This window comes from Phocoena sinus, chromosome 4 (assembly GCF_008692025.1).
Source record: "Phocoena sinus isolate mPhoSin1 chromosome 4, mPhoSin1.pri, whole genome shotgun sequence".
In the NCBI taxonomy this organism is placed as follows: Eukaryota; Metazoa; Chordata; class Mammalia; order Artiodactyla; family Phocoenidae; genus Phocoena; species Phocoena sinus.
In genome coordinates this window covers 56,647,276-56,791,454 of record NC_045766.1, presented here as the reverse complement: position 1 = coordinate 56,791,454, position 144,179 = coordinate 56,647,276, and the positions used below count along the sequence as shown (strand labels likewise).

The following is a 144,179-nucleotide window of genomic DNA, read 5'->3' as shown; positions in this document are numbered from 1 at the left end:
AACCCTAATAACAACCCCATGGAGTTTGTAACTATTCCCATTCTACAGGTGAGGAAACTAAGGTACAGAGAAGTTAACTAACCCCACACTACACAACTAGCAACCAGAGGAGCCAGTGCTCAAACCCAGGCTGACCCTACAGCCCTTGCATTTTCCACCCTGTCCTGTGAGAGAGAAAGACGGCTCATAGAAAGCCGTTCCAGTGTGAATAGGAGCAGGGCACAGATTCAACAGACAGTTCAGAGGAGCTGTTAGCAGTAGACTCTGGTGACTCACTGATGGTAGGTGGAGGCGGAGGTGTAGGTGAAGGAGAGGAGGTGACTCAGCCTTCAGCTTGGGTGACGGCTGGGGTGATGCTGCTGCCATTAATTTAGATAGAGCTCACAGGCTGAGATGATTCCCAGCTTCTGAGGTACATCCCCCCTCCCCACTTCAGTTCTGGAGCCATTCCTGATGACACCCAAGAGATGACCACCTCCCTTTTCCCTGTGCCCTCCCCTATCTTGTGGGGCTCCTTCTTCTAGGCCTGGGATCCAGTGGTCTGGCTAGATTTGGCTTTTACGGTGGTCTAGTGGTCTGGCCCGTATGTCTTCTCTCAGAGTTCTCCAGGACTCAGGCTCCTTTGCTGCCAAAGGGACCCTGAGAGTGAATCCTGGTGATTGGGTGGCCTGAGTTTCAGCACACAATACGCTACCTCAGTTTCCCCTCCTTAGTCTTAGCACTCCAGCGCTGCTTGAGGACCTGTCCAGTGGCTGAGCCTTGGTGTCCTACTCAACTCTTGCAATCCCCTTCTGTCTGATTTTCTGGCATGTTGGTTATGGCCATACCTCACATGGACAAACATCCCTCAGGAATGATCTATCATCCTGACTCCTGAATATTGGCCACAGTCTGGATGTCCCAGAGCATTGCTCTGCTGGACTGTCTACCTGGCCGGGGGCCACTGGGCTTACCTCTTCCAAGAGTCTTAGATGCTGCTTCCCCATGTTGGTGTCCTTGCCAGAGGTTATTAGTCTATTCCTGTTCCCTTTGCTGATCAGACTCTTCCCACCTTGGAGCTTTTGCCCTGGCTGCCCCACTGTCGGCAGTGCTCTGCTCCCTAGCCTGGTTGGCTTTTCCTTGCCATTCAGATTGAGCTTAAACGTCATGTTCCTATTCAATGTTGCCTGTCCTCTTCCCATCTCTTTCTAGATCCTCACCCCATTTCTTGTTCCTCATCACACTATATATTTGGAATTCTTTTATTTGAGTCTTTGCTTCTTATCTGTTTCCTCATTAGAATCAAAGCTCCTGGAAGGCAGGAATCTCCCCTCTTATGCTCACTGTTATATTGGAAGACCTGGAACGGGCCCTGTGATACAGGAGGTGCTCAAGGAACTACTTACGGAATGTTACTGAATGATTCTTGATTGCTGAGCTCATATCATGTCTATACCAGTGGGAGAAGATGTGATGGATTTTGTGTAGGCCAAATTGGAGGACTGTCCACTTGGAGCTGTCTAACGCTCTCTGCCGAGAACTGTCCACCTGGTCTATCAGGCAGACTCCTAGATTCAGCTTGGAATTGCCCTCTCAGAAACCTTCCCTTGCCCGGACTCCCAAAGCAGTACTAAGGCACCTCTTCTTCCTTGCTCTGGAGCACCTCTTTCCAACCTTTAATTATCCACCTGTCGCACAGCATTGTATACTTGTTTGCTTACCTGTATTCCTCCCCAGTTAGACTGTGACCTTTTTGCCAGCAGGAATTCTGTGGGGTTTGTCTTTGGACCTGGTGTCTCATATAGAGTTACAATTCAATTCCACAGTTATTTGTGTGGGAATATATAAGTTGGTGAGTGTGTTAATAAACTGGATGTATGAATCTGATATTCAAGAGATAAGTCAGGGTTAGTGATGCAATAATAAAATCAAGTAATTAACAGCCATTTATCCAAAAACAATGTCACTGAAAAACCTTTGAAACTTTGGCCAGTCGTGTGCAGAAGAGCTCAAGTCATCATTATTGTGTCAAATCAAGTCCATCTGAGCCATTCTCCAATCATATGCTCCTATTCATAAGCCTAGAATAGAAATTCAGAATTGTGTCCTGACCCACTGGAGGTAACTCCAGAGCCATGGTTGTGACATTCTCAGCTCTTGAACAACTCTATTTTCATCTGCCCTGAGTTATAGTCACTAGCTCTTGAGAGTCTCAGCCTCATTAATCATAAAAGCGTCTGTGCAGGGGAGGCACCTACCTCATCCTGCCCACGTGTAGATTAATGACGCAGAACATGAGGGTTAGCTCAGGCTCGTTCTTTTCACTTTTGATTCATTGATGGGCGTATTCTGTACTTGGCTCACTGTGTTATCACAGATTTAAGACCTAAAGACATAATTCATTTGGTAATTTTATATAATGTCACCCCTGAGATGAAATTTTCGTTGTGAAAGAAAATTCGTTGTTTATTCACCAACCATTTTTAAGCTGTGTATTGTATCGCAGGCATTGTGCTAGGGTTTGCGGACAAGGATGAGTATGATGCGTCCTTGTCTTTGAGCAGCAGATATTCTGAAGGGCGATGCAAGACAAGAGGGCAGATGCTTTCGGTCTCATTTGGTGAGGGCCACGGTAGGGTAAAGTCTTGGGGGATGAATACAAGCAGGTCAGATAAAGGATAGATGCAGGGAGGGAATAGGAAGAACAAAAAACAGAAAAGCATGGACTGGGAGTGGCATGAGACCAAACCAGAGCCGTCTGGACCCCGTAAGTCACTTGAATTTTAACCTGTAGACCAGTGTTTTTCAAAACATATTTGAAGGAATACTTGTTCTGTGTGATGATAGTTGCTCTTGCATGGTAAAAGGGTTTCCTGGTTAACCAAGTTTGGGGAACACTGATTTAAAGGACAGTATTAATACTGTTCAGTTGGTTCCTGTTTTTCTCGAGTGCTGTGCACCATCCTGTGACAGGCGAGGGGGACAGAGGGAAACAATACATACGGTCCCCTGCTCGTGGGGCTTGTAGGCCAACGAGGAAGACAGGAATTAAGCAAATGGCTACAAATGATTTCTTAAGTCTATACAAGTAGGAACATCCCAGAAGGGAGTTTGTGTTATAGGATATAAGCTAAGAGGTTAATAAGAACAAGAATTAACATTCTTTTAGCCCATGCTATCAGCCAGACATTGGGCTTTTTTAAAAAATTAATTTATTTATATTTCGGCTGCATTGGGTCTTAGTTGCTGTGCACAGGCTTTCTCCAGTTGCATCGAGCGGGGGCTACTCTTTGTTGCGGTGTGCAGACTTCTCCTCGCGGTGGCTTTTCTTGTTGCAGAGCACGGGCTCTAGGTGCGTGGGCTCAGTAGTTGTGGATCGTGGGCTCTAGAGTGCAGGCCTAGTAGTTGTGGCGCACAGGCTTAGTTGCTCCATGGCATCTGGGATCTTCCCGGACCAGAGCTTGAACCCGTGTCCCCTGCATTGGCAGGCGGATTCTTAACCACTGCACCACCAGAGAAGTCCCTCTGCTTTCTTAACAAGGAGGACAGTAGTGTTTAATCCTTTCAGACCCAATGTCCCCTTCATAGCAAATATCAATACTTTACTATTCTGAAATGAGATCTATAGATGATATAACCTACCTACATATGTTTAAAAAATATAATGCCCGAACTGTATTATATAGAAGAAATTAAAGTTGAGTAAATTCCCATTAAGTATGTAATTCTCCATGCGAATTCTTAGGCATGGCCACATCAGTGGTACAGTGAAGTACACATGCTGACATTTATATGGATAGTCACATTGGATGTGACAGCTGAAAACATAGGCTGATTTGGGTTTTATTATATTGGTAACTCAGATACCACGTGCAGCTTTGCTGATGGTGATATACGTTTCCAAAATGGTGAAGAACTTTTGATAAAGTTCTGAACAAAGCAAATACACATTTCTCTCAATTTTCACAGTAGGTGTATTTTGGAAAATTCAACAAATATTGAAAAATGCAAAAGCCAGTCAAACACAAGATATTTTGTGTTCATATGTAAAACAGTGTTTGATTTTAGCTCAGATCATTATTAACAGACTTTTCATCTACATGAATGTCCAGCGGGAACATGGAAAGTTCCATGGCACTCAGGGCAGTTGTTTGTTGTGTAGGACTTGCCTGCAAACTACAGGACATCTGCCATATCTGGCTGTCCACTCCAGTCATGGTGACAGCCAAGGAACACCCGACAGGTTTCCAAAATGTCCACCACGGGGTGGCTCCGTCCCCTTTGAGAATCACTGCTGTTTAATATGTGACTATAATTGAACTCTACACTAAGAGAAGCTCACTAAATGCTTGTTGGATAGAATGACTAAGAATCTTGCAGATCCTCACAACCATCATTTTGAACTTTAAGTCACACCGTGGAGAGGCTGTAGATATAAATGGAAGATGTAGACAGGAATAGCCAAATGCTTCAATCTTGCAAGCCTATCCCAACTGGTTGGAAGTGGTTGCCTTTAACGCCATCCACAGAATAATTTCTGAGGTAGTGTCCAGCTTGTTCAGTCATTCAGGAACTATTTCTTGGGCATCTGTGCTAGGCACTGTCCTAGGAGCTGGTGGTACAGTAATGAATAAAACAGACAGACTCAGACCCTCATGGAGCTAAATTTTTCAGCTCACAGGGAATGGACATTAAAGGTATCTGCAGTGGGATCAGAAGTCCACTAGCCAAAAATTACCTGAACAAGGAGAGTGATCTGTATCTCTACAAACCTAGGAACTCTCCTGGAATTTTAAAAAATTAAGTGTCTCATATAAGTTCATTTTCATATACTTCGTTGTCTTCTCCTCGGAAAGAGAAAAAGGAAACAAAACAAAACAAACAACTTTTAGTTAATTGAGAATTCTGATTGAGTTTTTGTTAACAGAGTTATTCTATCATTTTACAGGATGCATTAGAATTAATGACCACATATCACTTGACAAGAAATGAGGGCTTGGTCAAATCAGAAACAAGAATTTATCTAAAAGTAACTAAGACACGCGGACCTATCAAAACTTACGAACATCCTGTCTCTATGAAGACCTGGTCACCAACATTCCTGGGCAAACCTTGAGAATAAGGCACATGTCCCAAGCCACTGAGTGAGAAGGCAGACTGTTAGTAAAAGCTGGGCTTTGAATCTGATCTCTTCTGGAGTCCTGGACCTGCCCCTTCTTGCTGTGGCTTTGTGATTTGGGTCTCTGTGTCCTCATCTGCAAAATGAGTGAATACTTACCTCCTTGGGTTATGTGACTAAGGGAAATAACGTTCCCAAGGCACTGAGCACGACACCCGGCGCAGCGTTGCTCAGGGTGCCTAAATTGTTATTACTTTTCTAGGAGAAGTAGGTTGAGGGCGGTTGGTTGGGTTCCTTCTTTTCTAGGTGAGCACTGTCACTCAGCAGCTGAGGTGGCCTGTTCTTGCATTATTGTCACTCCAGGAGAGAACTTTTCCTTGCAAACTAACTTATGGTTTCATATACTTTATTGGATCTTAAAGATGGAAAGTACATTAAACATCTGTTCCAATCCCCTCATTGCATAGAGGAATAAGCTGAGTTCCAGAGAGGTCTAGTGATCTGGGACTAGAAACAGTGTTTAGGATCCCAAGGACCAGGCCTCCAAGACCTATTAAACCCATAATATGACCCAGCGTTTTCCAATGTATGAATGTAGGACCACCTGTATTAGGATCACATGAGGAGCTTTTCAAAATGCATGTTCCTGCATGCTACACCCCAACTATTTGATCAGAATCTCTAAAGATGGGGCCTGGGAATCTGTATTGAATAGGTCACACTTGGAATCAAGTACCATTCAAGCAGTGATCAGTTACCTTGACTTACATTATTATAAAATATGTCTGTGCCCTGTGCCACCTGGTGAAGACTTGGTCACAGTGGATTTCAAACGGGACCATAAATCAAGGGCTCTTGAACTATCTAACAATTTCAGCTATTGTTTCTATTAGTTTCTGCTTCAATTATCCAATGAGCTTTTTCTATGCCAGGTTGGACCAGTTCCGTGGCTCTTGTGAGGTTTTGTAACTCAGTGTAGCTCTCTGCTCTTAAAAATGCCCAAGAAGTGAATTAATGCATGTAAAGCCTTAGAACCATGCCTGGCTCATAGTAAGTACTCAGTAAACGTTAGTCATTAGTATCATCACTCATCAGAGCAGGGAGACCATCTGCAGAGAGGTGACACTGGTTTCTCTGACATGAGCCTAGGTCATATGGGGTCAGTGGCCATTGGATTAGCACAGATGTCTGGAGTTAGTCATTATGATAAAGGAAAAGGAAGATACCATCTAAGACTCTGTAAATGTGTAGCACAAATCATACTTCCTTATTGTTTGTTTTTCCTGCAAAGAGAATGTAAGATCACATATTATTCTACTTTTGACAGTTTAAATTGCTGCTTGCACCAGCAAAAACTATTCATACCAGGATGATTGTTCAGTTAGAGGTTTATTTATTCTCCTACAAATAACAGAGACAGACAAAGAACATAAGCTGTTGTATACTTTTTAGGTTGTTGTATATGATTTGTACATCTCCATATTTGAAGAGAGATACAGTTCTCATGAACATGGAGAATTTCAGCTACCAAAGAATTCGTAGAATTCATATTACTAAAGAATAAGTAGTATGTAATTGAGAGAATATGAAAATGAGTGAGGAAGTGGTTTCTCTAGCCTGGTGAAAGGGAGATGGTTCTTTTTTCCCTTGAGTAAAACACCTGTTCAGTGCAAAAGAAAATGTGGAGCCAAGAATCCATGACGCCAGCATTTGGCAGTAACATCCCCTTTCATCTTCAGATCTCACAGCAGTTTATGGGCACTAATTAAGTTACATCACACTCACACAACTCACACTGAATTTTTATTTACTTTCTTTTTACTAAGGAAAACCAGGGCAGAGAATGTATAATGTGTTACCTGAAGTTACAAAACTGGGATTTGAATGCAGTACCCAAATCCTCTGGCCCAGAGAGGGAGGGGGCCCAAATGGTGGGCTTGATGGTTGACTCATGGCTTTTATGGAGTAGGAAGTGATCTCCAGCAACTCTGAGAGGAAAGAGTAAGCTGGGGACTCAGGGATGGTCTGAGGGACCAAGGGTGGGGATCAGAGATCCTGATGTACAGTGAAGGTCCGTGCACCTGGCGTCTCTTACCACCACACTCCTTCTGGCTTAGCCTGTGTGTTCCTGAATGGATGCATTGGGATTGCAATTCATAGCAATCACTCTAGGTTCTTCTTGAGAGGTAGGCTGTGAGCCTTGAGTGGAGTGTGTGTGTGTCGGGCACTTGTCGTAAGGGTGAGAAGGGAGTGTGGCCTGCTATTGGTGGACAGAGAGGCCAGTCAGTTACCAAGTGAAGGGGCACCGGGAAGAAAATCAAAGGGTAACAGGTTAAGTTACTCCCTCCCATTTACCATCATGACCCTATGTAAAAAGGAAGAAAAAACCAAGCATAGGCTGGGTCTGAGATCAATCTCAGATGGCCAACTATGCCAGCTACTTCTAAGACATACCAGACCCAGACTTGTCCAGGACCCAAAATAAATCTGTCTGGATCTATCAGAACTTTTGAATTGGGACTAAAGGTAATTTAAAATAATGTTCACACCCTCTTAAAATGAATTTTTAAAGATTCTGCATGTGTATTTTCACTTAGGTGGAACTAGAACTATAAAATGGGAAGTCCCAGTAAAGGCAAGTGCAAATTCAAGTAGGGGGTCTTAGGGGCTCAGAAAGTACCCTATTTCTGAGGTTGAATCAAATACATAAAAATAACAGAAAACCAATAATTTCTTCAAAGAGAGTTACATACCAAATTGCAGGGGAATTTATTAGCACGTCTAAATCTGAAAAAGAAGATTTATTATATATTTAAAGGCTGTTTCAAGTAGGAAGCAGAAGGAAAAAATTCTAGTTGGTATCAGTTTTTATTCCAAATTGCATCAGTTCATTAAAAACAAATAATTTACAAAGGAACTAGTCTATAACTCTAATAGAAAATTAATACAAATCATAAGTATATAAATATGTTTTTTTCATTAAGTGATATTAATACAGCTGCAAGTAACAGTTAATAAATATGGCTCTCTATATATGATGTTTATAGATGAGATTATGCTTACCTTCTTGCTAACACCAATGTTTTGGAAAATGTTAAGATAATACTACCTTTACTAAAAAACATGCAGCAAAAGTAGTCTACCTAACATTCTATCATCATTTCGGTAAGCTACAGTATAATAGTAATTTATGTTCATGATTTCGTGGTATCGAAAGATCCCCCAAATGTCTTTTAGTTATCAAAGAAAGATAAAATATCATTTGATACAGTTTTTTTAAACTTTGTTATAGTTTTAATGGTGAGTTATTTTATGACCCTTTGAGTCTTGAAAATTTGGGAAATCACATATGGTATAGAAATGAATTCTCTTAATCAGAACATACAATTAACCAGAAAAAATCCATCCTCTGAGCTTGCACTCTAACAGAAAACTTATGAAAAAGGAAACGTGGCCAAGGCAAAACATTTCCTCTTTTTATAAACCTTAAACTGCGTATGTCCTTCGCAAATTATACAGGGTCCCTTGGGCCTCAGAACTTTCCACAAGCGTTTAGGTCTCTATGGCGATGCACCGGCTGCTGAAGCAGAACCCAGGTGATAAGGCAGCGGCAGGCATCGGGCGACCACGGGGAGAAGGTCTGGCTGCAGAAAACGACTTGAGCCTTTTGGACGGACCGCCCTGCCTTGCCGGGAATCTGCGGAACCCCCAGACAGGCCAGCCCTAACCCACCACCTCCCCAGGAGAGCGGGCACCGCACACCACCACCTGGCAGCTCTGGAGGCGCAGGTGCTTCCGATGGCTGCCTGCGCCGGGGACTGGTGGCTCCCTGGGACCCCACTTCTGTTGATGTTTAAACTTTACCCTTCTGGTGCCCTCAAAGGCTATGGCTCAGGTGGAAGGAGTCCATTTTGCCCAGCCCCCTGGTCTCATGCAGCTGTTCAGCATCCCCATGCAAATTAAACTCCAGGGCGGCTGGAGAAGCCAGGGGAGGTAAGTCACCACCACAATCTCTCAGCTTTCATGGGCATCTCGCTGAACAAGTGGCTAGAAGAAGAGCGGCCATAAGGAGTTTGGAGGTTGAGTTTGTTCTTCATCCTCTGAGGGTGTCCACTTGTCATGCCTCCCAGGGGACCTTGGAGGCTTCCCCAGCAGCACTGCTATCCAGGGGTTGCATCCTTTCTTGTTGGCTTCCTCATCTAGGATGCAAGTTTTTGGAGGCTAGGGATCTTTTTAAACTCCTCTCTGGCTCCCCAGCAGTAGAACATGGCCCAGCACATAGTTGGTGCTCAACAAATGTCTGTTGGTTAAATGAAATTACTGCCAGCATTTGTCGCATTGGTGAAATCTGCTTGGGTCTTGGAGTCACAGCCTAGGTTCAAATCCAGCTCCATCACTTAAATAGCTGTATGACTGTGGGCAAGTCACTTAGCCTCTCTCTGCCCCATCCTCTTGTCTGCTGTTGGAGATATTAATGGTCTCTGCATGCCTTAGCATACTCTCTATGTACTACTTTCTATACTATTCCATTTCACATTTTAGCTGTGGTTATTAACCACCAGGCTCTACTATTTAAGGGGGAACTGAGACAGGTTATCTTGAGGAGCAGGGGAATGCAAAGCAGAGGGGCTGTACTTCTGCCTGCCCCCAGGCGTGGGGCAGTGGGGCATTGAGAAGTGGGCACCAACATGGAGAGAAGAGCAATGCCTGAGGGTGTTTGAGGAATGAGATATTAAAACTTGCCAGCTTACTCCTGGGAGGGTACATTTCACTGCTAAGTTCACTCTATCTGGAAACCTGGATGGTTTGTTAGTGGCTCAAGTGGAGCTGGGAGCTGAGAAAGTGGAAACAATAAAGATCATAATGGTCATCACAGTGCCCACTCCCATTGTTCTTTAACTACACTCATGAGTCTTTATGTACTGGGGAGAAAGAATGCAGGAGAGTGAGAGGTAGGGGTTTGGACGGAGGTTGGGGCTGGAGGAGGAAGGAACAAACCGCAGAAAGAGATAGAGGCAAAAACATTTCTCTCCTACAAGTGAACCAATGCTTTTGTGAGAAGACAATCAAAGTGAGTCATTGTATGGCAGAAGATGAAATGACAGACATGCAAGGGAACAATTTTTAATGCCCCATTCATAACATAATTAACTAGCTAGCAGAGCAGTTGTGTTCTCCCCAAAGCAATACAGCATCCCATTTTCACTTCTGGAATGCACAGTTGGATCACCCATCTTGCCTCTTGCTGAACTACATGAACCATGTTGACTTTTCTCAACCTCCTTTGCTGTTTCAAAAGAATTTGTTAAATAATTTTGTAATTAAAAAACAGAAGGGTAAAAATAATTACCCAAATCTCTGCAACACAAACAAATTACAGGGAAATATTTATTTAACATACCCGGCGCTTAGAAATTACATACACATGTGAAATGAATGTCAGCTGAATTATCAAGCTTTCATCAACCGCATCATCCTTCTAAGGAACACTCTGCCCAAGTTACAGTGTTGGAGGAAGAGGCTGCGGGCTTCCACAGGGATCACAGATGAACATGTTCAAGCTCTTTGAAATTGAGTTTGCCTCACGCTAAGCCAGAAGGCACCTGTAGCAACTGCGGTAGTCAGGGCTGGTGGGAAAGTCAGTTCTGTCTGCAGGGGAGCAACGGGAAGGGGTGGGTAATGCCTTGACTATAATAAAATGCCTCCAGGTAACACATTGGTTAGAAGTGAAGATTATTGCTGGCAAAGAGGAATGAAAATGCTATTCACTCATCTCACTGGCTGGAGAATAAAATTAGATCACTCTTAAGCACTTTCAGGTCCTTTGATGAAAGGTGCTTGTAAATACCACAAACTTAATTACAGGACTGTTTATGAACTCAGAAAACTGGAAACAACCTAATATTCAACTGTAAGGAAATGGTTAAGGAAATTATGGTATATCCAATTCATAGAATATTATGTAGCCAACAGAAGGGTTACAAAGAATTGCTACCAACATGGGAAAGTGGTTATTATGTTAACTGAAAAATACAAGCTTAAAAAGAAATATATATATATATATATCCAGTGTGATCTCATTCTATTTAAAACAATATAGACGAGGGGAATAACCCAGTGAGTGAATAATAATTCTCTCTGAGAGGTAGAACTGTAGGTGATTTTTATTCCCTTCTCTAGACTTACCCATATTTTCAAAGTTTCATAAAATGAGCATACAAAATAAGTTCATTACTGTTACAAATCCTTTGACATTTATTGATGCTTTCTTTATGGCTTAGTTTGTGGTTGGGTCTCAAATATTTCATGTATGTTTGAGAAGAATATATATTCTATAGGGGACAATATTCTACCTTTATCATTTAGAAAAACCTTGTTAATTGCTTTGCTCAATTCTATTTCCTTACTGATTTGTCTGGTTGAGCTATCAGTTACTGGGGGAGTATGTAAAAATATGTCAGTCTGATAGTGGATTTTGTCTATTTCTTCCTATCGTTCTGTCAGTGAGGCAATGCTATCAGGTACATATAAATTAGTATCATTATATCTTCCAGGTGAATTGAACCTTAAATCAATGTCATTACCTTCTTTACTTCTAATAATGCTTTCTAACCTTAACGTTCATATCACCTTTTCATAGACTTTGCCTAACAAATTTCAACCTTTCTGTATATCTGTGTGTTTTATTTATTTTTTTAACATCTTTATTGGAGTATAATTGCTTTACATTGTTGTGTTGTTGCTGTATAACAAACGGAATCAGCTATACATATACATATATCCCCATATCTCCTCCCTCTTGAATCTCCCTCTCACCCTCCCTATCCCACACCTCTAGGTGGTCACAAAGCACTGAGCTGATCTCCCTGTGCTATGCGGCTGCTTCCCACTGGCTATCTATTTTACATTTGGTAGTGTATATATGTCAGTGCTACTCTCTCACTTCATCTCAGCTTACCCTTCCCCCTCCCCGTGTCATCAAGTCCATTCTCTATGTCTGCGTCTTTATTCCTGTCCTGCCCTTAGGTTCTTCAGAACCATTTTTTTTTCCAGATTCCATATATATATATGTTAGCATATGGTATTTGTTTTTCTCTTTCTGACTTCACTCTGTATGACAAATTCTAGGTCCATCCACCTCACTATAACTCAGTTTCGCTTCTTTTTATGGCTGAGTAATATTCCACTGTATATATGTGCCACATCTTCTTTATCCATTCATCTGTTGATGGACACTTAGGTTGCTTCCATGTCCTGGCTATTGGAAATAGTGCTGCAATGAACATTGTGGTACATGACTCTTTTTGAATTATGGTTTTCTCAGGGTATATGCCCAGTAGTGGGATTGCTGGGTCATATGGTAGTTCTATTCTTAGTTTTTTAAGGAACCTCCATACTGTTCTCCATAGTGGCTGCACCAATTCACATTCCCACCAACAGTGTAGGAGGCTTCCCTTTTCTCCACACCCTCTCCAGCATTTATTTTTTGTAGACTTTTTGATGATGGCCATTCTGACCAGTGTGAGGTGATACCTCACTGTAGTTTTGATCTGCATTTCTCTAATAATTAGTGATGTTGAGCATCCTTTCATGTGTTTGTTGGCAATCTGTATATATTCTTTGGAGAAATGTCTGTTTAGGTATTCTGCCCATTTTTGGATTGGGTTGTTGTTTTTTTTTTGATATTGAGCTGCATGAGCTGCTTGTATATTTTGGAGATCAATCCTTTGTCAGTTGCTTCATTTGCAGATATTTTCTCCCATTCTGAGGGTTGTTTCTTCGTCTTGTGTATGATTTCCTTAGCTGTGCAAAAGCTTTTAAGTTTCACTAGGTCCCATTTGTTTATTTTTGTTTTTATTTCCCTTTCTCTAGGAGGTGGGTCAAAAAGGATCTTGTTGTGATTTATGTCATAGAGTGTTCTGCCTGTTTTCTGCTAAGAGTTTGATGGTGTCTGGCCTTACATTTAGGTCTTTAATCCATTTTGAGTTTAGTTTTATGTATGGTGTTAAGGAGTTTTCTGATTTCATTCTTTACATGTAGCTGTCCAGTTTTCCCAGTACCACTTATTGAAGAGGCTGTCTTTTCTCCATTGTATATTTTTGCCTCCTTTATCAAAGATGAGGTGACCATATGTGCGTGGGTTTATCTCTGAGATTTCTATCCTGTTCCATTGATCTATATTTCTGTTTTTATGCCAGTACCATACTGTCTTGATTACTGTAGCTTTGTATTATAGTCTGAAGTCCAGGAGTCTGATTCTTCCAGCTCCGTTTCTCTTTCTCATCCTTGGCTATTTGGGGGTCTTTTGTGTTTCACATACAAATTGTGAAATTTTCTGTTCTAGTTCTCTGAAAAATGCCATTGGTAGTTGATAGGGGTTGTATTGAATCTGTAGATTGCTTTGGGTAGTATAGTCATTATCACAAAGTTGATTCTTCCAATCCAAGAGTATGGTATATCTCTTCATCTGTATGTGTCATCTTTCATTTCTTTCAACAGTGTCTTACAATTTTCTGCATATAGATCTTTTGTCTCCTTAAGTAGGTTTATTCCTAGGTATTTTATTCTTTTTGTTGCAGTGGTAAGTGAGAGTGTTTCCTTAATTTCTCTTTCAGATTTTTCATCATTAGTGTATAGGAATGCAAGAGATTTCTGTGCATTAATTTTGTATCCTGCTACTTTACTAAATTCATTGATTAGTCCTAGTAGTTTTCTGGTGGCATCTTTAGGATTCTCTATGTATAGTATCATGTCATCTGCAAACAGTGACAGTTTTACTTCTTCTTTTCCAATTTGGATTCCTTTTATTTCTTTTTCTTCTCTGATTGCTGTGGCTAGAACTTCCAAAACTGTGTTGAATAAGAGTGGTGAGAGTGAGCAACCTTGTCTTGTTCCTGATCTTAGTAGAAATGGTTTCAGTTTTTCACCATTGAGAACGATGTCGGCTGTGGGTTTGTCATATATGGCCTTTATTATGTTGAGGTAAGTTCCCTCTATGCCTACTTTCTGGAGGGTTTTTATCACAAATGGTTGTTAAATTTTATTGGAAGCTTTTTCTGCATCTATTGAGATGATCATATGGCTTTTCTCCTTCAGATTGTTAATATGGTTTATCACATTAATTGATTTGCATATATTGAAGAATCCTTGCATTCCTGGGATAAACCCACTTGATCATGGTGTATGATCCTTTTAATGTGTTGTTGGATTCTGTTTGCTAGTGATTTGTTGAGGATTTTTGCATCTGTGTTCATCAGTGATAAGGGCCTGTAGTTTTCTTTCTTTGTGACATCTTTGTCTGGTTTTGGTATCAGGGTGTTGGTGGCCTCGTAGAATGAGTTTGGGAGTGTTCCTCCCTCTGCTATATTTTGGAAGAGTTTGAGAAGGATAGGTGTTAGCTCTTCTCTAAATGATTGATAGTATTCGCCTGTGAAGCCATCTGGTCCTGGGCTTTTGTTTGTTGGAAGATTATTAATCACAGTTTCAATTTCAGTGCTTGTGATTGGTCTGTTTTTATTTTCTATTTCTTCCTGGTTCAGTCTCAGAAGATTGTGCTTTTCTAAGAATTTGTCCATTTCTTCCAAGTTGTCCGTTTTATTATTATATAATTGCTTGTAGTAATCTCATGATTCTTTGTATTTCTGCAGTGTCAGTTGTTACTTCTCCTTTTTCATTTCTAATTCTGTTGATTTGATTCTTCCCCCCTTTTTTCTTAATGAGTCTGGCTAATGGTTTATCAATTTTGTTTATCTTCTCAAAGACCCAGCTTTTAGTTTTATTGATCTTTGCTATTGTTTCCTTTATTTCTTTTTCATTTATTTCTGACCTGATCTTTACGATTTCTTTCCTTCTGCTAACTTTGGGGTTTTTTTTTTGTTCTTCTGCAGTAGTTATTTCCACTATTTTATTCTCCAGGTCACTTCTCCATTCTTCTGAGTCAGTTATTCTGCTATTGATTCCTTCTAGAGAATTTTTAATGTCATTTATTGTGTTGTTCATCATTGTTTGTTTGCTCTTTAGTTCTTCTAGGCCCTTGTTAAACATTTCTTGTATTTTCTCCATTGTATTTCCAAGTTTTTGGATCATCTTTACTATCATTACTCTGAATTCTTCTGCCTATTTCCTCTTCATTTGTTTGGTCTGGTGGGTTTTTACCTTGCTCCTTCATCTGCTATATTTTTCTGTCTTCTCATTTTTTTAAACTTACTGTGTTTGGGGTCTCCTTTTCACAGGCTGCAGGTTAGTAGTTCCCTTTGTTTTTGGTGTCTGCCTGCAGTGGCTACGGTTGGTTTAGTGGGTTGTGTAGGCTTTCTGGTGGAGGGGACTGGTGCATGTGTTCTGGTGGATAAGGCTGGATATTGTCTTTCTGGTGGGCAGGACCGTGTCTGGTGGTGTGTTTATTATGATTTTAGGCAGGCTCTCTGCTAATGGGTGGAGTTGTGTTCCTATCTTGCTAGTTGTTTGGCATGGGGTGTCCAGCACTGGAGCTTGCTGGTCATTGAGTGGAGCTGGGTCTTAGCATTGAGACAGAGATCTCTGGGAGAGCTGTCACTGTTTGATATTACGTGGGGCCAGGAGGTCTCTGGTGGTCCAGTGTCCTGAACTCGGCTCTCGCACCTCAGGGGCTCAGGCCTGACACCTGGCAAGAGCACCAAAACCCTGTCAGCCACACGTCCAGGTACGTGGGGAGTTTCTTGCCTTTTGGGAAGTCTGAAGTCTTCTGCCAGCATTCAGTAGGTGTTCTGTAGGCGTTGTTCCACATGTAGATGTATTTTTGATGTATTTATGGAGAGGAAGGTGATCTCCATGTCTTACTCCTCCACCATCTTGAAGATCCTCCCCATCTGTGTGTTTTAGATGTAAAACATATATTTAAATACAGTCGGACAGTCTTTATCTTTTAACTGGATCATTTGATCCATTTAGATTTATTGTAATTACAGGTGTACTTAGATTTATTTTGTCATGTTTCTGTGCTTTCTGTCTGTCCTGTCTTTTCCATGAGTTTTTCTTTTTCCCCTTTTCCCTTGCTTTCTTTTGGATTGATTTTTTCCCCCTTTCATTCTTTCTCTCTCTACTGGTTTGGAAGTTGTATCACCTATTTGTACTCTTTTAGTGGATACTCCAACAATTTTAGCATGCAGACTTGAACTTATCAAAGTGAAATCAATATCTTTATCATCTCCTCAAAAAATATTAGTAATTTAGAACACAGTAACACTGTCACCTCCTATAAGGTATGTGCTCTTATAATGTATTTGTCTTTTCTTTTAACCCCACAAGATGACATCATCACCATCACCATTTTAATTAAAAAATTTAAATATTTAACTATTGAAGTTTTATTACTATTTTTATTTTGTAAGGTTTGTATCTTTACTTACCTATTTACTCCTGTAATTGCTCCTCATTTTTGACTAAATCTCAGCTCTTCTACCTGGATTGCTCTCCCTCTGCCTGCAGTAAATAATTGACCTTTTTCTTTAGTGAAGGTCTGTTGATGGCAAACTCAGCTTTGTGTGTGTCTGAAATGCCTTTATTTCATACTTATTCTTGAGAGACTTTTGCTGAGTATAGAGTTCTGTTTTCTCTCAGCATATTGACAATATTCCTGTCTTCTGGCTTCTTTTCTTGTTACAGAGAAGTAAGGTTTCAGCCTAATTGTCATTCCTTTGAAGTTAATCTGTCTTTTTCTCTGGCTACTTTTAAGAATTTCTCTTGTCTTGGTGTCTCTGCAATATCTCTGTGATGTATATAGGTGTGGGTTTCATTTTATTTTATCCCACTTGGCTTCTGGAATCTGTGGACTGGGTCTTCAGCAATTCTGTAATTTTATTGTTTTTTAAAAAATATTGCTTGGCTTTCTTCTCTTCTTTTTCTGGAATTCTGAACAGACTTTATGTTAGAACCTTTCTATCTATCTTCCACGCTTCTTAACCTTTCTTCAATATTTTCCATTAAAGAAATCTCTATATTATACTTTAGATAAAGTATATTTAGCAATATATTTTATTTATTTTGCAGGTCCATCTATTTACTAATTATCTTTTCAGATTCTAATCCAACTGTTAAATCCATCCATTGATTTTTTTATTGAGGTATAATTGATTTACAATGTTTTAGGTGTACAGCAAAGTGATTCACATATATATATAATATATATTATATGTATATATTCTTTTTCAAATTCTTTTCCATTATAAGTTATTACAAGATATTGAATATAGTTCCCTGGGCTCTACAGTAGGTCCTTGTCATCCATTGAGCTTTTTATGTCAATTATTTCATTTTTCATATCTAGAAATTCTATTTGGTTCTTTTTAATATTGGCTTGGTCATGTTTTAGAGTCTTTTGCTCGTTCTGATATCCAATCCCTCCTTTATTTCTTCAAGCATATTGTAGATATATTTTTATATGTTGTCCAATATCTGAAGTATTTTTTTGGATCTGATTCTGTTGCTTTTTCTCACTCCAAGGTCCTTATTGTGTGCTTTATGACTTTAGAATGAGAGTACATACTCCTTGAAACTTTATAGGATTCCTTCGAGACCTAGGCTGAAGGTGATCTCCTCCAGAGAATTTATATCTTTGCTTCTGCCAGCTGCCAGAAGGCACTAACTACTTGAGATAAGATTAAGTGAAATTCTTAGCTTGAGGGTTTTAGATTTCCCAGGTAGTGTGAATTCTGGCTATAAACTCTCATAAGTATCACCTTAAGGTTATGAAATCTCAGGGGAGATTATAGTTTTCCTCCTGTACTCAGTGTCAGGTTAGAGTAAGGTATTTTCCTTGCAGTCTCCTAGGGAGTTGTGTGTGGGAGGTGGCTACTTCCATTTCAGCCTTACACTGAGTACAAGGTCTTATGGGTCCCAGCTCTCGTGGAGAGCATTACCTCCCACACCTTGGATAGGCCGTGGGCATTGTCTCCTGTCCCTATGTCTCTCCCCACCCCCAAACTGTGAGACTGAAGCTCAAGGTCACCAAGTTCTGCAAATGTCCTCAAGGTTAAAATTTACTCCAGTCTACTTTCCCTTCTGGGTTCCTACTTTCACATAGTTTTTGTCCTTTGAGTATTTCAAACTCTTTTTTTAAGTTTCGACCAGAATTTTTATGTTTACAGTTAAAGTGGGTATCTAGTCCATTTTGCTGGAGAAATAGAAGACTATTATTATTACAATAATAAAAACATAGCTGTGTGGGCTTCCCTGGTGGTGCAGTGGTTAAGAATCCGCCTGCCAATACAGGGGACATGCGTTCGATCCCTGGTCTGGGAAGATCCCACATGCTGCGGAGCAGCTAAGCCCGTGCGCCACAACTACTGAGCCTGCGCTCTAGAGCCCGCCAGCCACAACTACTGAGCCTGCGCACTACAACTACTGAAGTCTGTGTGCCTAGAGCCTGTGCTCTGCAGCAATGAGAAGCCTGCACACCGCAACGAAGAGTAGCCCCCCCGCCCCCACAATTAGAGAAAGCCCACACGCAGCAACGAAGACCCAACACAGCCAAAAATAAAATAAAAATAAATTTTAAAACTATATAGCTGTGTATTCATTTTTAGCAATTATTTTGTATTATCTTTCCCTCCAAACATGAAATAACTTCTTCACAAGAGGTCTCTGAGGTTGTCAACTCTTCATGAAGCCTTGAAACAAAGTGGACAGAAATATTAGAAAGATAAAACATAGTCTATTATACTACCAGGTCTGTCTTATTCCTAAATGAGATCAGAATTAAGTTATGTCAGTTATAACTGGGTATGTTAAATCATACAGTTATAACTGGGTATGTTAAATCAATATGTCAGAAATGGCAAAGAGGCCTCATAATAACCCTCTTTGTGCATGGATTTGATGGATATCTGATGATAAACCTCCGGATACTTTACAGTGCAAAGCAACTAAAAGCCCAGTTTCAGAACATGAGGGAAATGCTGGGTGTTGGGTATTGGGAACCTACAAAATATCCAAACCTTCCTTTAGGGCTAAAACTCTTAATCAAGCTATCATATTTGTTGAGAAACTATAAAATATACTGGCTTAACTTTCGTTACATTTTTTTTTTTTTGCCTTCCCATTCTCTGAGGGTGGGATGATAGAAGGTAAAATATCAAAGGAAACTAAAAATCCCCAAACCAGGTCCTTGATTCCCAGAGTAGTATAACGACACTGTTACCATCTCCTGAGAGCAGTGCTTCCCAGACCAGGCTCCTGGAATACCCTGGATCGCCCGACATTCCCTTCGGTCTCTTTGGACTCGAAGATACTGCTAGGGAGAAAGGGAATTAGGGAGAGAAAGGGGGAAGGATGGAAGATAAACTATAAAATATGCTTTTGGAGGAAAACGATTCCCTTGACAGGGTTTTTGCTCACCTTCAGAATTTGGTAAGCTTTTTACACAGCTTGATGGACGCTGAATTTTTACCCTGCATTTGTTTGGCTTAAGATTTCGTTAAGCTTCTTAAAATAGAAGTACCTCCAGGACATAAATGCCTGCTGAACAGGGAATAGCAAATCAGTGACAGTGACCACAGGAAGTTGTGGGACTGTTGCAGATTGGAGAAGACACCCCTGTCCACAGGGGCAGCCTCTACTCGACTTGGCCAGCTGTTCATAGGCAGGAATGTGAACCTTGTGATGTTTGTTCAAAAGTAGAAATCAGGGCTTCCCTGGTGGCGCAGTGGTTAAGAATCCTCCTGCCAATGCAGGGGACACGGGTTCAAGCCCTGGTCCGGGAAGATCCCACATGCTGCAGAGCAACTAAGCCCGTGCGCCACAACTACGGAGCCTGCGCTCTAGAGCCCGTGAGCCACAACTACTGAGCCCGCGCGCTTAGAGCCTGTGCTCTGCATCAAGAGAAGCCACCGCAATGAGAAGCCCGCTCACTGCAACGAACAGTAGCCCCCGCTCGCCGCATCTAGACTGCGTGCAGCAATGAAGACCAAATGCAGCCAAAAATAAATAAATAAATTTATTTTAAAAAAAGTAGAAATCAGCATCTTTGTGAGAAATTTCATGATTTTTAAAGTGTTAGCAACGAGTCCCACATTAAAATAAAACCCAAAACACACACACACAGAAAAGGCCAAACAGAACACATCTGTGGGCTGGATACTGTCCATGGGTCACCAGTTGGCAACCTTTGTTTTGGACTTTGATCCCTGGATGCCCCCTTGTGAAAGAATTTATCACCTCCTTTCCTAGATCAGAACAGAGAGAGGGAGAGAAGAGGCGTAGGGCCACTTGTGTGGAGCTGTATGAGGACAGAGGAGAGGTGGGCGAGGGAGACGCCTGCAGCGAGGCCCTCACTGTTCTGAACGGACTGGGCCCTGGGCCAGAAAGCCATGTGGTGGATGTGCTGCCTTCTCAACAGCTGGATATGAAAGAACAAGTCAGATCCTACTTCAGGATGCTATTAATTCCAAATGTGAGCTTGCGGAGTCATTCTTTCCATATGGAATTCATAAAAGAATGTAAAAAACATTTTCAGGGGAAATATGCAATTTCCCTGGAAGATAAGTAAGTTTATAACACTATTTACATAAAATGAATGAAAGCTACTTATAGGTAATTCTTTCCTAGTCATTGATTAAACAGATCTCTAAAGACTTAACACAGGCAACATTCCTTAGTTTTGTTACATGAAAAAAAATTTTCTAACACATCATTTTAGCTTGTTTAGATGGACTTTTAACCACGCTCTGAATATAAGATCCCATTGTGTTGCATCAAGCCTGCTTACAACCCTCAGGTGGGCGGCAAATGGTATAATCCCTCCATCCCCCATGGGTTGGTAAATGTTCCCACTTTTTTTTTTAACATTTGTCAAAAAACACTTTATGACTGAAATATGACAAATGGCACATATTTAAAGTGTGCCATTTGGTAAGTTTTGACATGTGTATACCAGTGAAACCATCACACAATCAAGATAAAAAACATATCCATCACCTACTACCATGAAAGTTTCCTTGTGTCCTTTTGCATCTTCCTCCAACCCCCAGGTAACCGCTAATCTGCTTTCTGTCACTAAAGATAAGTTTGCAGTTTCTAGAATTTTGTAGGAATGGAATAATACAGCATGGCCTCTTTTGTTTGGCTTTTTTCACTCAGCATAATTATTTTGAGGTCCATCATGAGTACTGTGTTTATCAGTTCTCTTGCTGAGTATTATTCCATTGTGTGAATGTAAGAGTTTATACTTGTTGATAAAAATTTGGGTTGTTTTCAGTTTTGGGCTCCTTACAAATGGGGTGCCATGAACGTCGGTGTACAAGTCTTTGTATGATCATATGCTTTCATTTTGCTTGGTAAATAAATATGTAGGAATGGAACACCTGGGTCATATGGTCCCATATATGTTTAACTTTTTTAGGAAATACCAACTGTTTTCCAAGGTGGTTATACTGTTTTATATGCCTATCAGTAGTGTAGGAGAGTTCCAGTTCCTTCACATCATCTCTAACACTTGGTATTGTCTGTCTTTTTGGTTAAACCCATTCTAGTGGGGGTGAGGTGGTATCTCTGTGTGGTTTTAATGTACAAGTTACTAATGAGCATCTTTTTATGTGCTCATTTGCTCTTTATATAACTTCTTTGAAGTGGCTGTTGAAATCGTTAACTGGATTGTGTGGCATTACTGAGTTTGAGAGTTTTTTATGTGTTCTGGATTCAAGTCCTTTATCAGATAAATGATTTCCCAGTATTTTCTTCCAGTCTGGGCTTGATTTTCATTCTTTTAACAGTGTCTTTTGAAGAGCAGAAATTTAAAATTTTGATGAAGTCCAATTTACCAGTTTGTTTTCTTTCAGATTGTGCTTGTGTGTTGTATCTAAGAAATATTTGCCTACACCAAGATCATAAAGGATTTGGTTTATGTTTTCTTCTAGAAATGTTAGAATTTAAACTTAGGCTTTTAAAAACAAATAGTTTATTTGTTTAATTTTTAAAATTGAAGTATAATTGACCTACAACACTATGCTAGTTCCAGGTGTACAACATAGTGATTCAATATTTCTATATTCCACAGAATAATCACCACTGTTCCCAGTTCTTTATGAGCTTACTGAAATATCTCCTTCCCTCTTCCCACAAAGGACAGCCTTTTCTACCTTGGGGAGGAAGAGAAACATAGACTACAATGACAGAGAACCGCCAGATGTGCACAGGAAGCTGCCATCCAGTGCTGCAGAGGACTGAGCCATGCTGCTAGGGTTTGCAATGATAGGCTTCTCTGTCCTAATGTTCTTCTTGCTTGGAATAACCATCCTAAAGCCCTTCATGCTCAGGTAAGAAACAGAGAGAGGAGACCTAGAATTTCCAGTTCAAATCAGGTGCAAGCACAGTGGTAGAGGAGGGGAGGGGAGGCTGGCTTTGGTTTCTCCAGAATCCCTGTTCCTCTCTCAGTGCTGGGAGGCAACTGGGTGTGGAGGAAGAGGTAGTAAGAAAGTGGAAGATACTTCTTTGCCACTCCCCTCCTCCAATCTCAAAATTCTTTCAACAATGGTCCACATATTAGATATTTCTGTAGGTAGTAAAGTCTTTCTTTAACATGTAGATCCCAGGGAAGGGGATGAGCATGAGCTTTTGCATGAGCATAACAAAAGTTTTTTGAGTCTGAGTTTTTTGAGTTTGCTAATAGCTACCTGGCACATAGTAGTTGCTCAATAAATATTAGTTTTCTTCCTTTTAAGTAGTTTCCTTAGTAAATACATGTAATAAGTTACCATTTATTAAATATATATGTCAAATATATATTATATTTTATCCTATTTAAACCTATAGCAAGTCCATGATGGAAGTATTATTTTGTTACTTAACTTTCATTTTATGAATGAGAAAGCTGAGGCTCAGAAAGGCCAAGTAGAATACCCAAGGTCATATAGCCAGTAAAGAATCTGCCTATTCATTCTGATATAAGACTCTTTGCCTCCTGATACTTAACTGAAGTTTGCTGCAGTGAGGAGGATGGGAGTGTTGATTAGGGTTGTAGAGGAGCTGTTTCATTTTGGAGACAGGATCACATAACATGGGGTACTTTGGAGGAGGGTGGCACTGGGTAAGGGGTAAGCAAGGTATACCTCCCCTTTGGCTAGCCGAAGAGCAACAGAAGGCCCAGGGGGTAGGGGAAGAGGGAGGCCTAGGAGTTCAGTGAAGAAAAAGGTCATAGGAAAGGAACTGTATGGCCTGCTTTTGTTATTCTGATATCAGATTCATCTCCCACCATTCCTGAGTTACCATTGTTAGGGCAATAATATGGAGGTTATCCTCCACTATTGCACACAGTGCCACCATTGGAAGGATTCCAGGGGAATTGTCTCTCTGATATTAGCAGCAGGAGAATCTGTTCTGCTCCTGATCAACCAGTTTGCTTTTATTCAGTGGACACCAGGAATCTTTTATCTGGTTGTGTTTCCTTCATTACTTTGGCTGCTAGGAAGCTCAGAGCCAAATTTGTGGCCCAGCTTTTATAACTATAGGGGATCTTATGGTCTGGAGGCTACATGTTTGTACCTTACTCTTGCCTTCATTCTAGCTTTCTACCTTCCTTTTCCTGTTACTCCATTTTCCATCTATGTATCTGTATCTGCATTACATACATCTACATAAGTTCAATAAATGTGTGTGTGCATGTGTGTGCAGGTCAGATTATTTTTTTTAAATGTGATATATTTGGGAGATGGTTTGAAGTTACCTTCTGTAAGCTAGTACCAAACTGTTACTCATATTTAAAACTTACTTTTCTAAGCATTTCTGGAAATAGTTTGCTGGAAGTAATTAAGGAAATGTTTAAGAGTGGTGAGTTCTCATCTCTCTTGCCTTGTGATCTTGTGCCACCAGAGAATAGTTTTGCTTCATAAAAGATGAAGGTTTTGCTTCGTAACAGTTGAGAGGCTTGGGTAGCTCATACCTATCCCCACTCCCTTATGCCCTCATTTCTCAATCAAACGATGGAACTTGTCTATTTGTAGACAAATAGACACACAATACTATTGAAAGAACATGCTGAATGTTTCAGCCTTGAATACATTCCTGGTTCTACCTGAAAGCCTCTGGTCTGGCCCTTGTACATAGGAAAGAATATCCCACTTTCTATATTGGAGCTTCCTGAAATCTTCAAGGAAGGTTCAAATCAAACTCTGTTTGGTACTTGGTTAGGATTTAGAGAGTTTTAACTTCTAACACAGAAAGGCAGACAACTCTAAATACTTTAAGATGCCTGGTCTAAATAAGTAGAGAAATTAATTTTGTGAAAATCAGGCCAGTGCTAAACCTGTGAAGGAACCTTATTTTCCATTTTTGCATTTTCACTTGCCCAGTATTTTATTCCTCTAAGGCCATATCTAGTGATTTTTTTTTTATGCCCTGGGCCTTAGATCATATTAAAATGCAGTGTGTCTCAGTTTGTTATGTTAATAAAGAAAAATGATTACATACAGTCCAAGATCTTAATGAGAGTGCAGTCTGAACCTAGCTAAACAATGCTTTTCAAACATTCTGGCTTTAGAATTTGCTAATCTAACTTCTTGTGTTTAAGGCACAGGGAAATAAACACAAAGACTCACCTAGATGTGAGTGTGAGGATACATGAGGAGGTGGACCTGTGCATTCAATCGGAGCCTTTCCTCTCTCGTTTACTTTATCTTGGACCTGTTCTTTAATTATTTTATACACAAGTGTCCTTTCTCTTCAACACCACCGCAAAGTCTTCATGGGCAGGAATTTTGTCTGCCCCGTCTCATTGCACCTGTGACATTCTGTATATGCAGTGCATGTGTAAATTCTCAAGGAATGTTTTCCAAGTAAAATTCAATTCAGTACAACACGTATTGAGCTTCTACTGTGTGAGAGGCATTGTGCTTTATGCTTTGAGGAACACAAAGACGAATAGGATATAGTTCTTGACCTTAAGGAAATTACTAATAGTAAAAACATGGCAAGTTTTCTAATGAGAGATTCCTCATATGATTTGCATTTGCCTCTTTGGAAGTAGAGTGGAATTGTACCTTGTTACCACAACTTTCGGAGGCTATGTTGTCTAAGAGCCCTGTGGTTGGACTTCTTCCAAAGGCACGTTTTCACCAGGACAAGCCAGTGGGTGCATCTTGAGATGATGAGGCAGGAGAGATAAGATTTCTGAGTGTGAATCCTTGTGGTTACGGTATTTAGGATAATATTGCACAAAGTGTGGTTCTCCAAATACCTGCAACTTAAATACTATTAAATATACAGATGCATGGGCCTCAACTTGGATCAACTGAACCCGAATCCTGGGAGTGAAGTCATAGAACCCACGTTTTAACAAATTCTTCATTCTAAGAAACCCACTCAGGTGATTCTGAAGTTTGAAAACCATTGATCTATAGTGAGAAATACACAAGGAGGGTCATAATTGAGATGGAACTTGGCACTTTGCTGCTGTTTGTCCCATTGCAAGCTTCTCCATGCTCCCAAATCATTAGATGCCTTCTGTAATCATCCTACATTGCTTTGAAATAGATGCCTTGGGTTACCACATTAGAAATATAGGACTAAATTTTCTAGGGGTGAAAATCATTTATTTTTTTCCAAATTGAAGCACTCAAGAGAGAAGAATCTAACTGCACTATCATCCACACGCACATCTTGGATGACTGGATGGACTGTCTTTCACCTGTGGTGTGGACTGCCGATGTCAGGGCAAGTACCCGTGTCTGCAGGTGTTTGTGAAGCTCACCCATTCAGGTCAGAAAGTGCTCCTACATTATAATGAAGAGGCTGTCCAGATAAATTCCAAGGTAGTGTAAAGTTCATGTAATGAAACAGTTCTAATTACAGCAACTTTTCCATGGCAGACTGTCCCTAGCAAGGTGCAATAGCCAACTCTAGATAAATCTGTTTTCTTCCAGTGAACATTGGGACAATGACCCAATAAGGATAAATGAAGCTAAAAGCATTCTTGGAGGAAAAATGGGGTATATAGAAAAGAGAGGTCATATTGGTGTCTAGAATTTAAAGACTGGGCCAATGAACAGAATTATTCATCATTCTTATTTTTGGCAGTCTTATTTTTAGAGGTCCCATTTCCCATCATATCGAAAACATTAAAATGTACTTACAGTCCACCTTAAATCAAACAAGTAATTTTTCTTATCAAAGAAATTTAAAGATTATCCTTTAAAGGATACTGAACAGGTTCATATGATTTAAAGGGAACATTTTCACATAACTATAAAAGTTGAGCTGTATTAGATTAGTTGACATTTTACACTTTGTTGTGTTTACTTAAGCACTAATTTCAATCTGATGAGTTTGGTTTTGTATTTTGGATGCAGTAATCTTTAAGGTCTGAAACAGTTTTGTGGGCCCTTGGCACAGTGTCGTGAGTGCTTGGTGGATATGATGATAAACCTCAATGTCTTTATTCCCACATCCTGTTTAGCGCTCAGAAATGGCCATTTCAATATTTGCCCTCCTGGCAACCCTTCCCCATGAGCTATGTAATAGGTTTCATCACCTTCTGAGATTAAAACTCCTCATAGCTTCAGTCTGAAGCGATTTCAGAATTAAAGCTTTTGTTTAAGTGCTTGTTTTCAGAGACAGTGCCCTCACCTTTCTTCCTCCTCCATATTCCTAGTGCTTCTATACACCTAAGTGCTACTGGGATAGAAATGATTTGCTCTACAGTGCTCTGAACATAAAGGAATTCTTTGATCACAAAATGGGACCCCCTTTTCATGCTTCCGCACTCCAGACAGCCGATCCGAAGACGTCATTCTCATAAAAAATATGACCAAATGGTTATCTTACACCGTTTATTTTGGCCTTCATGACTGATAGATGGCGCCCTGATAGTTGGCATGGTGAGATTAACACAATACCTGTCCCTCTTATGTGAAAAATATAGCACTGCACTCCGAGACGAGGTAAGTACAAAGTTCCTTACATGGCACAGCATCAGTTCAAACTGTGGAGTGTTGGGAGGAGCAAAGGAAGGAGCAGAGAAATCTTAAGATGGTGGCCAAAGTCCGGGCCTTCAGATACCTGCAATTTCTGCACTTGAGGACCGAATTATGCCTGCTTGCAAACTAACCACATAGAAGCAAGGTATAACATTTCATGTGGGAAAGAAAAATCTCATTAGGTATTTATTTATTCTATAAATACATATAAATTCACCATCTTTTTTTACTCCAAATCTCTCCACATCAGCCGGGAAGCAATTTTTGTTTCCACAGGGCAAAATGAGCTCACAGTCATTGTGCTTCATCTAATATCAGCTCTAGCTAGAACTTGTCATTGTGGAAATAAATGAGGAGGGTTTCTAAGCTATTGAGCACTGAACAGCCAGTCTAGTTCTATGCAACATAGTTCACATTAAAACATTTCTCAAGTCTTAGTGAAGAGCAGTTCATTCACTATAGAAGATAATAATCTGATAATTTCAGAAAATGTGGACCTACTGTTTTACCTCACCATCCATGAGAAAGGAGGAAAGCCGCTGCCTAGGAAGTTCACTAAGCTTAGCCGTATTTGTACTTAACCTTGCCGTGTACCATGTGATTTTTCTTTGAGCGACAAGTTTTTCTAATTATGCTTTCCATAAGCGCATTTTGTTCTTTGTGTACATTCTGGAGGGAGTGAGAGATAGCTAGAAATGTGTTATGAAATAGGGAGAAGCTGTACTGGATGGAATTTAACATTCATCTCAGGTAATCCGCATCATAGAAAAGTCCCACATGGATAGTCAACAATTGTCCGTACTTTAATTAATGAATCAACCATGGTTATTAAATACTGTCACAAGACTCTCCGAACAAGTGCTTTCCAGGTTAAGGTGAATATGAGTTGAAAACAGAGTTCGTTTTGAAACCAGTGTTCCTCAAAGTAGCTTTACAATTTTACTAAAAAAATTGTACATCATGGACAATAGAAAGAATGACTTTTGAAACAACTTTTATACGTAGATATAATCAAAACAGAAACTTTGACTCTAAGCCAATTTAATTCTTTTTAGCAAATAAGTGCAAGTCACACATTATTAAATAAAATGAATAACCGAGCACTATTGACTTCACCAGCAGTGAACAATTTTGGTGTTTTCTCCTCTTTCTAGTGTGGAATAATGGCGAGAACATGTATCTCAAAGTACAATTTTTTTGAATTTGTAGGCCATAATTACAACTTTTCAGATATGTATCCTTGGGCAATTCAGCTGAACTGTTTGAGCCACTCTTATCTATAAAATGGGGATGATCTCTTCTTTCATGAGGTTATTTTTAGGGAAGAAACAAGGAAGAGTATGTAAAACACCTAGCTTAGTTTCTGGTACGTAGCAGAGGTGCTCAAAAATGTTTGTTAGTAGATAACAAAACTTTTGCTAAGTTTCAGTTTTCAGTCAGCCTTATCCCTCTTCTGGGTATATACCCAAAGGAAATGAAATCAGGATCTCCAAGAAATATCTGCATTCCCATGTTCACTGCAGCTCTATTCACAAGAGCCAAGATATGGAAACAACCTAAGTGTCCATCAACAGATGAATAAATTGTGATATATATATATATATGTATATATGTGTGTGTGTGTGTGTGTATAAATACATGCAATGGAATATTTTTCAGCCTTAAAAAAAAGGAGATCCTGCCATTTGCAACAACATGGATGAACCTGGAGGGCTTGTGCTAAGTAAAATAATTCAGACACAGAAAAGAAAAAAACTGCATTTCACTTATATGTAGAATCTAAAAAAGTCAAATACATAGAAAGCAGAGAGCAGAATGCTGGTTACCAGGGGCGGGGAGGTGGGGGAAATTGGGGAGATGTTGGTTAAAGGGTACAAACTTTGTTATAAGATGAATAAATCTCGAGATCTAATGTACAGCATGATGACTATAGTTAATAATACTGTATCGAATACTGGAAATTTGCTAAGAGAATAGAGTTTAGGTGCTCTCATCACGCACACACACAAAAGGTAACTATGTGAGGAGATGATACGTTAATTGGCTTGACTGTAGCAATCATTTCACTATGTATATCAAGTCCTCATATTGTAAACCTTAAGTATACACAATTCTTATTAAAAATAAATTCAAGCGGTCTTGGTACCTTTTGTTGGACAGCTGGGTATAGGGGCTGGGGTAGGGAGCTGCAGGAAAGGATTCCTCCCCACCTTCTCTTGGCTAAATATCATATGCATTTAAGGTCCAGAACATGATGTTTAAAAGGTCATAATAAATTATTTTGTATGCCAAAGACTTCCCCATAATAAAATATATGTATGCATACACACTTTAAATCATTCTGCAAATTGAGATTCTCTAGATTTCTTAAATTAAGGGCACATATCTATTCCATTTCTTAGTAAGTTTGACACCCATCTATCAATATGCAGTTCTTTGGATTTTTCTTCTAACAAATTCAAAACAGTCTGAAACCTGAAGTGCATGAAAGTGTGAAACCTAAAGTGTTTCAAATACTATAATTTTCCATTTATTTAGTGGCTACTTGGTCCATCTCAGGAGAGACATTATGCTTGAAGAACAAAGTCAGTTTACAACAATGTTAACTCAAAGTCACTCTAACCATTTGGAAAATAAACAAAATTTTAGCAATTATTTGCTGTGAATTGCTTAGAAGTACTAAATATCAATGCCCATGTGAATTACTGGTCCAAGAAAAGCCCAGACTTACCTTTTGCAAGGTTTATGATAGCTGAATGCAAAACCAGTTTGCTTCTAGCTGAACTTCACTTTTAGGTTCTAGTCATCAACTGACTTTGGAAAAAGTCTGTCCACACATAGAAACACATTCATACATGTATGTGTACACATATATTTCTGCTTAAAATACAAGCACATAATTCTTCATGCTTAAAGGAAGTTAATATTTAAACAGGTATTTCTCTAATATTCATCACTTTACTGGGACAGAAAAATTGGCTTTTAAGGCATAATAGTTTCAGGTTTTTAGTCAACTATACTTAGTCATTATTGACAAGAACTCAAATTCAGCTAAATTTTGATTATTAGCAACACTGGTGTGCTGTTAAGTATTAAAAAGAAATGGCAAAATATAATTATCACAGTTTTTTGTTTAACATATAGTACACTAAGGATTGTTTGGACACAAGTCAAAGTAATATTTTTTTTAATAAACAGCGTGACGTTACAGACTGCAAAGTTAAAGTAAAGCAGACATTGACAGTTTCTGATGAGCATAAACAGTAAGTGCAGTCACAGGCCAAACTTCTTGCCAGGAACAGCAAGACTGGGGAGAGGTCTTAAATTTAGTGACACTGTATTATTCTATATTCTCAGTACAATAACACATGCACTTGCTGTGTCAAATACTTTTTGGGCCATCATTAAAAGAACATTTAAAAACATTTTCCTCCTAACTAATGCAGTATACCACAGGACTCCAACTCATTGAATGACAAAATATAGTGAAATAGATTTGCTACGATAAATCGGGCTAAAGAGGGTGATGGGAACTCCTTTTTGAAGCTTCCAAAGTCAACAGTTGATGTATCAGTATTCTAATTTTGGTAGTGCCGCACTCCCAAGATGTTATGTTCTAAAAGCATACATTCCTTTAGATTTTATTCAATCCAATAAAGTCTGAGGACTGAGTCACATTGAAACCATTAACTGCATTAGAAACTTTGGTTCCATAGCCAAAAACATTTCTACAAATCAGATGAAGGCCAAGCTGTCCAGTACTCTTAGACACATAAATCTGATAAGAGGATTTTTCTTATGAAATCAGTGGATAGTGACCACATTTGGAAATTTATACTAGAATTAAGGAGTTTAGTCTTATTAAAGATATTCTGAGAAAATAATAAAACAGTGAAGGTTTTCTGCCTCCTTGCTATCCTAGAAGGATTAACAAAAGGATCACCTAAAAGTATACATGGCTCTTAGCATAACCACAAAATTATTGTAGTGAGAGATTAAATAATGTTTTAGATAGATTCATAAACTTAATTTAATGCTTACAAAATGCATTACACTCCCCATACTTACCAACATGAGGACTGGAGTCTACTGTTGGTGTGAAAATCAGCTACCAAACTACACTAATATGTACAGTGGACTGATTTTACTTTTTTCTTCCCTGCTAAAACTCTTAAATGTAGTTGTGTAAAAATTAAGTCGTAAGATTTTCTTATGGCTCGTATCTATCACTTTATGCTAACTAGCATGGCTGAAATATGAACATATCTAAAACCAAGCAAAAGGAATGGCGCTGCATTGATAAAAAGTGCAAAACCTTACTCAAGTGGAGTACTTGAAGGAAATAAGCTTGTTTAAAAACTAACATCCCAACTTGGGAAACTCCTAATCAATTTTAAACTCTTCTGAATTTTAGAACCTTGATGTTTACACCTTTTATAAAGAATACCTCTTGACTAGGGCTAGCAAGCACTGCGTATACAAATAGAAATGTCTGCAAATATACACACACCAATTTCACTAATAATAAAGAAAACAAAACTAATTTCAAATGCCGAATTCAAGAAGCCAGTACCATGAACCTCCTGGCACTACTGCCTTTTCCTAATGGTTGGAGCAAAGATTAAATTTTAACACAAATTTTTTCTTAATGTCTCCAATGCCATTAAAAACAAGGCATGCCAACTCTGACTTTATAAATCTAAAATACAGTGCCCTGCAAATTTCTGTCGTATCAGAGCCGGAAGTACTGAATTATTGACTCATCTATTTTTTTTCCTTATTAACCTTCTGAGGTAGAGTTACCCATCCAATTTTATCAGGACCAGAGTTATCTTGAGCTAAACACTATATTCTTTTCAGAAAGTGAAAATAACTTTGAAGAGAAAAGAAAAAAGGCTTCCCAGGCCATGGCACATAAGATACATTTATAATTTTTAATGTAATAATTAAAAATAAAAATGGTTTGTCTTTATATTTTAAAAAACAGCCCAGCTGTATTATTCTGTCACCAAGAATTATTGATATTGTCTGAGGATTCTATCAGTGCTAAATTATATAGTTCAGCCTTCACAATCCCATCCTTCATGAAGAGTTAATTCCCTCATGGTACACACAATATACTCTCACAACTTGCAGCCATCTCTTAGTGCCCGATCTGAGCAGGATGGATATGAAGGATGTAATTCATTCAAGCAACTCCTCCCTCCACATTCCCCTCTTCTCAAAAACATCTGAAGTATGAAAGTTGTTTTTAAATGGTAGAAGCACCACAATCCATAACACCACATATGGTCTTTAAACTGAAGTATTTTAGTGATGTCTTGGACATCAAAATCAACTTTTAAGGTGGATTTTGAATGTGTGGGTCCAGCCCAGGTCTGCAGTTTGTGCAGATATAGAAACAAAAGGAACTTATAACATTCAGAAAAAGTTAACTTGCTGATTTTAAAATAATGCTGGAAATTAAATTTCTTCAAAAGTTGGCAAGCATGAGCTACTGGTCATGATATGAATTAAATGGATTTACAAATCATTAAGAAACCCAAGTTTATGTACTGTGAAATTTCCATGGTGCCTTTAAAATAGACTGCTCATAATTTTTTTAATAAATGCCAAATCACTAGATTTTTGATGGAAAAAAAATACAGATGGACTGTGTTTTACCTATTTGAAAATCACCAATCCATTTAAAATAAAATCCAAGAGGGTATATACATTCTAATCAAGTAATTGATTATTTTCCTGATTAATAAGAACTACACTTTACACAAAATACTTTATCAGCAGCTGTTTTCTTCAAAAAACCAATAGTCATAGTTTCACAGTTGAAAAAGTTACACATTAAAATATTTTACAATTCATTGTATATTCACCAGGTTCCCATTTCCTAAAGGGCTTGTAATATAAAGCAGATTGGAAGGGAAAAACCTCAAAGTTGATTACTTTGACACTAAGTTTTACAGAGGACACTAAGAACCACAAAAAGCTTAGGTTCTATCGTAAAATAGTGACCAAATTCCATTCTTCTTTAAAAAACCCAATTAGAAACATCTTTTTAAAAAACCAAATTCCACAACATGAGTAACAGATTTTAAATTAACAGCATTCTAAAAATCTTCAAAATAAATGATTTTATATAGCTGAAAATGATAAAAAGTTAAAGCATGATTTTCAAATAGCTGATTATTTCTTGCTAGAATGTGTTTAAATTAGTTTTATTTTCTTTAAACCTGATTTTCTTCTTTTCTCCAAAATAGTCATTGAAGGAAATATTGCTCAAGTGACCAAATGAAATTGTTGAGCCAATGCTCAGTTATACCACATTCAATGACAAGGATGGTCAGCCATAGAAACTGACCAACTGGAATTGATCTCTGATACTCAAGTACCTGGAAGTAGCTATATTATCACTGACTTGAAACATATCCTAGTCACCCCATGTAGCATTTAATTCAATTTCTGGTTCCTTGCCTTCTGAGTACTACCTATCCCTTTTCCCTTATTTTTAAGGTTGTTTACATAAACTCTGCTTGGATTTGTTTGAAATGTACTTTGCACTTAGCTAGTTCATTTAATGTATATTCTTTATAGAATTTGTCTACATTTCTTCAAACGGAATTAATTTGGTTGTAATAACTTAAAAATAAACGTAAATGATAAAAGTTATGTGGCTTGTGTTTTAATGGTGGAGAGGTCCTAGGGGAAGGGGAACTATCTGGACTGATGTGAAAAATGCAAAAATTGTATAAACTTTGTGCAAGGAAGCTCAAAGCTTTTTTGGCACTCAGTAAAACACAGTTCTCTGTTAAAAACTTCAGTTTCCACCATCAAAGCTTCAGATCTGTACCATTTCACTGAGTTTTCCTGTAATTAATCCCTGATATAGAAAATACTGGGATGTTAGTATGTATTAACTGAATAAATCTAAAAGACACTAATTGTTAATCATGAAATTTTAATGTTATGAAATCTATATCTGCAAAAGAATCTATCTGGTTTCCTGCTTAGAACAAAGTTTAAATTCTTCTTAACTATTCTAAGACAGTTTAGGGAAGTAAGTTCCCTAAATAAGTTCCCAAACTTATTTTTCTTGCTGGCAATATTATGTACATGCTTTAGTGAGGTACCTAAATCTCCAGTAATTATGCCCTTTAAGGGTTCTAAAATAGTCAAATATTAAGAGTATTTGTATTAGAGTCCCGTTCACTATTCAAGACTTCTACTATAGGTAACTGATTTCATAAATGAATATTTTTTAAGTGATGCTGTATAAAATGTGCAGTCTTCATAAAGTTGTACTCCAATAATATGCCTAGTCTAGGAAACTGTCAGTAAATTATTGCACTCTTTCTGGTGTGGCACCTGGACATTTGCTAAAGCTATGTCCTAGGGCATTAATCATTCATTTGAAATACTGAGTAAAATATCAGATTGTAGAGTGATAACTAGCCTTAGCCCCTACATCTTGGGTTAATGTTTTTCAAAATGTTTAAGAATGTATCCTGTGCTCAAATGCAATTTAATAAAGTTGGAGAGTGAGCCCTGACGACTCGGAAATGGGACATGATCTTAAGATGGTTTAAGGCCCTAATTTTATTATGGAGATACTGAATAAATAGGCTAAAAAGGTAAAAAGTTCATGGTTTCTATTCCCCCTATTATAAAGTACTATTCATGAACATACCTTGCTAGAGGGGTTAAGCAATCAGGAAGATAGTCTAAATTGTGTTAATTTTGGTAACTAATTTCATATGGTTGAGGCATTCTCAACTATAAAAGAGGATGGAAGATGGGGGATTCAAGTGAAAACAGAAGAAAATAAAAGGAAAGAGGAGGAACTTTCACCTGTTTTCCTTAAGTAGTTATACACTAGTCATTGGTATAAATGGGATAGTGCCTGAGCCTCACCCACAGATCAAGAGAAAAGCTGACCATGCTGCTACAAACAATAAAAAATTTGGGGTGCAAAACAATGCATGACTATGGGACAGATCATGTAAATAAAGAATATATATTAATGATAGTTTCTATAATATAAATAGCCTTTAATAAAAAAAATAATCTTTTTAATAACATTAATACTCACTTCTATTTTCTGGAAAACATGCATGAAAAATGTATTCAATTCATTGCAAAAGGAGAAAAAAAATCTAAGGTGAATACTGTACAATTCTGGAGCAAGAATTATTCCTGCTCGTTCTTTCTCTATGATGATTATTTACTTTGTGGGAGCCCAGAATTTCCCTGGGAAATAAGAATCAGATTCTTGTAAATACTGTCCAGAAAAAAAACCCCAAAACACCACCTTATAACAGGTCTCATTTGTGACTGCTTCCCAAACTTTGCAGATAAGACCCCAAATCATCAAAAGGTTTGATTTATTAAAAAGGAAAAGTCTCTGATGAAATCTCAAGAGTCCCTTACACCCCAAGCATTTTTCTTCATCAAACAAGGAGTCAAAAACCCACTTCAAACTATAAATTGAACAGCAATGGAAAAATAAAAAATTTCATTATTTTCCAATCTTAGTGTAATTTAACATCAAACTCCAGTTTACTTGGACCTAATGCAATAATAGATTTTGTTGTGTCCACATTTCAAAACATAAAACATTTGCAAGACAAAAAAAGAACATCATTCTTTTTCCTTCTCCATCATTTCTATATATTTTGGGTTTTTTTTTGTTTTGTTTTGTTTTTTAAAAAAAGATACAAACAATCTTTAAAGTTTACCTTTTTTGGACTTAAGGCATAACATGAAATTGCGCATTATTCTAAAGCTTAATTTTGAAATGAACTATTTTAGTGCTATCGAACCCTGTTTGCGTTTACATTATTTAAATTATATAGTATTTTATTTCTGTTCCTGTTGTAAATTCTAATGCTGTTCATGGATTGTGCAATTCCTATGCAATCAGTCTTTGCCTGTTGACAGTTATTAACAGTGCAGTATAGAATCCAGATACTGAGCTTTCAGTTTCTTAATCATTTCAGTTCAAAGCATGCTGCTTAATTGTGTGGAAGATCCAATCCATTTTTGTTGTCCAGCCACCATGATGTGCATCATTCATTTGTTTCATGAAATATTCCAAAGCCTCCTGCTCAGTTTTATCTAAAGCTAGGGTCTTTCGAATGTATGCAATATCATCAAAAGACTGTAGTTCTGGCATTCCAGAGCCAAGCATCATTGAGAAAAGATTTATGAAGAGATTGGCATGCTGCCGAATAGCTAGATAAGCCTTGTAACACATCTCCTGAAACCTACAAGTAATAAGAACAGTTTGGTTAGTATGGAGTAAAACGTGTTAATACCTTTGGGTCTCTGCTCAAATGTCACAAAGTTAGAGAGGCCTTCTTGGACAAAACTATAAAATACAGCATTCTTCTCCCTACTCCTCTTACCAACACTTTCTATTCCCTTTACCTGACACCAGAATGTGAACTCTGTGAGTCCATAAGCACTTTGTTTACTGCTCTATCATCAGCCCCTAAAAGAATGCCTGGCACATTAGCAATTTAATAAGGACTTATTAAATGTATGAACTGGTCCATACTAAAGCCTCTAGGGATTAGGTTAGGGCCAGGACTGAGTTATAGATAAAAGAGAATTTTATAAAAGGTATTTAAAAGTACTTTAAGGTTTAAGATAGACTAATGATACCCCATATGGTGGCTAAGAAAAATTATGAATAAACATGGTATTGATGGTTGACTGAATTCCTCAGATTGTATGACTAAAAAGTGTTGTTTGAAGCACTATACATGATTTGTTAATAAAGAGAAGGTGGAATCCAATTTTTAAACGGCAGTGAACAAAAACTTTTAATGTACTATGAAGTTTAAGGATCACTTTCTTTTTAGGCCTTAACTAACTCAATAAATTAAACTGGTTTTTCTTTCCATTTCCTTCACAGCATTACACAATAAATAAATAAAAATAAACACATTAAAATATCCAGTTTATGCTACAATGTTAATAAAACATTTATTTTTAAATTGCTTGAAAAATATCGATTGTTTTGGTAGAGCAGCAAGAATTCTTTATTTTGTGCTTTTGATGTCTTGAACTTACCTCTCAAATTCTCTTGTCTTTGTGCATTCTTGGGCTCCTTTACTAATCACTATTAAGAAATCTTGTGTCAAAACAAATGGCACACGCTCTCGTTTATAACCAAATTTTTTCTTCTTGTGATCCAAAAAGTGTCCAAAATCTATATGAAACAGCTTTCAAAAATAAGAAATTATGTTATAGTTTGACAAATGCAGAAATACAATGTCCTGAATTAGTAAATTTAAGAATGTCGAGGGACTTCCCTGGTGGTCCAGTGGCTAAGACTCTGTGCTCCTAATGCAGGGGACTCGGGTTCGATCCCTGGTCAAGGAACTAGATCCCACATGCCACAACTAAAAGATCCCTTATGCTGCAACTAAAGATCCTGCATGCCACAACTAAAGGATCCCACATGCCACAACTGAAGATCCTGCATGCCGCAACTAAAAGATCCCACATGCCGCAACGAAGATCCCGCATGCCACAACTAAGACCCAGTGCAGCCAAATAAATAAGTAAAAAAAATTAAAAAAAAAGAATGTTGACACATTTAAAAGAGGAAGCTATTACTTGTCCATCATCTTTAACCATGATGTTACTATTGTGACGATCTCCAATTCCCAAAATGAAGGTAGCAACACAATATCCAGCACATGAACGTGTAAATAGATCGATGGCTGCATCATATCTACAAAGAATAAATAAACACCTTTGAGTTAGTATGGAAATACAGAATGATCCAGTCCAAACTGGGAAAAGATGGTCAAAGTCTTTTAGTAAAGTCTGTATTAAAACAATGAAAACAATCACTGACATTAGGGGGAGGAAGTAATTATGTTTGAAGATCTGAGGAACTCTGGGATTCTCAAGTGTTCAAAGGTTTCTAAGAAAATTTCTAGATATTCTCTGACCAAAGCATAATTCTTATTATAGTGAAAAAATACTTATGTCATTAAAATAAATTTTTTCTAATCATTTTAACAATGAATTAGGAGTAAAATTTTTAATTTTAATTAATTTAACCTTAACTTTTAAAAAAAGAATAAGCATTAAGAAAAACACATTTTAGATTTTTAAGGTGAATGTACAGGATTTCACCAAATTATAAGCAATTCTGATCATTTAAACTCAATAATCTCAAATGTTTCAAAGGTTGAACATATCTTTTTCCAATGTAAATACAGTTTTTTTTTTTTTTCTTTTCTGGTCTAACTCAGAGAAATATACACAACCATTAAAAATCTTGTCTATCAGATACAAACTTCTACTAGCATAGAAAGAAAAGAATAATAAACTCACATTTCTCCCTTGTTCTTGTCTTTGAGCCACTGATGTAGTGTGTGGCTGTTGAACTGCAGGGCACCTTTCAGGCCTCCTTTACACTGAATTTGCATAATAGTGTGAGAATTTCTCACCACCTCAATAAGTCCCACACAGTCACCAATGGACAGACAACCATAAGGTAACATTCTGAAAAAGGAACAAGACTGCAGTTAAATGATGGGATTTTAAAACAGCAAATATTTTATCTTTTTTTAATGTGAAGATCTAATTGGTTTTATTAGGAGATTCATGAATCAAGCATCATTCCATGTAGCAACTCGAAGGGTGCTCCCTAAAATAGCAAGGCTAGTACAGGAATATTCTATTTGCAAATTTTTCATGCATGACCTTTACTCCTTTAACCTAGTTTTACTTTTCTTTTATTACAACATGACAAATATTCCTAGAAAAATCAAATTATCTGCCATCATTTATTATAACCTCCAACTGTGAAAGCATTTAATTGTATATGAGAAAAGCATGAAGAAAATTATTGTGGCTATTCAAAGTTTACAAACATTTATGACTTTAAAAATAATGGGTGAATTTAAAGATGTTTAACTGACATCTAAACAATACCTTAGGGGAGCAGTTCTCAAGTTTTTGGTTTCAGGACTCCTTTAAACTCTTAAAAATTATCAAGGATACCAAAGAGCTTTTATTTATGTGGGTTATATCTATTGACATTAGACATTAAAATGGAGAAAATTTTAAAATTAAAATATTCAATTCATTTAAAGTAATATTTATACTCATTTACATAAAAAATACTATCTTTTACAAAACAAAAACCCTAAAAACAAACAAAAAAAAACTTAGAAGAGTGACACTGTTTCCCATTTTTTCAAATTTCTTTAATGTCTGGCTTAATAGTATGCAGCTGGCTTCTCATGAATGCTTTTGTATCCAATCTAATGCAATGTTTTGACCGAAGCATATGAAGAAAATCTGGCCTCGCACAGATATGTATTTGGAAAAGGGAGTAACAGCCTTTTTCAGATAATTGTACATATTTTTCTTTCCTACTGTTCCAAAACTTGACAAGAGATAGTTTCTTAAGTTGCAATGTGGAATGTGAAACCATAACAGTAAACTTTTCATACTCTGTTACATGAAGACCCATTTGTTTATCTTGCCTCTGAATGGAATTTCTACCCTTATATGACTTTATAATATCCTATATTGGTCATTTGGAAGATATTAGTTCACTGAGTTATGGAGATCTTCCAAATGTTGATCGCCTTTTCATTATACCAACTAAAAAAAATCACAATTGTTAACATTATCACTGATCTCATCAGAAAATTCTTTAATTTGGGGGAGGCTCAGAGCAGTAGATACAAGGTTTTCAAAATTCTAATTTTTACTTGAAAGCTTAAATTTGATTTTTGACAACAAATACTGTCAGTTGTTCTCCCTGAAGAGTCTCATATTGTTCATTTTCAAGAAAATGTTTACCAAATATCCATGTCTGAATAATCATAGCCTGTCTGTTAGTTATTCTTTAAGTAAAAATGATGTTCCATGATAAAAGCAGTTAGTTTAGCCCACAACTCAAATAACCCACCAATGATTTTTCCTTGATACAACCATACTTTGGTGTGCAGTTGAAGTGCTTTATGGGTATTTCCCATTCATCACATGTAATATTAAAAAGGACATGTAGTCAAGGGTAGAGATGTGAGGATTTAAAGAGACAATGAAAAAAAAGCACCTAATATGCCCATTGGCACATAAGTACTGAAGTATGGTTTTTCTTGCTCTCCTGTTCTCATATGCTACTGTCCATTCTTTCCACCTTTCCTTTACTTCCTAAATTCCTAAAAAAGTAACAGTCTAAACTTATTTTTATTTTCTCACTTAATTCCTTGTAGCTTAGTTTCTATCACTCTACTGACTCAACTCTTCTTAAAGCTAATCATGAATCATCAAATCCAAGGCCTTTTTCATAGTTCTTATAACTCCTGAAGCACCTGATACTGTAAACTGTGAATCTCTCCCCTTTTCTGGGTTCTGTGAATCACTTACTCTGGTCTTCCTACCCTTTTGACCATTTTCCTTGTGGAATCTTTTCTTCTATCTGCTCTGGTAAATAAAGGAATTTCTTAAGGTGGTACTCCTGAGCATTTTCTCTTAATTTTATTACTGTTGAACATGCTCATAGTTTAAAGCGTTACATAGTCCTACAAGCTTATTATTAAAGATATTAAACTTTATAAAAATTTTAATTTAAATTTACTAAGTTAAAAAACGTAACAACTTTCCAAAGATACAACTTACCTTCCAACGATCTAGCTCATTTAACTTTAGATGCTTTTTTGCATAGCTACTAATTTACAATTAAATATTGTAATTACCAGAGTTACAGACAAAAGTACTTTTGAAGAGGGTGGACTTTGCCTGAATTTGCAAAGGGACAAGTAAAAGAAGGATAAAATATTAGACACAAAAATGACTAGGAGAAGATGTGGCAGGATAGAAAACTTGGAGATGATGCTGATAACTGGGAAGGTTGGGCAGAAACCAACAAAATGGCAAAAACTTTAAGATTAGTTGCTTTCATAAATTTTGCTGAAAAACTGACTCAAGATTAGAGAATTTATAAAGTTTTAGAATTAGAAAACTTATATAATGAAAGAAACCTTCTTTTAAACTCTTTAACTTCTGAATAAAAAATGGGGCCTTTTGTGTCTCTTGTCTCCTATGTCCTGCTCCTAAATACAGTTGGCCCTCTATAACTGAGGATTCTGGATACTCGGATTCAACCAACTGCAGATGGAAAATATTTGGGGAAAAATATCCAGAAAGTTCCAAAAAGAAAAACTTGAATTTGCTGTGCCCTGGCAACTATTTACATAGCCTTTACATTGCACTAGGCATTATAAGTAACCTAGAGATGACAAAGTATACAGGAGGATGTGCATAGCTTATATGCAAATACTATGCCATTTTATATAAGGGACTTGAGCATCCATGGACTCTGGCATTGGCGGGGGTCCTGGAACCAATCCCCTGCAGATACCAAGGAAAGATTGTTAGTGACCAGTTGCAGAGTCTTTATCAGCTTATTGGAGATAGCTCTTCTTACCTAGCTGAATCTCATTAGCTATTCTAAGCCAAGGAAGAAGAGTACAAATAGAAAGTACCACAGTGTAATCAACTAGTGTTAATTATTACTCCATACATTTATTTATAGGTATATGCCTCTATATTGTTTATAATTAATATATTTTACAATTAAAATTTACTAATGGTTTACTTTTTCAGGATAACTTTCAGCCTACATGTTGTCTTATTGGTTACCTACCGAAGATCAAGACCTTGATTTTGCCATATATTTTCCATAATACGAATAATCTGAAGTGTTAGCATATCTTGTCGTAAATCTGAAATTCAAAGAATATGTATACCAACACTTAATGCCACAAGCACAAATTTGAGAATCACATCATCACAATGTTTTCAAACAGAAAATATACAGAACTATGTTTGCTCTTCAAAATAATCTGTAAGGAAGCAATAATCTTAGTCTTTAACCCATTTCTAAAGTATCTGCATAAACACATATGTATAACAATGTAGGATAACGTGGCATGTATTTCACAAAAAAATTAAAATATTTAAATTACTTATTTTTCTGAATCCTTAAACTTGAACATGTTTATATTAAAATATTTGGATTAACAGAATTCAGTGCTGAAAGGTCATTTCCTAATGAAAACCCATCAATGATACATTTGTTTAGTATATAAATATGTATTCCCCCACAGCCTGTTCTCCAAATAAATTAGGACCTTCTTTTATGATTCCTTAGCAGACTACACTTTTCCTTTGTACCAGGGTTGTAATTTTGTTTTTGTAGTTATTTGTTTAATGTCTCTTTTCCCTGCTAGACTGTAAACTCTATAAGAGCGCAGGGATTCTGTTTTGTGTATTCTTACAACTTCAGGGCCTAGCATGTCAAATATTTATGGAGTGAATGGATACACAGCTGAACAAAATGATTTTCAGGCCTTCTGATTCTAAACCTAGTACTTCCTTCCTTTTCAATAATTATAAATACATATTCTAAAGGTTAAGACATTTGCTTAATATTATATATTTTACCACATGCATATTCCTTAAATGGCTTTCAATAATCTTCAGGGTTCATGATATCCTGTGTATAAAAATATAACTAAATTCATGCATCGTAAGTCCATAATATTCTTCCTTACCATCCCCATTTTTAAAGATGATCTCATTGTTCTGAAAGAGTAATTCTGACATGATGTCTGGGTTCTCCCAATTCAACCACAGTGGCCTTTTTGCAGAGGACATAATTCGACACTCTTCAAGCCTTTAAAATAGTTGAAAAATTTACTAGCCTCAATTTATTTAAAAATATATATACTATACAGCTTTTTGAAGTGTTATAACAATTTTAAACTTTCTCCTCAGTTTTATTTATGAATTAATTTCTGAGGTAGTATAAAGAAAAAATACATATTAAGCTTAAAATTTTCTTATAAATGGAATGTGAATTTTCCACAAATATAGGGACATCTCATTTGTTTTACAGATATTACATTCCATTTCTTATCCAATGATACCAGAAATTCTGGCCATAAAAAGTTTTAAATTCTATTATTAAAGTAGTAAAAACTCATTCTGAATAAATGCAGGTCTGAACTTAAGAAAATTTTACTACTCTTATTTTGCAGGGTAGGAAAAGGGGAGAGACAAGCATATATTATTGAACACAATGACATTTTGACTTTTTCAAGACTTTCCTCCAGAGAAAGTACTTGTTTAAATGTATCAGTAAAACTTCCAATAAAGTACCTTACCTGAGATTTCCCAGCTGATGAGCAGGGTTTAGAGGCGACAGAAAGCCCTGTAGAGCATCCATGAAATCTGGTCGCCGCATTTGCTCAACTAAAAATTTCATCTGTACCTGATAAATGAGCATAATCATGGTTAGAAGTTAATTTGATAAAGGTAAAACTAATTGCTAATCTCTTTTATACACTGGAACCTCATTACTGTGTAGTCTTTGAATCCATATCCTGGATTGGCTGCATTCTAATTAGAAGGGTTTCTATAACACAGAGCTAGCTGCACAACTCAGACAGAGAGGTGAGAGTGACAGTACTGTGCACCTTCCTGTGACAAAAGCTCTGCATGCTGACAGAGGCAGTGTTCTGGCTCTAGAGCAGGGCTTGGTCAACTATGGCTTGTAAGTCAGTCGCCAGTTATTGTAAGTCAAATTGCCTTGGAATATAGTCATGCCCATTCACTTAGATACTGGTGCTTTCACACTAGAATAGCAGAGCTGAGTAGTTACAACAAACTGCATGGCCTACCAAGTCTAAAATATTTACTATCTAGCTTTTTAAGAAAAAGTTCGCTGACCTTTGTTCTAGAGGAAAAACTGTGGAGATATCACATTAGCTTAATAACCTTACTTTTAAGCTTTTCAGAAAACACCACATTCTCTGTTCAATAAAAAAGGTCTAGTGAGTCTAAAAGAAATTGTTGGGAAAAGTCTCATACTATACTCAAGGTTCTAGTACATAAGTGGAAAGAAACATCCTTTTTTAATCCACTGTATCACAGCCAATCTGTGATATGAAAACTTCACTTTAGAAGAAATGCTTATTATTTACAAATTTAACTAATATCTAATTTCTTTTTTCTTACCTTAGTTACAATATAATAAATTTTATTATTTCAAAGCAGTCTAATTTCTTCTTGCTCACAATTCCAGCAGCAGAAACAATTATTTTCTAATAACCTATATTTGAACTTACATACCACAATTTCAATAAAATCAACTCAGTCACATACTGTATGACATTTAGATTAATACAGTAACTTTCTTTTAAAGTTGTTTTTTTCTTCAAGCAACATTAATGAAAATGTTGAAAAACTGTATTCAGTACTACTAATTTACATTGCCTGTCCTTTGGGGACTCACTAATAAACTGGGATTTTCTTTTTTCATTTCACTAGAGGTGAGGAATGATCTCACTTTTTACTGTAGGGTGTGTTGGACTGAATAAAGGATAAGGAGTAGGAAAAGGTCATGAAAACCTTTATGTTTCATGTTTCTCAGGTACACCAAGCAAGACTGCAGGTGACTCAAGTGTGTGATATATTTACTGTGTGACTAAGAGTCCATTTTAAACTTAGAAATATAGAAACTAATTTCTTTCCACTCATTTTCAGGGTCATTATTAAAAGAAATGACACAGAGTAAGGAAAAATCATTTTTAAGACTTAGGGCTGGGACTTCCCTGGTAGCGCAGTGGTTAAGAATCTGCCTGCCAATGCAAGGGTCACAGGTTCGAGCCCTGGTCCAGAAAGATCCCACATGCCGCGGTGCAACTAAGCCCATGTGCCACGACTACTGAGCCTGCACTCTAGAGCTCGCGAGCCACAACTACTGAGCCTGCATGCCTAGAGCCCATGCTCCGCAACAGGAGAAGCCACTGCAATGAGAAGCCCACACACCACAACTAAGAGTAGCCCCTGCTCGCCACAACTAGAGAAAGCCCGTGCGCAGCAACAAAGACCCAACACAGCCAAAAAAAAGACTTAGGGCTAAACAACAAGATCCTAATGTATAGCACGGGAACTATGTTCAATATCCTGTGATAAACCATAATGGAAAAGAATATAAAAAAAGAATATATATAACTGAGTCACTTTGGTATACAGCAGAGATTAGCACAATATTGTAAATCAACTATACTTCAATAAAAAAATTTTAAAAAAAGACTTAGGGCTATATAAAAGAGAAATGAAGGGAAAGAGGAGGGAACTAATATTTACTGGGCACCTCCCATGTTCTAGGGACTATGAGAGGTGCTTTGCATATCTTGTATGATTTAATTCTCACATCAACCCTATGAGGAAAGTATTATTCCCATTTTACAGATGAGGAAAATGAATCTCAAGAGACTAAATAATGTGTCTAACATTACATTGCTTGGATCCAAATCTTAATCTGCCTAATTCTAAGGCCCATGATCTGCATATATACTGGGCTCTCAAATAACCCTGCCCCACTGCAATGAAGGAGTCTGAAAAACAAACTGAAGAGTCACATACCTTTTGTGTTTCATCCTTCTTCTCTTGTTTGAGAATGTCAGTTAAGTTAATGAGCTTTTCCATAGCCTCAACCTGCCTATTCAGGTGCTTCAAATACATCCCACATGCACGGCAATAGGACTCCAAAAGCAGGCCAAACCTCTGACTAACTGTTTTATTGTGCATCTCAGATCTAAAAGGTCAGTGGGGGGGAGGGGGGAGAGAGAGGGAGAGAGAGAGAGAGAGAGAGAGAGAGATTGATTTTAATGAGTATACACATAACCTTTTTTAAGAAACCCATTTTCTAAATTCAAAAAATGATATAATCATGTAACTAATACTAACTAATACAATCATACTAACGAATGATAGGTTTTAAATCATTTAAAACCTATCATTTAGAAGCAAAACAATTAAGAGTTTCAGGTAGTTCCTGGAAATATAAATTAAAAAAAAACTAGATTTTAGGTTTATTTCAACTACTTTTCATTTACTAATCTTAGCACAAAATACATAAACATGAAAAAAGGAAATTAGGCACAAAAATAATACAATGAATAGAGAGGGAGTGAAGAGCTCAGTGAACACTATTTGACTCTTCTGGCATACATGTCCCTTTTCTGTACTGTGTCTGAATTTAAGTTACTCTTACATTTATTTTATTTATTTATTTTTGGCTGCATTGGGTCTTTGTTGCTGTGCACAGGCTTTCTCTAGTTGTGGAGAGCGGGGGCTACTCTTCATTGCAGTAGGCATGCTTCTCGTTGAGGTGGCTTCTCTTGTTGCAGAGCACGGGCTCTAAACGCATGGGTTTCAGTAGTTGTGGCACGAGAGTTCAGTAGTTGTGGCACGAGGGCTCTTGGGCTCTAGAGCGCAGGCTCAATAGTTGTGGCACACAGGCTTAGTTGCTGCATGGCATGTGGGATCTTCCCGGAGCAGGGATCGAACTGGTGTCCCCTGCATTGGCAGGCGGATTCTTAATCACTGTGCCACCAGGGAAGTCCCTGAATTTAAGTTATTTTAAACCTAGTTTCTAGATTCCATTTTAAATTTATTTTAAAATTTAAAAAATCATGTTAATTACAAATCTGTTTCTAAATTTATAAAAAAGTGCATGGTTTATGACCTCTCACTTTGTGTATTAGATATAGCATATTCTGCAAAATATTTTTTATTCTTAATTAGCTTATTTTCTAGTAAGAAACTTGGGATTTTTGTCATTATTGTTCTGAATTCCAAGGCAAGGTTTTTTGGGGGTGGGGGGATATCTTAATCCACACATATGGTGAAATCAATTGCAACATTAATCTGGACCTAGCAAATTTTACTTTGCTTAAAGTAGAATCAAAAATATTTCAGCTCTCATTCTTGTATAAAATTTAGTTTTAATTTTACTGCTTACTTAATGTTAAAGAGAAAAGGCTGAGGGAAGTTCATCACTGGTACAATATACTTTCAGTATGGAAAACTCTTCTAGACAAACAAAAACAACAGTATATAAGCAATACATATTTATACATCAACTGAGAATACAAGTAATATATATATAAAGAATTAAATGGGAAAATAATTTGACTTACTTTAAATGCCAAAAGAAAAAGTGCCCAATCCTTTGATTAGTCAATGCTTTTTTGAGTAAAAACCTCACAAGTAGGTTATCCAAATACTGTTCATATTTTAGGACCTATGTGATTAAAAACAAACAAACAAACAAAAATAAAAACAACTCTACATCAATCAAGGTCAGTTTCTGCATGGTTGGATTTAAAGAAAAATTTTTTAGGAAGAAAATAGATACTACTGGTAATAAAACTGACTTTTAAAAGTGCATAAACCCAGCTAATACAGTAGGTGTTGGAAGGTGCATGGATTTAGAATAAAACATTATTTTTCTATTTTACCTGTACTAGCTGAATTAGGTACTGAGAAAGTTTGTCATCTGTTAAATATTTTTCTAAGCATCGAACAGCAAAACCTCGAACCATAGGATCTGGGTAATTGCAGTCCAGTAGCTCCATAGCCTGTTCAGGTTTGATTGGAGGCCAATCTTTTACCAAGCAGTACATCTGTGTATGAGTGAGATAATAGATCATAATACACATAATCTACTGAACATCATAACTTAGCCTAGACTACTTTAAACATGCTCAGAACACTTACTTTAGCCCACAGCTGGGCAAAATCATTTAACACAAAGCCTATTTTATAATAAAGTGTTGAATATCCCACGCAATTTGTTGAACACTGTACTGAAAGTGAAAAGGAGAATGGCTATATGGGTACAGAATAGTTGTAAGGATACTGGCTGTTTACCCTCACGATCATCCGGCTGACTGGGAGCTGTGGCTTGCTACTGCTGCCCAGTATCAGGAGAGACTATTTTACCACATATTGCTAGCCTGAGAAAAGATCAAAATTTGAAATTTGAAGTATAGTTTCTACTGAATGCATCTCACTTTCTCACCATTGTAAAGTAATAATATCTTAAGGTGAACCATGGTAAGTCGAGGACCATCTGTATTATCATTATTAATTAATTTAAAACATAGTCTATTTCATTTCTTATACTTATACAGACTTTCTGAGAAAAAACAATTTGAATGACATACCAAATTTGTGCAACAGTTATTCAGTAATCTCAAACATGCATTTACCTGAGCTACTTCATCTCTAGAATTCCATTTAACAGACAGAAGCAATTTGGGTAGAATTTCAGGGATAGTTACACAATAGTGTCTGTGTGGAAAAGACAAAACAAAACAAAACAAAAATTCTTACATATTATTCAAAAGGCCTAGATGTCTAAATTTGTGACTATGCAATCTTTAAGAAGTTCCAAACACTTTTAAAACTTCTTACCATTACTAGCCTTCTTTAAAATCAAAACAAACCTGTGTTTAACACTATAGCTGCACATATATGTACATAGATACAGTTATAATGGCATGGAAGACTAAAGGAAAACCCAAATGGAGGACAGGTACTTAGGGAAAATTATGAATTTATGTTATAACACTATATAGCTCCTATTACTCATCTACTTATTCGGCATGAACCATGAGAAGAGTTATCACTTCTACTGTGGTCACTGGACAAAATTTATATTTAAATGAACTTTCTGCAGAATGCACTGCAACTGCCTTATTTAAATAAACCAGGGTACACTTACCAAGTTGCAGGATAATTTCTTTAGAAGTGAAAATAAGGCATTACAGTATTACTTTAAGGAAGTGTAAGAAAAAATGAAAAATGGAAGGAACTCCTAAAAATGAAAATATCTAGACCAATTAAATCACAACTAAATTGATCTAAAACTAAGGTTTTTTTTTTTTTTCTGGATCTTAAATTTTATTTGAAAACAAACCAAAAAAACAAATCCTAAAAAATGTCATGTTAAGGATTCAGAATTTTAAAAAAGCCTTCAATCTGCAAGGTTATTACCAATGCAGCATGATTTTCTAGAAATACTGATTGATACCCACAGTTCAAAAAAGGATAATGTTTGTAATTTAAAATCATGTAAATTACGCTTTATTTACTCTAATAGGTAATGGCAGAAGCATGGCAAGATCAGCCAAAGTCAGTTCTTTCTTCTGAAATAGAAGGAACAGAGACTCTCTATCTTAGCACTTACCTGTGGCTCCACAGAAAATCTTTCTCTTGCTCAGTGATTTCAGATAGAGGATCTCGTGTACAAATTGCTCGGAGCTGTTCTTTATCATTTTCTCTTAATTCATTGTCTCTAGCTAGTCTGTTACTCTGTAAAATAAAGTAATATCTTATATAATTTTCTTTGCCATACCCCCCTCGATTCATGAGTGATCTGCAAAAAAAGAAAATTAATTTTCAATAAACTTTACATTGCTTATTAACTGTTAAAGAACAGTTTATTCTCATTGCAAGACTTTATTTTCAGGGATGGGGAGAACAAACTTAAGACAGTTATTTGTGGAACAAATCCAATAATTTACTTGGTTAACATTACCACCAACCAAAGAACAGTTAAGTGCCAAAATCAGTCAGGGATAAGGCTAGATTTGGATACTAGGGGGTGGTAGTGAACAATTTACTTCTCTTCCTGATGAGGACCCTTCCTAGTATCCTATTAACTAATCTGCTAATGTTTCTGGAATAAGAAAATTAAAAAGTAAAATAATAAAATAAAAATATAAATTCTTTCATAATCCTTCCCTGAAAATATCCTTATAATCACTTGCAAGGCTTTCTAATTTTAAAAGTAAAAATAAGGGAAAAAAGGAGAAAAAAACCCATCCACATTAAAACACTGCACATTGAATGTTTGGAAACGAAAAAGAAAATACCATAACTTTTGGTGTAATTCCAATATTCCAGGTAATATATTTATTCCCTTTAAATACAAATGTATTAACCGCATAGTGAATAATTATAAATGCATATTAATGTATCATGCAAAACACACACCCCTTAGGATGAGTTACACATATTCCGATTGGCTAAAAATGAAAGCAGACATCCATGCTACTTGGTTTTTATACATTTAAATATTGTTAATTTATCCAACAGCATAAAGAAATATTACTGGCACATATTCACTCAACAAATCTTTATTAATACATGTACTGTGTACCTTGTCCTGTTCTTACTGTTGGGCTCAGAAAATAGTAAACACCCTGTATTAACAGAGCCTCTATTACAGTGGGAAATTAAATGAATAAATAAAAATACTGGAGTAGATATAGATAAGATACTCTGGGTGCTGTGACAGAGAAGGACTGAGTGGCTACTTTAGACTGGGTGTTCAGGAATGGCCTTTGAGAAGGCAGTATTAATTTGTGATCCAAATGACAAGAAAGAACCAGCCACACTAAGACCAGGGAAAGACTACTGCAGATGAAGGAAACAGTGAAAGTGCCCCAAGTAAAGAATGAGTTTGGTGTGAAGGAGGAACAGGAAGAAGACCAGGGCGTCTGAAGTCCAGTAGATGAGGGAGAGGAGTGACAGGAGGTCATGTTCAGAGCACGTAAAATTTGCAGGTCAGGGTAAAAGGTCTGGATTTTACTTTTAGCGAAGCTATTTAAAGGATGAATACTATTACTTGATTTACCTTTTATAAATATTATTCTGGTTGCTTTGGGGAAAGCAGGAGACCAGTTAGGAGGCTACTGCAATAGTCCAGGTAAGAGAATACTTAACCCTCAACTCATCAGAAAAAGTAGTCATTAGAACTTATCATCTGGGTTCCAATGGACTCTTAGTTCTTTTACTTACTGATTTTTGTTTATATTTTTAATACAAAATAATTTAAAGAAGAATAAAGTGATGGTGAGAAACAATTTTATTAGACATCTTAATAAGAATATAAACACAGTAAAACCAAATTTATAATCCAAAACGGGCAACATACGTTGAATGCAACAAACTTGCTCATCAACTGTCATGTGTGAGCCTGAATATATCCATCTTGTGAATACTGATTCCAGATTTCAAATACATATCTAGTAAGTTCTAGTTTATCATTACTTCTGGTTTTTCTTCTCACACTTGCATTGTCAAAATACTTTTGAAAACTTTGATGACTCATAATTTTATTGAAGAAAGGAAACCATCTTCTTTGCTTCATAACTGCAAAACATTTCTATTTTTTATACTTACGGATATCAGAATAATCAATCCAAGGATTTAAAAAATTTCTACATCACCTTTTTCCTTCCAGTCATTTTTATACATAACTGCCTGCAGCATTTATTTACTTACTAAGTAAATTCTGATGCACAACATCATAAAAGATGGAAAGAATACTGAAAAAGATGAGGTGTGGGCTGGGTTCTTGTTAAGAAATACTGTGTGATAAAGTCATTCCTGCAGAATGACTAACTGATGTTAGTCATTTTTTGTCCTTGGAGATATACTGTTCACTCATCATTTCCTGAGTTTGAGAAAAATTCATCTAGGATATTGTCATCTGATATTTCACTTACATGATCAATTTTAACATCATCATTCAAGCCTGGAATAGTGGTTCTCAACTGGGGTGATTCTGTCCCTTCTAAGAGGAACCTCTGATACTGTTTGGACACATTTTTGATCATCACAGCTTGTGGCAGTGGTGGTGCTGGCATCTAGAGGGTGGAGGCCAGGGATGCTGCTAAACATCCTGTAATGCACACAACAGCCCCTATAACAAAGGAGTTTTTGGCCCCAAATGTCAGCAATGTCAAGGCTGAGAAACTTTGCTTTAAAGTGCTATTATCTGTCTCTTTGTATTCATACTCTGATTTGCTAATAATTATGAAATATTTTCCTCTGTCAATTTTCTTCTCTTCGGCATTATCAGTGGAAAGGGAAAAATTCTGAATTATTAACAGTGTTCAATTAAAGCCTAAAAAATAACAGCAACAAAACACTACAAAGATGGTGTTTGTAGACTTCTTTATACATCTGGAAAGATGATACAAAACACTGGGCTATGCAATGAGAAGACTGAAGGATGATGTACTAGTGATGATTTATCTCACTACTGTATCATCCTTCTAGGCTATTTTATCCTTTTATATTTTTATATTATTTTAGTCTTTTTTTTAGCATAGTTGGAATTAATTAATGAATAATGATGAAATAGTAAAATGTTTTAAGATATTGGAAAACTAAGATCCTATTATTGTTTCTAAGAGTTATAAAAGTTTTCAATAGATCCAAAGGTAACTGAAAGATAGAGTCAGTTTTATTCTATTATAAAAAAAAACAGGGACTTCCCTGGTGGTGCAGTGGTTATGAATCTGCCTGCCAATGCAGGGGACACAGGTTCGAGCACTGGTCCGGGAAGATCCCACATGCCATGGAGCAACTAAGCCTGTGTGCCACAACTACTGAGCCCGCACACCACATCTACTGAAACCCACGTGCCTAGAGCCCGTGCTCCACAAGAGAAGCCACTGCAATGAGAAGCCCACGCACCGCAACGAAGAGTAGCCCCCGCTCACCGCAACTAGAGAAAGCCAGCACACAGCAACAAAGACCCAACGCAGCCTAAATATAAATAGAATTAAAAAAAACAAAAACAATGGATAAGGGTTCCAATTTCTCCACATCCTCACCAACACCTGTTATTTAAAAAAAAAAAGTTTTTCTTTTTGAAATAAAAAAAAATTCTTCTAAGGAAGAAAAAGTCATAAAGTATCAATCCTTACAGAGTTAGAACTGCTCAAAAAGGAAACTCAAAAGCTAAAATTGGCTCCAACAAGCCCTGATGGCAAACTGAGTTCAATGGCTGAATGTATGAATAAAATAGGAAATAAATGAGTTTCCAAGTATGTGACTTGACTCTTGTAATTCAGTTAGTTTAAAGGTATAACAAATTGGATAGCGTTATGGACATTTTATGGAAACGCTCATCAGTATTTTACCCCCAATTTCAAAAGTAAGGAATTCCTGTCTAGTTAGAATGGTTAAGAGTAAAAGACTTAATACTAATTAAACAGTGACACTGGATAACTTATTTAAACTCCTTAAGCCTATTCCTTACTGGTAAAATACGAATTATAATAGCACCTACCCTCATAGAGACTGCTTTTAAGATTAAATGAGGTAATACGTGAAAAGTAATTGGTATGGCATTTGGTATATGGTAAGCACTTAATAAATGTTAGGTATATTCAAAGAATTAAACTTACGGAGTAGGGTTTTTCAAGAAAGAGAATCCCTTTTTAACTTCAAAAAAGCTAATTGTTCCTTCCGTAAATGACAGAATTCAGTAATGATTTTAAATTAATTTCTACTTAACAAAATATCTTCTACATAGTTCTGAAAGTACACAGGCAGGAAGATTATTATTACTATTATTATTATTCTGTTTACAAAAGGGATTGGTAAACTCCTTACTGAGAATACAACTAATAAAGTTAAACTAATAAAGTTCCTAAGCATAGGATTCCAGGCTACCCCAGGGTGCTACTATTACTGTTACTGGGGGTAGGCCTATCTCAGGACCCACATTCATTGAATGGTCTATCTATAACCTTTAATTAGGCCAAAGAAAATGGTGATAAATTAGAAAACTGGGGAAAGAGACAGCAAAGAACAAAAATACCTTCTTCTCTCAGTACTGACACTTTTGCCCTTGAGAAATAAGGGAGAGTTTATGATCTTATTTATTTTTTTAACATCTTTATTGGAGTAACATTGCTTTACAATGGTGTGTTAGTTTCTGCTGTATAACAAAGTGAATCAGCTATACATAAACATATATCCCCATATCTCCTCCCTCTTGTGTCTCCCTCCCACCCTCCCTATCCCAGCCCTCTAGGTGGACACAAAGCACCAAGGAGAGTTTATGATCTTTGAACGCAGTTATACTGCGGTTCAAAAGTTACAGCCAAGATCAGACAAATAGATCAATATTTAAACTCCATTTTATATATATTCTTTTCTAGCATGTCTGGACTATACTGGTATGCTATTTCCTCTGCTCCCTTGCTCAACTAACAACATACGTATACCTTGATTTCAAGTTCAAGGTTATTATCCCAGAGAGGTCTTTCCTGAACCCAAAATACATTAGCCTTTCTCCCCAAAACCCTATGTTAGTCATTCTTGACACACTATTGTTTCCTTCATGGCACTCACCATGATTTATGATCTTATATTTCTGTGTTTACCAGTTTCAGGCCTATTTTCACCATTAGACTGTATAATCAGTGGAGGTCTCTTTAGGTCACAACTTTATTACCTGGTACCTATCGTATAATAAATATATACATATAGTCAGTATTCAATAAATATTTGTCAAATGAGGCAGGCTAAACTAAGAAAAGGCAGAGCTGCAGTAAAAATATTAGCATACAGAATTTTATTTTATTGCAATGCTGTTCTAGAGCCTGAAGTATCTATTCGAGTGTGACTAAAACACATGAAACCTTCTCTATACAAAGAGTAACAGTATGCAGCCAAAAGCACTGATTATGACTGATACTTAAGGAAGACTCAGTGATTTGCCTTACCAGTCCTGCATGGGAATAACTAAATCCTGCTTCTCGGGATACAGACCAATTGGCATGCTCTTCAATCACTGACATATCTGGAAACTTTACCACACTGCTGAACCAGTCAAACTCCAACTCCAAACATGGAGTTTCCTAAGAGATGGAATAAAAGTTATTATACATATTACACTTGACTGTCACACACACAAAAAAGAAAAAAAATCTTATTTATGATAATAAAAAGCTTACTTTATTTGGATTTGATCCAGTAACACCAATAGGGTTCAGCAAATCTTCTAGTCCATGAGGTACTGGCCAAAGATTCAAAGCCATTTTTCCAGATACTAGAGTATCTGTGTAATCAAACAAGTTTATATTTCCCCAGGCCAATGGACAGTGTTCCTTAACAAAACAGAAAAATGTTCACTACTCTGTAGATTAAATTATAAAATGCATTTCAAAATATTGATACTCTTCTTTCCCAGAAAAGAGAAATCAACAACTGTCTTTTTCATGGTATCTATAACAAGTCACATTAATTTTTTCAAAGTATAAATAGTTTCTTTCCTTTTTTCCATTTGAAATTACATGTATTTTTTAATTATAAATAGGAAATATGAACCAAAGCAAGCAAGACAGATATTTGTATGTAGTCACTCTGCAAGTTTAAAAATTTTATCAGTATGAACTCAGGACATATTCATCATAAAATAAATTCTGGAAGCTCTATCAAGCTATTCTTCTTTAAATAAATATATTATTTAAAAATGCTATTAATTTTTTAAACAAAGAAAAATAATATCCATTTCTTGAAAAAATTCAATCAGTAGTATAATTAGGAGTTTTTAGAGGTGAATGATTGTTCATTTTGAAATACTTTACCTCTTTAGCACCCTTTCGGCCTTTAACAGAACAAATAGAAAGGCAAAGTCGAGCAGCACGAGGAAGATCAGGAATGTATATATCGTAATTCAGCCATTCATTCCACCTATGAAAAATTAAGAAAAAAATAATTTACCAAAAAAGACTTTTTCTAGAGTATATAAATGACTCCTACAAATCATCAAGAAAAAGATAAATCAAATGAAAACCAAGCCAGAGATTGACTGGAACAAAGACTTCACAAGGTCATATTTAAATGGCTAATACACATGAAAAAGTAGCCAATATCAGGACTTCCCTGGTGGTCCAGTGGTAAAGAATCTGCCTTACAATGCAGGGGACGTGGGTTTGAACCCTGGTCAGGGAACTAAGATCCCACATGCCGCAGGGCAACTAAGCCTGCGGCCACAACTACTGAGCTCACGTGCCCTGGAGGCTGCGCGCCACAACTAGAGAAGAGAAAAACCCTCACGACACAACTAGAGAGAAGCCTGCGGGCTACAACTAAGACCTGATGCAGCCAAAAATAAATAAATAAATAAATGTTTAAAAAAAAGAAAGTAGTCAATATGTCATTCAAAAAATGCAAAATAAAAGATATCACTATAAAAAAGAATGGCTAAAACTATAAATACTGATGATACTAAGGGGTGGTAAGGAGGTGCAGTAACAGGAAATCTCATACATGCTAGGGGAGGTGTAATTTGTACAACCAATTTGGAAAGCATAATCTATTAAAACTGAACCATGACTCAGCTCCACCTCTAGGTATAAAACCACAGAAATGTATGCATTTTTGCACAGAATGTTAATAGAATTATTTACAGTATCCCCAAACTTCAAAAAAATTCAAATGACCAACAGTAGAATAAATGGTAGTATATTCATATAATGGCACACTATATATCAATAGAAATGAACACCAGTTATTTACAATATGGATGAAATCTTACAAACATAATATTGAGTGTAAGAAGCTAGACACAAAAGAATATCTACTCCTTCAGTCCATTTATATAAAATTCAGGAATAACCAAAACTAACCAATAGTGTTAGAAATCAAGATAGTAGTTATCTTTGGGGAGGAGAGAAGATTAATGGATTGGGAAGTAGTGTGAGGAGGGGTTTTTGGAATGCTGGTAAATGTTCTAATTCTTGACCAGCATAGTGGCTATATAGGTATTCTCACCTTGTGATAATTCACTGAACTGTGCACTTATGATTTATGCATTTGTGCTATATTTCAGTAAAAATAAAAAACTAATTAGCTTATAGAAGAGGCAAAGAGAAAAGGGAAACTAAGTAAGATAAAATTAGATTTCCTATTATGATTAAAATTGTATTTAATTACTTTTATATATGATGTAGTTTCATCCAGAAGAGCCCATTAATTTAAATAAGTCAGTATGTAAATAAAATAAAGGATACGTAAGGAGAAAGTATGTAAATTTTAGAGTACTTCACAAGAGGTAATAAAACTTGACATTCATAATAAGGAAAGCATAAGAAGCTCCTACAACAAGTGATGATAAAAATTATTCAAATTTTTATGATAAATTCCCTTCAATTTATTGGATGTTACATGCAAAATTATGTCTATATTTGGTAAACATACTGGTAAAGAGCGAAGTATAATAAGTAGTAGTTTTTTTTTTTTTTAAATTAAAATCATTATAGTAATGGCTAAAAGCTTGGACTCAGAAGTCAGACTACCTGGAGTAAAGTCTTGTTTCTACTATTTTATTATATGTGTAACACTCGCTTTGTCTGTTTTCTCATGTGTGAAATGGGACTAATAATAGAACATAAATAAAGCACTTAGAACAGCAACTGGTCCATGTTAAAAGCTCAAGTGCTAGATATTAACTCTGAAAACTTTTCAAATGGCTTCTTTATAATTCTGTTCTGTTTTCTGATTATAAATAAAAGAAGACTTACTTAACAAAACAGTATAAGAATTCTACTTTTAATTAGTCAGACTAAGTTATAAAACCATCAGTAAAATAAGTTCTATTTATTCTAGTATCTTTGCTTGAGTGTGGGCAAAGATAAAAAGAAATATATTGTCCTTTTATACAGAGAAGACATTTAAAATGCGGGAACTTAGCTAGAAGGAAATCGAAAGGGAAAGGAGACAACAAATGCAGGGAAAAGAAATACTGTGAGATTTGATAAGTCCACAGTAATTCAAGAAAAATTAGAAGATGTATCTCAAACGTACCTAGTACTTTGTACCACTCTGAAATTTTTAGAATTGCTCATAATTAGTGAGAAATTTTCTACACATTTTCTAAGAGAACTGTGTCTTATTAATGTAGTTCAGTATTATGCTAACTGAATAAAGCATGTTCCTTTCACACACACACCCCACCCATACCCAATTAAGTTCTTTATTTTGGCAATGGTTTTATATATATATTCCAAATTGATTTTGATATTGGGAGATAACTGGTAACATTTATAAGAAATTTATTTAGCATATAGAAAGAACAGATTTAGAACAATCACTTAATCTCAGTAAGAATTTTTAAGATTCTATCTTTCTAATAACTTAATACACTTTTACCTCTGATCTTTTCTGTAAATGCAGAGAAGTTTTAAAATTTACTTAAATCTTTATACTACTACCACAGGGATTTTACCTTACAGATATTCTTAAAGGAAAGACAATAAAATATAAGTCGTTTATGAATAGCTATTTTAAGATATTAAAATTTTGACAGTCTAATCTTATATTATTAAATAAATTTACCATTTATTTTTCTAAAGCCTGTTTATTCTTGGTACTTGAAAGAACTAGGATAAATCTATCCAACATTGTTTTGGGGTCTTTGCTTGGGGCTTGTTGAATTCCTTAGATTGTTGGTTTTATAGTTTTCACCAAATTTGGAAAATTTTGGCTATAATTTCCTCAAATATTGTTTTTCTGCTCCTTGTACAACCACCCACCTAACCTGTGACAGATATGCTGTGTGAGTGGGAAATAAACATTTGTTGTTCTAACAAAAAATTCAGAAGATTCTGGTGTGGTCTGTTGCCACAGCATAACTTCTAACCTGAATGATGTATTGATACTTTCTGACCTATGATGGTTCAGGCAGGGCGGGGAACTATTTCCCTTCCTCCTGGTAGAGAAGGCTACCATCTCTTTGAACTTTACGTAGGCTTTCTCACCTCTATCAATTTAATTACAACACCATAACTTTTTCTTGACTCTCCTAGAACTCAGTCTGAATTGATTATGAAATTTACTTCTGGAAGATCCACTAGTTAGCTCTATTGCTAGTCTAAAAAATCCATCTTTAACATTTAATTCCAATTTGAGTTCTCTTAAAATATTACTATTAATTTCAAGAATAAACTTTTATCCCCAAATGATTCTATACAGAGAAGCAAAGAAATGGCAGGATGTCAAGCTGTTGAATTATACTACCTATTTCTTCATTTTATCTAGGCAGTAATCATTTAAAAATGTTCCCAATAACACCCCCTCCCACTAAGAAACTGGTTTGTTCCCCAAGATTCTTTATTTGAATGTCATAAATATGTATTCTTGGGAGTACTGTAAAGAAAACTGCCTCAGAGTAGTCCAGCTCTAAAGTTGTTTGCCAAGTCTCACTTCTTAATGGAAATGCAAATGGAGATAAAAAAGGAATAAAATGCTAGGTTTATGGATCTAATGTAAGGAATAATCAGCACAAAACTATAACCACATTCTGTTCTCTCCTTGACACAATGAGAAGAGAGGATCAGAAAAACCCTTCCGATAACGTTTTAGGGAGAATCAATAAAGTGATCCTGTGATTGATACTCATTAGACGGAATGTCCTCATGTTCTATATGTAAATGTCTGGTAATTATATATGACTTGTATAAAACTAATGATGTAAACTATACTACTTTTATTTATTATCCTGCTAAACACTAATATGACTTTTGGAAATATAAACTCATATATACTTCCTTACCTGGGATTGGAACAAGGTACTCTTTGAGTGTTCACATTATCACATAAGGGTTCTCCTCCATGGTAGATACCTGTTCGAACATAGATCTAAGGAAAATAAAAAGTTATGTGTATACACGTACAAATATATATATATATATGTATATATACACATGCACACATACATACTAGACCAGACCAATATTAAACATTATCAAAACAATGTAACTGATATGAATGAGAGAATCAACTAAAGTTTCTGTTCAGATGTAGCTTCTCTGTTCTCTTTTTCTTCACATGTATAGTAAACTAATACTGATGCAGATTCTTCACCAAAATGTACTGCTGCCTTCAGGCGGACATTACATTATTAAAAATCAAGATAGGCCCACAATCCCTTTAGGGCAGGTATGTAATTCAGAGTTTTTCATATTTTAGAAAGATAAATTGGTACATATACTAAATATTACTTAGTACCCTTAGCAGTTAAAGCAGCACTCCGTAAAGAAATTAATATTTCTGCAATAAAACATTTGGATATTTACACTAAGTGGGATAAATAAGGACTGTAAAAAACCTCGCTTCAGGTTAGGTCAGGTTTTCCTGCCAAATGAATTCTGTAAAAGTTTGGTTTTAAGAGCTTAGAATTATGGGTATTAGAATTATTAGAATTAGGGATATTAGAATTACAGAAAATGATTATAAGCTGAGGTAGATGTTTTCTAGCCAGCTGAAAACATACTGCAGGTCAACAGATTATTATATACTTCAATAAAAAAGATTTATATAAAATAATTTATAGAATAATAAACATCAACACTTGACCTTACCTTGTCAATGTCTCGAATATTTACATTCACATAGGTTGCACAAAGAATTTTTATTCTAAGTGCACTATTTATAACCCAAAGGGATTTTGTAGATGTTTCTCCATTCATATATGGTGTAGCTGTGGAGATGCGTCTGGAATAAGATGGCATTGTAAAACAGTCCATTGGCAGTTGAGAGTAGAGGCTTTCTTTAGCCATCAGCATCAAATTGGGCATCCTCCCAAGCATTATACAGCTTCTTATATACTGTAAGAGATTAAGGTGGGAGGAGAGAAGGCATTTCTTGTAAGGTTTTTCATTTTAAAGGCAACATATAAGAGTACTATGAGAATTTACATACTAATCTGCAAAGGTAATTAAAAAATCAAACATTATAGACACATTTCTTAGCAGTTGCTATATTTATAACATTTAAAAAACTAACATTTGGGAGTTAGGTTTTAGCACAGATAAACCAAACACATCTTGGAATATAAATTGTATAAAAGAAAAGAAAAACAAAGGTCAGCTTTTTAGACTGTAGTTCTACCTTTAACTGGAAGGAAAAAGAAAGAAAAGAAAAAAGGAATTAAAAATAAGGATAAGAAGATACTCATTATGAAAACACTAGATATTAGAATTACAGAAAAGGACTATAAGCTGAGGTAGATGTTTTCTAGCCAACTGAAAACATACGGCAGGTGCTTGTTAAAGGAAAAGCAACATCATTTAGGAAGCCTCTGCCATTCAATCTATTAAGTCATACTGATGTCAAATCCAAGAGCTGCTGCCCACTTGTTCTTCAGTCCCAACATTTCTTGAGAAATATTTGTTTTGTTAAAAAAAAACAACAGAACAAAAAACCCCAAAAGCCATAAAGAGAGGAGACTAATAAAATTATGGAATATGTTTTAAAAAATATTAAAATGCATTGGTTTGAACTCTGAAATGGTAGTTAGGATAGATTTTCAAGCAATTGTACACATATTACAAAAACCTATTTTCTTACCCATAAGCCCTACTATACTGTAAGCAACCTAAAAGCCAGAACCATGTCTTGCTTGGCATTGTAAATCAGCACTTGACATATGCTTGGTACAAATACAGTTGCTTCTTATAGGTATTTATTTAATGAATAGAAATAGAGAGTAGGGAAGCATTTATAGTACACCTTAATTAACTATAGATCATGGATTTTTTGAAATGTTTATTTTAATTCCTTCTAGTGCCACTGCTTGGGAAGGGATAAAAATCATTAAATACCCCATATTTGGGGATTAGTATAACTGCCAACTTTTTTTTTTTTTGACAAAGAACACATTTACCTTATTGCTTACACTGCATATTCAAATGAACACAACAAACCCTTTTTAAAAAAAGTAAGGCACATGAAAAGCCTTTTGGGCAAGTTCCATGTTATTTAAAATTCCTATTGGCTATAAAAGTATTTCCACTATAGAACTGGACCTATCCAGAAAAGCACACGATGCATTTTTTGCATGTGGAATACCTGAAGCATTATTATATCTTACCTCATGGCACAATTAAACAGTCACCAAATCAAATGTTTGTATCTGAATAATGATATAACTATTGTTACAACTGTAAAACATTAATCAGCTTACCCATATATGTAGTCAGGTCCCCAAATATTAATTATATAAAATCTAAAAGAATAGCATCTGTCGTCTCAAATTCATCAGTCTCTCAAATTAAATATAGTGTAAAAAATAAACTTATTAAACTATTTACTAATATTAATTATTTAATTTTGGGAATTCCCTGGCAGTCCAGCGGTTAGGACTTGGCACTTTCACCGCAGGAGTGTGGGTTCAGTCCCTGATGGGGGAACTAAGATCCCGTAAGCTGTGCAGCACAGCCAAAAATATTTGTTTTTAATTTTCAAAAACTATGTCCTAAATACAGATACCAGTTCCCAATGTGATTACCTTTTAAATTTAAAAGTAAGATCTTTGAAACTTGTTACTCACCTTATACTGACTCAGAGGATATTTTTCTAGGAAGTATTCGTCACATCCACACACTTTTAAAATATACTTGCCCTGATATTCTAAAACACAGAGTTTTAGTTGTTCAGATGATAGCAACATACTTCGAGTTTTCTTCCTGATTGCTTCAGCAATTACTTGTTCTGGCACACAGTCATGGTTGATTTTCAGAGTATACTTCTGCTTGTCATTATTTGGAGAAACTATTACCCAAATCACCACTATTATTTGCCCTATAATAGGAAAATAATATTAGATGCAGTCACCACATATATTTCATTTTTCAAGAGACAAATTTCCAAAAGTATGCACTAACCATAATGACTTATAATCAACCTTAATTAAATACAGGTAAATATCAGGTAGAACGACCAAATCTTCAAATCTGATAGGGCTGCCAAACCATGCCCAAACCTCATGTTTTAAGGCAAGCACACAAAACTGTGACTACTGTGTGTCTCAATTACCTGAGACCAAGCTAATTTCCATTCTAAACTACATGACATACTTCACAGATACAACCCCTGTGAAGAGTGACTCATGATGGCATCAAAGGTTCAATAGTACCTTAAGTAGAAGAGTTTCTGGGAACTGTGGGCAAGAATCATGGAGATTTAAAGAAAGATGCTGAATCAGAATGAGAGAAAAGATGGGGGAGGAAGGGGAAAAAAATAAATTTTCTATTTTTTTTCCTTTTAAGAAGAATAATTAAGCTTTAAGCTGGGGGACCAAAAAAAAAATAATGAAAATGAAAAGATTAAAACTATGTTAGAGTGGTGTAGGTATCCAGAGTAAAATTCTTTCAAACTTTCTGTATGTTGGAAATATTTCATAAATAGTGGGGAAAAATAAAAAGAGCATTCCATTTAAAAAAGTATGCTAAAGTAGAAATGAATTTTTAAAAAATTTTCTTTATTTTCTTTATTTATTTTTGGCTGCGTTGGGTCTTTGCTCTGTGCGCAGGCTTTCTCTAGTTGCGGCGAGTGGGGGCCACTCTTCATTGCGGTGCGCGGGCCTCTCACTGCAGTGGCCCCTCTCATGGAGCACAGACTCCAGGCACACAGGCTTCAGCACTTGCAGCCCGTGGGGCTCAGCAGTTGTGGCCTGTGGGCTCCAGAGCGCAGGCTCAGCAGTTGTGGCACGTGGGCCCAGCCACTCTGCAGCATGTGGGATCTTCCCGGACCAGGGCTTGAACCCGTGTCCCCTGCATTGGCAGGCGGATTCTCAACCACTGCACCACCAAGGAAGCCCAGAAATGAACTTTTAATGAAGACCTTATGTTATATAAGCATTAAACTACTTTGAAAAATATGTCTAAAATAGTAATAAGATGTCTTAATTTATTCTACTGAGAGAATATTATATTTAATAGTGTATTAAGTTAACCTATTCTATAACTTTCAATTAAAAACTTCACTTTGTTATTCTGAAAAATACAAATATTTATCTGACACAATGATATTTTCATTTCTAAAACAATTAGTTTATATATTCTCATGTACACTTAATTCTAGAAATTGATATATTGTCAAAAGTCGACTTATATATTATCACTCACTATGATCAGAGTTAAATACTGCATCTAACATTAAGATTAGGAAATTTACTTTTTCTTTGCATATAGTAAGAATGTGTGACGTTTCCCCAAAATTTCATAAAATATTTCTATTTATACTTATTTTTATTTGTAAAAAGATAATCAGCTATAATTCTGTAACAGTGAATTTCTAACTCAATGCTTTTTTTTCTTTCAGTTTTATTCTGAGATAAACAATTCACCAAGGGATCAGCACCATATGCACACATTCATTCAATCAATCACTACTTACTGCACACAAGTTGTGTACCTGAAAAAAAAGACAACCCTCAGAATGGGAGAAAATATTTGCAAATGAATCAACGGACAAAGGATTAATCTCCAAAATATACAAACAGCTCATGTAGCTCAATATCAAAAAAGCAAACAACCCAATCTAAAAATGGGTGGAAGACCTAAATAGACATTTCACCAAAGAAGACATATAGATGGCCAAGAGGCACATGAAAAGATGCTCAACATCACTAATTATTAGAGAAATGCAAATCAAAACTACAATGAGGTATCACCTCACACCAGTTAGAATGGGCATCATCAGAAAATCAACAAACAATAAATGCTGGAGAGGGTGCAGAGAAAAGGGATCCTCTTGCACTGTTGATACAGCTACTATGGAGAACAGTATGGAGGTTCCTTAAAAAACTAACCCAGCAATCCCACTACTGGGCATATACCCAGAGAAAACAATAATTCAAAAAGACACACGTGCCCCAATGTTCATAGCAGCACTATTTACAATAGCCAGGTCATGGAAGCAACCTAAATGTCCATCGACAGACGAATGGATAAAGAAGATGTGGTATATATATACAATGGAATATTACTCAGCCATAAAAAGGAATGAAATTGGGTCATTTGTAGAGACCTGGATGGACCTAGAGACTGTCACACAGGGTGAAGTAAGTCAGAAAGAGAAAAACAAATATTGTATATTAATGCATATATGCAGAATCTAGAAAAATGGTACCGAAGAACCAGTTTGCAAGACAGAAATAGAGACACAGATGTAGAGAACAAATGTATGGATGCCAAGGGGGGAAAGTGGGGGATGAGGGTGGGATGAACTGGGAGATTGGGATTGACATATATACACTAATATGTATAAAATAGGTAACTAATAAGATCCTGCTGTATAGCACAGGGAACTCCACTTCGCTGTACAGCACAAACTAACACAACATTGTAAAACAACTATACCCCAATAAAAAATAAATAAGTAAATAAATTCAATTATAAAGAAAATACATCACACAAAGTATTACATATTTCATGAGGACACACACAAATAAAATAATTCAAGATTAAAAAAAAAAAAGTTGTGTACTTGGCACTCAGCTATATCTTGTCAGTAAAGCATTCCCTGCCTTCAAGAAGCTTATCATCTAGCTAGGATAAAAAGACTACAGGGATTCCCTGGTGGCGCAGTGGTTGAGAGTCCGCCTGCCCAAGCAGGGGACATGGGTTCGTGCCCTGGTCCGGGAGGATCCCACATGCCGCGGAGCGGCTGGGCCCCCCGCAAAAAAAGATTGTACAAAGATATATGCACAGATAAAAGTTTTCACTACAGTGACCAATTATGGTAGATTTACAATTTTCTTACCTTTATCCAATTTATTATATATGTGCTTTGGCAGTTCTGGTGAAGATTCTACATTTGGAGGATAGACGTACATTGCTCTACTATGCGGTGAATTGAGATCCCTAAGATCCACAGCTTCTTTACAAACATTGAGAATATTTCTTCGGAAGTCCTGTACTTCTGGATCTTTAACCATATCGAATTCACACACTGGCATGCCAATAGCAAAACCTTAAAAAAATTATATAGAGAATATAACATTCTGTTAAACACACAGTAAGACCATGTTTATTGTAAATAGGGAACTTGGTAGATATGGAAGATCACAATAAAGAAGTTTCTCTTTGTTAATAAAATTTTTGATGAATACATATAGTAAGAATTAACAAGATCACAAATACTTTTAATATATAAAACATCTGTTCGGCAATTTGGAGCAAAGGTAGCAAACATTATTCATATCAATTATTTTTTAAAAGACAAAACAAAACTGGGATATAACAAATATAAATCATCCCTACAAATGATACTTCTTAAAGAAAACTTTACAGAATAATACCAAGGTGTTAAAAACAGTTCCTCAGCCTAACAGTCAAAAAAACTTTAGATGTGTAATGATTTTTATTTTGAAATCTATTTATTTAAGATTACAAAGGTAATTAACCAGTTCAGACAAAATATTTTACTAATGAGAAAATAGTTAAGCTTCATAGTTATTTGCATTTGGAATAGAATGACAAGGCCATTTCAAAATTTTATCATACCAATTTCTCGATTGAGGATCTTTTCTTCACGGTTGCCTACTGGTTCAATTACTTTTAAAAAGGGTTGAAAAAGCCGAAGGTCACAAAGTCGTCTTGTTTCATCAAAAAATTCTTCCCTTTCTGCTTCTTGGGTAACACTTACGAAAATGTAAGAAGATTCATCTTGAAGAAGTTGATGGAGAGGGTATTTTCTTGCTTCTTTAAATAGTTCATGCTTTATAGTTATTAATGTAGCCTCACGGAGGCATTCTAAAGTCACTATCATCCCATTTGGTAGTAAACATTCTACTAGGATTCTTGGGGGCATCAAGTGGATGCCCCACAGTTCACCTGATGATGGTCTTGGAGGCATTGTTCTGATCCTTTACAAGTTTTACATATAAAAGTACTTTAAGGAATTAGATGCGTGGCTGTCCCAAAGCAGAAATCTAAACCAAAGAAAGAAAACATATGTTAAAAGAGAAACAACCATTAAAGAATACATTTATGGTATTACTAAATGCAAAAATTCATTTTCTGTGGTTTGAAATGATTAGGGTAAGTAATTACAATTCATCTTAGATTGTTGCTCCTAATTAGGCTAGAAGAACTGATTCCAAAGCAGAAATTAGAAAAAAAATCACTTGTATTTAATAAATTCATTCAATAACAAAAGTTTTATTTGAATGGACTTTTAAAGTCAGTTCTTAACAAGACAGAGCTGGGGCTATGGAGAGAATAAATAGTAAGTTGCCCTCATTTATTTTAGATGTCAACAACCTTAGGGGTTCCTTTGGAAGATACTGTCAAAACCCACAAAACAAAATTTTATTTCTTGCTGTTTATATTTTCTTTTATTCAGTAAGCTAAACCGTAAAGATATAAGAAAAAATAAGGTCTGAGATATTAAGAAATAAAAGAAGAAATAAAAGTTAAGCAAGAGGAATGAATCAAAAAAGAGCCCAGATAGCTTACGCATTCAATTACTCTATCAGGCACTGTAGACAATAGCTATAAATGACACTTTGTTTATTCACCAAAAATGTATTGATGTTGTCCCCAGGACCACGTTAGGTGCTGGGAATATGATGATAAGTAATACAGGCATGGCCCTTGCCCTCACAAGACAAAGTCAAGGGTGTGAAGGTTATGTGTATATGGGTGTGGGGTAATAAATTCACAGGTACAAAACAGAAAAAAATGTTCTCATGAAGTGCCAAGTGCTATAAAAGCACATAAAGTGGTCACCTAACTTAATGGAAGTTGGAGTGGGAAAGTTTTCCATAGGAGGTAACATATAAACTAAATTCTTTAGGGATAAGCTGGAGCTGAACAAACACAGTGAGAAAGAGGTGAGGAGCACGATATATCTAATCCAGAAACCTATCTCTGACTCCTTTATGTCATGCTCGCCAACAGCTAATCCATCAACCAATTCTGTTAATTCTATATCCTGAATCTCTTAATACCTTGGGTCGGGCCACTACTATTTCTTGTCTGGACCACTGCAAAGGCCTAAATGGTCTTACTACATCTACATTTGCCCCCTACAATCCATTTTTCTCCTCACAGCCAGTGCAACCTAGAGAGAACAATAGAACCTATTTTGATCAGACATTTCTGCTGTACCCATTCTCAGTTGCAAACAAGTGTTTATGGTATGCTTCAGAGTTATAACATATGAAGGAGGTGAGGAGTGGAAATAGGAGAAATTTCAAGCCCTCTCCCTACCTCTGGAAATACAGAAATCAATTGAAAGACAATAAGGAATAAAAAATTATTTTTTAATACCTGAAAATATTTTCTTCAAATTTATAAAAGGGACTCACTGAAGTTATAGGATTTAAAATATAATTATCCTATTTTCTATACTTTTAAAAGAAAATTCATTGGCTAGCAAAAAGACCAGATGGATCAATCTGAGTGCATAATTATAAACTGACTTAAGCTAAGCTTTTTAAAAACATACAAAAAAATTTGAAGAATGCAAGGGAAAATGCCAAATGACTACTTTTAAATGATGATCTGCCTGCACAAAAAAGTTCAAACAGAAACAAAACCAAACCACAAACCACACTAAAACAGCAGCTGTGTTTATAGTTTTCTTTGTTGAATGGCACTAACTGATCTATGTTATGGAATCATGCGGGCAACTATTTTATATATAATAAATAACAACCCCCAGAGTCCCATATGTTTCCTAAGAATTAGCAAAAGAGAAGTCTAGTACAACAGGAGATCACTGATTCTAATCCTTATTCTACTATAGTATATTTATGGGCAATTAACAACTAGTAAATACTCAAGACATGCCCTTCTCATTAAGAGAATAAATGCAATCACAGCTATAAAACACTTGGCGATCCTGGAAGGCAGGCACTGGTCGACACTCTGGTAGTACTATACAGAAGAGAGAGGAAGCTAACTTTATTTGTCTTCTTCTGCCAGGCCTTATTCTGTTCAAACCATTACCTCAGAGCTCACAAGAACAGAAGTGTAGAAGAGGCAAATGGAGCTAACACTTAGTATTTAGTATGCATCTTGCACTTATGCAGGCAATAACCCTTTTGGTGTAGGTAATAACCATTTTACATATGAGAAAACCGAAGGTCAGAAAAGTAAAGTTATTCGCCACCAGTAAATGTTAGATATGGATTTTGAGTCCAGGTCTAGATGATTTCAAAGTGTACGTTATGACCATGCTGCTATTTGGGCTTCAGTTATGGCAGGAATGTGCACTGGTGGTAAATAAGAGAATGGGCTCTGAAGTTACACTGGATTCACATTCTGTCTGCCTTAGTTAATAGTTGTATGGCCTTGAACAGTTTAATTCATCTCACGGCACCTAATATCACTCCCCACCCCTGCCGCCCACTGCCCCAATTTGTTATGTTGGGATAATGGCATATACTTCATCAGACTGTGGTATTAGATGAGGTAACATGTGAAAAACATGTAGGCAAAGAGACTGGCACACTGTAAGCACTCAAAAATGTTAAATATTATTAATAAACCTGTTAAGTATACCCATATTATCTTTTCAAGCTATTATAAACTATTCAGGACTAGCATCAGTTAGGGATGGGAAAAAGGGGCTTGGGTTCTTTTACAGAGGGAAGCAAGTAAATAAGGAGCTTCAGCTTCATAAAGCAGCACCAATGTCAAGTGCTGAAACTTGAAGGTAGCACTGGTATTGCAAGGCTCACAGATGAGTTTAGAATGTGGCTCAGATGCTGGTACTTTTGCAGCTGCTTCTAGTTCCCCAAACTCCTAGTATCCCCATTTAATTGGTACAGCTATTTATGGCTTAGGTGTGAGGAATCCTCCTTTTTGGAGAAATACTTGCTTGTGCCAGGTTCTAGGTTAAATAGTATGAAAACAATGGTAAATAGATGCTTTCTCTTTGGTTGTTTAGTTTACTGGGGAAAGACAAGACACAGGAACAACTTTAACAATGGAAAATTGTTATAAGACAGAATATGAACTTTGGAAAAGTCACAGGAAATCTCCAACTGCCTGAGGAGGCTAGGGAAGGCATCACAGAGGTAAAGTCTGAGTATTACAGATTAGTAGGGACTTTGCAGAGAAGAGGTGGCTTGGACATGGGAGAGCTAGATGAGGAGGGTGTTTTAGATTGCCACAAGAGTATGTGTGCAAAGTCACAGACCATGAAAGAATGCACCTTTTACCAGCAATACAAGCTGTTTTTATTACTTGAGTATGAAGTGCATGAGAATAGGTAGGATATGTGATAAAGAAGGAGGGGTGAGAGGTAGGCAGGGGCCAGAAAGGTGAGCAGACTCCATTTTAAGGAGTTTGAATTTTATATAGTACACTCTAAGTAAAACGGACTCTCTGAAGTATTTTGAACACAAGAATGGCATGACATTTTGTTCATGATTTTTAAATTCAGATTTCTTAAGAAAATTGTTTTTAAATATAGGATATAACCAAATAAACATTAAACCAAGGTGTAAAAACTTAATTTTCTCAATTTCCCAAATTTGGAGGAAAATCCCTAAAGTTAAGAAATCAGAGTACGTAATGTTTTAAATAAATGGCCTTTACACTACAGAAAAAATTAAATGTTGATAAAGAAGGTGGAATTATCCAAACGTATGGGCATAACCTATTTACAAAGAAAAACTTATTTGAAAAGCAGTAGAGGGGGATAAATCACTCTAAGATTAATATTTAAAATATGAATCTATACAATTTGGAGGTCTGAGGTGACAAAAATGTATTTGCTAAAAAGAAAACACTTTAAGAGTCAAGGAACTACTCTATTGGGCTTTGGAGTTCAGAATGCCAGGACTAAATAGTCACATACTGACAAATCGCAATTATTCAGAACTGTTAGGAAATAAATTGGTTTTGCTTATCCTAATTTTTAAAATTTAATTTTATTTATTTATTTTTGGCTGTGTTGGGTCTTCGTTTCTGTGCGTGGACTTTCTGTAGTTGCTGCAAGCAGGGGCCACCCTTCATCGCGGTGCGCAGGCCTCTCACTGTCGCGGCCTCTCTTGTTGCAGAGCACAAGCTCCAGACGCGCAGGCTCAGCAGTTGTGGCTCACGGGCCTAGTTGCTCCGCGGCACGTGGGATCCTCCCAGACCAGGACTCGAACCCGTGTCCCCTGCATTGGCAGGCAGATTCTCAACCACTGCGCCACCAGGGAAGCCCTATCCTAATTTTTAAATATATCTCATAATGAGTTATTTCAACTGGGGCAGTTCTGTTTTCCTAAAAGAGTATATATAAATATATTTCACAACTTACCCTTTTCTTGATGAATTACAGTCCTCATTATAAAATGAACTACTGTGGTATATGAAAATACAAGATAGCAAAGCTTTTCAGTATTACTAAGGAGTCTGAGGGTATTTCTGACCCTAAAACCAATTGGAGATTGATTTAAAAACACTCTCATCCCCTGGTTTTCTAGCAGTCAATGGTCACTTCTCAGCTGTGGCCAGACTGCCTTATGAGAGTAGCCTCCTGTTCTTCTGTTATTCATTTCTACTCAGCATCCACATTTGATCATCGTTTTCTAACAGTCTATTAGCTAAAGGCCAACAGACCAAATGATGATATGAGAACCTCTACTTTATGAGGTTAGAACAAAACATGTAACAGATAACTTGCTGATCAGGGACTTCTGTTTACTTCCTTGTTCTGGTATTAAAATTACTGTTAAAAATTACTGTGCTTGGGCAGGAGGCACTGAAAGTCTTTTTTGTTCTTAGAAGGCCTGAACCTGCATTTATGTCTTGGTAGGGGTTGGGTCTGTCTGCATTAGCAGTCCATGCGGGATGGATGATATTGCTCAGCAGGAGTAAACACACCTTTAAGGACAAAATATGCAGCAGAAATGAACAGTAGAAAATAGTCTCAGACTCTCCACTGTCACTTGACTTTTAGGCTTCTTACTTCAATGGGCAATTCAGTATTTTGAATACTTAGTGTGTGCACTTTCAGCCCAAAAAGACAATGACATTTTGACAATTTGTTTTTAACTCCTAAATTGAAAGCCTTTCTCCATTTATATTAAAATGTTATTTCCAGATTTCATCATTTAAGGCAAGGGTTGTCAAACTATGGCCCACAGGCCAAATCCAACTCACCACCTGCTTTTGTAAATAAAGTTTAATTGGAACACAGCGAATAAACCGTGTTTACGTATTGTTAACGATGCTTTTGCACTACAACAGTAGAGTTGAGCAGGTGCTACAGAGACCATGTGGCCTGCAAAACCTAAAATATTTACTATCTGGCTTTTTACAGAAAAAGTTTGCTACCTCTGAAAAGGTATCAGAATTACTTGATAGCAACTGGAGAATTTTCTAAATGCACGATGGCTAATAAGTCATCCCAACCCTATCTTTACAACCACAACCCTATACTTTCAATCTAAGTACTTTGAAAACAAAAACAAAGACATTAATTTTAAGCCAGTGAAGTTAAAATCGTGAAATGCTAAAGTATCTCATAAGTCACTTAAATATTTTCAGTGTTAGGAGCTCACTAACTGATGTAGAAGTTTTTGTGAAGCACTTCTAAAGTTATTCCTAAAGGTTGTTATTCCTAAACTTCTTTATTCCAACAGTTCTGCCTTCTCTATCTCTTCACATATTGACAGAGATTAGAATTTTCCCTAGGTCTTTTAATCCCAATTCCTTTAACCATAATTCAGGTGAGACAGTTTGTTGTCATCTTCTTTGCCATCACTGGATGTGTTCTTTTGCTAATAATATTCATCTCAAAATGCAGCAACCAAAATCTAGTACAATACTCTAGAGTCAATATCACGAAAGCAGAGTACAGAAAACTATTAGTTGACTGTGGATTATGAGTCTCTATAAACACTGGCTAAGACAGCAGAGACCTTTTCTAACTTGATTACTTTAAAATATACATAAAGCATATCTTATATATTTTTAATTCAGATTTTAATTTCAGAAGTATATTATGTTTAAAATAGTTATTTGTTACTAAAATATATTACATCTGCATCAGAAAGTCATTAAAAATAAGAAAGCTATTTTTAAGTGTACACTTGCAAATTTAGGGGATATCTATACGGACTCGATTGCAGCTTAATCACCCCAAACAGCCACAATTTGCTAAAATAAGCACCTTGTATTTTCTAGATATATATGTCCCAAAATATAGAAGCTGCATAAATGTTGAATGACCAAAGGTTTTACAAACATCATTTTTTTATTTAACTGATACATTTAGCAAATGTTATCTGATTTCACTGACACATTTACAAATGTGTATCTATTTAGACATATGTTGACAAGATATTTTCTACCCTCATTCTCAGATAGGTCAACAGGAAAACATTAAAGTAGTTTTGTGGCTAACTCAGTTGCCACTGTTGCATCTCAGCTGCATCTATTTGCTCATTAACTAGAAAATAAACTTTTCTGTTTTTTTAAAAAATTACAAATGAACATTTAGTTTATTTAGAACAAGAGAACAAAAACTTGCCTCTACACTTACTACAGAAATAACATGATTTAAATCTCAGTAATTCCATGGTTTGATTAATCTCTTTAATATTTCCAGAGTTAATTACTTCCTTTCTTAATGTTACCCAGCCTCTTATGTATTTCTATAGCTGTACCTTAATACATTATTATTATATTATCTACATCCATGTTTGACTTCCTGATAGACTGTGAACTTTTCCAGGATAGGGTCTTTATTTGGGTCACTATAATCCTACAGCATAAATGAGTAAGTAGGAAAACTAATATGTTGAAATTATCCCAGGGAAAATGTAATAAGGCCCTGAACAAAAGAGTGGTAGCAACAGTAATAAGCAAGAAAAGAGATAGACGAAGATACCTTGTAAAGGAAAATCAAAAGCACTGAGAGATCAATTGGATTTAAGGGATAAGAAACCATTTTAAACAAATTTCACTGCAGTGGTTATGCATGGGAAGCAAGTGTCTTTCAGTACAATTATTCTGAGCCCCAGTTAGGGCCTCTAAAATTCTCTTCCTTTAAGAGTCACTGAGCTGTTGTTGGAGTGAGTCCAAACAGACAGCTGTAATATACAGGAGCTCTGGAAGGATGCGTATTATCCATTTCTTTCAAAGTGCTGTCCTTCACTAACCTTTACAAGCAGATCATGAGAAAACAGATTTAACTCATTCTTTTAGTGAGTCAGACAGACTTTAACAACTTCGGGTTGGAAAATCAAGTTCTCATGACCAGGATATAGAAAATTTAAATTCCTTTAGAAGGTGATGCAATTCATTTTCACCATTAAATTTGTAGTGCTATAAAAAAGGTGTTATGAAAATACATTTCAGAGATTTAATTAATGCATTATATAACATAAGCGTTCCCTAACATGAGGTCCATAGATGGGCTTAGGAAGGGTCTTGCTAATGGATTTTTAAAATAATGACAATTAAGGTCTAGGTCAGCAATGTTTATACTGATGGGTTTTTTAAAAAAATAAATTTATTTATTTTTGGCTGCATTGGGTTTTCGTTGCTGCACGCAGGCTTTCTCTAGTTGCAGAGAGCGGGGGTACTCTTTGTTGTGGTGCATGGGCTTCTCATTGCGGTGGCTTCTCTTGTTGCAGAGCATGGGCTTTAGGCATGCGGGCTTCAGTAGTTGTGGGACGCAGCCTCAGTAATTGTGGCTCTTGGGCTCAGTAGTTGTGGCACGAGGGCTCAGCAGTTGTGGCTCGTGGGCTTTAGAGTTCAGACTCAGTAGTTGTGGCACACGGGCTTAGCTGATCCGCGGCATGTGGGATCCTCCCGGACCAGGGCTCAAACCCGTGTCCCCTGCATTGGCAGGTAGATTCTTAACCACTGCACCACCAGGGAAGTCCCTCTACTAACAGATTTTTGATTATCAATAAATGTGAACAAATGTGTAGCAGAATCAAATGTGGTAAACAGGGACTTCCTTAGTGGTCCAACAGTTAAGAATCCACCTTCCAATGCAGGGGACACGGGTTCAATCCCTGGTCGGGGAACTAAGATCTCACATGCCATGGGGCAACTAAGTCTGTGCTGCAACTACTGAGCCCGTGCACTCTAGAGCCTGTGCGCCACAACTAGAAGAGAAGCCTGAGCGCCGCAACGAAGAGCCCATGTGCCGCAACTAAGACCCGCCGCAGCCAAGTAAATAAATTAATAAAAAAGCACTTAACTAAAAAAAATGTGGTAAACAAACATAAGTCATTAATAAGGTGAAATACAGATTAATAAATATTTGATCTTAGATTATTAAATTATAATTATAATTTTCATATTTTATATAGATACATAAAGAAAACATACCAAATCTCAAAATATAGTCACTAATTTCCCCAGTTTGAGCTTATAAAAATTCAAATTTTACTGTGTGATAGGATAAATTAAAATTTCTTAAAATTTAAGCTCAAAGGGGCCTAAATATTAATAGAGGTGAAAATTGGGAGGATAGGATTATGAAGTAAATATAGTTAAACAATGTGGAAAACACAATAAGAGATATTTCATAGTAGCACACAATTTAATAGGACAAATGATTCCACACTGACACAGTTTTCCAGAAAATATTTTTCTCATCTTTGTGAGGGAGTCAAGACAGATTATCACAGCTTCATGTAAAACAGGCAGCAGGCAGTCAGAAGTAAACTGTAAATCAGGTAACTCTAGAATTCCCATTCACTTAATGAATAATACTTCAAATAAAAAATACATTAATAGTTTGCCTTGTTTTTCTATTTGTAGAAAAGAGTAGTAAATTCCAATTCTTTGATTCCTCTTTATTAATCAGGCCACCTTGTGACTAATAGCAAGCATTGGTAACACAGGTGGACACGGTTAAGGGTGCCTCCTTCTGCCCAAAGAAACGAACAAAGCTAACCATTCCATAAAGAGAATCTAACCAGGTGACTTAAGCTTTAACATCTTAACACCTGTAACAAACAAATAACCAAGGAACCTGAAAACGTTTTAGAAACCTCTACGTTTTTTCAATTATGGTATTATTCAGTATTTAGTAGCATATATGAAAACAGTCTTATTTTAATGGCAGAGCAGAAATGGTCTAACCTGAGGGTTTTGCTTTGGTTCAGATCACTGCTCACTCCATCACCCTCAGCTCTGCTGACCCTACGAAGAACTCTGCAATTATTAAGACTTCCCCAGGAGAGGAAATTTCAGTCAGTTTCTTTATTTGCACAAAGTGAAAAAAAAAGTTACTACCTCATAGTGATGTTATAAGAATTAAATGAGATAATACATGTAAAAAAATCCTTAGTATAGTGCTTGGAGCATAAAAATTCAATAAAAGTTCCCTCTCTCTTATCTACTGGATCAATGCTATCTAGATCCATGTGTCCAGAAAGGGACACAACTTTATTGTTTCAGGCCTATTGTAAGGAGATGAAAGATATTTGTTTTAATGATAAAAAAAATTTTTTGATGCGGAATATTTTATTGATATATTTGATATCTGTACAGATGTCTCTGTCCCCATCTTTGTATTTGTCTCTGTATTCTCACTGAAACATGAAATTCCTAAAGGATGAGGCCTGTTTAACTCAGTCCGTACATTTTCAGCAGAGCATAAACATCAAATGGTCATCTAACATATTTCAATAATGATAAAACACAAGAGACACAAGACAAAAGCAGCTGGAAATACAAAAATTCTTATTTTAGAATTATGCTATACATAATTTGTAAAATCTACTTCTTTAAGTTTACACATGAGATTCTACTGGTTTTTCTCATTTAAAGAAAAAGGAGGAAAATTGCAATGAATAATAGAAATAAAAATTCAAAGTCATGGTAACAAGTAATTTTGGCTCTTTGGACTGAAAAAAAATAATGACCAGTGAGGGAAAGCAAGAAGTAAAGGGGAATGAAATAGACCATACTACCGACTTTCTCTTCATGTTAAAATAAATGCCTTTTAATCATATCTGGATTGACTGGAAATAAGCAGTGATGTTCGATGATCTTTGGGGCTAAAAACCAACAACATAGCTCATGTACATTTAGTAAGATACTATTTAGTTCACAGAAGCGATACTTAAAGAAAATTTGGTATAATGTAAAGGGTAATTTTTTAATGAGAAAAAAGATACTTTCCTTGAAAAATGGTTACAAAGTAGTATCTTTTATATACAGAGAGAAACAACTCTATATTTACGTTTAGCAGCTGTATTTACATTTAAGAGTCAAGAGTATACTTCAACACAACAGTGAAAACAGAAGCTTAATTATGCACCTGATTGCCTCCATGAAAATTTAACCAATGTGAGATCAATGAAGAGAACAGCCCAGTAAGGAAGCATGGCCTACTACAAAGAAATGCAAAATATGGAGCAGTTCTTGAAATGTTACTCCAATTTCCTGCTAAGCAAAAATTTTAGCTCCCATGGAAGATGAAGAGAAAAGGTCCTGAAATCTTAATCTCTTAGAAGTCAAAGTTTATAACCAAACTTATTACTGATGATAACCAAAAAATAGGCCTCACAGTCCTTTCTAATTCCCCTTTACAAATGAGACTCATGTCCCATATATTTCAGAAAGAAAGTCTATTTATTACTATTTATTACTTGGAGTTATATAGATGATGCTAACTACACACTGTTCCTTTCTTGATTGATGGGTTCATTTAAAAAAGTATAAAAGGGATCTACTTTCCAACTTAAAGTCAGTATCAAAATTAATTCTCCCTCTTTTTCTTTCAAAAGTCTGGGGCTTCACAAAACATAACTTCACTCTTTTTTACGCTAATGAAGCTAACACCTATCAGGGACTTGGATGTACTCCTTTGAAGAGACAAAAGAGTACATCATCCAGGGCCCATCTAGATAAATTCATTAAAGAGTTTAAGAATATCTTCAGTAAACATCTTAATTAAATTAAAACATCTAGAAAAAGGTAACAATAGCAATGTGTCTTCTAGCTCACTTGACTTGATTCTTTTAAAGACCTGTAATAAGCTGAAGGCAAGATGTTTCCGTAAGTCATCAGGAATGAGAACTTCTCTTCCTGAAGTTTACAAATGGCTTTTCCTCTTTTATTTTTGTTTCTTTCTGGTTTAGCATAATGCCCTCATAAGCCTTTCCGTGGCTTTGAATATCTCAACAGTCATCTTTCAAGCTCTCCTGCTACTATGGGTGAGGGCAGATGAACTTTTGGAAAACATTTGCTTCACACTGTTCTTTGTCTTCTCTTTATCAAGAATGAACAGCTACCTTATTTCCTTATGTCAGAGGATAAAGACATAATTTGGTCACTATTGGGACTTCTAGTCAATTACTATTCCTTCTGGTGGTACCTCTCTAGTGTCTAGATGTATTGAAACTTGTCTGCACCCCACTGATTAACCTTATGGTCTTTCCTGACAATGATGAAAAGATGAGTCCTGCATAACAAGTCTTAAGCTATCATTATAAACAAAGTGAAACTTGTGTCAGCTACAGATTTCTCAGTAAAATGAGTTGCTCTATCCTCCTTGTACAGAACAAGTAGTTAGAATCCATAGAGAAAGGAAAAAAACACCCTAAATACCAAAACAGTAAATTTTCACTCTAGTTTGATCCAATAAAGTTGGAGCTAGCAACTCTGACTAGGGGTACTAGCAGACATAATATATTCACCTAATTGCATCCAGATATATTTCATAGAAAGTCTCTTTACTTTGGTAGTATTATTTTCATTTTTTACCAACTTAACATTCCAAATTTTATAGATTGTACTATCTGTCACAAGGCCAAACTTATCTAGGAGAGAGAATGAGGGGCCAATCATAAAGCTTCATTATGTTCTACAGTTTCCAATGGATTTCTCTACTTCCTGAGTTTTATGCAGTGTCATTAAACTTAAGCTATGGTGTCTGTAACTATTATTACATACTACCACACACAAATAATGAACAAAGCATATATTTATATATCATTGCTGTAACTGGCTGCTGCAAGGACAATATTTTCAAAATTGAATGACAAGGTCTGGAATGTGCTGCAATGATGATGGTGGTGATTCTGGGAATACTCACAGGCTAAGAAGAAAGTACAACTGGACTCCACCAATTTCCTTTATGGCAGGAAAACAGCCTGCTGGTGAGTCAAATAAAAACATTAACTTAAAAATATGGAGTACTTCTTGAATGTGTGTATCAGCCTTACACAGGGACCATGCTAGTCTTCTGCTGTCATTCTAATTTTAGTATATTTTCTGTGGAAACAGGTACTATCCAATGAACTTTTACTAAAAATACTAGAAGGGTCTTACCTTTAGCTTCATTCATCCTAAGGCATAGTCCCCAATGGCTGTATTACAAAATTAAGCATCAGTATAATACAGTGTCATGAAAATATATTTTAGTTTTTAATTTAGATTAGACTGGGGAAATCTGGCCGAAGATGTACTGCATAACCTTGGTTATCATATCAATACATAGGTCCCTGACATTTTTGTCTAGTTATTTATCTGCCCTTGCTATTAACCTTTAGTCCCAATATCACAATCTCACACTTTTCCTTGAACTGGTTACCTTTCTTAGAGGCCATTATAGTAATCTCTTCAAGTATTCTTTCTTTTATGTCATATCTATTGATATATTACTGGCATTCTACGAATAGATACAAAGCATAGAATGCATAGGGCACTCACATTTTACTTCATTAAATTTCACTTAAGATGATCATATAATGTCTATTTTTAATCTGCTTATTTCACATGCCAAATTTACTGGCCAAAACAAGCAGTTCCTAGTTTTACTGAACTTAATCAAATAAACCTTTAGAGAGCTACTTGAAAATACGTTCCATTTTCTTCAAACTATACTCTAATAAATGTAAGATATTGTATTATTTGTTCAATGAGTGCCACCCAAGTCTATCTACAGGTAACAATACAGTTCAAGAGGGATGCTACAACACTGGATGAAAGACATGAAATACAGTAGAAACTTGATTTTTAAATTTTGCTTTTTCAATGATAAAGACCAAACAGTAATATTATATTCTGATGTAACTCCTTGCCATCTGCTCCATTTTCTGGCAATAACAGAATACTTTAGTATTATACTAGTAATAGTGAAAAACTCCCCTGCAAGCAATTATTGACCAAATTTAATAGTGATTTATCATACTTCAGTATTTGATATCTGGTAAAAAGGGCTACTTCACTAAAGCAAAATTTGGAGTAATACAGGATAGCTGTCTGGCAAGCAAAGGAATGCAGATCTCCCAGAAGCGCAATCAGAGAGAGGGTAGCTTAACCGCAGCACAAACATCACCTAGTCAAGATGTGAAGAGAAGCAGTCCTACGAATGATAACAACAACAATGTATAGTCATGTAAGCATAGATATTTTTTTAAAAACTCAATTTTTTAGCCAACACAATATGGGTAAGATACTTTAGAATCCATTTAATGATGGAAGAGAAATATTAGTAGATGGGTTTCACTTTGCCTTTTCAAACACTTACTATTCATGTATACTTGATATAGTACAATGTACCAAGTATCTGGGAAATCATGGTTACTATACCTTAACATGAGAGCAATGAGAATGACAAACTGAAATGGGTGTAACTGTGTATAAACAGCAAAATAAGTGATCAGTAAGTAGAATATTTCCATTTTATCCACTGCTGCTTAATATGTCATCAGTTGATCACCTAAGGCATAAAGTTAAATAAATTACCTTATAATTCAATAAGTTAAAGTGCTTCTTTAATATGTATCAACTGACAAAAACTTTAAAACTGGTTACTGAATGTAAGTCATTAAATTATTATCCCAACAGCTGCTTCACACATTATGATTCATTAATTTTGCTGAAATTAAAATAAATGCATAGAGGGAGCCATAAGAAAGTTTGAAAAACGGAACTTAAAGAGCTAAAATTCTAAACCTTCACTAGGGAGTAGTATCTCAAGAAAGAATGATTGCAAAGATTAAAGTGAAGAGATACAGGACAGTTCCTAGGTTGAAGAGAGACACTGTGGGGGACATTAACAGAGACTTTTGTGTATGTGCTCAATAATGGTTATTACAGGAATGGACACATTGGAGAATCCTGATGTGGTGAAAATTCAGCATGAGAGCTTTTATTACGGCACATAAAGAGCACGTTTAAACCTCTATTTCTTAAATTGCAAGATTAAGGTTAAACTAAAACTGGAACATAAACTTTTAACTTATCTAGTCAATACTAATAATCTCTATTATTTGATAGTTGCTTTATGGTCTATGTGATTATAATTTGATACTCTCATACCAATTTTCAGTGATATAAGAAAAGAATGCCCAGAAGAAAATAAAGTATCTCCACTGTAACTACTGGAAGTCAGAAATTTACCTTCTGTCACAAAGTCTTTAAAACAATGAAGTATTTTTTTTAAAAAAGATAAAAGTATGTTCTATTTTTATAGCATAATCAACAAAATCATGATAACTAGCTTATTAGTTTTTATCTTTAATCGACTTTTACATCTCTAGGAATCAGCTAATTAAAGCCTGTGCTTGGTTCCTTTGTTACAAGTGGCCTTACAATACTAGTGTTCTTACTCATCACTAGTCTACTCACAATAGTATCATTAACACTAAGATCCAAATAACAGTGCTGTATTTATGACTGCACTTTAGTTTCCACAAAAGCAAAACTCTGAGAAGAGCATGAGTCATTATCCCCAGGGTAAAAAAAAATGTTTCTTTGGTCAGAATATGAAACTTATTACTGAAACTAGTAATTTAGCCTAGAAATTCATTTTCTGAATAAAAGGAACAGAATGTTTCTTTTCTCTATTAGAACACTCCAAAACTAGCACAGCTGTCCATCTGTCTGCTTTTACTACTCTCCATATCTGCTGTGTGGTGACAGAAAAACAACCTTTACTCTAGCTATTTTCAATACTGTTCTTTTGTTCTTCTGTCCTGTCAGGATGTCATTTTCCCAGGACAAAATACAGACACATACACACATGTGTTCACTCACACATTCTCTACTTTTCTCTCGCTATTTGAGCATCTATTACAAAGTCACTACAATACAGTATACATAGAGAACATGCTAAAAGTGGATATTTCTACAATGGTAAATGTCAAAAAGTTCTCAGGTTCATATGTTATATCTCATGTTAAAATACCTTCAAAATTAAAAAATTACAAAGGTAAGAAACTATTAATATTATAAATGATTTAAAGTTTTTCCCCAAAGTTTCCTCAATAAAAAGTCAAAATAATCTTTCTGTGGTATTTTTCTGGACTCCTTTAATTGTTTCTCTTGTTGGTACCTCTTACTCTGCTTATTACTCAAATGTGGGGATTTTTCATGACATCACCACTCTCTCAATCTCCAAGGATAGAACCTTTGGAATTCTCAACTCCTCTTGCATGACGTCACTTCCATCCACTAAACTGCCTTCAAATTCATCTTTTTTTTTTTTGGCCATCTTCTCTATCACTATTAGGCCTTAAAGAGTTCTCACATGGAACAATGACTTGGTTATAATTCAACGAGCATTCATTAAGCAATTGCTTTCTATAAGATGAAATGAAAAGGATTTCTGACAGGTACAGAGGGCACAGCAGGTTAAGTGGGCAGTATAAACTGCCCAGTATAAGGCAAAAAGCCCTGAAAACATACACTATTTAATTTTTCCCCTTCCCAATTCATTATCCACAGTGTCACTAGAAGTGGCTACCTAAAACACACATCTAATTATACCATTACTCAATTAAAATAATATGATGAATCTCTAGTATCTACAAAACATAGCTCAAACTCAAAGCCTCATGAACCATTACAATGGTCTGCCTTTACTCTCCCCCTCCTGACCCACACTCCAAACTCTAATCCTACTGGATCAATCTTTTCTCTTCAGTCTTCTTTGCATTTGTAAATAGGGTCCATGATCTTTCTTCAATCTCCATTCCTATTCATTGCCATTTCAATCATTCTTTAAATTCAACCCAAATGCCTTCCCTCTAGTCCCTCACAGTCTCATTAAACTTGACTTTCAATTCCAGATGAACTTTAAAATCATTTTGTTAAGTTCAAAAACAGCTCAAAGCAAAACCTGGTCATATTTTGATTAAGAACACCTGATTTATGCTGAGATAGAACTGACATGTTTACAAAATAATCTTCCTATTCAAGTATGTATTTCCACATCTATTTTTCAATGTTCCTCAGTAGTTATTTTTAAATTGAATTATAATTAACATACGATGAACTGCTTATATCGTAAATGTTGTTTGATGATTTTTAATAGCTTTTTACACCTGTGTAACCACCACACAAGATACAGAACATTTCTATTACCCCAGAATGTCCCCTCATGCTCTTTTCCAGTTAACTTCTCTCTATGCCCCAATCACATTTTGATTTCTGTAATTATAGATTAGTATTTCTGGTTCTTGACTTCATGTAAATCAAATCACACAGTATATATACTCTTTTGTATTTGACTTCTTTTCCTTCATTATTTTTGGTATTTATCCATGTTGTTAATGTATCACTAATCAGTTCCTTTAAATCATCAAGTAGCATTCCAAAATATACTACAACTTGTTTATCTGTTCTCCAGTTGTTGGAGCTATTCCCAGTTTTGGCTATGGACGTTCTTACATCAGTTTTTATTGTTTTTGTTTTAGTGGACATATACTTTTATTTCTCTTGGTGAATACTTAGGAGTGAAATGCTGGGTTCTACAGAGTATAGACTGACTGCTTATCCTTAAAAAGTTCTGCTTGCAAAGTTAGCCCTTGGTTAGTGTCTGGGAATTTGGATGTTGGATACTGGGAGGATTTCCACCCCCTAACTGATAAGAGTGGCTCACTGTACCTGAACTGTTCATTGGAAACAATATGGTTTACGTCTAATGCCTGCTTTCCTTCTGAAATTTGGGTATGTGCTGGGCAGAGGGATCAGTCTCTAAAACTATACTTGTGCAGCACTGAATCTCTAACAAGCTTTCCTGATTGGCTACATTTCACATGTTGTCACAACTCCTTGCTGGGGAAATTAAATGTACCTTGCGTGACTATACTGGGAGAGGACCCTTGGAAGCTTGCACCTGGTCTCCCCTGGGTTTCTCCCAACGAACCTTTTCAGTTTGCTGATTGAGCTTTTATCCTTTGCTGTAATAAATCACAGCAATGAGTATGACTACATGCTGAGTCCTGTGAGTCCTCCTAGCAAACCATCAAACGTGGTTTTAGTAAACTCCTGACACATAAGGTAAATGTTATTTTTAACTTTATAAGAAACTGTCTACCAGTTCTCCAAAGTGGTTGATCATTTTGTATTCCCACCAGCAATAAAAGAGAGTTCCAGCTGCCCTACATCCTCATAACTATTTAGTGGTATCAGTTTTTAATTTTAGCTATTCTACTGGGTAGGTAGTGATAGCTCTACAAATTAAAACACTATTGTTTTAATTTGCATTTACTAATGACTAATGATGTTGAAAATCATTAGTCATTAGTAAATGTTGAAAATCTTTTCATGTGTTATTATTTGTATATCTTCTGTGAAATGTCTATTTGTGTCTTTTACCCATTTTTATTTAGTAGTTGATTTTTTTTTTTTTTTTTGCGGTATGCGGGCCTCTCACTGTTGTGGCCTCTCCTGTTGCGGAGCACAGGCTCTGGACGCATAGGCTCAGCGGCCATGGCTCACGGGCCTAGCCGCTCCGCGGCATGTGGGATCTTCCCAGACTGGGCACGAACCTGTGTCCCCTGCATTGGCAGGTGGACTCTCAACCACTGTGCCACCAGGGAAGCCCCATGTAGTTGATTTTTTTAAATGTTGATTTCAGGTTCTTTATATATTCTGGAAATAAGTTTTTTTGTCACTTGTAAGTACTAAGAATATTTTTTTTGATTCTGTGGCATGTCTACTCATCCTCCTGTTGTCTTTTGATGAGCAAAAAATGTTAACTTTGATAGTCCTATTTATCTAATTTTCTTTTATGATTAGTGCTTTTTGTATCCTGTCCAAGAAATTTTTGCCTTCTCAGTAGAATTTTAAAAGATTTCTTTATGTAAGTTCTGTTACGGCTTATTAACAGGTAACTGTTACAGATAACAGATAACTGTTTGCAGATAAGTGATCTTTTTGTTAATTTTGTGAATGGGTTCTTCTTTTCCATTATATAATTGGTTATTGTTCATATAAAGGAAAACTATGGTTTATTTATATATTAATGCTACAATACTGAAAAGTCATACAGAAAAAGATAGAGAAATATGACTAAAAAGTCAAAGATTTTTTGGCAAAAGCACCATAAATCAAATTGTAAGACCATTGGCAAACTGGGAAGATATATTTGCAACATATATGACAAAGGGCTAATTTTTTTTTTTTTTTTTTGTAATTTACAAATAGCTCAGACAGGGGAATAAACAATGGTAAGTCAAGTAAGGAATATTAAATTTAACTGTCTATAGATAATAAGCAAGCCAATTCTCACAGAACCTCAGAAAGGTTCAGGACCAGGGAGGGGAGGAGTCAAGAAGGCAGTGTGGAAAGACGCAGAGTTCACATCTCCCGACAACTAGGGCACCTGCTAGATGCTGGTGGGGGACCCCGACGCCCGAGGAGATAGGAAAAACCCCCAAGCAAACCACCCCACGCGGCTTGTGGGATTTTGGTTCACAAGCCAGTGGTCAGGCCGAAGCTCCTGCAGTGGGAGCTCTGAGTCTGAATCTCTGGACTAACAGAGAACCTCAGACCCCAGGGAATAGCCATTGGAGTGAGGTCTCCCAGAGGTCCTCATCTCAGTACCAAGACCCAGCTCTACCCAACAGCCTACAAACTGCAGTGTTGGAAGCCTCAGGCCAAACAACCAGTAAGACAGGAACACAATCGCACTCGTTAAAAAAAGGGAAAAAAAAAAATGAGATGGCAAAAAAATATGTCACAGATGAAGGAGCAGGGTAAAAACCTACAAGACCAAATAAATGAAGAAGAAATAGGCAATCTACCTGAAAAAGAATTCAGAGTAATGAGAGTAAAGATGATCCAGAATCTCGGAAATAGAATGGAGGCACGGATTGAGAAAATACAAAAAATGTTTAACAAAGATCTAGAAGAACTAAGGAACAAAGAGACAGAGATGAACAGTACAATAACTGAAATGAAAACTACACTAGAAGGAATCAGTAACATAACTAATGAGGCAGAAGAACAAATAAGTGAGCTGGAAGACAAAATGGTGGAAATAACTGTAAAAGAGCAGAATAAAGAAAAAAGAATGAAAAGAATTGAAGACAATCTCAGAGACCTATGGGGCAACACTAAACGCACCAACATTCGAATTATAGGGGTCCCGGGAGCAGGAGAGAAAAAGAAGGGGTCTGAGAAAATATTTGAAGAGATTATAGTGGAAAACTTTTCTAACACAGGAAAGGAAAAGAGTCATCCAAGTCCAGGAAGCATAGAGAGTCCCATACAGGATAAACCCTAGGAGAAACAAACAAAGACACATATTAACCAAACTAACAAAAATTAAATTCCAAGAAAAAATATTAAAAGCAGCAAGGGAAAAGCAAAAAATAACATACAAAGGAATCCCCATAAGGTTATCAACTGATTTTTCAGCAGAAACTCTGCAGGCCAGAAGGGAGTGGCAGGATATACTTAAAGTGATGAAAGAGAAAAACCTACAACCAAGATTACTCTACCTAGCAAGGAGCTCATTCAGATTCGAAGGAGAAATCAAAAGCTTTTCAGACAAACAAAAGTGAAGAGAATTCAGCACCACCAAATCAGCTTTACAACAAATGCTAAAGAAACTTCTCTAGGTGAGAAACACAAGAGAAGAAAAAGACCCAAAAAAACAAAACAAAAACAATTAAGAAAATGGTAATAGGAACATACATGTTGATAATAACCTTGAATGTAAATGGATTAAATGCCACAACCAAAAGACACAGACTGTGGGAATGGATACAAAAACAAGACCCATATATATGCTGTCTACAAGAGACCCATTTCAGACCTAGGGACACATACAGACTGAAATGAAGGGATGGAAAAAGATATTCCATGCAAATGGAAATCAAAAGAGAGCTAGAGTAGCAATAGTCATATCAGATAAAATAGACTTTCAAATAAAGATTGTTACAAAAGATAAGGAAGGACACTACATAATGATCAAGGCATCAATACAAGAAGAAGATATAACAATTACAAATGTTTATGCACCCAACATAGGAGCACCTCAATACATAAGGCAAATGCTAACAAACATGAAAGGGGAGATCGACAGTAACACAATCATAGTAGGGGACTTTAACACCCCACTTACACCAATGGACAGATCATCCAAACAGAAAATAAATAAGGAAACACAAGCTTTAAATGACACAATAGACCAGACAGATTTAATTGATATTTATAGAACATTCCACCTGAAAGTGGCAGGATACACTTTCTTCTCAAGTGCACACGGAACATTCTCCAGGATAGATCACATCTTGGGTCACAAATCAAGCCTTGGAAAATTTAAGAAAATTGGAATTGTATCAAGCATCTTTTCTGACCACAACGTTATGAGACTGGAAATCAATTACAGGAAAAAAACCTGTAAAAAACACAAATACGTGAAGGCTAAACAGCGTGCTACTAAATAATCAAGAGATCACTGAAGAAATCAAAGAAATTAAAAAATACATAGAAACAAATGACAATGATAACACAACGACCCAAAACATATGTGATGCAGCAAAAGCAGTTCTAAGAGGGAAGTTTACAGCAATCAATCTCACCTCAAGAAACAAGAAAAACCTCAAATAAGCAATCTAACCCTACACCTAAAGCAACTAGAGAAAGAAGAAGAAAACCCAAAGTCAGTAGAAGGAAAAATATCATAAAGATCAGAGCAGAAATAAATGCAATAGTAATGAAGAAACAATAGCAAAGGTCAATAAAACTAAAAGCTGGTTTTTTGAGAAGATAAACAAAACTGGTAAACCCTTATCCAGACTCATCAAGAAAAAAAGGGAGAGGACACAAATCAATAAAATTAGAAATAAAAAAGGAGGAATCACAATTGACACTGCAGAAATACAAAGGATTATAAGAAACTACCACAAACAACTATATGCCAATAAAATGGACAACCACAAAGAAAAGGACAAATCTTGGAAAGTTACAATTTTCCAAGACTGAACCAGAAAGAAGTAGAAAATATAAACAGACCTATCACAAGTAATGAAATTGAAACTGTAATTTAAAATCTTCCCAACAAACAGAAGTCCAGGACCAGATGGCTTCACAGGCAAATTCTACCAACCATTCTGAGAAGAGCTAACACCCATCCTTCTCAAACTCTTCCAAAAAATTGCAGAGGAAGGAACACTCCCAAATTCATTCTATGAAGCCAGCATCACCCTGATACCAAAACCAGAAAAAAATATCACAAAAAAGAAAATTATAGACCAATATCACTGATGAACATAGATGCAAAATTCCTAAACAAAATACTAGCAAACAGAATCCAACAGCATATTAAAAGGATCATATAGCATGACCAAGTGGGATTTCTCCCAGGGGTGCAAGGATTCTTCATGATACGCAAATCAATGTGATACACCACGCCAACAAATTAAGGAATAGAAACCATATATGATTATCTCAATAGACACAGAAAAAGCTTTTGACAAAATTCAACACCAATTTATGATAAAAACTCTCCAGAAATTGTGCATAGAGGGAACCTACCTCAACATAATAAAGGCCATATATGACAAACCCACAGCAAACATCATACTCAATGGTGAAAAACTGAAAGCATTTCCACTAAAATCAGGAACAAGACAAGGATGTCCACTCTCGCCACTCTTATTCAACATATTTCTGGGAAGTATTAGCCATGGCAATCAGAGAAAAAAAATAAATAAAAGGAATACAAATTGGAAAAGAAGAAGTAAAACTGTCCTGTTTGCAGATGACATGATACTATACATAGAAATTCCTAAAGATGCCACCAGAAAACTACTAGACCTAATCAATGAATTTGGTAAGGTTGCAAGATTCAAAATTAATGCCAGGAATCTCTGGCATTCCTATACACTAACAACAAAAGATCAGAAACGGAAATTAAGGAAACAATCCCATTTACCATCACAACAAAAAGAATAAAATAACTAGGAATAAACCTACCTAAGGAGGCGAAAGACTTGTACTCAGAAAACTATAAAACACTGATGAAAGTAAGCAAAGATGATATAAACAGGTGGAGAAATATACCATGTTACTGGATTGGAAGAATCAATACTGTGAAAATGACTATACTACCCAAAGCAATCTACAGATTCAATACAATCCCTATCAAGCTACCAATGACATTCTTCACAGAATTAGAAGAAAATATTTTACAATTCGTATGGAAACACAAAAGACCCTGAATAGCCAAAGCAATCTTGAGAAAGAAAAACAGAGCTGGAGGAATCAGGCTCCCCAACTTCAAACTATACTACAAAGCTACAGTAATCAAGACAGTATGGTACTGGCACAAAAACAGAAATACAGATCAATGGTACAGGATAGAAAACCCAGAGATAAACCCACACACATATGGTGATGTAATTTATGACAAAAGAGGGAAGGACATACAATGGAGAAAAGAGAGCCTCTTCAATAAGTGGTGCTGGGAAAACTGGACAGCTACATGTAAAAGAATGAAATTAGAAGACTCTCTAACACCATACACAAAAATAAACTCAAAATGGATTAAAGACCTAAATGTAAGACCAGATACTGTAAAACTCTTAGAGGAAAAACACTCTTTGACATAAACCACAGCAAGATCTTTTTTGACCCACCTCCTAGAGTACTGGAAATAAAACAAAAAGAAACAAATGGGACCTAATTAAACTTCAAAGCTTTGGCACAGCAAAGGAAACCATAAACAAGACAAAAAGACAACCCTCAGAATGGGAGAAAATGTTTGCAAATGAAACAATGGACAAAGGATTAATCTCCAAAATATACAAACAGCTCATGGAGCTCAATATAAAAAAAACAAACAATTCAATTAAGAAATGGGCAGAAGACCTAAATAGACATTTCACCGAGGAAGCCATACAGATGGCCAAGAGGCACATGAAAAGATGCTCAACATCACTAATTATGAGAGAACTGCAAATCAAAACTATAATAAGTTATCACCTCACACTGGTCAGAATGGCCATTATCAAAATATCTACAAACAATAAATGCTGGAAAGCATGTGGGGAAAAGGGAACCCTCTTGCACTGCTGATGGGAATGTAAGTTGATACAGCCACTAAGGAGAATAGTGTGGAGGTTCCTTAAAAAACTAAAAATAGAACTACCACACGACCCAGCAATCCCACTCCTGGGCATATATCCCGAGAAAACCATAATTCAAAAGGAGTCATGTACCACAATGTTCACTGCAGCTCTATTTACAATAGCCAGGACATGGAAGCAACCTAAGTGTCCATCGACAGAGGAATGGATAAAGAAGATGTGGCACATATATACAATGGAATATTACTCAGCCATGAAAAGAAACAAAACTGAGTTATTTGTAGTGAGGTGGATGGACCTAGAGACTGTCACACAGAGTGAAGTAAGTCAGAAAGAGGAAAACAAGTAATGTACGCTAACACATATATATGGAATTAAAAAAAGAAAAAGGTACTGATGAACCTAGTGGCAGGGCAGGAATAAAGACGTAGACATAGATAATGGACTTGAGGACACGGGGTGGGAGGGGGAAGCTGGAGTGAAGTGAGAGTAGCATTGACATATATACACTACTGAATGTAAAACAGTTAGCTAGTGCGAAGCAGCAGCATAGCACAGAGAGATCAGCTTGGTGCTTTGTGATGACCTAGAAGGATGGGATAAGGAGGGTGGGAGGGAGGCTCAAGAGGGACGGGATATGTGCATATATGTATGAATATGGCTGATTCACTTTGTCGTACAACGGAAACTAACACAGTACTGTGAAGCAATTATACTCCAATAAAGATCTATTAAAAAAAGAAAGAAAGAAAGGTTCAGGACAAGGAAATACCTGGAACTATTAGAACTTCAGGTCTCCAACTCCTCTTAGTGTAGTCAATGGCTTCCCAATCCTTGAGAAATCAGAAGGCATAGTTTCTGGAAAAACTAAACCCCAAAGTCTTTGGACTTAAATAGACACAGAAATAGCTAAGGGTAAAGTTGTGACTAAAACCAGAGGATTATCTGAAAGTCTAATGAGATTCAAAGCCCCTTTCTTCAGTAAATCTCTAGAACATATAAGTAGCCCCACATAAGAGACGGTAGATTTTTCTCCAGAAAAGAAGCCAAAACTGACTAACATAGAGTAAGATCATGACATTTAAGGATTTCCTACGGCACAGTCCACTAACAGACAAGAGCTCTGCCCTCAAACTCAGAGCTTTTTATCAGCTTTTAATACTTTTTAAATATGAATGACAGCCAAGGATCTTTATGCTTTTGAGGAAGCCTCCAATATTAAAGACAGAGACCAAAACAAAACAGGAGTGCTGAGAAACAAAGAGAATGATGGGACAGAAGAAAATGTCAAAGAAACTAATTAAAATATTCTCAGATAAGAGAAGATATTGCATCATTAACCAGAAGAAGAACCAGTAAGAAAAAAAGAATCAGAGAATAAGAGCTGGAAAAAAAATTCAATAACAGTTTAAAGTCAAGGCAATTTTCCAGAGGGCAGAATAAAAAGAGATGAGTAATAGGGGGGAAAGGTAAAAAACTAGAAAGAGCAATTCAGGAAGTCTAATATCTGACTTGTAGGAATTCCAGAAACAACAATGAAAACAGAAGAGAGAAAATATCAAAAAAGAAAGGCAAGAAAATGTCCAAGAACTGAAAGACGTAAGTCTGCAGAAAGCAAGGACCTACTGAGTGCATAGCACAACAAAGGAAGAGACCCACACCAAGATACAGTGCCATAAAATTTCAGAACACCAGGCCTGAAGGGAAGATAATAATAACTTCTAAAGATACCCACCCACCCCCCAACCCCCCACACAAGCCAAATAAAAGATCAGGAGCCAGAATGGCACTAGATCATGCAATAGCAAAACGGGAAGCCAGAATATATTACAGCAGCGATACTTTAAACATTCTGAGTAAAAATGATTTTCAATCTAGAATTCTACACTCACCAAAAGTATCCACATAACTACAGGAGTAGACTATGACATATTCAGGTATGTAAAATCTCAAACAATTTACCCCTCAGTTATCCCTTTTCAGGAAGCCACTAGAGGGTATGGTCCTGTACATGAGAGGGTACACCATGAAGGTATGGGACATGGGAAATCAAGCCTCCAACACAGGAAGCAGGGGTAGGGAATTTTCAGGATAAGAGCATAGAGAAGTCATAAGACAACAGCTGTGAAACAGACCTAGAGGGCAGTGAAGATTAAATCAGAAAAATTGAAGGCTCTAGGAAGGTATCTTAGGAAAATAACCAAACTAATTATCCTACAGGTGAAAGTTATTATTACAAAGATGGTTTGAAGCCTCTGGGAAGACAGACTCAGATGCAACCTTAACTAAGCAAAATTTTAAACTGATGTAATTATTTAATTGAAACAGCAACAACAACAAAAGTTGTACAAGAAAAGACATAACCATATGTGCTGTTTGCTTCACTGTTGAACAATACTTTTATGGTCATAATAATGAAAGCACTAAGTATGGTTAACCAGTAATAGTTAAATACATCAGGATGACAAGATAAGGTGAAGGAAGGCACTGAGAGTTAAAATCATGTTATAAGAGGAAATCAATGTATGTTAAACATTGGTGGACCAAGAGACAGGAGTATACGTACCCCATTATTATAAGGTGGTAAATAGAAAAAGTAGATAAAATAGTTGAAAATGGTTTTTCTGAAGAATGACATGGGACAAGACAGGTTAGGGGGACAGGACAGGAGAAACAAGGGGTAGTAAACTGCTGTTTTTATTAACTTTTCATAGTATTTTAAAAATACATGATTGTACTATTTTTATTTCAGCTTTATTTGAGGTATAACTTAAAATTCAATTCGAGGAGTCTTGGCAAATGTACACAGTTGCGAAAACTACCACCACAATCAAGTTAAAAACACTTCAATTATTCATCACGAAAAGTTTTCTTACTTTACAGTCCATCTCCACTCCTACCCCAGGTCCTCGGTAACTACTAACCTGGCTTCTGTCACAATAGCTTTGCTTATTCTAGAGATTTATATAAATGGAATCATACAGTATGGAATCTTTTGTGTCTAGCTTCTTTCGCTTAGCATGATTTTTTTTTATCATTTATGTTTAGGTCTAGGATCCATTTCAAATAAATTTTGGGGTTTAGTGTGAAGATAGTGTTAAGAATTCAAAAAATTCCTCCATATGGATATCTAGTCATCCTAGCACCGTTTTTTGAAAAGATTATTCCTTCCTCCTTGAATTATCTTGGTGTCTTTGTAAAAAATCAACTACATTAAGCATGGTTCTATTTCTAGACTCTCATTTTCTCCCCATCCATCTATATGTCAATCCTTATGCCGATACTGTACTATATTGACTACTGTAGCTTTACAGCAAGTCCAAAAAGTCAGGTACTGTTAAGTCCTCAGATTTCATACTTAAAAAAAATTTTTTTTGGCTGCTTTATGTCCTTGCACTTCCATATAAATTTTGGAACCAGTTTTCAATTCTATGAAAGACTGACAAGATTTTGATTCAAACTGCATTGACTCTATAGATCAATTTCATAAGAACTTCCATCCTAACAATATTCAGTCTTCCAATTCAAGAACATGATGTAACTCTCAATTAATTTAGATCTTCTTTAATTTCTGTCAGCAAAAATTTGTAGTGCACAGGCTTTGCATATCTTGTTAAATTTATTTCTAAGTAATTACATAATGCTAATGTGGTTTTATTTTTTAATTTCACTTTTGGATTGTTCGTTACTAGTATATAGGAATATAATTAATCCTTGTTAATTATCTTGTATCCTACAGCCTTGCTAAATTGATGCATTAGTTCTATAATTTTTTTAATGCAGATCCCTTAGAACTTTCTACACACGTGCCAGCTGTGAATAAAACAGTTTTACTTCTTCCTTTCTATTCTGTATTGTCCTTTCGTTTCTTTTTCTTTTTGCATCAGCTAGGACCTCTAGCATAATGTTGAATAAAAGTGGTGAGAGCAACATCCTTGCCTTGTTCTTGATCTTAATTGGAAAAACAAAATCATTCATCATGAGGTATGATTTTAGTTGTGTTTTCATAGATATTCTTTATCAAGTTGAAAAAGTTGCCTTCACCCCAGTTTGCTGACTTTATTATGTGTTTATGTTGAATTTTATCAAATACTTTTTCTGCATCCACTGAGATGATCATACAATTTTTCAACTTTATCTTATTAGCATTATGTATTACACTGAATTGATTTTTGGAAGTTAAACCAGTCTTTCATTGTTGGGATAAATCCCACATGGCCATCATGTATTATCCTTTTCATATATTGCTAGATTTAATATGCTAATATTTTGTTAAGGATTTCTGTGTCTATATTCATGAGGAATATTCACTGCTAGTTTTCTTTTCTTGTGATGTCTTTCTTTGGCTTTGGTATCCAGGTAATACTGGCCTCATAAAATGAGTTGTGATGTTCTCCTTACGCCTATATTTTCTGAAAATTTGGGGAGGAATTATATTTTTTCTTTCTTCAGTGTTTGACAGAATTACCAATTACGCCACTGGCCTGAATTTTTTTGTTGTTGGAAGGTTTTTAATTACTAACTGAATTTCCTTATTCCATATAGGTCTATTTAAATTTTCTATTTCTTCTTGAGTCAGTTTTTGGTCATTTATATTTTTCAGGGAATTTGTCCATTTCACCTAAGTTGTCAAACTGGTTGGTGTAAAGGTGTTCATAATATTCTTTTATTATCTTGTTAAGTATCTATGTATCTGTAATAACAACTTTTATTCCTAATATTGTTCATTTACATCTTTTAAATTAATTATTCTAGTTAAAGGTTTATCAATTATACTGAACTTTCTAAGAATGAGATTTTCATCTCATTGGTTTTCTCTGTTTTCCACTTACCTGAGTTCTGCTCTGATCTTTATTATTTCCTTTCTTCTATTTACTTTGGGCCTAACTTACTATTCCTTTTCTAGCTTTATTTATTTATTTATTTTTGGCGTACTCAGGCTTCTCACTGTTGTGGCCCCTTCCGCCACGGAGCAACAGGCTCCAGATGCGCAGGCCCAGCGGCCATGGCCCACGGGCGCAGCCGCTCCACGGCATGCAGGATCCTCCCGGACCGGGGCACGAACCCGTGTCCCCCGCATCGGCAGGTGGACCCCCAACCACTGCGCCACCAAGGAAGCCCTCTTTTCTAGCTTTTTAAGGCAAGAGCTTAGATAACTGATTTTACACCTTTCTTCTTTTCTAGTATATAAGCACTTAAAGCTATAAGTTAATTTCTTAGCACTGCTTTAGCTACATACCAAATATTTTGATATGCTGTATTTTTATTTTCATTCAGTTTAAAATATTTTCTTCATTCAGTTAAAAATATTTTCTAACTTCTCCTGTGAATTCTTCTTTCACCCATAGCTTACTTAGAAACACATGATTCAATTTCCCCATATTTGGGAATTTTCCTTATTTTCTTATTGACTTTTAGTTTAATTCCTTTAAATTAAATTCCTTTAATTTAATTCATACTGCATAATTTCAACACACTGTAATTTCAATCCTTTCATATTTACCAACAAATTTTATGTTTGTAGGCCATTATATGGCTCATCCTGATGAATGTTTCAAATGCACTTTGAATGTGTTGTTGGGTGTGGTATTCTGTAGTTAGGTAAAATTGGTTGATTGCCTTATTCAAGTCTTCTATGTATCCTGTTTTTCTGCCTACTTAATCTACCAATTGTTGAGAGAAGAGCACTGAAGCCTGCAACTCTAAACGTTTAACTGCCTATTTCTATTTTTGATTCTGGCAGTTTTTTACTTCATGGATTTTGTGTCTCTGTTGTCAAGCGCACAAATATTTAGAATTTCATATTTTGCTGCTGTGTTCATTTTATAATTTATCTCTAGTATTACTCTTTGTTTTAAAATATATTGGCTGATATTAATACAGTTACTCCAGCATTCTTATACTTATTTTCTACGAAGGGGAATCACCCAATCTCTTCACACTGTCATTACTGGAAGATACATTTATTTTGATGATGAAAATTAAAAACTTAAAAGGGGAATACAGGGCTTCCCTGGTGGGGCAGTGGTTAAGAATCCGCCTGCCAAGGCAGGGGACACGGGTTCAAGCCCTGGTCCAGGAAGATCCCACACGCGCAGAACAACTAAGTCCATGCGCCAAACTACTGAGCCTGTGCTCTAGAGCCTGCGAGCCACAACTACTGAAGCCTGAGCACCTAGAGCCCATGCTCCGCAACAAGAGAAGCCACTGCAATGAGAAGCCCACCCACCACAACGAAGAGTAGCCCTCACTCACTGCAACTAGAGAAAGCCAGCATGCAACAATGAAGACCCAACACAGCCACAAATAAAATAAATAAAAATAAATAAATAAATAAATAAGAGGGGAATACAACAACAGACTCAGAAGATATTTGAAAAAAAATGTTGATTATAATTGTATACTAATAAAACTAAAAACCTGGATTAAAAAGTATTTTACATAAATATATATTTCTATATCCCCTCCCAGGTCACCCCCTAAAATTAACCATGTTATTAACATTGGCTACACTTTGAGGAGCAGGATATGAGTGGGCAGTGAGGACAGAAAGTAAAATTTGCAAATAATAATTTGTCTTCTCCTTTCATTATACTTGTTTTCTTTCTCTCATTTAACTGTACCAGTATTGTACACCAACACAAAAAAAAGGTGAGAAAATAGCTGATTGTTCCTTATGTTATTCATAACATGAATGGAATGTGAATCTTTCATTATTGAGCTTGAGCAAAGATTCTGGCTTGGGACAGCTATGATTTAATACATTAAGGAACAGCTTTCTATTACTATTTTACTAAAGTGTGTGTGTGTGTGTGTGTGTGTGTGTGTGTGTGTGTGTGACAGAGAGAGAGAGAGAGGGAGGGAGGGAGAGAAAAGGAAAGAATATGTGTGTTTATAAGTGTTACAGATTTCCTAACATTAAAATGATGCCTGTATTTCTAGAATAAATGCCATTTGATTGTGGGGTGTGAGTGCATGTGTACATGTATGTGTATGTTTTAACAAACTTTGAATCTGTTAGCTAATACTTTATTTAGAGTAAATACTTGAAATGAGAATGGTCTGTAATTTTCTTTGTGTGTGTGTGGCTCCAGAACAGTTTAACAAATTTTACAATAGCTTTTAATATACTGAATATTTGAAAGAAGAATAATGAGAAGAGACTAGCCTTAATAGACATCAAAGCCTCAGTAACAAAAATAGTATATATAGTATGGGCCTATGTAGACCCAAGGAACAGAACTGAGTTCAGAAATGAACCCAAGTCATTGCTGCAATTTTGTATAGGAAAGAACCCAGAATCTCAAATTAGGGTACTAGGATAAATTACTTAATAAATGGTCCTGGTAGAAGTGACCAGCCACTTGGAGGGAAAAAAAAAGTTGAATTTTTACTGCCTTACTTTAAGATATATAAAGAAAACTTTAAAATGTTCCTGAGAAACATAAAAGACTTGAAGAAATGGAAAAAAATACTACATACTTAGTAAAGAAGACTCAAATTCATAAAGATGTCAATTGTCACTTAAATAATCTGTACACTGAACATGATACCAATAAAGTATCAATATGATTCATATGTATAGAATTAATCATGCTGACTATAGTGTAAAAAAAATTAAAATAGCAGGAAATCCAGGAAAAATTGGGGGATGGGAAAAATCAGGGAGGGAGAGAAGAGTCTAGCCCTACCATACATTAAAACATATAATAAAACTACAATAATTAAAATGGTAAGATACAGCTTATGAAGAGTCAGATTAATAGAATAGAACAGAAGGGACTTCCCTGGTGGTGCACTGGATAAGAATACAGGGGACCCAGGTTCAATCCCTGGTCCAGGAAGATCCCACATGCCACAAAGCAACTAAGCCTGTGCGCCACAACTACTGAGCCAGCATGCCACAACTACTGAAGCCTGCATGCCTAGAGCCCATGCTCTGCAACAAGAGAAACCACTGCAAGGAGAAGCCTGTGCACCGAAACAAAGATTAGCCCCTGCTTGCCACAACTAGAGAAAGCCCGTGTGCAGCAATAAAGACCCAACCCAGCCAAAAATAAATAAAATTAAAAAACAAGAGAAAATTTAAAAATAGACAAAGAATGTATTATACCATAAAGGTGTCACTTCAAATTAATAGGGAAAAGAATTTGGTACAAGTATCTGGAAACTTGAAAAAAAGTAAGAGTGGGTTCCCAATTTACAACTTACATTAAATAAATTCTACTTAGAATAACAAACATAATGTAAAAATAAAACCATAAAAGTACAAGAAAATATGAGATGATCGTTTTTAATATGTGTAAGTTTTTTCTCAGTAAAATAGAGATGCCATAAAAAGAAAAGACTGATAAATGCAACTACATAAGAAACAAAAATTCCTGTATGTAGGAAAAAAACACCAGAGGCAAAGACAAAAGAAAAAGTAGTAAAAACTATCTGCTGTTCATATAACTGACAAAGGGAGAAATCCCTACTGTATAAATAAAACAATTCAATATAAAATGGACAAAAGATATGAACTGAGAGTTCATAGAAAAACAAATACAAATAGTTAATAAACTTATGAAAATTACTCATCTTTATTCATAATAAAATGCAAACTAAATGATAAAACACTGGAATTTCAAAATTAAAAAAAAAACTGCTAGAACATACAGTGAAAAGACATACATTGAAAACAAGGGGCGGGGGGAGGGGGAAGACATGAGATGTCCAATAACCAAATACTTCTTATTTTAGAATAAGAGAAAAATGGAAGACAGGAAATTAAAGAAATAAAAGAAAAATATTTCTGGGCTGGAGAGACTTACATATTCAGATTAAAAGGGACCACTGAGCAGAATAGGTGTAAAAAAAAAAAAACTATACTAGACAATAAAAGATAAGGGCCTAAAGGCTTTCAGAGGGGGAAAAATAGGTAATATGGAAAGGAACGATTATCTGACTGACAACTCTTCTCATCAACAACAATAGGAGTGAAAAATTAGGCAGTAATTAGAATCCGTTAGAAAGTGTTTTGATCAGGAATTTTATACCCAGCAAATTATCATAGGTAAAGAAAATATAAAGTATTTCCATGGGTTTTACCTCCCATGAACCAATTCTAAGGCATGTGAGTTATTACTCAAGCCAACCAAAAATGGAGGTCAAGAAAGAGGAAGATATATGCTAGAGATGGCAGAACTGACTCAGAGGCCAAATCACATAAATAAACAAATCTTATTTATTATAAGAAAAAGCAATCCTAGGAAAAGTTTTACATCAATCATAGAAAGTAATAAGCCCAAACCAGAATGAAATCTGTGTGGCCAAAGTAAAAAGTACTCAGAAAAAAGAATACAACAGCTTCTAAGCAGCAGATAAAGGAACTGAGGAGTCATGAAGTATTAATGGCATGCTGAATAATGTACATGCTTATTTTCACAACAGGGAAAAAAAACAGGCAATTTGAAACTTTAGAGGAAAAAACAACAAAAATGTATAATAAAATCATGCTCAAAATATGAAGCAAAACAGCACAATTTTCAGCAACTTGTGGAGTGTATAAAAAGGGTAACCATGTGATCTAAATGCTAAGAATATTCTCTGTGTGGTTCATGATGTTGAACATATAAAGAAATCTAATCCTAGCACTCTACATGGTCATGGAGTGAAACTTTTTTAAATAATCATATTAATGTAAATACTACTAGCATAAGCTATTAAAATCCTCCTATAGTCAAAACAGAAGAGGATTTAAGTATGGTCATACTGATAGAATAGAATATAAAAGTTATCGTTACTTGACAATATAAGTAACTGTATATATAACGTGCTGTGGAAGAGTGGGACAAAAAAGGAAAATAGGGTACTAATACCACTGTCTAATGCTGGGATATCAGGAATATTAAAAGTTGATGTGATAGAAAACGGACATTTGAGTATATTAAAAGCAGAAAGTAATGACAAAAACTAAAGAAAAAGAGAATGGAAGGATAGTGAGATGCTGATTAAACAGGTAACAAAATTAACAGTAGCAGGAAATTTTTTAAATGAAATTAAAATGCTCAAATTTACTTTAGTAATCTTCATGTCCAGTGACTATTCAGAAAGGCAATTCTTCAATTTCTCAAATGCTATTATTTACTAATGTGTTGATTTCAGTTTAATTTTGGAGGTTATTATACATTCTTCCTTTCTATAAAATGTTTTGAGACACTGACTGAGGAACTCGGAAATCTTTATAAGATATAACAGTTTTTCAAGTGTTTAGTGTATTTCAAAGTGTGGTACCCTAATTTCCATTTTCTTGATTTCACTTCCAGAAATATTGGCAGAAAAAGTAAAAAGATGACAGCTGGGTGTAAGGATATTACAAGATGACTCTAATTATCTAAAATGTTTCTTTTAAAAGAACAGTTGCTACTAAATATTTCATTGCTAACATTTGGTTTAAGCCATAGCTAGATGTATTCTATGCCATACTGGATCTGAACTTTGCAGCTGGTCATTGATTTCCATCAACACATCAAGACTGAAATCTATAGCAAGGCTAAACATAACTAAACTTTGGAAATTGAACTTTAAAAAATACAACGCAAACGCACTTGAATACTTATCTATGTACTATATATGTGTGTATGTATTTATTTATTTATATAGTTTTTTGTCTTAATTACTGCAGAATAAAATGCTAACTACATAAATGTCAGCTGCATTTAATTAAACAATATTATTGTGGATACCCCATTAGGTACTATAATATGGTTTCTGAAAGGGATACAAAGCATCACAAAGCAGAGGATAGGAGATTGGACGTAACACTGAGAGACAATAGCTTAATATCCAGTAATCAGTTCTTGCCCTAGAGGAATAGATACTATTTATAAATTGTGACATATGATGAAAAAGTTTATTAAAACACCTTCTCCCTCAAACATGATAAAAGATCAACTAATACATAAGCAGGAAAAAATGCTTAAAAGGTTGTGTGTGTGTGTGTGTGTGTGTGTGTGTGTGTGTAATTTTACAGTGACAGTCTGTATAACTTTCCTGTAAATACTAAAACCAGAAAAGCAGCCAAATATCTTGGGGGCAAATCTCAAGTCTATAGTACTAACAAGCTGGGTAATTGGAAGCAAATATTTAACTTTTTAAGACCTCATTTTTCTCAATGAAAAGTGGGACTAATCATTCCTCCCTTGCCTTCTTTACTGGACTGTTATTCACATGACAAACATTTATTAAGCAATTATGTGCCAGGCTTATGCTAGAGATACAAGATAAATAAAATGACATCCCTTTGGGACAGCCCTGGTGGCGCAGTGGTTAAGAACCCACCTGCCAATGCACGGGACACGGGTTCGATCCCTGGTCCGGAAAGATCCCACATGCTGTGCAGCAACTTAGCCCGTGTGCAACAACTACTGAGCCTGAGCTCTACAGCCCACAGCCACAGCTACTGAGCCCACGCACCACAACTACTGAAGCCCATGCGCCCTAGAGCCTGTGCGCCACAACTACTGAGCCCACGTACCACAACTACTGAAGCCTGCGTGCCTAGAGCCCGTGCTCTACAGCAAGAAAAGCCACTGCAATGAGAAGCCTGAGCACCACGATGAAGAGTAACCCCTGCTCGCCGCAACTAGAGAAAGCCCACGCGCAGCAATGAAGACCCAATGCAGCCAATAAATAAATAAATAAATAAAATGACATCTCTGACCTCAAGAGGCTCATAGTCTATTGAGGAAGACAGATATGTAAATAAATAAGCATAACTTAATATGTGTGTGTTGCAATGAGTAGAGGCTATGGAAGTACAAAGGAGGGAGAGGTCTACTCTGCCTAGGAGTGTTGAGCCCAGGAATACTTTACACAGAAGCTGAAGAGAGTGTGCCAGGTCAACAAGTTATTGGGTAGAAGGAACCATAGCAAAAGGAGCTCTGAGTAGCAGGAACAGCATGAGAACAAGCACAGGACTCCAGAAAGGCCTAGGTGACTCTGAGGCAGTTCAAAATGGCTAGATAGCAAGATTTTCACGAGGGACAGTGTAGAAAATGTGTACGAAAAGTGGGATGGTGCCAAATTGTGAGAATTACAGTAAATGAATGAAACTGCACTTTATTTTGAGGTCAGTGTTCCTTAAAATCTTGTCTTGGGATCACATGCAGGAGGCTCGAGAGCAGAAATCCTTGTTAAAATGCATGTTCCCAGGCCCAGAGCTCCACCTAATCAGAATTTCTAAGCTTTGGGTAATTCATATTTTAACAAGTTCCCCCTGGTGATTCTAATACACCTAAAGCTCAAAAAGCAGCAATGTAGGTCACAAGGAATTACTACGCTTTAAGCAGATCAATTTTGTATTTTAGGGTGATATTTTGGCAGTGTCAATCTCTCCCCTGCTTACTTCCATAAAACCTATTTATTATAGCACATACACGAAATTCTGCTGATTATTTACATGTCTGATAATTCTGGCAGCAGTGTGGAAAGTAAAACAGAGAGGAGTAGAAAAGTGAAGAGACTTGTTGGGATACTTCAGTGACACAGGAAAGGACTAAACTAAGGCAGTGACTATGAGAACAGATTGAGATGAAATCAAGAGTCATTTCGAAGAAAAATATCCAAGATTTGGTGATCAGTTGGATTTGATAGGTCAGAGTCCAAGGTTAACAGAAATTTCTAGCTTAGGCAAGTAGTGATGTTATTAACAGAAAAGGATCACATAAAATAGAACCAGGTTCCTTTTTAGAACACTTCCCACACTCTCCTTAACTTAGATGTGGGTTGTATTCATATTTCTTTCAAAGTAAAAGTAACTCATGCTTATTATAGAAGTTCATTCACTTAAATACTGACTGAAGTGTTTATTAAGAACCTGGGACTGTGCTCCGTACATACTCGAACTACAGTGGTACATGAACGAATGAGGAAAACAAAACAGTGAAAAATGTACCTAAGACAACTATTATTACCATTTTTCGATGTAGTCTCTTAAAGATTTTTAATATGTATATTTTTAGTTTACTTCATTGGTTTATATAGTTGTGCTCATATGATTTTGTATCTTGCTGTTTTCACTTCAAAAAATTTCCTCAAATTTGTGTAAATTCTTCATAAACGATAGCCTTCTGACTGCCCATTTCCATGAAAGATATAGCACAGCTTACTTGTATACTTCAGCTGTTTTTAAATTTACATTACTAAGAGACCTTCAAGATGGCGGAGGAGTAAGGCCTGGATATCACCTTCCTCCCCACAAATACACCAGAAATACATCTACACATGGAACAACTCCTACAGAACACCTACTGAACTCAGGCAGAAGACCTCAGACTTCTCAAAAGGCAAGAAACTCCCCACGTACCTGGGTAGGGCAAAAGAAAAAAGTTAAAACAGAGACAAAAGAATATGCGTGGGACCTGCATTTCTGGGAGGGAACCATGAAGGAGGAAAAGTATCCACACACTAGGAAGCCCACTAGGAAGCCCCTTCACTGGCAGAGATAGCAGGTGGCATGGGGGGAAGCTCAGGAGTCATGAAGGAGAGGGCGACAACGGGTGCAGAGGGCAAAGCGGAGAGGTTCCCCCACAGAGGATCGGTGCCGACCAGCACTCACCAGCCCAAGAGGCTTGTCTGCTCACCCGCCAGGGCGGGTGGGGGCTGGAAGCTGAGGCTCTGGCTTTGGAGGTCAGATCTCAAGGAGAGGACAGGGGTTGGCTGCATGAACATAGCCTGAAGGGGGCTAGTGCGCCACAGCTAGCCAGGAGGGAGTCCGGGAAAAAGTCTGGACCTGCCTAAGAGGCAAGAGACCATTGTTTAGGGGTGCACAAGGAGAGGGGATTCAGAGGACTGCCTAAACGAATTCCACAGATGGGCGCGAGCCACGGCTATCAGTGTGGACCCCAGAGACGGGCATGAAATGCTAAGGCTGCTGCTGCCGCCACCAAGAAGCCTGTGTGCAAGCACAGGTCACTATCCACACCTCCCCTCCCGGGAGCCTGTGCGGCCCGCCATTGCCAGGGTCCCGTGATACAGGGACAAATTCCCCGGCAGAACGCACGGCGCGCCTCAGGCTGGTGCAACATCATGCCGGCCTCTGTCGCCGCAGGCACACCCCGCATTCCGTACCCCCTGCTGCCCCAAGCCTGAGCGAGCTATAGCCCCCTAATCAGCTGCTACTTTAACCTCATCCTGTCTGAGTGGGAACAGACACCCTCAGGCGACCTACATGCAGAGGCGGGGCCAAATCCAAAGCTGAACCCCAGGAGCTGTGCAAACAAAGAAGAGAAAGGGAAATCTCTCCCAGCAGCCTCAGGAACAGCAGATTAAATCTAGACAATCAACTTGATGTACCCTGCATCTGTGGAATACCTGAATAGACAACGAATCATCCCAAAATTGAGGCAGGGGACATTGTGTGATTTTGTCTGCATAGCTTTGCTTTTACCATTTGTCCTATGGTTATGTCTGTCTGTTTTCTTAGTATAGTTTTTAGCACTCGTTATCATTGGTGGATTTGTTTTTTGGTTTGGTTGCTCTCTTCTTTCTTTTTTCTTTTATTACTTTCTAATGTTTTTTATTTTTAATAATTTTTTAACTTATCTTAATAACTTTCTTTTCTTTCTTTTCTTCCTTCCTTCCGTTTTTTCCTTCTTTCCTTCTTTCTTTCTTCCTTTTCTTCTGAGCCATGTGGCTGACACACTCCTGGTGCTGCGGTCGGGTGTCAGGCCTGTGCTTATGAGGTGGGAGGGCCGAGTACAGGACATCGGTCCAAAAGAAATCTCCCAGGTCCACGTAATATAAAATGGCAAAAGCTCTCCCAGAGATCTCCATCTCAACGCTAAGAGCCAGCTCCACTTAACAACCAGCAAGCTACAGTGCTGGACACCCTATGCCAAGCAACTACCAAGAAAGGAACACAACCCCACCCATTACCAGAGAGGCTGTCTAAAATCATAACAAGGTCACAGACACCCAAAAACACACCAACGGACATGGTCCTGCCCACCAGAAAGACAAGATCCAGCCTCATCCACCAGAACACAGGAAACAGTCCCCTCCACCAGAAAGCCTACACAACCCACTGAAACACACAATCTTAGCCACTGGGGCAGACACAAAAAACAATGGGAATTACGAACCTGCAGGTTGCAAACAGGAGACCCCAAACACAGTAAGTTAAGCAAAATGAGAACACAGAGAAACACAGAGCAGATGAAGAAGCAAGGTAAAAAACCACAAGACCAAACAAATGAAGAGGAAATAGACAGTCTACATGAAAAAGAATTCAGAGTAATGATAGTAAAGATGATCCAAAATCATGAAAACAGACTGGAGATAATAGAAGAAACGTTTAACAAGAATCTAGAGGAACTAAACAGCAAACAAACAGTGATGAACAACACAAAATATGATATTAAAAATTCTCTAGGGCTTCCCTGGTGGTGCAGTGGTTGAGAGTCTGCCTGCTGATGCAGGGCACACGGGTTCGTGACCCAGTCCGGGAAGATCCTGCATGCCGCGTAGTGGCTGGGCCCGTGAGCCATGGCCGCTGAGCCTGCACATCCAGAGCCTGTGCTCTGCAACGGGAGAGGCCACAACAGTGAGAGGCCCATGTACTGAAAAAAAAAAAGAAAGAAAAAATTCTCTAGAAGGAATCAATAGCAGAATACCTGAGGCAGAAGAATGGAAGAGTAACCAGGAAGATAAAATAGTGGAAAATAACTACAGCAAAGCAGAATATAGAAAAAAGAATGAAAAGAATGGAGGACAGTCTCAGAGAGCTCTGGGACAACATAAAACGCACCAACATTCGAATTATAGGGGTCTCAGAAGAAGAAGAGAAAAAGAAACGGATTGAGAAAATATTTGAAGAGATTATTGTTGAAAACTTTCCTAATATGGAAAAGGAAATAGTAAATCAAGTCGAGGAAGTTCAGAGAGTTCCATACAGGATAAATCCAAGGAGAAACACGCCAAGACACATATTAATCAAACTATCAAAAATTAAATACAAAGAAAAAATATTAAAAGCCACAAGGGAAAAGCAACAAATAACATACAAGGTAATCCCCATTAAGATTAACAGCAGATCTTTCAGCAGAAACTCTGCAAGCCAGAAGGGAGTGGCAGGACATATTTAAAGTGATGAAAGTGAAAAACCTACAACCAAGATTACTCTACCCATCAAGGATCTCATTCAGATTCGACAGAGAAATTAAAACCTTTAGAGACAAGCAAAAGCTAAGAGAACGCAGCACCACCAAACCAGCTTTACAACAAATGCTAAAGGAACTTCTATAGACAGGAAACATAAGAGAAGGAAAAGACCTACAATAACAATCCCCAAACAGTTAAGAAAATGGTAATACGATCATACATGTCGATAACTACCTTAAATGTAAATGGATTACATGCTCCGACCAAAAGACATAGACTGGCTGAATGGATACAAAAACAAGACCCTTATATATGCTGGCTACAAGAGACCCATTTCAGACCTAGAGACACATACAGACTGAAAGTGAGGGGATGGAAAAACATATTCCATACAAATGGAAATCAAAAGAAAGCTGGAGTAGCAATTCTATCAAACAAAATAGACTTTAAAATAAAGACTACTACAAGAGGCAAAGAAGGACACCACATAATGAGCAAGGGATCAACCCAAGAAAAAGAAATAAAAATTGTAAATATTTATGCACCCAACATAGGAGCACCTCAATACATAAGGCAAATACTAATGACCATAAAAAGGTAGATCGACAGTAACACAATCATAGTAGGGGACGCTAACACCCCACCTTCACCAATGGACAGATCATCCAAAATGAAAATAAATAAGGAAACACAAGCTTTAAATGATACATTAAACAAGATGGACTTAATTGATATTTATAGGACATTCCATCCAAAAACAACAGAATACACTTTCGTAAGTGCTCATGGAATATTCTCCAGGATAGATCATATCTTGGGTCATAAATCAAGCCTTGGTAAATTTAAGAAAATTGAAATTGTATCAAGTATGTTTTCCGAACACAACGCTATGAGACTAGATATAAATTACAGGAAAAAATCAGTAACAAATACAAAACACATGGAGACTAAACAATATACTACTAAATAACCAAGAGATCACTGAACAAAAAAAAGAGAAAATCAAAAAATACCTACAAACAAATGACAATGACAACATGACGACCAAAACCTATGGGATGCAGCAAAAGCAGTTCGAAGAGGGAAGTTTATAGCAGTACAATCCTACCTCAAGAAACAAGAAACATCTCAAATAAACAAGCTAACCTTACACCTAAAGCAATTAGAGAAAGAAGAAAAAAAAAAACCCCAAAGTTAGCAGCAAGAAAAAAATCATGAAAATCAGATCAGAAATAAATGAAAAAGAAATGAAGGAAATGATAGCAAAGATCAATAAAACTAAAAGCTTGTTCTTTGAGAAGACAAACAAAATTGATAAACCATTAGCCAGACTCATCAAGAAAAAAGGGAGAAGACTCAAATCAACAGAATTAGAAATGAAAGAGAAATAACAACTGACACTACAGAAATACAAAGGATCATGAGAGATTATTACAAGCAACTCTATACCAATAAAATGGACAACCTGGAGGAAAGGGACAAATTCTTAAAAAAGCACAAACTTCTGAGACTGAACCAGAAAGCAATAGAAAATATAAACAGACCAATCACATGCACTGAAATTGAGACCATGATTAAAAATCTTCCAACAAACAAAAGCCCAGGACCAGATGGCTTCAGGGGGAATTCTATCAAACATTTAGAGAAGAACTAACACCTATCCTTCTCAAACTCTTCCAAAATATAGCAGAGGGAGGAACACTCCCAAACTCATTCTACGAGGCCACCATCACCCTGATACCAAAACCAGACAGAGATGTCACAAAGAAAGAAAACTACAGGCCAATATCACTGATGAACATAGATGCAAAAATCCTCAACAAAATACTAGCAAACAGAATCTAAAAGCGTACTAAGAGGATCATACACCATGATCAAGTGGAATTCATCCCAGGAATGCAAGGATTCTTCAATATATGCAAATGTATCAATGTGATAAAACATATTAACAAAATGAAGAAGAAAAACCCTATATGATCATCTCAATAGATGCAGAAAAAGCTTTTGACAAAATTCAACACCCACTGATGACAAAAACCCTCCAGAAAGTAGGCACAGAGGGAACTTACCTCACAGAATAAAGGCCACATATGACAAACCAACAGACAATATCATTTGCAATGGTGAAAGACTGAAACCATTTCCTCGAAGATCAAGAACAAGACAAGGTGGTCCACTCTCACCACTATTATTCAACATACTTCTGGAAGTTCTAGCCACAGGAATCAGAGAAGAAAAAGAAATAAAAGGAATCCAAATCAGAAAAGAAGAAGTAAAGCTGTCATTGCAGATGATATGATACTATACATAGAGAATCCTAAAGATGCTACCAGAAAACTACTAGAGCTAATCAATGAATTCGATAAAGTAGCAAGATACAAAACTAATGCACAGAAATTCCTTGCATTCCTATACAGAAACAACGAAAAATCTGAAAGAGAAATTAAGGAAACACTCCCATTTACCCTTGCAAGAAAAAGGATCAAAAACCTAGGAATAAACCTACCTAAGAGGAGACAAAAGACCTGTATGCAGAAAACTATAAAACACTGATGAAAGAAGTTAAAGATGATACAAATAGATGAAGAGATATACCATGTTCTTGGATGGGAAGCATCAACACTGTGAAAATGACTATACTACCCAAGGTAATCTTCAGATTCAATGCAATCCCTATCAAACTACCAATGGCATTTTTCACAGAACTAGAACAAAAAATTTCACAGTTTGTATGGAAACACAAAAGACCCCGAACAGCCAAAGCAATCTTGAGAAAGAAAAGCAGAGCTGGAGGAATCAGGATCCTGGACTTCAGACTATACAACAAAGCTACAGTAATCAAGACAATATGGTACTGGCACAAGAACAGAAATATAGATCAATGGAACAGGATAGAAAGCCCAGAGATAAACCCATGCACATATGGTCACCTTATTTTTGATAAAGGAGCCAAGAATATACAATGGAGAACAGACAGCCTCTTCAATAAGCGGTGCCGGCAAAACTGGGCAGCTACATGTAAAAGAGTGAAATTAGAACACTCCCTAACACCATACACAAAAATTAACTGAAAATGGATTAAAGACCTAAATGTAAGGCCAGACACCATCAAACTCTTAGAGGAAAACATACACAGAACACTCTATGACATAAATCACAGCAAGATCCTTTTTGACCCACCTCCTAGTGAAATGGAAATAAAAACAAAAATAAACAAATGGGACCTAATGAAACTTAAAAGCCTTTGCACAGTAAAGGAAACCATAAACAAGACCAATAGACAACCCTCAGAATGGGAGAAAATATTTGCAAATGAAGCAACTGACAAAGGATTAATCTCCAAGATTTACAAGCAGCTCATGCAGCTCAATAACAAAAAACCAAACGACCCAATCCAAAAATGGGCAGAAGACCGAAACAGACATTTCTCCAAAGAAGATATACAGATTGCCAACAAACACATGAAAGAATGCTCAACATCACTAATCATTAGAGAAATGCAAATCAAAACTACAATGAGATATCATGTCACACCGGTCAGAATGGCCATCATCAAAAAAACTAGAAACAATAAATGCTGGAGAGGGTGTGGAGAAAAGGGAACCCTCTTGCACTGTTGGTGGGAATGTAAATTGATACAGCCACTATGGAGAACAGTATAGAGGTTCCTTAAAAAACTAAAAATAGAACTACCGTACAACCCAGCAATCCCACTCCTGGGCATATACCCTGAGAAAACTATAATTCAAAAAGAGTCATGTACCAAAATGTTCACTGCAGCTCTATTTACAATAGCAAGGACATGGAAGCAACCTAAGTGTCCATCATCATATGAATGGATAAAGAAGATGTGGCATATATATACAATGGAATATTACTGAGCCATAAAAAGAAACGAAATTGATATATTTGTGGTGAGGTGGATGGACCTAGAGTCTGTCATACAGAGTGAAGTAAGTCAGAAAGTGAAAAACAAATACCGTATGCTAACACATATATATGGAATCTAAGAAAAAAAAAAAAGGGTCATGAAGAACCTAGGGGTAAGATGGGAATAAAGACACAGACCTACTAGAGAATGGACTTGAGGATATGGGGAGGGGGAAGAGTAAGCTGTGACAAAGTGAGAGAGTGGCATGGACATATATACACTACCAAACGTAAAGTATATAGCTAGTGGGAAGCAGCAGCATAGCACAGGGAGATCAGCTCGGTGCTTTGTGACCACCTAGAGAGGTGGGATAGGGAGGGTGGGAGGGAGGGAGACGCAAGAGGGAAGAGATATGGGAACATATGTATATGTGTAATTGATTCACTTTGTTATAAGACAGAAACTAACACACCATTGTAAAGCAATTATACTTCAATAAAGATGTTAAAAAAAAAAAGTACAATGAGGTATCACCTCACACCAGTCAGAATGGCCATCATCAAATATCTACAAACAATAAATGCTGGAGAGGGTGTGGAGAAAAGGAAACACTCTTGCACTGTTGGTGGGAATGTAAATTGATACAGCCACCATGGAGAACAGTATGGAGAGTCCTTTAAAAACTAAAAATAGAACTACCATACGACCCAGCAATCCCACTCCTGGGCATATACCCTGAGAAAACCATAATTTAAAAAGAGTTATGTACCACAATGTTCATTGCAGCTCTATTTACAGTAGCCAGGATATGGAAGCAACTGAAGTGTCCATCGACAAATGAATGGATAAAGATGTGTCTTATATATACAATGGAATATTTCTCAGCCATAAAAAGAAACGAAATTGAGTTATTTGTAGTGAGGTGGATGCACCTAGAGTCTGTCATACAGAGTGAAGTTAAGTCAGAAAGAGAAAAACAAATACCGTATGGTAACAGATATATAAGGAATGTAAAAAAAAAAAAAAGGTTCTGAAGAACCTAGGGGCAGGACAGGAATAAAGACGCAGACGTAGAGAATGGACTTGAGGACATGGGGAGGGGGAAGGGGAAGCTGGATGAAGTGAGAGAGTGGCATGGACATATATACACTACCAAATGTAAAATAGCTAGCTAGTGGGAAGCAGCCACATAGCACAGGGAGATCAGCTCGGTGCTTTGTGACCACCTAGAGGGGTGGGATAGGGAGGGTGGGAAGGAGACACAAGAGGGAGGAGATATGGGGATATATGTATATGTATAGGTAGCTCACTCTGTTATAAAGCAGAAACTAACGCACCATTGTAAAGCAATTATACTCCAAAAAAATTTTTTTTAAAAATAAAATTTATATTATTATTTTAATGACACAAATGGAATTAAGAGATCAAAAGCGATGTTAATTTTAATGGCAAGAAAAAAAAAATCGCTGACTTGCTTTCCAGAAGGGTTGAATCAATTTCGACTGCCAATAAAAATACACAAGCAAGGACATTTCACAGCACCTTAACCAGCAACAACGTGAGAAAAAATTTCTTGCTAATTCAGAAAGTAAAAATATATCACTGTATCTTTTAGTTTCACTTCTTTACCTTCCTGGGAAAAACATTTTCCCATATGTTTTTATTTTTTCTTTAGTTTTTTCAAGTTCTTTGCTCATTCATTTACATAGATCACGGTGTTTTTAGAAGTATTTGTATGAACACCTTAAAACTTAAACATCTCTATATTACATTTTTGCAAATTTATAATCCTGGTTTGCACATCTTTCAGTTTGTTCACTTGTATTGGGAAGTGGAGTAGGAGGGGAGGTGGGAGAAATAGACAGAATAAATGCCAGTGTTTTATTTGAGAGTCAAATGTAATAAACTTTCCCCTGGCAATTCTGTTATGTTTGGAAGTTATTTCGCCATCCAGATAAATATATTTCTTAAATGAGATTAGCATAAGAATATTTACTCTATTCCACTTCAGTCTTCAATTTATCCAGAATTTATTATGGTACATAAGATGAGCTAAATATCAAATTGATTTTGTTTTTGTAACTATTTAATTGTTCTCAGAAACATTTATTGAATGTCTTCCTTTCTCTACTGATTTTTGAACTACTTTTATATATTTAGAATGTCTGTTTCTGGGATCTCTATTCCCTTTTACCGACTTTCCTATGAATGCTTTTACTAGTATCCAACTCCTTGATTTACTACAATTTTATAGTATGTTCTGATATCTGATAGGGCTACAGGGTTAGCTCTCTGACACTGTTCTTGATTTTTCACTTAAAAGTTATCCCATTTTATCTGTTTAGTCTCTTGGACAAAATCAAGAATTATCTTGTTAATTTCTCACATTTTTTAAAAGTTAGGACTATGTTAAATCTGTAAGTTAACTTGAGAAAAACTGGTATTTGTAATAGTTGGACTTCTCTCGTAGGAACATGACATTGTCCTCATTACACCTGTATTCTGTCCATATCCTAATAGTTTTTAGGTTTCTTCACATGGGTTCACACATTTCTTATGAACATAATTTAACCTTTTTCTGTACGCTGTTAAAAATGATTTTTTTTCTATTATATTTGCTAAACAATTATTGCTACCATAAAGGAGAACCACTGATTTTAAACTATTTGTCTTAAATCTAGTTACTCTATATTCTTATTAATTCTAGTAATTTCTCAGTTGGTTTTCCTATGAATGCAATTATGTAACACTGAAAATGGGACTGTGCAGCTTCTTTTTCAGTATTCCTCTTCTTTCTAATTCATGTCTTATTTTATTGGTCAGAACTTCCAGAACAATGCTATGTAATAATATAGTGATAATGGTTTCCAAATTTTTAAAAACGGTTACTTTTTCACCATTAACCATTATTTTAGCTTTCAGTTTGATACACTTTTTAAGAAAATTCTCTTTGTTCCTGGTTTTAAAGAGACAAAAGGCAATTATTAATTTCTTTTCCATATTTACTGATATGATCTTTATTTCCCTTATTGGATTTATTGATCTATGCATTATAAAATTTCATATTAAGCCATCTTTGCATTCTTAGAATAGTTCCTACTTGGTAATCATAAAATAGACTTAATATACTGTTGAATTACTCTTGCTCCTATTTTATTTAGAGTTGCTATTTTATTTGAATTCTACATTCTTATTTGAGTTCTACATTCTTAAAGTTTGTTTGCATAAGCTCATTTCTGGAACACAGTACCCTGGAAACATCTCTTTCAGTCACTAGCCATCCAGTATCAACTTTCCAGGCTTATAAAACGTAAGTGGCTCATTCAGTGTCACGTAGTTAGCAGGCAGGTTAGATATTCTGGTTCTGATCTAGAATTATAAGCAAATGACCTGTTTCACTGCATCAAACCTTTCCTCCCCCACCACATGGCAGCTCAGCTCTTTCCAGGGACCTAGGGGAAGTTCTCTTTCCCTACACAAATCAGATAGGAATTCAAAAAGTATTTGTACAAAGGGAATCAATATTACATAAGGAGGTGAGAATAACATGTAGATTTGTCACCTTATTTACATTTTCTATCCTTCAGTCTCTCCAGTACTTTAGGTGAAAGAGAAGAAACCCATTCAGAGTTTTCATAAAATAAATTTTTCCTAGTATAATTGTATTTCCTTTAGCAAATCCATATGCATATAAAAGAACAGAAAGGAGAAAGGAAAGAAACATAAATAACAGTAAGTCTAGTGGTCACATTAGGACCAAATGGGAGATAGTTGTTATTTCTAATATTCTATTTTCTGGATTGTTCTAATATGACTTAAGATTAATCCATCTGGAGAATAAAGCAGATGTTTCAAAAGTGCCTTCAAAATCTGGGCTTAGAAAATGTGATCACCATATATATATTTGTATTTTAAAAAAAATATGTAGCTGAATGATTAAACTTTTTTGCCCATTTATTCAATAAACCTTGTACTTGGTTACATGCTAGACTCTGGGTATACAGTGGCAAACGATACATACATAGTCTGCAGATTTACAGAGTCAACATTTTCCTTGAAAAGAATCTCTTAAATCCCCCATAAATTGCAATCTACATTTTTTGCATACCACCTTGTATAGAAATATATTTTGTGTAAAGATATAATATATATACAGCAATCTAGAACACAATAAATTTATATATGGAATATATAAAATATATGTTGTATTTAAAATGGTGTGGATTTATGCAGGTGCAGGCATGTACCAGAGAGAATGCACATGCATAAATTCTTGTGGGCACAACTGCAAGGCCACCTTGGAAATCACCACAATTGCTCAACCAATCTAAAACAGCAATTTTTCTTCCAACACTGGAACAAATTGCTGTTTCTTTAGTTCAGCACTAGAGAATTGGTACTGGAGGCCATGTTGTATGAACATTACATATGTCTGAATAACAGAATCATACTCAACACAGTGAGTTCAGACCTACACACTGAGACCTGTTGAGGTGACAGCAAATTCACATCTTTAATCTCACATCGACTTTAAAGCAAACGCTCAGTAGTGGGATGTGATTGCAATATTTACGATTACTTTTGCCATGTTTTTACTTTTGGCTGAGTATATGTAACTGAATTCTTGTAAATTAAATGTGACGGGACTCCACTGTACTGAATACATGTGTAACTTCAATTTCCTAATCTGAGATGGAGAGGTGATGCGTATTGAAGTGTTACTGTGAAGATTAAGGGATATAACATATACAAAGTCCGTAACCTTCCCCTTTCGCAGATTCGTGAGATTTAAAGCTTGGTTTTGAGGTAACTTAAAAATATATATATATATATACACATACATATACACACACACGCACACACACACTAACAGGTACACTTAGAAAATCGAGCAAATTTTCTCCCACATTCTGTCAATAAATTCTTTGTCAGTTCAAGGGCAGTCCACTGTTGTGTTGTTTTGTTTTCATTATGAATATCATCCCCCCACCCAAAAGATACAAAATTCTATACAGTTTTACATGCATAAGAAATGTTTGGGGGCTTCCCTGGTGGCGCAGTGGTTGAGAATGCACCTGCCAATGCAGGGGACACGGGTTCAATCCCTGGTCCGGGAGGATCCCACATGCTGTGCAACAACTAAGTCTGTGTGCCATAACTACTGAGCCTGCACTCTAGAGTCTGTGAGTCACAACCACTGAGCCCGTGCGCCACATCTACTGAAGCCCACGTGCCCTAGAGACTGTGCTCTGCAACAAGAGAAGCCACTGCAATGAGAAGCCCGCGCACCTCAACGAAGAGTAGCCCCCGCTCTCTGCAACTAGAGAAAGACTGCGGGAAGCAACGAAGACTCAATGCAGCCAAAAATTAAAATAATTAATTAGTTAAAAAAAATGTTTCGCCATAATTCAAAAAGAGACATGTACCACAATGTTCACTGCAGTACTATTTACAACAGCCAGGACATGAAACCAACCTAAATGTCCAATGACAGATGAATAAATAAAGAAGATGTGGCACACATATACAATGGAATATTACTCAGCCATAAAAAGAAACAAAATTGAGTTATTTGTAGTGAGGTGGATGGACCTAGAGTCTGTCATACAGAGTGAAGTAAGTCAGAAAGAGAAAAACAAATACCATATGCTAACACACAGAAGCAGCATAGCACAGGGAGATCATCTGGGTGCTTTGCGATGACCTAGAGACGTGAGATAGGGAGGGTGGGAGGGAGGCTCAAGAGGGAAGGGAGATGCGGATATATGTATGCATACGGTTGATTCACTTTGTTGTACAACAGAAACTAACACATTTTTGTGATGCAATTATACTCCAATGAAGATCTATTTAAAAAAAAGGTTGCGGAGTATGATAACAATTATTTAAAAGAAAGTAAAAATGAAAAATGTTGAACAATTATGCCAAAATTAGATACTTTCTAAAGCAATCTCCACATAAATTAATTACAATAATATATGTATTTAAAAGAGTGTGGAGGAGAGGAGCTTCAAGATGGCAGAAAAGTAAGACAGGGAGAACACCTTCCTCCCCACAGATACATCAGATATATATCTAAATGTGGAACAATTCCTACAGAACACCTACTGAACAGTGGCAAAAGTCCCCAGACCTCCCAAAAGGCAAGAAACTCCCCACATACCTGGCTGTGTGGAGGACAGCCTCTTGGTGCTCCAGCCAGGTGCCAGGGCTGTGCCACTGAGGTGGGAGAGCCAAATTCAGGACACTGGTCCAAAAGAGATCTCCCAGGTCCACATAATATCAAATGGCAAAAATCTCCCAGAGAGCTCCATCTCAACTCCAAGACCCAGCTCCACTCAATGACCAGCAAGCTACAGTGCAGGACACCCTATGCCAAACAACTAGCAAAACAGGAACACAACTCCATCCATTGGCACAGAGGCTGCCTAAGATCATAATAAGGCCAGAGACACCCCAAAACACACTACCAGATGTGGACCGCCCCATCAGAAAGACAAGATCCAGCCTCATCCACCAGAACACAGGAACTAGTCCGCTCCACCAGGAAGCCTACACAACCAACTGAACCAACCTTAGCCACTGGGGACAGACACCAAAAACAACAGAAACTACAAACCTGCAGCCTGCAAAGAGGAGACCCCAAACACAGTAAGTTAAGCAAAATGAGAAGACAGAGAAAAACATAGCAGATGAAGGAGCAAGGCAAAAACCCACCAGACCTAACAAATAAAGAGGAAATAGGCAGTCTACCTGAAAAAGAATTGAAAATGAGAGTAAAAATGATCCAAAACCTTGGAAATAGAATGGAGAAAGTACAAGAAATGCTTAACAAGGACCTAGAGGAACTAAAGAGTAAAAAAACAGTGATGAACAACACAATAAATGAAATTAAAAATTCTCTAGAAGGGATCAATAGCAGAATAACTGAGGCAGAAAAACGGATAAGTGACCTGGAAGATAAAATAGTGGAAATAACTACTGCAGAGCAGAATTAAGAAAAAGAGGGAAAAGAACTGAGGACAGTCTCAGAGACCTCTGGGACAACATTAAATGCATCAACATTCGAATTATAGGGGTTCCAGAAAAAGAATAGAAAAAGAAAGGGACTGAGAAAATATTTGAAGAAATTATAGTTGAAAACTTCCCTAATATGGGAAAGGAAATCGTTAATCAAGTCCAGGAAGCACAGAGAGTCCCATACAGGATAAATCCAAGGAGAAACATACCAAGATACATATTAATCAAACTGTCAAAAATTAAATACAAAGAAAACATGTTAAAAGCAGCAAGGGAAAAACAACAAATAACACACAAGGGAATCCCCATAAGGTTAACAGCTGATCTTTCAGCAGAAACTCTGCAAGCCAGAAGGGACTGGCAGGACATATTTAAAGTGACGAAGGAGAAAAACCGACAACCAAGATTACCCAGTAATGATCTCATTCAGATTTGATAGAGAAATTAACATCTTTACAGCCAAGCAAAAGCTAACAGAATTCAGCACCACCAAACCAGCTTTACAACACATGCTAAAGGATCTCCTCTAGGCAGGAAACATGAGAAGGAAAAGACCTACAATAATAAACCCAAAACAATTAAGAAAATGGTAATAGGAACATACATATTGATAATTACCTTAAATGTAAATGGACTAAATGTCCCATCCAAAACACACAGACTGGCTGAATGGATACAAAATCAAGACCCATATATATGCTGTCTACAAGAGACCCACTTCAGACCTAGGGACACATACAGACTGAAAGTGAGGGGATGGAAAAAGATATTCCATGCAAATGGAAATCAAAAGAAAGCTGGAGTAGCAATTCTCATATCAGACAAAGTAGACTTTAAAATAAAGACTACTACAAGAGACAAAGAAGGGCACGACATAATGAGCAAGGGATCAATCCAAGAAGAAGACATAACAATTGTAAATATTTATGCACCCAACATAGGAGCACCTGAATACACAAGGGAAATACTAACAGCCATAAAGGGGAAATCGACAGTAACACAATCATAGTAGGGGACTTTAACCCCCCACTTTTACCAATGGACAGATCATAAAAAATAAAAATAAGGAAACACAAGCTTTAATTTAAATGACACATTAAACAAGATGGACTTAATTGATATTTATAGGACATTCCATCCAAAAACAACAGAATACACATTCTTCTCAAGTGCTCATGGAACATTCTCCAGGATAGATCATATCTTAGGTCACAAATCAAGCCTTGGTAAATTTAAGAAAATTGAAATTGTATCAAGTATCTTTTCTGACCACAGTACTATGAGACTAGATATCAATTACAGGAAAAAATCTATAAGAAATACAAACACAAGAAGGCTAAACAACATACTACTTAATAACCAAGAGATCACTGAAGAAATCAAAGAGGAAATAAAAAAATACCTAGAAACAAATGACAATGAAAACACAACGACCCAACCTATGGGATGCAACAAAAGCAGTTCTAAGATGGAAGTTATATAGCAATACAATCCTACCTTAAGAAACAGGAAACATCTCAAATAAACAAGCTAACCTTACACCTAAAGCAATTAGAGAAAGAAGAAAAAAAAAAAAACCCCGAAGTTAGCAGAAGGGAAGAAAACAAAAAGATCAGATCAGAAATAAATGAAAAAGAAATGAAGGAAATGAAAGCAAAGGTCAATAAAACTAAAAGCTGGTCCTTTGAGAAGATAAACAAAATTGATAAACCATTAGCCAGACTTATCAAGGAAAGAAGGGCGAAGACTCAAATCAATAGAATTAGAAATGAAAATGGGAAAAGTAAACACTGACACTGCAGAAATACAAAGGCTTATGAGCGATTACTACAAGCAAGTATATGCCAATAAAAGGGACAACCTGGTAGAAACGGACAAATTCTTAAAAAAGCACAACCTTCTGAGACTGAACAAGAAATAGAAAATATGAACGAACCCATCACAAGCACTGAAATTGAAACTGTGATTAAAAATCTTGCAACAAACAAAAGCCCAGGACCAGATGGCTTCACAGGCAGATTCTATCAAACATCTGGAGAAGAGCTAACACCTATCCTTCTCAAACTCTTCCAAAATATAGCAGAGGGAGGAACACTCCCAAGCTCATTCTACGAGGCCACAATCACCGTGATACCAAAACCAGACAAGGATGTCACAAAGAAAGAAAACTACAGGCCAATATCACTGATGAACATAGATGCAAAGATCCCCAACAAAATACTAGCAAACAGACTCCAACAGCACATTAAAAGGATCATACACTATGATCAAGTGGGGTTTATCCCAGGAATGCAAGGATTCTTCAATATACGCAAATCAATCAACGTGATAAACCATATTAACAAATTGAAGGAGAAAAACCATATGATCATCACAATGGACGCAGAGAAAGCTTTCGACAAATTCAACACCCATTTATGATAAAAACCCTCGAGAAAGTAGGCATAGAGGGAACTTTCCTCAACATAATAAAAGCCATATATGACACACCCACAGCCAACACCGTGCTCAATGATGAAAAACTGAAAGCATTTCCACTGAGATCAGGAACAAGACAAGGTTGCCCACTCTCACCACTCTTATTCAACATAGTTTTGGAAGTTTTAGCCACAGCAATCAGAGAAGAAAAGGAAATAGAAGGAATCCAAATTGGAAAAGAAGTAAAGCTGTCACTGTTTGCAGATGACATGATACTATACATAGAGAATCCTAAAGATGCTACCAGAGAACTACTAGAGCTAATCAATGAATTTGGTAAAGTAGCAGGATACAAAATTAATGCACAGAAATCTCTGGCATTCCTATACACTAATGATGAAAAATCTGAAAGTGAAATCAAGAAAACACTCCCATTTACCATTGCAACAAAAAGAATAAAATATCTAGGAATAAACCTATCTAAGGAGACAAAAGACATTTATGCAGAAAATTATAAGACACTGATGAAAGAATTTAAACATGACACAAATAGATAGAGAAATATACCATATTCTTGGATTGGAAGAATCAACACTGTGAAAATGACTCTACTACCCAAAGCAATCTACAGACTCAATGCAGTCCCTATCAAATTACGAATGGCATTTTTCACAGAAGTAGAATACAAAATTTAACAATTTGAATGGAAACACAAAACACCCCAAATAGTCAAAGCAATCTTGAGAAAGAAAAACGGAGCTGGAGGAATCAGGCTCCCTGACTTCAGACTATACTACAAAGCTAAAGTAATCAAGACAGTATGGTACTGGCAAAAAAACAGAAACATAGAACAATGGAACAGGATAGAAAGCCCAGAGATAAACCCATGCACATATGGTCCCCTTATCTTTTATAAAAGAGGCAAGAGTATACAGTGGAGAAAAGACAGCCTCTTAAATAAGTGGTGCTGGGAAAACTGGACAGGTACATGTAAAAGAATGAAATTAGAACACTCCCTAACACCATACACAAAAATAAATTCCGAATGGATTAAAGACCTAAATGTAAGGCCAGACACCATCAAACTCTTAGAGGAAAACATAGGCAGAACACTCTATGCCATAAATCACAGCAAGATCCTTTTTGACCCACCTCCTAGAGAAATGGAAATAAAAACAAAAATAAACAAATGGGACCTAATGAACCTTCAAAGCTTTTGCACAGCTAAGGAAACCATAAACAAGACCAAAAGACAACCCTCAGAATGGGAGAAAATATTTGCAAATGAAGCAACTGACAAAGGATTAATCTCCAAAACATACAAGCAACTCATGCAGCTCAATATCAAAAAAACAAACAACCCAATCCAAAAATGGGCAGAAGACCGAAATGGACATTTCTCCAAAGAACATATACAGATTCCCAACAAATGCATGAAAGAATGCTCAACATCATTAATCATTAGAGAAATGCAAATGAAAACTACAATGAGATATCTTCCCACACCGGTCAGAATGGCCATCATCAAAAAATCTACAAACAATAAATGCTGGAGAGGGTGTGGAGAAAAGGGAACACTCCTGCACTGCTGGTGGGAATGTGAATTGGTTCAGCCACTATGGAGAACAGTATGGAGGTTCCTTAAGAAACTAAAAATAGAAGTACCATACGACCCAGCAATCCCACTACTGGGCATATACCCTGAGAAAACCATAATTCAAAGAGAGTTATGTACCACAATGTTCATTGCAGCTTTATTTACAATAGCCAGGACATGGAAGCAACCTAAGTGTCCATCAACAGATGAATGAATAAAGAAGATGTGGCACATGTATACAATGGAATATTACTCAGCCATAAAAAGGAACGAAACTGAGTTTTTTGTAGTGAGGTGGATGGACCTAGAGACTGTCATACAGAGTGAAGTAAATCAGAAACAGAAAAGCAAATACCATATATTAACACATATATATGGAATCTAAAAAAAAGAAAAGAAAAGAAAATGTCAGAAGAACCTAGGGGCAAGACGGGAATAAAGATGCAGACCGACTAGGGAATGGACTTGAGGATACAGGGAGGGGGAAATGTAAGCTGGGACTAATTGAGAGAGTGGCATGGACATATATACATTACCAAACGTAAAATAATAGCTAATGGGAAGCAGCCGCATAGCACAGGGAGATCAGGTCGGTGCTTTGTGACCGCCTGGAGGGGTGGGATAGGGAGGGTGGGAGGGAGGGAGATGCAAGAGGGAAGAGATATGGGGACATATGTATATGTATAACTGATTCAATTTGTTTTAAAGCAGAAACTAACACACCATTGTAAAGCAATTATACTACAATAAAGATGTTAAAAAAAACAAAAACAAAAAATGTGTGGGTTTTATTGTTATTATTAACCTGGTACATGAGAGAAATAGACTATGGGATCATCAACTTGAGAAAAGTAAGTTACCTTGTATGACCATCAAGGGCAGTCTGGTGAAAACTGTTAAAAAGTAAGAGGTAAGAAAACATAAATTCACATACAGTTAGCAAAAACGTAAATATGAACTAATAGTCTCATTTATATAAGGTGCCAACCACAGTACTGAAACCAGGTACAGTAAGTCCCCTATATACAAAAAAGTTCTGTTCTGAGAGTAAGTCCAACAAAGTCAGCCTAGGTACCCAACTAACACAATCGGCTATATAGTATTGTACTGTATTAGGTTTATAATACTTTTCACACAAATAATATGTAAAAAACAAACAAAAAATGAAGAAAACATTTTTAAAATTACAGTACAGTATCTTGAAAAGTACAGTATAGTACCAGCTACATCACCACTGCTTTTACACTTGCTTCCAGACATCCTGGGCTTGAAATAAAGATACTGTACTGCTGTACTCTATACAGTACTGTACAGTAAAGTACACAAAAGCGCAACCACACGCATGTGACAATGTATGCCAGACACGTGAACTAACTTATGTGATTGGATGTGCGAATGCACGTTCTCACGTCTGAAAGTTTGCAACTTGAAGGTTTGTGTGTAGGGGACTTACTGTAGATGATGCCATAGAAACTTGCATCAATGATGCCAGGTAGCATCATTAGTGATTAAGGTAAAGACTTAAGAGACTGAACTGATGAAAATATTCAGCATACATGGCTGCTTTCCTTATTTTCACGCAAATAACTTGTAAGGTTTACACAATGCCCAGTCAGTGTAAACTAGATAACAAACAGAATGATACACAAAAGAGTTAAATCTGTATTCATTAAGACTTCATAGCAGGTATAATAGAGAAGTGAAATAAAAGCAGCTTTAAAACATGACATGAGAATTCTACAAAAGCCATGTAACATAGCAACTATGTGACAATATGTCACAATTACCACTTAGTGCATAAAGACAGGGAAAGGAAATACCTAGTAGCATGAAACAAGTACTGCTTCAATGGCAGAGTGCTATTAAGACAGCTGCTGGAGGCAAACAGAAGTCCAAGACCAGAGGGCTTCACAGAGGAATTCTACCAAACATATAAGGGAGAGCTAACACCCATCCTTCTCAGACTATTCCAAAAAACGGAAGAGGACAGAAAACCCTCAAATTAATTCTATAAGGCCACCATTACCCTGATACTAAAATCAGACAAAGACTACAAAAAAAGAAAATTACAGGCCAATATCTCTGAATGAATATAGATGCAAAAATCCTTGACAAAATATTAGCAAACAATTCATCAATATATGAAAAGGATCATATACCATGATCAAGTGGGATTTATTCCAGGGATGCAAAGATGATTCAGTATCTGCAAATCAATGTGAAACACCACATTAACAAAAGGAAGGATAAAAACTACATGATCATCTCAATAGATGCAGAAAAAGCATTTGACAAAATTTGACATCCATTCATGATAAAAACCCTCAGTAAAGTTGGTATAGAGGGAACATATCTCAACATAATAAAGGCCATTTATGACAAACCCACAGCTAATATCATACTCAATGGTGAAATGCTGAAAGTTTTTCCTCTAAAACCAGGAACAAGACAAGGATGCCCACTCTTGCCACTTCTATTTAACACAGTACTGGAAATCCTAGCCACAGAAATCAGACAAGAGAAAGAAATAAAAGACATCCAAATTAGAAGGGGAGAAGTAAAACTGTCACTATTTGCAGATGATGTGATACTGTATATAGAAAACCCTAGTCTCCACACCAAAACTATTAGACCTAATAAATGAATTCAGGAAAGCTGCAGGATACAAGATTAGTTTACAGGAATCTGCTGCTTTTTTTATACACTAATAATGAACTACCAGAAATAGAAAGTAAGATAACAATCCCACTTAAAATCACATCAAAAAGAATAAAATACCTAGGAATACACTCAACCAAGGATGTGAAAGACCTATACTCTGAAAACTCTAGAACACTGATGAAGAACATTTAAGATGACACAAAGAAATGGAAAGATATCTTGTATTTATGGACTAGAAGAATTAATATTGTTAAAATGTCCATACTACCCAAAGCAATCTACAGATTTAAGGCAATCCCTACCAAAATACCCATGACATCTTCCACAGAACGAGAACAAACAATCCTAAAATTTATATGGAAACATAAAAGACCTCAAATAGCCAAACAATCTTGAGAACAAAGAATAAAGCTGGAGGTGTCACATTCCCTGACTTCAGACTACACTACAAAGCTACAGATATCAAAACACTATGGCACTGGCACAAAAACAGATCCTTAGACAGAATAGAGAGCCCAGAAATAAACTCTTGCACCTATGGTCAATTATTAATCTACAACAAAGGAGGCAAGAATATACAATGGAGAAAAGACAGTCTCTTCAATAAGCGGTGCTGGGAAAACTGGACAGCTGCATGTAAAAGACTGGAATTAGAACATTTTCTCATACTATATACAAAAATAACTCAAAATAAATTAAAGACCTAAGACTGGAAAACATAAAACTCCTAGAAGAAAACATAAGCAGAACACTCTTTGACATAAATCTTAGCAATGTTTTTTTGGCTCTGTGTCCCAAGGCAAAGGAAACAAGCAAAAATAAACAAATGAGACCTAATTAAACTTAAAAGCTTTTACACAGCAAAGGAAACCATCAAGAAAATGAAAAGACAACCTAAAGAATGGGAGAAAATATCAGCAAATGATATGACTGATATGGAGTAATATCCAAAATATATAAAGAGATCACACAACTAAACACCAAAAAAACAAACAACCCAATTGAAAAGTGTGCATTAGACTAAATAGACACTTTCCCAAAGAAGACATACAGACAGCCAACAGGCACACCATAAGATACTCAAGCTTGCTAATCACCAGAGAAATGTGAATTAAAACCACAATGAGATAGCACCTCACAACTGGCAGAATGGCTATCATCAAAAAGACCATAAATAACAAAAGTTGGTGAGGATGTGGAGTAAAGGGAACCCTTGTACACTGTTGGTGGGAATGTTAACTGGTGCAGCCACTGTGGAAAGCAGTATGGAGGTTCCTCAAAAAACTAAAAATAGAACTACCATATGATCCAACAATTCCACTCCTAGATATACAGCCAAAGAAAACAAAAACACTAGTTCAAAAAGATACAAGCACCCTAATGTTCATAAGCAGCATTATTTACAATTGCCAAGATATGGAAGCAACCTAAGTGTCCACCAACGGATAAACAGATAAAGAAGATGTGGTATATATGTATACAACGGAATATTACTCAGCCATTAAAAAGAATGAAATTTTGCCATCTGCACCAAAATTGGTGAACCTCAAGAGTATTATGCTTAGTAAAATAAATCAGACAGAGAAAGACAAATACTGTATGTTATCACTTACATGTGGAATCTAAAAATTAAATGAGTGAATATAACAGAACAAAACCACACTCACAAATATTGAGAACAAACCAGTGGTTACCAGCGGGGAGAGAGAAGTGGAAGGAAAATATAGAGGTAGAAGATTAAGAGGTACAAATTAATAAGTATAAAATAAATAGGCTACAAGGATATGTTGCATAGCATACGGGAGACAGCCTATATATATATATTTTTTACATCTTTATTGGAGTATAATTGCTTTACAATGGTATGTTAGTTTCTGCTTTATAACAGAGTGAATCAGGTACACATATACATATGTTTCCAAATCTCTTCCCTCTTGTATCTCCCTCCCTCCCACCCTTCCTATCCCACCCCTCTAAGTGGTCACAAAGCACCAAGCTGATCTCCCTGTGCTATGCAGCTGCTTCACACTAGCTATCTATTTTATGTTTGGTAGTGTATATATGTCCATGCCACTCCCTCACTTTGTCACAGCTTACCCTTCCCCCTCCCCATATCCTCAACTCCATTCTCTAGTAGGTCTGTGTCTTTATTCCTGTCTTACCTCTAGGTTCTTCATGACATTTTTTTCTTAAATTCCATATATATGTGTTAGCATATGGTATTTGTCTTTCTGTTTCTGATTTACTTCACTCTGTATGACAGACTCTAGGCCCATCCACCTGATTACAAATAGCTCAATTTCATTTCTTTTTATGGCTGAGTAATATTCCATTGTATACATGTGCCACATCTTCTTTATCCATTCATCCGATGATGGACACTTAGGTTGTTTCCATCTCCGGGCTATTGTAAATAGAGCTGCAATGAACATTTTGGTACATGACTCTTTTTGAATTATGGTTTTCTCAGGGTATATGCCCAGTAGTGGGATTGCTGGGTCATATGGTAGTTCTATTTGTAGATTTTTAAGGAACCTCCATACTGTTCTCCACAGTGGCTGTACCAATTCACATTCCCACCAGCAGTGCAAGAGTGTTCCCTTTTCTCCACACCCTCTCCAGCATTTATTGTTTCTAGATTTTTTGATGATGGCCATTCTGACTGGTGTGAGATGATATCTCATTGTAGTTTTGATTTGCATTTCTCTAATGATTAATGATGTTGAGCATTCTTTCATGTGTTTGTTGGCAGTCTGTATACCTTCTTTGGAGAAATGTCTATTTATGTCTTCTGCCCATATATGGATTGGGTTGTTTGTTTTCTTGTTATTGAGCTACATTAGCTGCTTATAAATTTTGGAGATTAATCCTTTGTCAGTTGCTTCATTTGCAAATATTTTCTCCCATTCTGAGGGTTGTCTTTTGGTCTTGTTTATGGTTTCCTTTGCTGTGCAAAAGCTTTGTTGTTTCATTAGGTCCCATTTGTTTATTTTTGTTTTTATTTCCATTTCTCTAGGAGGTGGGTCAAAAAGGATCTTGCTGTGACTTATGTCATAGAGTGTTCTGCCTATGTTTTCCTCTAAGGATTTGATAGTTTCTGGCCTTACATTTAGGTCTTTAATCCATTTTGAGCTTATTTTTGTGTATGATGTTAGGGAGTGATCTAATCTCATACTTTTACATGTATCTGTCCAGTTTTCCCAGCACTACTCATTGAAGAGGCTGTCCTTTCTCCACTGTACATTCCTGCCTCCTTTATCAAAGATAACGTGACCATATGTGCGTGCGTTTATCTCTGGGCTTCCTAACCTGTTCCATTGATCTATATTTCTGTTTTTGTGACACTACCATACTGTCTTGATTACTTTAGCTTTGTAATATAGTCTGAAGTCAGGGAGCCTGATTCCTCCAGCTCCGTTTTTCGTTCTCATGATTGCTTTGACTATTCAGGGTCTTTGTGTTTCCATACAAATTGTGAAATTTTTTGTTCTAGTTCTGTGAAAAATGCCAGTGGTAGTTTGATAGGGATTGCATTGAATCTGTAGATTGCTTTGGGTAGTAGAGTCATTTTTACAATGTTGATTCTTCCAATCCAAGAACATGGTATATCTCTCCATCTATTTGTATCACCTTTAATTTCTTTCATCAGTGTCTTATAATTTTCTGCATACAGGTCTTTTGTCTCCTTAGGTAGGTTTATTCTTAGGTATTTTATTCTTTTTGTTGCAATGGTAAATGGGAGTGTTCCCTTAATTTCTCTTTCAGATTTTTCATCATCAGTGTATAGGAATGCGAGAGATTTCTGTGCATTTATTTTGTTTCCTGCTGCTTTACCAAATTCAATGATTAGCTCTAGCAGTTTTCTGGTAGCATCTTTAGGATTCTCTATGCATCATGTCATCTGCAAACAGTGACAGTTTTACTTCTTCTTTTCCAATTTGGATTCCTTTTATTTCTTTTTCTTCTCTGATTGATGTGGCTAAAACTTCCAAAACTATGTTGAATAATAGTGGTGAGTGTGGGCACCTTTGTCTTGTTCCTGATCTTAGAAGAAATGGTTTCAGTTTTTCACCATTGAGAACGATGACGGCTGTGGGTTTGTCATATATGGCCTTTATTATGTTGAGGTAAGTTCTCTCTATGCCTACTTTCTTGAGGGTTTTTATCATAAATGGGTGTTGAATTTTGTCAACAGCTTTTTCTGAATCAACTGAGATGATCATATGGTTTTTCTCCTTCAATTTGTTAATATGGTTTATCACACTGATTGATTTGAGTACATTGAAGTATCCTTGCATTCCTGGGATAAATCCCACTTGATCATGCTGTATGATCCTTTTAATGTGCTGTTGGAGTCTGTTTGCTAGTATTTTGTTGAGGATCTTTGCATCTATGTTCATCAGTGATATTGGCCTGTAGATTTCTTTCTTTGTGACATCCTTGTCTGGTTTTGGTATCAGGGTGATGGTGGCCTCGTATAATGAGTTTGGGAGTGTTCCTCCCTCTGCTATATTTTGGAAGAGTTTGAGAAGGATAGGTGTTAGCTCTTCTCTAAATGTTGGACAGAATTCGCCTGTGAAGCCATCTGGTCCTGGGCTTTTGTTTGTTGGAAGATTTTTAATCACAGTTTCAATTTCAGTGCTTGTGACTGGTCTGTTCATATTTTCTATTTCTTCCAGATTCAGTCTTGGCAGGTTGTACATTTCTAATAATTTGTCCATTTCTTCCAGATTGTCCATTTTATTGGCATAGAGTTGCTTGTAGTAATCACTCATGATCTTTTGTATTTCTGCAGTGTCATTGCTACTTCTCGTTTTTCATTTCTAATTCTATTGATTTGAGTCTTCTCCCTTGTTTTCTTGATGAGTCTGGCTAATGGTTTATCAACTTTGCTTATCTTCTCAAAGAACCAGTTTTTAGTTTTATTGATCTTTGCTATCATTTCCTTCATTTCTTTTTCATTTAGTTCTGATCTGATTTTTATGATTTCTTTCCTTCTGCTAACTTTGGGGGTTTTTTCTTCTTTCTTAAATTGCTTTAGGTGCAAGGTTAGGTTGTTTATTCGAGATGTTTCCTGTTTCTTAAGGTAGGATTGTATTGCTATAAACTTCCCTCTTAGAACTGCTTTTGCTGTATCCCATAGGTTTTGGGTCGTCGTGTCTCCATTGTCATTTGTTTCTAGGTATTTTTTGATTTCCTCTTTGATTTCTTCAGTGATCACTTCATTATTAAGTAGTGTATTGTTTAACCTCCAGGTGTTTGTATTTTTTACAGATCTTTTCCTGTAATTGATATCTAGTCTCATAGCGTTGTGGTCGGAAAAGATACTTGATACAATTTCAATTTTATTAAATTTACCAAGGCTTGATTTGTGACCCATGATATGATCTGTCCTGGAGAATGTTCCAAGAGCACTTGAGAAAAATATGTATTCTGTTGTTTTTGGATGGAATGTCCTATAAATATCAATTAAGTCCATCTTGTTCAATGCATCATTTAAAGCTGTGTTTTCTTATTTATTTTTATTTTGGATGATCTGTCCATTGGTGATAGTGGGATGTTAAAGTCCCCTACTATGAATATGTTACTTTCGATTTCCCCTTTTATGGCTGTTAGTATTTGCCTTATGTATTCAGGTGCTCCTATGTTGGGTGCATAAATATTTACAATTGTTATATCTTCTTCTTGGATTGATCCCTTGATCATTATGTAGTGTCCTTCTTTGTCTCTTTTAATAGTCTTTATTTTAAAGTCTATTTTGTCTGATATAAGAATGGCTACTCCAGCTTTATTTTGGTTTTCATTTTCATGGAATATCTTTTTCCATCACCTTACTTTCAGTCTGTATGTCTCTCTATGTCTGAAGTGGGTCTCTTGTAGACAGCATATAAATGGGTCTTGTTTTTGTATCCATTCAGCCAATCTGTGTCTTTTGATGGGAGCATTTAGTCCATTTACATTTAAGGTAATTATCGATATGTATGTTCCTCTTCCCATTTTCTTAATTGTTTTGGGTGCGTTATTGTAGGTCTTTTCCTTCTCTTGTGTTTCTTGCCTAGAGAAGTTCCTTTCGCATTTGTTGTAAAGCTGGTTTGGTGGTGCTGAACTCTCTCAGCTTTTGCTTGTCTGTAAAGGTTTTAATTTCTCCATCAAATCTGAATGAGATCCTTGCTGGGTAGTGTAATCTTGGTTGCAGGTTTTTCTCCTTCATCACTTTAAATATGTCCTGCCAGTCCCTTCTGGCTTGCTGAGTTTCTGCTGAAAGATCAGCTGTTAACCTTATGGGGATTCCCTTGTGTGTTATTTGTTGTTTTTCCCTTGCTGCTTTTAATACGCTTTCTTTGTATTTAATTTTTGACAGTTTGATTAATATGTGTCTTGGCGTATTTCTCCTTGGTTTTATCCTGTATGGGAGTCTCTGTGCTTCCTCGACTTGATTAACTATTTCCTTTCCCATATGAGGGAAGTCTTCAACTATAATCTCTTCAAATATTTTCTCAGTCTGTTTCTTTTTCTCTTCTTCTTCTGGAACCCCTATAATTCGAATGTTGGTGCATTTAATGTTGTCCCAGAGGTCTCTGAGACTGTCCTCAGTTCTTTTCATTCTTTTTTCTTTATTCTGCTCTACAGTAGTTATTTCCACTATTTTATCTTCCAGGTCACTTACCGTTCTTCTGCCTCAGTGATTCTGCTATTGATCCCATCTAGAGTATTTTTTTTTTTTTTTTTGCGGTATGCAGGCCTTTCACTGTTGTGGCCTCTCCCATTGCGGAGCACACACTCCGGACGCGCAGGCTCAGCGGCCATGGCTCACGGGCCCAGCCACTCCACGGCATGTGGGATCTTCCCGGACCAGGGCACAAACCCGTGTCCCCTGCAGCGGCAGGCGGACTCTCAACCACTGCGCCACCAGGGAAGCCCCCATCTAGAGTATTTTTTATTTCATTTATTTTGTTGTTCATCATTGCTTGTTTCATCTTTAGATCTTCTAGGTCCTTGTTACATGTTTCTTGCATTTACTCTCTTCTATTTCCAAGATTTTGGATCATCTTTACTATTATAATTCTGAATTCTTTTTCAGGTAAACTGCCTATTTCCTCTTTATTTGTTAGGTCTGGTGGGTTTTTATCTTGCTCCTTCATCTGCTGTGTGTTTTTCTGTCTTCTCATTTTTCTTATCTTACTGTGTTTGGGGTCTCCTTTTTGTAGGCTCCAGGTTTGTAGTTCCCGTTGTTTTTGGTATCTGTCCCCAGTGGCTAAAGTTGGTTCAGTGGGTTGTGTAGGCTTCCCGGTGGAGGGGACTAGTGCCTGTGTTCTGGTGGATGAGGCTGGATCTTGTCTTTCTGGTGGGCAGGTCCACGTCTGGTGGTGTGTTTTGGGGTGTCTGTGGACTTATTATGATTTTTTAGGCAGCCTCTCTGCTAATGGGTGGGGTTGTGTTCGTGTCTTGCTAGTTGTTTCGCATAGGCTGTCCAGCACTGTAGCTTGCTGGTCGTTGAGTGAAGCTGGGTGCTGGTGTTGAGATGGAGATCTCCGGGAGATTTTCACCATTTGATATTATGTGGAGCTGGCAGGTCTCTTCTGGACCAGTGTCCAGAAGTTGACTCTCCCACCTCAGAGGCACAGCAGTAACTGCTGGCTGCAGCACCAAGAGCCTTTCATCCACATGGCTCAGAATAAAAGGGAGAAAAAGTAGAAAGAAAGAAAGAGAGGAAGGAAGAAGGGAGGGAGGGAGGGAGGGATGAAGGAAGGAAGGAAGGAAGGAAGGAAAGAAAAAAAAGATAAAACAAAATAAAGTAAGATAAAATAAAATAGAGATATTAAAATAAAAAATTATTATTAAGAAAAAACAAATTTTTAAAGAAAAAAATAAAATACAAAATGGACGGATAGAACCTTAGGACAAATGGTGGAAGCAAAGCTATACAGAAAAAATCTCACACAGAAGCATACACATACACACTCACAAAAAGAGGAAAAAGGGAAAAAATAATAAATCTTGCTCTCAAAATCCACCTCCTCAAATTGGGATGATTCGTTGTCTATTCAGGTATTCCACAGATTCAGAGTACATCAAGTTGATTGTGGAGCTTTAATCCGCTGCTTCTGAGGCTGCTGCAAGAGATTTCCCTTTCTCTTCTTTTTTCTCACAGCTCCCGGGGCTCAGCTTTGGATTTGGCCCCGCCTCTGCGTGTACGTCTCCGGAGGGCGTCTGTTCTTCGCTCAGACAGGACGGGGTTAAAGGAGCAGCTGCTTCAGGGGCTGTGGCTCACTCAGCCTGGGGGAAGGGAGGGGTACGGAGTGCAGGGTGAGCCTGCGGCAGCAGACGCCAGCAGGACGTTGCACCAGCCTGAGGCACGCCATGCGTTCTCCCGGGGAAGTTGTCCCTGTATCACGGGACCCTGGCAGTGGCGCGCTGCACAGGCTCACCGGAAGGGGGTGTGGATAGTGACCTGTGCTCGCACACAGGCTTCTTGGTGGCGGCAGCAGCAGCCTTAGCGTCTCATGCCCGTCTCTGGGGTCCGCGCTTTTAGCCGCGGCTCGCGCCTGTCTCTGGAGCTCCTTTAAGCAGCGCTCTTAATCCCCTCTCCTCATGCACCAGGAAACAAAGAGGGAAGAAAAAGTCTCTTGCCTCTTTGGCAGGTCCAGACTTTTCCCCGGACTCCCTCCCGGCTAGCCGTGGTGCACTAACCCCCCTGCAGGCTGTGTTCAAGCCGCCAACCCCAGTCGTCTCCCTGTGCTCCAACTGAAGCCCAAGCCTCAGCTCCCAGCCTCGCCCGCCCCAGCGGGTGAGCAGACAAGCCTCTCGGGCTGGTGAGTGCCGGTCGGCACCGATCTTCGGTGCGGGAATCTCTCCGCTTTGCCCTCCGCACCCCTATTGCTGTGCTCTCCTCTGTGGCTCCGAAGCTTTCCCCTCTGCCACCCGCAGTCTCCACCCACGAAAGGACTTCCTAGTGTGTGGAAACCTTTCTTCCTTCACAGCTCCCTCCCACTGGTGTAGGTCCCGTCCCTATCCTTTTGTCTCTGTTTATTCTTTTTTCTTTTGCCCTACCCAGGTACGTGGGGACTTTCTTGCCTTTTGGGAGGTCTGAGGTCTTCTGCCAGCGTTCAGTAGGTGTTCTGTAGGAGTTGTTCCACATGTAGATGTATTTCTGGTGTATCTGTGGGGAGGAAGGTGATCTCCGCGTCTTACTCTTCCGCCATCTTCCCCAGTGATCTCCACCAATATTTTATTATAACTTTAAACGGAGTATAGTCTAGAAAAATACTAAATCACTATGTTGTATACCTGAAACTAATTTAATATCATAAATCAACCATACTTCAACAAAAAAGAAAAAGAAAAAGGACATCTGAGGATTCTGAGATTCCAGGAATGGACAGGGAAAAACAATCCATAGGAAGCTCAGACTAGGGTGAAAAATGTACGTCCATTTACTTAATTCCTTTCTGTCCACTAAACCTTCATTCCGATCATGCTAAATCTCTATATGCTAACTTCTCTTAGGACTAGGTATGAAATAGAATTCAAATTCCCAGAGTGAGAATGAAACTTTAAAAAGCTGTAATAGAACAAAAAGCAAGCAGTAATGTCAAGAAGCTTGTTAGAAAGGAACCTTACCGTTCACTCTCCAGAGAAAGGATTCATTAGTAAATCCTCAAAATGTACAGGGTTCAATTCACTACATAATGTTAAAGCCCCCAAATAAATCGATGTATATGACATGGTTAGTGCTCTCAAGTAGCATACAGATATTTATTAAGTGCTTACTATGTACTAGGCACTGTTCTAAATGCTTTCATGTATTCGGCATTTAACCTTCATTATAATATTATGATGTAGGTATTGCTATTATCCCTTTTCTACAAACGAGGAAATACGTATTAACCCAGAGAATATTTAACCCAGACAGGTTAAATAATTTGCCCTCAATTACAAAACTAGAAATTTTGACAGTCTTGCTTCAGAGCACATGCTCTTAGCCATTGTGACATATATTTAGGAAAAGAAAATTAAAGAAGCCTACATACACTGACCATATTTTGTGTATTTTCTAAGACTGTTCTGACTTCAAATATTCTGTACTGTTGTCAGATTACTTGCTCCCATTTTGGCTGGGGAAAAAAATTATTTGCAGGAGGAATGTACATAACAAATTTATATATCTGATATTTAAACTCAACAAAACACCATCGCATGATACATTTAGCTGTGCTTCAGTCATTGTTCATTAGTAGATCATTTAGCTGTATATTAGTAGTGTCTGTGAACAACACATGGCTGTAAAAAGAGCCATTTCACTGCATAGAAATAGTCAAAATTATTTACAGTGATTTTGAGGCAATCTTAAGTCCTACAATATCACTAAGAAATTTGAAAGTTGGTCACTTCTAGTGAAAACAAACTACCAGTCTCCGAACCATAAAATCACTAATATTATAAATTGTTTTGGATTTTACTACCATTGTAATTATCAAGACTAGTACAGAAACTGCTTTGATAAAGTCATGTTCAACTTTTACAACTGGTATATACTTAGAGAAAAAGAGTATGAATATCACTTTCATAAATACTTTAAGATGCTGCCTATCAAGGTCTCAACTGCAAATAATAGCCATTAGATTTTAAGGAAATCTTCATAGGAAATATAAATTTAAAATTATGTTACTGCTAATACTTACAATAAGTATAAAAATGACAGTGTGAAAATACAATTTTTCCTTTCTTTGCGGTCATATATGATTTGATTTCAGATCGACTTTATAGTTGTGCCTAATTTCAATCTTTTTCCTGACAATTTTCCCCATTAATGCTGCTTTACTTTTGATCACATGCCCCATAAATCTATATTCCAGAAAAGCAGCTTATTTAGCAGAAAACTCCAAGGTTTTTGTACTTGTCAAGAAGTTAACCTCCTAAGGAAAAACCCAACACACACACATACAATTCACTTGCTTTTAGGCTAAAGGCAGTCAATTATTTCAAAATGCAATAGTACTTTCAGGTCTAGACCTGCAGTAAGTCCATCAGAAAAGTACTTGGAAAAGGATGATCTGTCAAAGAAAAGCCACAGAAATCTGCTTAGCTTGTTGAAAAATGAGTACATACTCAAAATAACTCTAAATAATACCTCATTACCTGAACAGTTTGCTGGTTAAAAACTATTCAAAAGTTGAAGGTAATTTGAACATTCATAGAAACAACAAATCAGTAGCATATACACCATTGTTTTCTGACAAGGACAATTATTTTTGTCATCTTTTCATATATCTGTCTGCACAATAGAGGATACATCTAGAAAAAAGAGGGTTACTATGCCTCTGGAATTATGTTTCTAAGATTAGAACATATTTTCTGAAAACCATCTAGTGGGATGGGTTACCAAAGGAAAGTATGGAACATATTTTCCTAGAAGTCTTTAACTAAAGTAAAGATGGTTGCCAATGGCTATTAAGGGTGCTGTGACAGGTTTTCTGGCCTTCATAACCCTGGTAACTGGTGTGCAATGGATGATCTACTCTCAATGCCTGTCAGTCGCTTACTGGCAATGCCTTTGCCAGTAACCAAAATGGCCATGCCTGTACAACTTTGATCCTCCAAAGTCACTGAAGCTTTCAGAAAGAAAGAAAGAAAATCTTTGCAGTCCATTCTTTTCTGATGGCAGCTTTTCTCTGTCACAGAATTTCACAAAGGGCCTTCAAATATGTGCAAATTTATAAAAAGGCAGAAAAAAAGATTTTTGCTTCTGAAGGTACAACAAACTGAGATAGGACCATCTTCCCTCTAGGGAGTGGCTTAACTTACTCTTCCCTGAAATCAGAAATAGGCTTTAGGACTTCCCTGGTGGTGCAGTGGTTAAGAATCTGCCTGCCAATGCAGGGGACACGGGTTCAATCCCTGGTCCGGGAAGATCCCACATGCCACGGAGCAACTAAGCCCGTGCACCACATCTACTGAGCCTGCGCTCTAGAGCCCGTGATCCGCAACTACTGAACCCCATGCGCCTAGGGCCTGTGCTCCACAACAAAAGAAGCCACTGCAATGAGAAGCCCATGCACCACAACGAAGAGTAGCCCCCGCTTGCCACAACTAGAGAAAGCCCATGTGCAGCAACAAAGACCCAACACAGCCAAAAAAATAAATTAAAAAATTAAAATAAAAAAAAAGAAAGAGACTTTAAAATGCTAGGAATCTCATAGCATTTTGGAATTGTAAAGAACCTTAGAAATTTTGCAGGTAAAGAAAAGTGCTAAAAGGTAAAGACTAACGCCAAAGAGCTAGTTAATAGTTCAATATAGAACCTAGATTTTCAGACTCTTGACCCAATGTTCTTTTAGGACACGGCTTCTCCTAATCTATCAATCTTTGTTAAAAATGTCTACAAACATCAGTAGAAATATGCACTAGTTAACAACTTATAGAAATGTGTTTCCTATCTACTTCAAATCTATATTCAGTAAATGATCAACTAAGACTGGCACAGCAATTTATATACTTTTCAGATAGTTTAAAATATATAGCTACTAATTGACAGAAAGATATGAAAAGTGTTTTGATTCCCAATTATGATTCTACTGCAAAAATATCACTTACTGATCACCTACTTTTGGGTACTATGCTACGTGCTGAGGATATAAGAATGGACACAAACATGGTCTCCTCCTGTTAAAAAATTTATGCTTAAAACTATCTTCATAATATTGCTTTAAATCTCTACAGTACTTTATAAGATGTATCTCTCCACTGAATCTTACTAATTCTTGGTGAGTATGGCAAGAGAGTTATGATCAGAACAGAATGATTCTATCCTAGTGTAGCTTTTTTCACATCACAACACTGACTTATTTGGCTTCCACTACACAAATATTTAAAATCTGAAGTGTAGCAGATAAGTATGGCCTGTAAAAATTCTTACTTTTTTTTTTCTTTTAAAATCCCACACTTATTTCAAATGGCAATGCTGGCCCTGATACAGAGACTCCTTTGTAACAATTCCAATTATATATTAAAAGTTACTAAAACTTAACCTCTTATAAATGAGTGCAATTTAGATAAACTATCAAGCTAACTAGCAAAATGATACAGAAGAAATGAGTGTTTAATTGTCAGACCAAATACGAAATATGTTATTCTTGTACTACGTATAAATTTAAAATAATGATTAATATGTACACATTTCCCCATGAATAATTTTATGCAATTTGGATCATTTAAATTATGTCATTAATTATATGAATTATTAGCAAGCAACATTATAATTCCTATTGTATCATTGCAGAAAGAGAGGCAAAGATGTGATACAGTCTGCCTCCTCTCCCCCTTACACAAACACAAAGTAGCAGTTTGGGATTGGAATTTGGTCTTTCAGCCATCGAGACCACAGCACCATAATCCATACTAAAAACAGTTTCACTGTAAGAAATATTAAACTTGAAGAAAAAACTCTAAACCACCACTTTTACTATAAATTTATAAACTTTTTGTTGAAGCATTTTAACTTTAAACTCCCCAAACTGTATAGTGGAGGAGAGGGAGAGAGAACATCTAAAAATTCCTTAACCAGCATCAACTGATTCATGTTAATAAAGGATTAAATGTGAATAATATAAATGTCCATAAAACGTTATCAGTATATCTAAGGTTGAATAACCTTTCTGAATGATGGAAATCTCCAGCCTTTAAATCGAATCCTCAGACTCCACTGTGTGTTCCCTCATGCTTCCTTTTTTACACCCTTAAGACTTCAGTTTCTCCTACCCGCTATTTTTAATTTTTATTACAGTACTTTTTCTAAAAAGATAATAAAGTTCACTTTAAACATAAACTTAAGGGAGAACTCAGACAAGTCAATTTGCTTTATACAAAAATAAGACTTGTATCCAGAAACTTCAGCAGAGATACTATTACATTGTATGTAAGGTAACTCTATTACCAAATAAATGAAGGTTAAAATAACCATATAAAATTAAGATACATGGCTCCCAAATAGAGAAAGATATCAATAACTTCAGTCTGCTGATATCTGTAACCACTTCTGATATTGAGAACAATATTCTGAAATTGGTCCTGACCAGAAGTATACTCCCTGTATCTCCTAGAAATTACTAAATAAATGTTCCTGAATTTTAAGGTCTGGCAAACAGAGGTTTCACCAAAATCTCTGGGTCTTCTTTTGTAAATCATCCTTAGTTTTAATCTGTCCATTCTTTTGGAATGGTCAAGTCTGATTTTACTTATCTTTGGAGATGGCATAAGGTCATCAGTTTAGATTCTTCCTTCCTCCATATTATGTATTATGGATGTATAGATAGCTTGACACTTGCTATCCTGTCATGGTTCAGACTTCTAGGTATAATTCTTTCCCAAGCAGGTTGACTAACACCTGGATGTTTTGACAGTGGAATAAGGTTCTAAGAAAATGAAACTAAAAGCCACGTGGTTTTTGGTCCCTAGTCATATCTGTAGAGCTAGCAGTCAGCAAAGTGGAAAACAGGATTTATTACATAAACTGTCTTTTTTCTTATCTCAAATAAGTCCAATCATGAGATCTAACACCTTTTAAGGGGAAAGGAAATGAACATGTTTTAAACATCTGATCCAGGACAAAAACTTTCTTGGATCTATATTATCTCATTTAATTCAACAACAACAACAACAAGTCTGTTGAGTAGTAATTACTCCCATTATACACATTAGGAAATCTGTCCAAAGTAATCCTGCCAGTAAGTATAGAAGCCATGTTTTGATCCAAGCAGGTTCAGATTTTCCAAAGTCAATATTTTTAGTACTCATAGGATTTTAAGGCAAGATCACTGAGTACCATGTAGAACATCCAGTACAATTCCTCTATGTTACAGATGAGGAAACTGAGGCCCCAAAAGATTGAGACTTGCCCAAGGTCACACACTTGTGGTGAGGCTGGGATTTGAATCCATATCTCCTGATTTCCAGCACAGTTCTGTGTATAATTATTTGTGTGTGTGTGTGTGTGTGTGTGTCTGTGCTTGAGGTTGAGTATCACTCTTGATATAATTTATATGTAATTTAGAACATCTCAACTGTCTCCAAATAAAATTCATATGTGTGGCAGGTGCAGGGATGTACATATTTAGTGACCAAAAATAATAAATGTGTTTGACAAGAATAAAAGCTTAATTGGCATTTATAAATTATTACATGTTGTAAAGAAGTCTGTTGTCAATATATTTATTTATTCAGTGAATAACTGCCTATTATGTACTGGCTACTGTGCTTGGCAATGAGAATACAACTGTATATAAGATAGAGCCCCTCTCCTTCTCATGATTTACATCTTGGTGGAGGATACCAACAAATAAATTGGCAATTACCAATGCAGAGTCAATGCTATGACAGAGGAGTACAAGATATTATGGGAACAGGAAGCAAGGGCACCTAACCCAGACTAGACTTTTCAAAGGAGTTGATATGAAAGAAGAGTAGGAGTCAACCAGTTAAGGAAAGGGTATGAAATATGCAAATGTTTCAGGAAAAGCAAACAGCATTTGCACATGAAGCAGGAAAAGGCCAAGTGAGCTGGAGGAGGAGGAGGAAGAGATGAACCTAGAGAGAGAAGCAAGAAACAAATCATATAGGTCTTCGAAAGCAAGGGCTTTACAATCGTGTCTATTAGAATTACCTGGGGAACCTAAAAACAAATAAACAGATGTCTGGGGTCCCTCTCAGACCAATTAAATCAGAATCTCTAGGAATGAGACCCCAGCACTGATATTTTTAAAAAGCTAACTAGATGATACTAATATGTGGCCAGGATCAAAAACCACTGTTTAAGCTATATGGGAAATTAAACATATACATTTATTACTGCAAATAAGGGAAAAGGTGATCTTAGTATCTCTGGGCCCTAGTTTCTTTACCTATTAAAAAGCAGGCTGGAGCAGGTTAGAGGTAGCATGATAAAATGAAAGGAGTCAAAAGCATTAGTTTTGTCAATGAGTTGTCACCTGACATCTGTCTGACCTTAGATTAAAATGTCATTTCTCAGAGACAGTAATACTGCCTTCTCTACAGGGCTGTTGTGTAGCTCAAGATAAATATATTTAATAAAATAGCTCAATAACTATGCTAATAAAATATAAACCATAGTTTTCCAAGATTTATGCTTCTAAAGTTGCACAATTTTAAAGATTATAAGTATTTTCACCAGAGATAAAATCTTTTATGATGCTTAAGAAACACATTTCATTTAAAGAATCACCCCCACCTTGAAGTTCAAGATATTTAAATAATAGAGAACTGATCCTTTTAATACTATTTTAGTTTCTAAAGAGATCAAACGGGATTAAGTTAGCCCTTTGTAAATAAACAGATCAACAGAGCAAAATGCCCTTTAAATGGTAATAGCTAATGTTAAAAATTCTTTATTCAGTAAAGGGCACTAATAAGGAAAGTTATACACAAAGTAAACTGTTTTAGGAAATGTATGATCTACCTTATCATATATGTATTTAATTTATAAATTTACTTTTTTTTTTTAAGGGAATACTTATTTGGGATGGAGAGGATCTTCCACTGACAGGAAGGAAGCTCTGCCTCAAGAAGGGCTGTTCCATCCAGAGCCAGGCAAAGCCACTGCTCTTTTATAGTCTCACTTTCACATATATCTTGCCCATGAGAATATACACTTTCACGTGGTAATTTTGGGGTTTAAGTACAGCATTTGTATTTAGTGATATCTCTTTAATGCTCTACCCAATTTACTTAAAATTGAAAAAAAAACTTTAGACATATAAAAACACTGTTCTGCATTTATATGTGGTTCATTTTTAACTCTTCAACTGAAACTGATAGGAATGCCTTTCAAACTTTATATTCATAGTCAATGATAAACTATTAATATTCATTCACCTTCATTTCATGATGCTATTACTACTATGATGTGCTATCACTTCTTTCAATGACCTATTTTGTGATTTTAATAGGAAAGCACTCTATTTTACAATGATGAAAAACCCACAAGAAACTTTTGAAAAAAGTTATGGATGAAATTTAATTTTATCCAAAAACGTGAAATGAGAAAACTTAGAAAACAAAACAAAACACGAACACACACACACACACACACACACACACACACACACACACACACACTGGGCCCTCTTCAGATAATTTTGGCTGATGACACTGCAGAACAGTTAATCTAATAATTAAAATTTTCCAGGACATGTGATGTTTAGATAGAGGTCTATGCTGTCAACCAGAATTCAATGCTTCAGTTAAAAAATGTTAAAACTTGAATACACAGACATATTAACAAATTCTTACACTGCAATTGCTTCTGGAGTTCATTAATAAAGACGTGTTCTGATTTATACAAATTAAATTAGCAATATGGTATCTTAAGTATTTTGCAGGTCTTTCCTTAACAACACGCAATCCAGCAAATAAACAAATTTTGTACGGTGCAATGTAAGCAAATACCCAGAGAACCCATCTTCTGAGCAGGAAAACATGCGATCAGTACTGCCCACAGTAGTTCAAATGTGGCCGCAGTTAACTACCGACGACTTGAGTTACCAGGAGTTCACCTACCCAAGTTTTCTAGAGGTTCTCCCAGGCCTCACAAACTACGATTCAAAACATCATCTCGCAAACCCATGTCCTGCATGTGCACAAAGGCGCAGTGCTGGAATGAGGAAGCTTCACCAAACAAAATCAAAACTCTACTTCACTAAAGAATATGTAGGCTGTTTTTACAGAGCCCCCTCTTGTTGCGCTCCCTTTACATAACTACGTAAACAGCTCCCCAATTACTGACATCCAAGAAAAGAGCTTTCGATTCCTAAGTCTGGTAACTAGCCACCATCACCACTATTCCTTTTGCATCCTAAAATAAATCCCTCAAACCGCGATCAAAACACACTGGTCGAACGTCTGGTGTTGACACAGCCCAATCCTGGGCGCTACCCTACCTTTCCGAGCCACTTAGGAGCTATGAAGCAGGCACCACATAATAGAATTAGTAAAGGCACAAATCACGAGACAACGTCTCAGGTCTATGAATGAAAGATCCAATACGTTTGACTGTCTCGGTTAAGACGAAAACAACAACTTCGAGAGGAAGGGTGGGAGGAGAACAGCAGGGTGGGGGGAGGTTTTCCTTCCAAGCCCCAGCCGGGCGATTTAAACCCAGTATGAGGCAAACGCAGGGTCGCCGGGCTGGCGGGGCCGGAGTCCTCGGGCGTGACAACCCCTCAGGAACAGCTCGCGGCTCGGCGCCGGGATCCCTCACGCCGCGGTGCTCGCGGGCCGGGTGGATGTGCAAGGGCGAGGGGGACCGAGCCACCGCGGCCGGGGCGGAGGCCCTGGGCGCACTTCCTCAGTCCTAGCCGCCCCATCCCCAAAAATGGGAGAGGAAGGAAACGAGGAGCGAGGCTGCAGCCAGAGGGAGAAAAGAGGGAGCGGCGAACCCTCGCCTCTGCATCTGGGTGAGGCCAGCAGCAGGCGGGGGAGAGGGAGCGGCGATCGCAGCGAACTCCGATGCGGGCCGACGCTGAGAGAAACGACCGGCAGGCAGCCCCCGCCCAAGACGAGCACCCACCCGGCCCCATCCCGACCGCGCCCGCTCCCGGCCAGTCCGCGTTCTACTCACGCTTGGGGCTCCTCGAGGCTCCGCGGCTCTAACCGCATTGGGTCCCAGCCCCGCGGGCGGCGGCGGCGGCGGCGGCGGCGGCGGCGGCGCCGAGGGAGAGGTGAGCGGGCGGCACAGCCCCCGCCTCCCGGCCCCTCTCCCTCGCCGCTCCGGAGCTGCCCGGCCGGGCCCGAGCCCTGCCTCGCCGGCGGCCCCAGCCCCAGCGGCCCGGCGGCAGCAGCGGCACCGGAACTGCCGCTTTCTCCTTCTCGTTGCCTCTCCTCGCTAGCCCCAGCCACACGCCCCCGCCCCCGTCTCCTTTCTCTGTCACCCCTGTTTTTTTCCTTTTGTTTCCAGAATAAACTTTATTGGTCTCTTTTTCCGCTCACATCGTGTAAACAAACAACGAACTCTTCCCCACCCCCTCGACTCCCCCCTCCTCGGGCAGAGTAGGGTGAGAGCTGAGGAGGGGCCGAGCCTACTATGCCCCGGAAGCAGATGAGCAAATGAAGGGAAGTGAAACTGCGGAGACCAGGAGTGGGAAGTGGGTAAATCGGGTAACAGTGTGCCACTGCGCTTGCGCTTTGGTGTTGTTCCTGAAGCTGGGGTGGCGTTATGGGTGCTTTTCTGGCGCGCTGGTATTTAATGCTGTTGTCTTTTGCAGTAGTGAGGCTGTTTCGTCATCCTGTGGCGGCATATGTGTCGTACATCTGTTTCTACGAGCGAGAGATACAGAGAGGAGTACTGGGAGGAAGCGGGTCCATTCACTTTTACGCCCGTAGAGGAAATGAGATTTCCTCTAGTTTAGGGGCGAGGGAAGGGGTTGTGGTGGCTAACCGCCTCTGTCAGTGGCTAACCAGAATTGGATATCAATACTAGAAACAAGGCCTTTTACAAAACGTTGCTACGCGTCCTTCTGCCAACGTAAGGTTAAGTTATAGCCCATCCGGAAAGAGGAATGCACTGCCACATCCCACCGCAATTCTTTGACTCACTCGGGGAGACCTTTTGCAGGGGAGACCTTTTGCAATGTCCTTTTTTCCCCCAGATTTGAGTCAGCTTGTAGGATTCATTTCTGACTATTAAGAATACGTGCTTTTTTCGCGTAGCGCCCACGGAGACTGCAGAAAAGCCATTTCGGTTGCAGATTAGATGCAAGGTGTTTTGGTACTGCGTACCATAGAAACCTCTCTTTGCTTGAGAGTAATAGGATCTGTTGCCTTTTGAGATCACAACTGATAAGGATGCGCTTTTCTGCGTGTTTCTCCCCCCAGTGGCCTTTCATTGTATTGAAAAGCCGTAGGAACGGTGATAGTAGAAATCTGTGATACAAGTCCTCAAACTAGGGCTCTCCCTTGAATTTTAAGGAGCAGAGGACTTGGAAGTGACCCACTCTAGAGATGTTACAGTCCAACTTGTCATCCAGAGCAAAAAGCTAACCAATAACCAGTTTTTGCTGGAGCACACATCCATACCCAATCTTAAATAAGATCCATTCCTATATGTGGTCATAGTTTCATTTGACTGTATTTACTGTGCTTTCTTAAGCTCTTGTTTTCATCTCACATTTCAGGGGTCTAAGTTTATAAATATTTTTCTTGGACCAGTGTTTTTCAGCACTTTCAGAACACTGTGTTACTCAAGAGCAGGAAATTAAAAAAAAAAAAAAAGCAAGAGTAAGGCAGCATTTCCCATATTGTGTTTCCAGGCCCAGAGTTTAGTGAGATATTAATAGATAGTCCTTAGTGAGGAAAAATTATGCTAGGTATATAATTTTTCTAAAATTAATTTGTAATAGAAAAATGCTAATTAAATGATTTTTGTTATGTGATAATCTGCCTTTAAGAAACCATGTGTCACAGCAGAAAATGCCATAACTGGTACTTGAATGTATGATTACTCAGAGGTGCAGGATTAGCATTTACTGCCCAATTCACGATTGATGTATTTGGTTTATTTGGTGACCATTGATCTGTCATGTGTTTTATCTTGCTTCCGAAGGTGTTTTCCCTGTAATTCAGTGTTTAGAATATGTTAGGCATCTGTATCAGCAGTCCCCAACTGTTTTGGCACCAGGGACGGGTTT

The 144,179-nt window shown here is 36.8% G+C and overlaps 1 protein-coding gene and 1 pseudogene across 2 annotated transcripts; both read right to left on the bottom strand.

Annotated features, from left to right (window-relative positions):
• Window positions 1–30,191: 30,191 nt before the first annotated feature.
• Window positions 30,192–142,491, bottom strand: PIK3CA (phosphatidylinositol-4,5-bisphosphate 3-kinase catalytic subunit alpha). 2 transcript variants are annotated; one of them, XM_032630322.1, is made up of 21 exons: window positions 142,115–142,491; window positions 66,030–66,457; window positions 65,287–65,496; window positions 62,072–62,322; window positions 60,102–60,347; window positions 59,294–59,379; window positions 55,326–55,431; window positions 54,693–54,845; window positions 54,462–54,596; window positions 49,118–49,242; window positions 48,138–48,219; window positions 47,385–47,549; window positions 47,064–47,167; window positions 45,505–45,676; window positions 43,239–43,345; window positions 42,627–42,748; window positions 41,717–41,795; window positions 38,386–38,556; window positions 37,657–37,774; window positions 37,108–37,259; window positions 30,192–36,296 (listed from the first exon to the last, which is right to left on the bottom strand). In XM_032630322.1, exons 2-21 carry the CDS (start codon window positions 66,379–66,381, stop codon window positions 36,026–36,028), a joined length of 3,207 nt encoding a protein of 1,068 aa, XP_032486213.1. In that variant the 5' UTR covers window positions 66,382–66,457; window positions 142,115–142,491; the 3' UTR covers window positions 30,192–36,025. The 2 variants fall into 2 exon arrangements, with proteins under 2 accessions (XP_032486213.1, XP_032486214.1); XM_032630323.1 differs by lacking the exon at window positions 142,115–142,491 and adding an exon at window positions 75,576–75,594.
• On the bottom strand, window positions 78,627–78,725 carry LOC116753768 (annotated as a pseudogene).
• Window positions 142,492–144,179: the final 1,688 nt, after the last annotated feature.

Bases quoted from the DNA above. Each gene is read 5' to 3' on its own strand.
- PIK3CA (XM_032630322.1), bottom strand. From the start codon at position 66,381: ATGCCTCCAAGACCATCATCAGGTGAACTGTGGGGCATCCACTTGATG. The intron at 48,220-49,117 runs GTAAGTGCTAAG...TTTTCCACACAG, and splicing joins GATTTTCTGTGGAGCCACAG to ACACTATTGTGTAACTATCC. The intron at 37,260-37,656 runs GTAATAGCTTCC...TATTTTTGAAAG, and splicing joins TGGTTAAAGATGATGGACAA to CTGTTTCATATAGATTTTGG.